The sequence below is a fragment of the Desarmillaria tabescens genome (genome assembly GCF_030435595.1).
Source record: "Desarmillaria tabescens strain CCBAS 213 chromosome Unknown EV420scaffold_29, whole genome shotgun sequence".
Classification (NCBI taxonomy): Eukaryota; Fungi; Basidiomycota; class Agaricomycetes; order Agaricales; family Physalacriaceae; genus Desarmillaria; species Desarmillaria tabescens.
This window is the reverse complement of record NW_026848328.1, coordinates 175,083-305,161: the sequence shown is the minus strand read 5'-3', so window position 1 is coordinate 305,161 and position 130,079 is coordinate 175,083. Positions and strand designations below refer to the sequence as shown.

Sequence of the window (130,079 nt, the reverse complement as noted above, 5' to 3'; positions counted from 1 at the left end):
TTGAAGACTCATAAAACTGCATGCCAGTGAGAGGTTCTTGGCTCCTGCATGTAACGGGATAGCGTTGACACCGCGTAGGAGATATCGGGTCGAGTTGCAAGAGATGCGTACATGAGACGTCCGATGGCCTCACGGTATTGGGAATGCTGGGTCTTGGGGAGCACAGTGGTGGACACGGAGGGTGAGTCGTAACTCAAATCAATTCCTGGTTCCATTGGCGTGACGACTGCTCTAGCTTCGCTTTGGCCAGCCCATTCGACGATGCTGTCGACATATGCCTGTTGGCCTAGGGTGATGGTCCTGGCCTCGCGGTTGCGGTGTACGCTAATACCGAGCAGCCATTTAATCTCGCCAAGGTCAGTCATCTCGAAGTGCTCTCTGAGCTGCTTCTTGATGAGGTTCATTGCGTCGTTGGAGTCGGCAATGATGGTGAAGTCGTCTGTAGCGGCGGCGACGATGGTGTACTTGTCTTTGCTGAATTTGTAGAACACTGCTTCATCGGCCTGGCATATGGAGTATCCAAGAGCAAGGAATACTCGTCTCAGCTTCTGGTACCACTCGTGTGCACCCTGCTTGCTTCCATACAATGGCTTACGCAGTTTACAGCATAGCTTCTTCCCTTCGAGTCTGTTGGGGATTTCCCTAAAGTCCTTGTACATTGGCGGTAGCTCCATATACAAGGTTTCATGGAGGTCAGCTTGGAGGTAGGCATTTTTGATGTCTGCTTGGTGTATTTCGGCATCCTTCTGAGCAGCTACGGATAGTAATGCATGTAGGGTAGTTAGGCAGACTGTCGGAGTGAATGTTTCATGAAAATCAACACCGTAAATTTGGGAGAACCCCTTTAGGACCAGCCAGGCCTTGTATCGTATGATACGGCCTTGATCATCCATCTTGATACGAAATGTATATCTGTTTTTAGCGATGTTGGCCCCAGGTGGAGTGGGGATTATGTCATACATATGTAAGCCTTCAACTTGGCTTAGCTCCCTCTCGACGGCGTCCTTCCATTCCTGTTTTTGTGGTCCCTTCAGTGCCTCCTGTATGGAATCTGGCTCTCCGTTAGTTGTGGCTAGTGCTGACTCAACTAGGTTAGCAAACCACTCTTCCTCGCTCGTATCATAGTCCATTCCACCTGGTTCAAGGCTCCCGTCGTCTTCAAGGACACATGCAGTGACACCAGCAGCCTTCGACATTCGGTTGATGTTGTAGAAACCCTCTGGCTTGCGTGAGCCTCATTGGGGTCAGGCTGGGAGGTCATTTTCATCAGGAACATCCTCAATTTGGACCCTTCGTTGGTGTGGTGCAAGATTTGGGCTTGATGGCAGGGTTGATAGAGGTGTTAGTGGTGATGGCGGGTTTTCTGGAGTGTCTTGAGTGTCTGTGGGGGGTGTGGCAGGTTCGTCTCCCTTGTTTTTGGTTTCTTTTGGGCTGTCACAAGTGTCGTTTGTAGCATGGAATCCATCGGGATTGACAATTGTTTTGTACTCCCCCTCAATTTTGATGGTTTCTTTGCTCAGGTCTTCATCTTTATTGAAGTAGACGTTTCTCTCGACACTGACACGATGTTTTCCAGGCCAATAGACCCGGATACCCTTTGACTCTTCGTCAACGCCTACAAATCGGCCAGGATCAGCACGAGGCTGTAGTTTCCCCCGTCCGAGTTGCTTCACCCACACAGTGCACCTGAATTCATGCAGATTGGACATGTCGGGCTTCTTTTGTGTAGCCTTTTCATGTGGGGTTGTCTTTTCGTTGGCGAGAGCGCTGTGGTGGAGCCGGTTTCTCAGCCAGCAGTGGTAGGCTATGGCTTCGGCCCACAGATAGTTGGGCAGCCCGGCTGCAATTATCATGGCTCAGGGCGCCTTCGAGCATGGTGCACATTTCTCGTTCCGTCATTCCATTTGAGGATGGCGAGTCATGGACATTGAGGTGATGTATTGTCCCTGCAGATTTAAGGTGTCGTTTGAACTCCTCGCTCGTAAACTCTCCTCCACGGTCACACCCGAATATCTTCACGATGTCTACTCCACGTTGGGCTTTCATCCAAGCCTCATGCTCCTTGTAGCAGCACAATGTCTCCGATTTCTTCTTCATGAAGTATGGTAAGCGCTCCCTCGTTGCGATGTCTTTGAATAGTGCGAAATACTTTGAACCGCCAAGAGACTTGACTTTGGCTGGTCCCCATACATCTCCTGTGACCTTGTCACCATATTTCTTGGCTGACTCGTTGTCACTATGCTTCGGGAAAGGTTTCGTCGCAGCTTTAGCTTGCACGCATGCTGAGCAGAACTCTGGTTCGGAGTTTAGGTCAACGTTGGGGGCGATAATCTCCCCGTTATGTATGCTCTGCTTCAGGGCTTCATGGCTTGCGTGTCCTGTCATGCGGTGGAACTGCGAGATACTGATTTGAGGGGTAGCAGCAGCTGCTGTGGGGGATTTGCTATGGTGATGGTTGGTGGAGCCTTGTACACGGTAGAGTCCATTGATTTTGGGCACAATCCCGATGACGTGTCTGTCGGGTTTCGGGGTTTTGATATAACAGTTTCCATCTTCAACTGTGAGTGAATAGCCTGCTGTATCAAGATAGCTGACTGATATTAACGTAAACGCTAAGTGCGGGGAGTAGTACATGTTGTAGAGGGTGATCTTGGTCGCTGGTTTGCCATGGCCCATTAGCAGGTATGTGATGTAGTCTCCTCTGCTGATAGCATTGAATGAATGTCCATCAGCAGTGCGGATGGGTGTTGGCTTGATATCCATGAAGTTGATCATTTTACTTCGGGCAGGTGAGAAGTGGTGGCTAGCTCCCATGTCAACGAGTTCACCATCGTAGTGTATGCCCGAGGTGGCTAATGCTTCAGCCTGGGCTTGACAGTCAGACGTGGCACTAAGCTCCACGTTCTCGTCATTAATTATTGTAGCGAAGCCATAGCTTTTGACTTCAGAGCTTGAGGACTGGCCTGCAACATTGGCCGAGTCACCGTCTTTCTTCTTCTTCAAGTCCCAAGGTGCTTGGTCCTCTTTGCCTCCTCCCTCACGGAAGCAGTCATTGAAGACGTAGTTGTCCATGCCACAGTTCATGCAGTGCTTCTTTTTCTTCTCTTTTGATTCCTTTCCCTTCTTCTTTCCCTTTCCCTTGTCCTTTGCAGCCCTAGCACTTGCTGCGAGAGTGGAGTTCTGTACTCCTTTGTTGATATTCTTTCACCTGTAGCTGCTACTTTGATGCATCAAACACTGTTAGTTGACAGTTAATTGTGATACATCAGGAGTGTCAGTTTACATCCAGCCCATATACAGTAATTCCATCAGGATGACAAAGTGGCTTAGTAAGCTTCTCAATCTGTGTCAATGATGGCATCATTAGAAAAGAGAGCAATTCCGGGAATTGAACCCGGGACCTCAAAAATAAATTCAATGATATCACATGACTTTCTCGAGCAGGCATACTAACCACTATACCACACTAGCATTATAGATATATCTTTTCATCTCTATATATACCCTCCCTCCCTTAATATTTATGACCTCATATTGATGCCCTCCCTTTGCTCCACTCTGGTGCGCTCTTTTGCCATTTTAGGCTCCCCAAATCAGCCCATCAATTTTGGCTGGATCCAGTGGCAGTGCCGCATTTTTAATACCCAAAATAGGGGCTATTTTCCGGTCAAAATAGCTATTGGGCTATTCTCAGGCTACTGGCTGGGCCAGGGGATGGCACTATAATCTGTATAGACATAAACAACATAAAATAGAGCCCTCTAATGATGCATAGGAGCCCTGGATAGTGGGATAAAAGGGTAATATAATGAAAATTGCGTAAATATTCGCTTTTGGGGGCTGCTGCATGCATTGGATCGGCTGGAGGACTTCACCAATCGATTCCCTGACCTTGAAAACACCCAAACAACCCCTCCACAGTACTTTTGGCACACTTCATTCCTGGAGATAAACGAAAATATTCGCTTTTTAGGGTGCAGCATGCTCCAGATCGCTTTGAAAACATTACCAGTCGATTCCTATGCTATAAAAACCCTAGAATACATCCTCCTTCGTAATATAGGTCCAGTATAATACAGTATAAAAGGGGGTATTAGGGGGCATACATCGCTTATTTTGTTTTTCGCACTTCGGATGGCCTGGGGAGCATCACCAATGGATTCCCTGATATTAAAAACCCCAAAACGACTCCAGCCTTCATTTTTAGGGTCTCAAAAACGACAGAAATAATGATATTACAGTTTGGGAGGAGCACATGTAATAAATCCTATTTCTGGACTTCAGACCAGTTCGGAGTTTTGTCTATTGTGTTTATTGACCTAAATAACACTCAAATGACCCCACAGGACAAAGGAAACCATCAGAAATACGTGATAAAAAGAGTAATAGGGGGATGGGGAGACATACCTTATATTTCGCATTTCTAATAGTTAGAGAGGGTATTCTTGTTATATAACAGACTATATATATTGTACAATGGTGTGTACGAAGCCCCATGGATATCCGAAATGTATTGAATGAGATATGAGCAGATCATTCTGTAAAACAGGAGGAGCACATCCCATATTTCGATGTTCTGCTCATTCTATGGCCTGGGGATCATCGGATTCGGATTCCTTGACCCAAAAAACAGTAGGGCCACCTATCATCCATGGTATTCAGATGTTCAAACTCCGAAGTACAAGATGTTCTCTCATTTGTCACTTATATTGTCCTGTAGCTACATATGGCTGTATGTGTTATCTGGGTAAAATGGCTCCTATGGATGATAAGTGCCTCTACTGTTTTGTGGGTCAAGGAATCCGAATCCGATGATCCCCAGGCCATAGAATGAGCAGAACATCGAAATATGGGATGTGCTCCTCCTGTTTTACAGAATGATCTGCTCATATCTCATTCAATACATTTCGGATATCCATGGGGCTTCGTACACACCATTGTACAATATATATAGTCTGTTATATAACAAGAATACCCTCTCTAACTATTAGAAATGCGAAATATAAGGTATGTCTCCCCATCCCCCTATTACTCTTTTTATCACGTATTTCTGATGGTTTCCTTTGTCCTGTGGGGTCATTTGAGTGTTATTTAGGTCAATAAACACAATAGACAAAACTCCGAACTGGTCTGAAGTCCAGAAATAGGATTTATTACATGTGCTCCTCCCAAACTGTAATATCATTATTTCTGTCGTTTTTGAGACCCTAAAAATGAAGGCTGGAGTCGTTTTGGGGTTTTTAATATCAGGGAATCCATTGGTGATGCTCCCCAGGCCATCCGAAGTGCGAAAAACAAAATAAGCGATGTATGCCCCCTAATACCCCCTTTTATACTGTATTATACTGGACCTATATTACGAAGGAGGATGTATTCTAGGGTTTTTATAGCATAGGAATCGACTGGTAATGTTTTCAAAGCGATCTGGAGCATGCTGCACCCTAAAAAGCGAATATTTTCGTTTATCTCCAGGAATGAAGTGTGCCAAAAGTACTGTGGAGGGGTTGTTTGGGTGTTTTCAAGGTCAGGGAATCGATTGGTGAAGTCCTCCAGCCGATCCAATGCATGCAGCAGCCCCCAAAAGCGAATATTTACGCAATTTTCATTATATTACCCTTTTATCCCACTATCCAGGGCTCCTATGCATCATTAGAGGGCTCTATTTTATGTTGTTTATGTCTATACAGATTATAGTGCCATCCCCTGGCCCAGCCAGTAGCCTGAGAATAGCCCAATAGCTATTTTGACCGGAAAATAGCCCCTATTTTGGGTATTAAAAATGCGGCACTGCCACTGGATCCAGCCAAAATTGATGGGCTGATTTGGGGAGCCTAAAATGGCAAAAGAGCGCACCAGAGTGGAGCAAAGGGAGGGCATCAATATGAGGTCATAAATATTAAGGGAGGGAGGGTATATATAGAGATGAAAAGATATATCTATAATGCTAGTGTGGTATAGTGGTTAGTATGCCTGCTCGAGAAAGTCATGTGATATCATTGAATTTATTTTTGAGGTCCCGGGTTCAATTCCCGGAATTGCTCTCTTTTCTAATGATGCCATCATTGACACAGATTGAGAAGCTTACTAAGCCACTTTGTCATCCTGATGGAATTACTGTATATGGGCTGGATGTAAACTGACACTCCTGATGTATCACAATTAACTGTCAACTAACACCTTTCAAACAGAAATCTAGCAGACCAGGCTGATTCTTTTCAACCTTCATCTTGTCGGTGGCTTCCAAGACTTCTTGGATGAGCACGGCACTTGTTATGGGTTTGCTTGTTAGCTTAGCTGCTACGCTGAGCGTTTTCAGGACTGGGCGGTAACTGGGGGGAAGAGATTATCGAATGTACGTGCAGAATGACTGATCGGTGATGACAGTGCCCATGCCGGCGAGTTCCTTGCCCATGCGTTGCATGTTTGAGAGGTGTGCACGAATGTCACCATCCTCTAGGCATCGTGTGTTTTGCAACTGTGAGAGGAGATCTTGCTGTACGAGGTCCCCTTTTGTCTCAAAGATGGCTACGAGTGCAGCCCATACATGTGCTGCGCTTGGTTGGTTCTTTATTTGCATGAACGTAGAGTTTGAGACTGTCTTGTAAAAGATCTCTCGCATTGAGGCCTCCTTCTGGTCATACTCGTCCTGGAGCTTTAGGTGTTTTTCGAGCTCGTCGTCGGACAGTGGTGCAAGTTCTCCCGGCTTGTAATACTCCCCATTCTTTTCAGTGAGTTCAGCTGGCTTCTTTGCGGTTCCAGTGAGGTGACGTTTTAGTCCCTTTGAGGTTGCCACGTTGGGTATTTGCTCTTTGTAGAGGATCCAATTGCTCCCGTCATCTTTGAGCCGGGGCAGGTTGAGAAGCTTCACTGTGGAGGTGGTATTCATATCGCCGAGGCCCATAACCTCTTGAGCAGTGGACCGGGGTGTACGCGAAGGGAAGGCACGGTTGTGAGAGGGAAAAAGATTCTATAAGATATATGAGTATCAAGTATATATCTCAGCGTGAAGATGTTGGTTGAACGCTGTACTGTACCTATAAGATATGTATGAGTATCAAGTATATCTATAGGTACGATTAGCAATAGTATAATAGAAATATAATGAGTATACACATACATCTCAGCGTGAAGACGTTGGTTGAACGCTGAGATGCTGCGATGAAAAAAATAGACTAATCAGGTATGTACCAGTAATCTAAATATAGTCCATGGCTTGCAGTTAACGCTCGCCATGCTCAACACTTCGGGCTCTTTGGAGTTTTCTTTTCTGGGGAGTACCTCTTCTCCGCCTCTGTTCTAATCTTCCTCGTCCCTTTTACACCACGATTTTGGAGTTATCTTCTGACAGCAGAGCCTAAGACCGGGGAAGGTATCACCAGACGTGAGTGGATCAATCTGTTCTTATTCTGCTTTAGTCGGCACTTACTTGGCTTTGTAGTGGTTAGCTTAGCGCAACCACGATCCACTATAGTTCGTCAATCACAGAAGGGGATAAAGACTCTGAAGTGAGCCCTATCCGTCGTTCGATGGCTATTTGGTCAGCAGGTGCTGGTAATCGATCCACCCTATGACAGAAGTATGTGGTTTCAGTGTGGCCCTCATGGGTAGGAATTCGGGCAGACGTGAGATTTTGCTGGTTTCTGTGGATCACATCTGCTGTCGTCCCGAAACAGTGGATATGGTCTATGGGCATCATGATACTCGGTATCATTGGGTGCTCAAGAGGAATCTCTCAGGAGAAACATCTCACGAACTCTGATCAACAAATTGTTTTCAGCTACTTTTTACCATAGGCGCAATACGAAAAGGCAGGAAGAAGTTAGACGGCCATTTTCATACTCGACGCTCGTGACCATATGCTTCATTCTAGCCCTTGGTCGGTGATAAGTATGGTGACCATTGTGGCATCTGTTGTATATTGCGGTAATTATATGATTCCAGTCGAGTTGTCACCCACTCTAATGCGTGAATCAGGCATCTAAAAGGGTTTCTAGGACAGTTCCCGGTGAACTAAGAGATTTTATGACAGTGTTTGGGTGCCAGTCATCAATTCAATATACAGGAGCTTCGTTTCATATGGAACCATAGTTCATGTCAATGGAACGGACATGGAACTGGACAGAAGAGCCAACTATGATATATGAAGTCCCGTCTCCCTAAATCTAATAAAAGCTGGTAGACCTTTTCACGGGGTTGTGATTAGCTAATATTCAGACTGTATGGATTTGGGCAGCGAGCAAACCTTGATATGGTATTTTCACCTGAGGCCATATTTTGCCTCATAATCCGTCTGTCCTAGTTCACTTCTCACGTCGATATTGATCTGCCTTTGAGGAATGCCGATCAGATGCCTCATCGTATCACAAAGTTATTCCTTCTCATCCTCCCTTATGTTCGCTCACTGATTCTCTCTTTAGATGCTACAAAAAAAGACTTAAATGCCAATGTGAATATTGTCAATCATCTCGATCAGCCTGACATACACCCTCCTGGCCTGCAGCTGTTCGCAGCCCTGATGCTGGACTTCTTTCTTACGGTACATCAAGCAATGCTGATTGTTACGTTGTAGATATGTGGCATGATTCGCAAGCAGTCTCTCCTGGGCAGACCTCAAATCTTAGCCGTCGTATAACCGGTCCGAAAGAATGTCTCCTCATTACCGTGTCGATGAGGGATTATCCTCTCTTCTCTTATCATCTTCAATGCCATAGCTCGCACACCTGCATACAACGATCCACAACATTACCATTCATTTCACAGTCCAGCGCTATCTTCTTTTCAGTCAGTGATAACAGGTCTCCCTAGTCTTCGCCTCTCCCTCTTCGTCCGCTTGGACTTTATACTGCGTTTTAGCTGCCAGCATGTGGTATAGTGCATATCCGCACCTTACCTACAAAGGTTGTTCCATGTCTTTGTCAGCAGTTATACCCTGTCATCGCACTTAACAAGGGTCCGTCATTGCTGCTACATTTCTTAAGAAGTGATCCGACCAATGTCCGACCCTCTGCTTCACCGAGACTTTGTTCGACGTTGTATGTTGCTGTCAGCATGCCTGCTCACCATTCAGAAGGGCCATGGTTGATGGTCCGCCAGGTGCTGAGATTGTCGCTGAGGCATGGCCCATATTCTCCGGTGCAGTGGTGCATCCAAAAACACGGCAGATACGACAGGCGTGGGGTGAGGTTGTTCTCACTGAGAATGGACTCTGGATATGAGTTCCATGAACCTTTGCTGCCGCAAACCAGCCATTACCTTACCACCCAGCATCGCCCCCCTGCAGTCTCGAAGTGCCCCTCAAGACCGCCTTCCAACTCGAAAACAACCCCTCCCAAATTCACCTTCGAAGGGCCCGACAACGCGGCTGTTCACAAAATATCGCACCAAGAGGAGCTGACGCTCCTGACCATCTAGAAAACACTGGGGTCGAACCCGAGAACGTGGCCGTTTGGGTATGGGCATGATAAGGAACTGTTGAAACCACCATCGTTACGTGAGTCTTGGCTTCATCATGATTGCTCAGCCTCGACATTTTTTGATTGTAGATCGACTGACCGTAATGTTGTGTCGCCATATAACTCGATCAAGGGTGACTTCGTCACCTCCTATGCATCTTCTGAAACAATAGGCTCTTCGCATCACCGTTGACCGATTCAGAATGCCATCTCCAAAATGGGATGGGATTTGCAACGATGTTAAGTATGGACTGTTATGTGTTACTGTTCCCTTTCGCCAACCCGAAATCTTAGCATGGTCTATAGCAATGGTTATTACGCTTACCCTGAACCAACGGGAATGGAATGCCTTATGGACCCGGACCATTGTCCACTTTTCCCTCTGTATCGACATCAGACGTTTGGTGAGTCTAGATTTCCAAAAACATCTTCCCCAATCTCATCTCTGATCTCGGATTATGACCATTGACGACTTCTTTGGTGAGAGGTTGTGGACTGTCGCATACGAGACTCTGTATCAGCCCTAGGATAAGGTGGACAACATCTAGATTGGCATGAAGTCGTGTACCATCCTGCATGGTGAATCAATGGAAAATAGTACACCTTTCTCATCTGCTTGCTATCTCAAAGAGCGAGGAACTGCTTATTACGTTACTGTAGCACTTTCAGTCTTTGATTTTCCAGGAGTGTGGCCTCGTGACGGATTTTGACAACTTCCCAGGTAGTGTATGAAGGTTCTCTTACACACGCCGTGTCGTAAACCATTTTCTAGTGTTCTAAATTCAAAACTCTAAATCGCGAGTCGGATAAATATCCGGCGGCCCCAAATCGGGGTTACTATAAATAACGTTCAAACTGCGTATTGATAGTAGCCGTAACATCAAGATACACGTCTCAAACTTGTTCCAAGCATGTGGCTGACTGAATATACGCTTTTGTGGACTATAGAGATCACTACAAACCTGTGACAGAAATGTTCTACTAACAAAACAGACGTCTCGGATCTTCTGGAATCAGAATTAATTGTATAATAAATGTAACAAGTCGCAGCGTAGTTTGCAGATTACCTATCCACGTCGAAAAGAATATGGTTCAAATCATGTAAATCTATCCAAAAGCGAGTTAGGTAGCGTCTCGATTATATAGTCAGAGAAACCGTACCCAGGCATCAACATCTCCCGTAACCACTCAGAGTTATTCAATCCTTGTATCGATGTAAGCACGCCACCTTCTGGCATACTCCCCAGGCTCTCTGCCCCACCATTCCCGATATTCTCACCCTCGTGCGTGAAATAAAGAAACTCCATGCCACTTCCAAACTGCACTGGCCAGATGCCGGCAGCATGACTCGCCTCCGGCCCGGGGATCTGTAACTGTGGCCATTGGTAACCTGCAGAATCATGGTTGTGGTCCTGTGTAGTCTGAGATCGCTGGTAAGTACCATGATCCCCACCCATTTCGCCAGCTGTGCACATAGGTATGCCTGTATCCTTTGGAAGGGTGTTCTGTAAGGCTCCGATAGCTATCGCCTGGGCGCAGTTGTATCGATACTTGCTCAACAACGTAGCCAAGAACCTAGCATACAGCTTCGGGGTATGACGGTCATCTACTGCTATACCGGATGAGCTAAACTGATCAATCAAGGTCTCGATGAGCTTAATGCTCTCGTCTTTATCGGCCTTGCCTAGGAGAGACGAAAATTCTGGTCGCAAGATCTGTTTGTTCATTAGGTCAATTAAATACGAGGTCTATGATGCGGAATGTACCTTGAACAGGAATACAGCTGCGAATGCGACACACAGAAAATTGCGATCTGGAGCGTACCGCAGAAATCCGCTAGGCGCCAAATCCTCGTTTACGCATCTGATCAGCAATTTAGAGCATTCGAGGGACTGTAAAATGCATTAATGGACTCGGCATAGAGGAAAAAAGTGCCGAACCTTGCTAAAGAAATAATCATACCAATTTTCTATACCGGCATGAAACACCTGATGGAAACCAAAAGAGAACATCACCAGCCTGAAGTAGGCTACGAAACTGCGTGAAAACTGAGTACGTTACGACCGGCTTGAAGATGGTTTCTGAACTTACAAGTTCAGCATGCCGCACCTGAGCATAGCTCCACGACTGAATCCCCCAGCCCTGAATTTCTTCTTCCATTCCTCCTCGAATACTTCTATCTCCACATCATATCTCATGGTGATGTCCCGCAGATTTCTCCTCTCCGAGTTGATCAGTTCGCTCTGATCTAACTTCAACACCTCTTCATGGAACCTTGCTACGATGCGCAGAAGGGCGTTGTACCCGCACATGTGCACGTCGTAATCGAGATTATATTGAGATTGTTTATACCACTCCTCCGAATGACGGATAATCGTATCCTCCTTCATCATCCAAAGTTTTCCAAATTGTATCGCTGTTCCTCGGTCGATGTAGAAGCATAATTGCCAGACACGCACTCGATTGAGGGCCTCACGTTCCTCTTTCTCGTTCGCTGAGTCGATTTTTGGTGTCCGATCCAAGTGTAGAGCAGTCGCAATGCTGTTGAGAAGTTGGAAAAATGAATATATACCTAAGAAACTTGAACGCACCTGATGGCTAGACCCGTATATAACCAGCTCTGATCTCTGTCCCAGCTTTTCTGAGGGACGGCATACATGCTCATCAATATGTATGCCTGACATAGTTCGATACTTTTCATTTCATCGTGAATTAGGGCGTTTGCAGCCGAATGCTTGGCAAAGCGCATGGCTAACGGGTAAATGCTTGCTTTTGGGGCATAGTATCGACACGATATCGCGCAGATAACTGCGAAAAGGACGGGACTTCTAGTCAAAGTCGATTTCGGAGTGAGCAAGATCGGATCGAGGATGGATATGAAGGGCTAGATGATGATTAGCGTGCCTTGCATAGAACGAACCTATATTTCCTCACATTGATATATTTATAAAAGCTAACCAAGCGGCAAGTCAGAACAAACGCGGCAAAGCTCGAAAATGATAAAAAACCTCACATGTCAAACAATTGCTCAGCGTCATCCAGTGTCACAAGACCGAGTACCAGTATATCTGGAGAATCAAACTCCTTAGAACGACTTAGATTAAGTCCTGGACGGAGAATTCCGTGAGCAAACTCAACAGTGAATAGGAACACGACTATGATCAAACGAACCATGTTCTGAGTATCCTTCGCAGGCCTCGCTGTGCCAAGCAATGCCGTGCTGAGCATCTTTGCGCTGTCGTTCGTTTTCCTTCCAACTTGGAAACATCAAATCCGGGGGTCTGTCAGGAACATGCGGAGATTCCATAAGTGCAAACTGCGTCCGTTCGTGCTCCTGGCGGCCATGAGAAAGCGAATCATGATGTTCTTCGTCTCCTCCGTGTAGAAAGTTAGATGAGATCCCGGTACCTATTTGTACACTGGAATTGAGACGATCGAGCCAGACAAGAACATTGGGATCGTTGGCATCAGAGGGTGATATAGATTTGAGGTATTCGTTAATCGAATGAGGTGTTGCACGGTAGGGGTCATAGAGCTGTTTGATGAGACTCTCAATGACAGCGTCTTTCTGCCGGATTTCGGCCAGAAGGCGTTCACGCTTGCTGTAGCCTGATCAGACTGCTTTCAAGGGTATACGTGTATACAAATAACTTACTAAACCTTTGGTTTCGGGGCCTCGACGACGCATTGGTAACCTTTGGGTTTGCATCGCTTGCATGCCTTTTCGTTGAGTGGAAAGTCGCATTTCATCTTGACTTTCTTGCAGTGAATACATGCACCGGGCCGGCGTCTAAGGACATCATCCCCGCTGCCATTAGACGCATCTTCTTCATCTTTCAAGGGCGGGCGCTTTTTCTTGTTCAGGGTCTGCTTCTGTTGCTGCTGCTTCCCTGACGGAGGAGTCGGTGACCGAGGATCTGGAGGATGATCCTGATGTCTGACGCTGGCTGGCAATTGGTCGAAATCGTTGTCCTGCTGCTGATGCGGCTCCGTCGGATATTGATCATTGACATGCTGAGATGACTGCTGTCGCGATTCATAGTCGTTTATGTTAACGTGCTGTTGGTACCACAGGCTGTAGGCGTCTCGAGATGATTGGAAAAGCGCAGAATTAGAATCGTAGTAGGAGGGAGTGGGACCAGTCATCATGGCAGTCTGAATGTTGTCAGCCTGAGGCTCACGTCTTAAAGTCTCTTTGCGCAACTGGCCGAGTCAATCACGGATTTTGGATCTTCCCGATTATGGAGGTGAATAAGGCGCAGTGGAAGGGCCTCCGACACCGATCCGGAGCGAAATACTTCACCCTCTACACAACAACAGGGAGGAGGTCAGGAACAGACAGATCCGAACTGTTACAACATTAGTGTTTGGCGCTTAATGTATGACTGAATAGTTACTTTAAAATTTCAAGGTCCCTAGTCACGCTTCGGTGCTAGTTGGTACTAGTATACACAACCTCGTGGTTCGCCCAGTCCGTTCCTGAGAGAAATCGGTATGTTAGTATTTCTTCCTTGGCTCGGAAGTGATTATGCGATATTAGCTGACCGTTTTTCATCACGAATCCTTCAGCGTGATTCATAAGTTAGAGTATGGCTATGCTGAATGCTTACTTCGAATGATCAAAGAATTCTCCCATCTGTTTCGAGATGAAGTGAAGACTGCTCCAATGTGATCGGTATCAGAACTTGAAGGTAATTCCGAACTTGGAGGACCCACCGACAGAAATAGAGAACTGACAAGGATACGAACGCCTTACGGGATATCAGCTCCACAGATACTTCGGAAATACATTAGGAGAACCAAGAGATTGCGTCGTTGGGTAAGGCATCCAATCAATGACGATAGACATGACAAGGACGTTACTATGGGTGTTCGGCTCATCGTTTATGCGCTTCTCGAGCTATGCTCCAATAATCAGGTCGCAGAGGTTTTAAGACCTAAGTAGGGATAAAATCTTTATAGTACTTATCACGTTCACAGGACCATATGAACGCCGCCCTTTTTCTTTGATACAACGGCGAACGATGTGCTTTGCTTTCACATGCTGTTCCCAGATGGCGGGGTTCTTTTAACAAGGCTCTGTACCCGGACCAAAGGATAGACAGTTTCGGGGGGAGGGGGGACGCTTCCATGGAATTATTCACAGCCAGCCGTGTACTATGCGTGTAGTTGGATCACAGGTCGTCCACGAGGCTTCAGTTGGTCTCACGCCGAAGACAACCGGAGATGACTCTTCCCCTAAGCCAAAGCGTAAACAGCGAACTGAAATCGAACCTACCTGGGAATGCAATGTATGCAACGGTAGTGACATCTTCAATAGAAGTTTTCTCCGCAGCTATAGAATACACTCACTGAGTTTGTCACGGCTGGTTGGCAGGGCCAACTGCTTTTTTTTTAGTTTTTTTTTGTAGAGTGAGTTCGGACTTCGAAACCTTAAATTGTGATTTAGCGGATGGACGACTGAATGCCGCACCAAACACTCTAGATATGGGAGCGCGGGGAATTTTTGCTGATGAAAAGTGGCCAAGTTTCCAATAGTTACGATAGGGTAGGATAGGAATCATAGTAGGATACACTCACACCGGATAGATGAGAATTTGAGGGGAGCCAGAATGTACACAATAAGGTAACGTTTTGGGGGGTCGATCTTGGCAGTGAATTTACATAAAATTTGCGTGCTCCCGAAACTTATTTCTAGCGGGCGGCATGGATTTTGGATCTTCCAAAATCCGAAGTTCGTTGACTCCCAAACGATGCTCCTAAAACGTTACATTTGTGCTCAAAATTCCGGTCCGTCACAAATGTCCATCTTCCCGGTATGACTTGAAGTTGTTTGTTTAGTCACTTCGCTCGGGAATTGCCGAAGCAGGGCAGGGGATCGTTTAGGGTTAGGGTCACACTGACTCTTGGAAGATTTCTTCACCTGTTTTCACCTATCGATACCACCTTACTTACTGTAAACCTCATGTTCACCTAAATTTCCAAAATTCCGGCAACAAGGAGCATTTTCTTCCCTACTTTGCTACTCTGGCGCTTCCACGTTTCATCTTGCCAATTTCTTCGGGATGTGCAGAGCTCGAGTCGAACTTCAATTTGTGCCACAACGCGCGCTACAAGCCGCCATGACGAGGGGTTGACTTGTGCGTGACTGGTAGACCTACTCCCCATATCCGATTGGGACACAATGGGAATCATGAATCATTCACACCGGAAGAGGGTGAGTTTCCGTCTCTTTGAGCATGTCTTGAACTCATTTTCTGGGTATTGATTTAGAAATTTTGAGTTGTACGGTCGCATCAGGAAGGCTGAAGAGCTTACGTTCTCAGGTATCTTCTGGAATTCCCAAGAAAATGCTGTAAATTTCATGTTCTTCGATCCTGCGCGGTCTTTACTCTGAGACGGTATCATCATGCAGTAACCCTATCCCCCTTTCATATATCCGAAGTCGGGTCTTCTGCGGTATACATTCAAAAATCCGCCCGTAAAGAATCTGGTCGGACGGCACAAGGATAATGAAGAAATCGGGACAGCTCCACAAAGCAATGCGCTAATATCGCATCGACTTGAATTGCTCGCGCGCCCCACAAGAAATCAGCCGCTACTCCAATAGTTAGCGCGGGTGCAGAAGACCACCTGTAACAAGCTCCAGTGGCTCTATTTCAGTGCTAGGCATCCTCTATCACAGCGCTGTTTCACCGAGGCCAGTTCCTGCGATTCAGTCCGATATGCCTGCCGACAACGGGTTTGTGTAGGTGTCCGGTATATACTGGTCGATCTCATTGCGTTCATCCTGACCCACTGTCTTTCGTCTCCTAGAGACCAAGCAGGCGTATATATTGGTTAAACCCAAGGAACCGCAACTGTAAGCTTCCGAGTTTTTACCGCCTAAACCACCATCATGCTCAAGCTAGATCACGAAATCCTTGCCGCTCTGCTTGAGAATGATGATTTCGCTTCATGAAAAGGTCGCTGGAATCATTCCCCCAAAGGCTCAAACAGGTTTACCACGAAAACGTCGGTCTACTCTTCATCACTGTTCCACGGGCGATTCTTTTCTTCGTAGACCTGAGCGTCAAGAAGCAGAACGAGCGCTCGACCTGGCCAAGTCTACTATCAAGGTGACGGCACTGTAGTTTTCATCGGTAATCAGCGTAAGCCGACTATCTCTATACATAGGACACACATCCGCGCCGCGCGATTGTCATGTGCTGAGCAAGGGTCTGACCTACGTGCCCCGCGGAGTCTTGATGCTATGTATGCGTTTCCCTAATTCAGTTATTCGACCCCAAAGGTGTCCGAGGCTTTCTATGTATTTCACTAGGGTGTTTTTTAATTTATTGATCGTTGCCACAAAATTTCCTGGAAACTTCTATTCACTGAAGTATTCCTCTTCCGAAGCTACCGTTCTAATGTTTATTGTCGCCTTTACAACCACAACATTTGGAGAAGTCGAAGATCGGGGATAAGTCTCCCGCGGACGTGAGTGGATCCAGTCGTTCTGACTATTTCTGTAGTGGAAACTGACTTCGTTATAGTGGGTCAGCTGTGTGCATCGTGTCACCCAAGGCAGGGGACGAGAACCGAAATGAGCTCTGGATCGCTAAGACCTTGTGATTGAGCCGACCTATAATCCAGAATGTTCTGGTGTTGTTGTGGGCTTGGTCAGTGCACTAAGAAATTCGGATCACCTATGTAAGACTGATATCTTTTATGTACGCGACGGACCGTCGAGGCTGACCAGCAAATCGTTTTCAGCTGCTTCTTACCATGGGTTTGTAACGTTTTCAGGTGTCGTTGCTTTTACTCTGTTTCCTATGTCTTTTTGATTTTTGCGCGTAACTTGTGTCCATAACGGTGTGAGACAACCTTCTGGCTCTTGGTCAGTATTGCAGTCATTGTAGCATTTTCCGTATACAGCGGTAATGATATGATTATATTCGATTCGACTGGTAACTTCTTACAGCACATCAATCAGGCACATGAGATAGCTCTTGGACTGAGAAAAAGGAATGTTGTATGAGATTGTTCGAGAGTTATCGCTTTGGGGAATCTTGTTTCACCCTAGAGAACCTTTATAATTAGACATGCCTTCAGAAGAGGATCAATTCTCCTCGAGTCCGGTTCTAAACATTAAAGAACACGTCGTTGATATCGCGTCAGGGTATCCACGATAGAAAAGTATGAGGTATACACATGGAAATGGAAATATCTCATAGGATTATGATGCTTCCTGACGACAGACGAGATATAGCAGCTTTCCTGAGTCGCCCCGGAGAGTTGATGCATATGCAAGCTTGGAGTCTTGAATAGCGACTAGGGAAAAGCTGGGTATCCTGTAGAGAAAAATTATCTAGGAGGTAATCGGTAGTAAATTATGAATCTATATGAAGGACACGTATCATCATCGTTGTACACAGTACCGTTGTGGGTTGCCCCCCCCAAGAACTAGCCGTCGGATAACCGGATCGGATGCCTATAGTGCCTCTTCCATTACCACTATGGCGACAGTAATACTACGCTCGACCCGTCGCCTCAGCTCATAGGTCGTGGTAGTTCTGTGTCTGCCTACATTATCCTTGCTGTCTCTTGTCGCTTTCAGCGAAGTCCAGTTGGTCGGACGTAGCGCAGCCTCAAGCCTACCACTGGACGTTCAAGCAAATTTACAAATCTCAGTATTTCCTTCTCCCTGCCTCTTCCACTTGCATACAATGATCCAATTGATTCATATTCATCTCGTTTCCCGGTGCTATCATCTTCTATTCCAGTGAGAACGCGTCTTACCGGTCGTCTTCGTCCAGTGATGATTGTTGAACGTCTTGCATATGCCATGGAACGTACCCACGAATTAACTGTAGAGATAACTACGCATATATGTGCATAATTCTACCTTGCCCTGCCAGTATTTCTGACAAGAGTTCGTCGTTGCTGCTTAAAAGCGACCACGTTAATATCCGACCTTCAACCTCTACCGGAACTTCCTCGATGTCGCACATTACTGCATCTTGTCCAGTTCAGAAGTGGGCATCATTGGTAGCCTGCCAAGCACTGAGGCCATCTACATCATTGGACACATCCAAGTATGCGGCGGATCAACAGGCATGGTGTCGAATTCGTACTCGGTAGGAATGGATATTCTGGGGTTTGGGTCCATGTTATTGATTTTAACTAGGTGCGTATATTAATAATTGTCTTTCAACCTTTGGTCAATAACTCTCAGACGCAGGTTCGCAGGTGGAACTGCACCGTTGGAACTGTTGTCCACCTTCTCGATACATACAGGGATCAAACTGTACCTCCCATTCCTATGCCGAGGCGACAGATCATACGAGACATACAGATACAGACATCGCCCAACCTACAGTGAACATGCTGCCATTGCTGATGAATTTCTAAATCGAATCATTGCCCTACAAGCAGAAGGTGGCGTGTAGTTTGGTGAGGATGGTGGCTTGTCCCCTCAACTTGCAAAGTCTTCCCATCCGAAAACCGACGGCTGGCTTTCCCAGTATTTTTTTTCTTCCCTAATGCCCTTTCCTGGCATTGGAGTCCCGAAGTCCAAGAAGCTCACCTTTCTCATCTCGTCGTTCCGCGGATGTCAGTAGTTCTCGCGGCGATAAGCAATCTAACCTTTGATCATGCACTAGCCTGGGACGGTAAGATGACTCTTTGCATCTACCCATGCATCACGAATAGAATGGTACGCTTTTCTGAGGGACACGTTTTACCAAGCTGTCGCATGATATCAAAGAGAGTTCGGAAATAGCGCAGGGAACACATATGGTTAGTCTTCATCGTTTTCAACGTCAGGCTCTCGACTTATCCTTTACTCCTGCCGTGTGGCTTTATTCGTTTTGTTAATTTTGTTGCCACTGGTCGTTGTCTCCAAGTCTCCATAAGCTAAATCATGCTACGGAAGTGAGTCGTTTTCTGGCTTTCTCATTCGCGTTCTAATGTCCATGTACAGCCTGTTTTTACGACGATTCCTGTCTTCCTTCACATGTGAACAATCATAAGGCAAAGAAAAATACACTTAACGCCAGTAGAGGTGTTTTAGTCGAAAATGAATACGATGTTCTCGCTATTGATCCGCGGGTTTATTTTTGGGGTTGAGACGCCCTTACCGATAATCATTTAGGTCAACTCTCAAGAAGTATTGTAACACAAGTCTCTTCACTGACAAATACCCGTAGGTTCATGACCTATAACTTCAAGCTCAAGTTCGACAGACACTATATCTATAAGAATATCCGCAGAACGCCACGATGACTTGTCAGATAAGCTTTGCCATTGGAGCCATACGTACAGTTGGAATACTTCTTCTCACCCACCAAACCCCGAAGAAGCACGTATGCCTATATTAAATGCTGTCAACCATTCGGTTTGACAGCTAGCTACGCCTCCCTCTTTTCTCATTATGCTGGGACTCGATGCCGGAGGCTCTATTGCATTGCCCTCGGAGTGTTCTAGGTCCTGGAAAACCCTGTTCAAACAGTTTTTCTACGATAATGGGGCCCTCCTTCTCATGACTGCATCGCAAGGAGTTTACTCTATCCAGGAGGTCAGCGTTAAACAAATGAGCAAGCTTGACCCGGCATTGCCTACACTTGAGGTAAATAATAAAGCTCTCGTTATTCTTGGCTGAAGTTTACTTTTTAGTGGCTGATATTTCGATCGGTATGCATTAACGCGATACATTTGAGAGTCAAGAGATTTCCATCTAATCACCATCCTTCAAGGTCTTGCAATACATACTCTGCCTATGCGCGTCGCTATTATCGCGCGTCGCAGATCCAATCATGGGGCCAAAGGGTGTCAGAACTCTGCTCGTAAGGAACAAGAGGATGATGACAAAAAGGGGAAAAAGCGACCGACATCCATCCCCGCAAGCCGAGATCAGATGGACGCAGGTAAAACCTGCAAGGAATGATATTACGTTCGCTAGTTGAGGTTCAACTCAAGCAGAAGGAAATACGAAGCAGGGACAAAGAAGAATGGGATATCCGGACATACGTTTACGTGCAGGATACGGTACACAAAGTACGACTTAGGATACAAAAAAAAAAAAAAAAAAACTCTGCTCGTGTGGCAAGGCACGTTCGGGTACGTCTTTTCATCCTTGTCTTTTTAAACTTGAAAGCTCACCCTCACGGCTCAGATTTTGCGGGATGTTCGGAATATACTACTCACTCAAGTATCTCGCCTTATCCGAAGTCACCGCGTTGATTTTCCTTGCTCCCTTTACGACGGCGATACTCGGAGTTATCACTTTGGGGGAGAAGATTGGCCTTGGACAAGGACTCGCCGAGTGTGAGTGAATGCCATGTTGACTGCGACTCATTATGAAAGTTAAAGAGGTCTACAGTGTTTAGCATGGTCGGCGTTTTATGCATTGCGCAACCTGCATTTCTCTTTGGTTCTGCGGTCGAGGAAGAAAATCTTGTCCTTGACATCGATCCTAGCCATCATACGATAGCAATTGGGTGAGCCAGGACAGTCCATTTCATTGCCACTTTGCTTGAATTAAATTTTGTCTCTCTTGGTAGCGCGGCGTTGGTAGGTGTGCTCGGACTGTCAAGTGATTGTGGGTTTTCATTTCATCTTTCACTACAATGTCGCTCATCCATCAAATTTCCCCAAAGACACGGTGATACGAGCTATTGGACGACGCGCACACTCATATCATTGTATGGCATACCACGCTTTGCAATGCGGGGTTGTTGCTAGCATTGTGTAGGCCATTCCGTTGCTTTGGTTGTGGATGACATATATTTGCTAACATACGGAAGGATGCTTGTGACTCAGACACCGTTCGTTATGCCTACACAGTGGTTGTGGCTTACGATTATTGTTCTCTGTGCATTTCCTGCCCAGGTGATTTCAGATTATTCTGTGGGATAAACGTGATACTGATTCAGATTCTCAGATGTTCGCGGTAATGGGCTTACAGCGGGAGACGGCGGGTAGGGGAACGACTGCTATATATACTAAGGTAACCATTACAGCCGCCCTTCTTTGGCAAATTCTATTCATTGGCTTCTATGCTTAGCTTATATTCGTTACAATCCTCGAGCATATATTCTTCGACTTCCATCCCACTTCTTGGACGGTGACCGGAATGGTCATAATTGTGGTTTCGGCACTGTATATAGCGGTATGCGTCATGCGTCGTCTGCGGTTTTCTCATGATATTAGTTTTTTTTTAAATTTACATTCCAGGTGTCCAAACCAGAACGCAGAATCACACTTATAATCGAAACAGGCTCTAATGAAGAAGAGGCGGAGGAGGCAGTTTAGACGAGTAGCTTGGCTCTGGAAGGCTCTACTTCGTTACTAGGCAAAATTCCACGACATTGTACGTATTTCTTGACGCACTCTGCTGCGCTTTTTCTTATCTTCGTCGTTCGGGTATGTACTCAGGCCACCATGTGGTGGGAATTCCTATACAGCTTTTGTGCGATTGCACCACTGGTGATGGGGAATAGAGATTGAGCGGGGAATGGAATAGACTGAAATGGAACATCAAAATGAGTCTCGTGAACGAGGTGATGGGTCTCCGGATCGGTTTATCCTGATCTACTTCCCTCGTGCGTGAACCAGCTGACCTCTAGTTGCCGCACTACGATACGAGGTGCCGTCGAATACTTGGCTGCATTTGAAAAGATCCGACGCCACAGTTCAAGTGTATAAAGGTCGCCACAAACTGCGATTTTCCATCAGATCTCGGGGTCTTGCCCATACATCAGATTACCCACCATGTGGAAAGTTAGGTCAGACAGGATGCCCTATTTTGGCCTTACAGGGATGGCACTGAACGCTTGGGTCAATGTCGCGTGTATCACGGCTATGACGCTTTTTGGTGCGACGCATCCCGTTCTTTCCCACGTTTCTATTGAAGTAGAGGTACATATCAGGATACGATCAAGGCGTATTTGGCGGGATCATCGTCACGGACGACTTCTTGAAGCAGATGGGTTACCCCGACTCGAGCCTCCAAGGCACAATCGTGTCTCTGTACGATACTGGATGGTGGGTTGCTTAGTGTCCGTTTTATTCGCGTCTGACATATTACCTCCATAGTTTCATCGGTGCCATGAGCTCGTTCGTCATTGGTGAAAGATTTGAGCGGAAGAAGATGCTCATGTTCGGAGTCATTGTGATGTCCGTTGGAGCCATCATACAAACGTCCTCTTATAATGTACCAACAATCATTGTCTCTCGTATTATAACTGGTATAGGTAATGGGTGGGTTCTCCTTTTATTCTGATGCCGTTTCTTCTCAATGACGTCTATCAAGCATTAATACAGCTACTGCCCCAGTTTGGCAAAGCGAGACTACTAAACCCTCTCTTCGAGGAAAGGTTGTCGTCCTTGGAATGATGTACGGGATTACCTTTATTTCTTCATGTACGCACGAACACGGAATAACGTCTCTTCCTAGTATGAATATTGCGGGATATGCGATCAGCAATTGGATGACGTTCGGACTGAGCTATGTTGGAGGAAACATCAGCTGGAGATTCCCCCTCGCCTTTCAGCTTGTCTTTTCGGTCATCATGCTCTGCACTGTTCCGTGGCTTCCCGAGAGTCCTCGTTGGCTTCTTGCTCATGGGCGTGAGGCAGAGGGTGTGTTAATTCTCATCGTGCTTGAAGGAGAGCATGTCAAATCGACAGACACTACTATCGTTACGCAGAAGGCGGAGATTCTTGAGGCCGTTCGCATTGAAAGGGAGACCTCTCCAAGCTTGTCGGACCTCTTGCACGGACGTACTGGTGAGACTGGTATGGTAAAGCGCATGTGTCTCGGCGCGGGTGAGCGTTGCACTCTCCGTTGCAGATAAGTGCCTAATGCTCGGGTCCTTAGGAACGCAATGGATGCAACAGTTGTCTGGAATCAATGTCACCAGCTATTAGTGGGTTAATGCCCTTAATATTTGTTCTTTCGCTGATTTTTTATAGTCTTCCTCTCGTCTTGCAAAACTCTGTCGGTCTATCGAACCGTCTCTCTCGGCTCCTCGCTGCCTGCAATGCCATCTCTTATCTCGTCTTTTCCTTCGCCGGCCTTCATCTTATCGAGCGAGCTGGTCGGAGAAAACTCTTGATATGGGGTGCAGCAGGCCAGGCCGTATGTTATATCTTCATTTCTGCCTTGCTCTCTCAGGGCGGGACGAATTATGGTGCTGCTGCGACCGCCTTCTTCTTCGTGTACTATATCTTTTTCGGTGTCTGTTGGCAGGTGAGTAGACCGTACCTTTTGACCCGACAGTTGTTGAGTACCATGTAGGGCGTTCCGTGGCTGTACCCTGTGGAAATCAATTCCCTGTCGATGCGAACAATGGGCGCGGCGTTAGCCACTGGAAGTAATTGGATATCCAATTATTGTGTCGTACAAGCGACGCCTCCAGGTATTCAGCACCTCGGCTGGAGGTTCTACCTCATCTGGATGACGTTCAATATCGTGATTATTCCTGTAGGTCGATGCAATCATTGATGCAGGAGGATATACTCAAGCTTTCTCCAGGTCGTATACCTCTTTTACCCGGAGACTTCAAATAGACATCTAGAAGACATAGATCGTTTGTATAGAGAACACAAGGGAATGGTCTTTGTGTTCCGAAACAAAGAGGCCATACAGATGGAACGACCAGAGCGCTACTCATTGACAGATGAAGAGAGGGTATCTCAGGTGAAAAAGAATCTAGTTGATGTAGGAATTATAAACCATTTGGAGCATGCAGAGAACGAGGAGGATACGTAGAAACCAGGAAAGTACTGAGTTCGACGAACAGCGTATGACAACCATCGAGTATTTATCGTACGTCATACTATTCGACGATTTTACTGGATGATGAAGGATATGATTGACACGGAGAATGAAGGCGAGTTTACCCTCTCCGAGCAGACATGTCGGGGTGAGAATAAACGCTCAAGGGAGGGAGGCCCCCGGGGAACGCGGGCATGTTAACTTAGTTGCCGGGATCATCCGGACGCAACGGTTGCCCAAAATAGGAGTATGAATAATCTTTTTCTCCCCGTCAACACATTGAAGTCTTCCCTTTAACTGACACACCATACCGTCTGCCGAGGACATGATACATACGGATATGTTTTATAAAGTGAGTTTGCTTTTACAATTGAACAATCTGCTTACGTTCGCAAATCCTCTCTATCCCTAGTTGTTGACGCTACACGTGTAACCTGTTCAAGCTATTCCCAGTGCCAATTTGATGCGACTTGCCTAAGACGTGAATAAACAATGACGTGCCTATAATCCTTCAAGCTTCCCGTCGTAAATCTGCAAAAATGTCCTGTCTTTATTCCACTCAAACAGCCTTTGCAGCTCCAATACAATAGGCAACAATTTTCCCCGTTCATGACGCTGTCAGGAATATCCTCGTAGAGCTTCTCAATGTCGTCTCCGTGACCTGGAAGGAGTTCTACCTCTTCATCAAAAATGTTACCTGGTTATGAGCTCGGAACGACCCGAAGAGTTTCCGTAGGGCGAGCGCCATTTACACGGTCTTGACAAAAACCTTATGCAAGCTATGCGAATAATAAATAGGGCCTTTTCTCGTGGGGATCTTGGATAAAGCTTAGGAACCTTTGTCTCAGAGCTCCGTAGCCGCCATATTGTGGAACATGCATTCGGGCTCACAAAAGGTTCTTCGAATTGGAGTCGATGTCATGGAGGATCTTCCTCGTCACATGAATGTGGTCCGCCGAGATGCGCGAAATTACGGACCGCCTGTATTGCTTGGATCCTGAATGGTGGGCTCGTGTAGAGACACCATGGATTTGCTGGTTGGAGTTTGCTGGTCAGATCTGTCCTTGCGGCGCCACAGGGTTAGCGACTGGATACATTGCTTATATCAATGCGGGTCGAGAGAATCCCTACCTGCGTACGGTAGTCAAATGTTTAACCCTTTTCTGAATGTGGCGAAGCGGTTACGTGCTACCTTTGACTCAGTTTCGATGGTCCCATGGCTCAATTGTGGCTGGAATCAATTCAGTTCCTCTTTCAAAAGTCTACCATGCAGTATAAAAGCCCTTGGTTTTACGGCATCGCTGTCTGTTCCCCAACTTTTTCTCTCCGCTTGGTTTCCCTCTGAAACGCAAGTTCGGCGACCGGTCCGTCTACCCGTGTCACACGGAGACTCCGGAACGCCCGGGCACGATGGCCAACCAGTCGCTCCTACCCTCTCCCGCCCTTCTCGTCACTGACCGCCACAGTCAAATAATGTCAAAGGACATCTAGTCGCGTAGATACTTTCGAAGTTGGTCATTGCAGTGACTGCTGTGTATCATCTTACTGGCACCACCGTCCAACTCAGCACTCTACTTCTTATTCCAGTGTACTATGGTGAGCTTGTTCGCCCTGGAAACTCTCCAAATCAACGTCTTACTTTGGTTTGTTGTCGTAGATCAGCGCTCTCCGTATATCGGACAGCATTGGGTAGCATGATGGCGATGCTAATCTCTGGAGTTGGATCTATCGCCTGATTTTGGCGAATCTTGGGAGCTTTCGTCCAGGGGCTAGTCTCGCTTCACCAAAATCTTTCAAGACTTCCAGAAGTGATGAAAGTGGAGCGGGAGAGTCGGTCTTACTGGCGCCGTTATTAATTGGGCGGGGGCTGTCTTCATCCTAGCTTCATCCTAACCCCATGTCTGTCGACAATATTTCCACCAAGTCTGTTGATGACTCTCTTGCGTCGGGATGGTCTCTGGCAGACAACCACGAAGAGAAACTTTCATTCTCTTCGGTGATGCCGGTGGACGTACGGATTCGGAACCTTTCTGTACAGGTAGAGGGCATAAGACAATGGAAAGAGTGTTTCCCTGGCCTCAGGAAAAATTCTTCCGATTTGGAGGCTCGCAGGATCAAGAGCCTTCTCAGCCATATCGACGCTGATTTTCCTCGCGGCACTCTGACAGGCATTCTCGGTAGCAGCGGCAGTGGAAAGGTACGCGAGTTAGTATCAATTGCAGGATGTGCTCTGACATGTCCCTCAGACGACGCTACTTAACGTTCTGTCTGAACGCATGCGCGGCAGTAACCTCTCCGTCCAGGGCGAGCGCCTCCACAATAATTCGATATCCCTATCTAGTATTTCACATGCATATGTTACTCAGACAGACTCCCTTCTTCCTACCCTCACAGTTCGCGAAACTCTCACATACGCTGCAAGCCTACGTCTCCCCGCTACTACGAGCCGCGCACAACGCGCCCAACTAGTCGACGATATCATTCTCGAACTCGGACTAAAGGACTGCTCGAACACATATATCGGGGACGGTGTACGCCGCAAGGGGTGTTCTGGTGGAGAACTGAGACGTGTCAGTCTTGGTATCCAGTTGCTGGGAAATCCCTCTGTGCTGTTTCTGGATGAGCCAACGACGGGCCTCGACGCGACAAGCGCCTTTCATCTTGTGAAGACGCTGAAGAGTCTCGCGCAGAAGGGCAGGACGGTGATCATGACCTTGCACCAACCTCGCTCTGAGGCGTTTCTTATGCTCGATAGGGTTATGCTACTCTCTCAAGGACGCACTCTCTACGCTGGTGCCTCTTCAGCAGCGATTAATTGGTTCGAGGGACTTGTCCATCCATTAGAACTCCACGTCAATCCTGCGGACTATCTAATCGATGTTGCTGCCGTTGATGTTCGCACGGTTGCGGCTGAGGAAGCGTCTCGAAGTCGTGTCAGCAGGCTCATCGCAGCGTGGAAGTCAGAGTCTGCTGTCCGATTCCCGCCGATCAAACAGGAATTAACGGTCAGCAACATCGATAAACGAGATGTACACACGGCACCTGTTGGCCGTGTGATACTCACTCTAATCTCTCGGAAACTGAAGACAAGTATCCGCGATCCATTTGGTTTGGGCGCCACTTTGTTCGAGGCCGTGATCATGGGGCTGTTCGTTGGAGTCGTCTTTTACCATATTCCTGACTCGCTGGCGGGAATTAAGACCCGGCAGGGCGTGCTTTATACATCAGTGGGTCTGCAAGAGTACCTGATTATGATGTATGAGGTGTATCGTCTGACCATGATAGACCTCCCCGTATTTGACAGAGAGCACAGTGATGGCATCGTTGGCATCGTCCCATGGATCATAAGCTATCGTACTGCGCACGCCATCCTGGAGGATATTCTAGTCCCTTTCGTCTTCTCCGCCATCACGTACTACATGGTCGGACTCTCACCCTCGTATACCCAGTTCTTCTACTATTTCGCTGTCGGACTTCTCACTCAGTACATTTCGGTCACCTTTGCGGGCTTTGCTACCGCCATGACGAGGGATTTTTCGAAAGCCACCATCATAGCAAACATCGCGTTCATGCTGCACACGTACCCCTGCGGGTTCTTCATCCAAGCTGATACCATTCCTATTTTCATCCGCTGGACAAAATGGATTTCCCCAATTGTAAGCCGTTCTAGTTTGCCATGCTCTTATCCGTTAGCTGATCTTTAATGATAGTTCTACGGCTTTACCGGGTTGGTTTACAATGAATTTAAAGGCCGCTTTTTCACTTGTCCTTTCGGTGATGCCGTGACAAATCCTAACTGCGCCAACTACCGAGGCGATTTCATAATCAGCTCTCTCGCTGTACCGAACATGACCTGGACATACATCCCGATATGTGCCATACTCGGCATCGCTATCTCATACATCATAGGTCAAATGCTCTTTCTCCATCTCTTCAAAGTCAACGTCTCCATGCTTGGAACCAAGAAACGTCCGGAGGATGAGTCCCGGCACGCATCTAGCGCTCCCGTGTCCCTCACTCCAAACAGCGTCGCTGGCATCGACGTTGACGTCACGGATTACACTCTCAAAATCCGCCCACGACGAGGAAGGGATAAAAAAATCCTTCAGGGAACTACTTCTTGTTTCGAGGCTGGAAAAGTAAACGTCATTTTGGGTCCTTCCGGGAGCGGTAAAACTACTCTGCTCAATCTCATGGCACAGCGACTTCAGTCGACACTTCAGACGACCTACGTTGCCGGGGGAACGATGACGCTAAATGGCGTACCAGCTAAACCAGAGGTGATGAGCACCCTGTGTTCGTATGTAACACAGGATGATTCTGCTCTTCTACCATATCTCACCGTTCGCGAGACTTTGCAGTTTGCTGCTGCATTGCGGCTACCAAAAGCTATGTCCAAGGAGGAGAAACGCCATAGAGCGGATGAGGTTATGCTGAAGATGGGCCTGAAGGATTGTCGGCACACTCTCATCGGGAACGAGTTGTTGAAAGGTATCTCTGGAGGCGAGAAACGACGAGTGAGCATTGCCGTCCAGGTGCTCACAGAGCCTCAGGTTCTGATGTGAGTAGTGTTTCTGCTATTGTTAATATGATTTGCTCATTGCTTTCCAGGTTGGATGAGCCGACATCAGGGTTGGACGCATTCACAGCAGCGTCTATTCTTGACGTTCTAGCACAACTAGCGAAGGAAGGTCGAACGATCATAACGACGCTTCATCAGAGCTCCTCCGAACTTTACAAGCGATTCGGCAACGTGCTGCTGTTGGCGAAGGGTGGTCGGGTTGCATACTCTGGTGCTGCAAGTGAGATGCTCGACTATATGTCTTCGGTTGGGTTTGAGTGTCCTGCTATGATGAATCCTGCGGATTTCGCATTGGACGTCGTATCGGTTGATACGCGGGAGGCCGAACAAGAGGAACTTGGTAGGGCGAAGGTCAACGAGCTCGTGAAGGCCTTTAAGGGTCGCCAGAAGGAGAAAGGCAGCGTATCACCGCTGCCTGACAAACACTTGGGGATTTCATTAACTAATTTCAAGGGATATGAGAGGAAGATGTTGTCCATTACCACTTCGCTGCCGATCCTGCTTAAACGTGGCGTTCTGGCGTTTCTTCGGCAAAATTCCTTGTTGTTCGTACGGATTGGAAGTATCCTTGGCCTCTCGGTACGTGTTGACGGTCTTCTCCGATGGATGGCTCTCATTGTTAATACACAGATTGGTATTGGACTCTTCTTCTCGCCGATTGGAGATGATTACCCGAGCATTCAGTCTCGTGTTGGTTGTATCCAAAAGACACTTCCGCGTGAGTCGCTCAGTTTACTGAATCTCGCCAATCTAAACGCTTTGGAATAGTGTTCTTCATTGGCATACTTCAAAATGTCGCAGTCTTTCCTGTAGAACGGGATTTCTTCTACAGGGTACGTTGACTTTTGGTGAATGTCTATTAGTCTGACTTCTCTCCTAGGAATATGATGACGGTGTTTACTCTGTCGAGGCCTTCTTAACCTCATACGCCTTATTAGAGCTTCCTTTCGAGGTTGTCACTGCATTGGTCTATTCACTATTTGTTTCAATCTCCGCCAATCTTGGGAGGACAGTTTCGATTTACTTCATAACTGCCTTGAATGGGTTGTGTATCGTGAACGCCGGAGAATCTCTCGGCATGATCATGAATACCTTTCTTACCCAGGACACGGGTCTGGCTCTGAACATCACGAACATTCTGATGTCTATCGCCATGTATATGGCAGGTAAGCTGCATTTAACATCCGTCTTAGCTGTTACTTATTACGCGTGATATTTCAGGTCTTATGAGTCTGAACATGCCGGGCTTCCTGAAAGCCTTGAACAAGCTGAACCCGCTTGGCTACTCTGTTCGCAATATGATGCCTTACGTGCTCCGAGGCCGGACATTTTCGTGTGGAGATGACCAACGACTCACAGACGGATCATGCGCAATCAGTACAGGCGAACAGGTGCTCGAAATCTTCAAGCTGAATGATGTTAGCGCTCCTTTGAACCTCTGTGCGGTCGTGATCAGTACCGTTGTGTACCGTCTCCTTGCTTACGCTGTGTTGAAGCTGGTAAAGAGCAAGTTCAAAATAGAACGACGACAGTGATGAATTAGACGGCATTTTTATCATGACTCTTACGTTGGGATTTTGAACGTGTATCATCTGTATTCTTAAGCATTGCATACATACTAGAAATAGAGTTGTGATATATTCATTGTGGACTCTTATTCCATTCCTTAATGTTTAACTGCATACACGTCTATGTTTCGTCGTTACCGATCCTTCTTGCATACTTATGATCATATTTCCTAAACTTGTGTATGTCCGATTTTTGTTTACTCAGGTTCTCAAGGTGAGATATTTTTCCCCGATGGTGCTGCTTCTGACTGAAGACATTTCGATGTGTTCAATTTGAAAGAGAAGGCTGCACGCCCAAACCTTCACCCTATTCTCTGGATGGATAATCCAACTTTGATCCACGATTCTCTGCTCGCTTCACTAGTACCGCAAGCGCTCTCTCGGAGGAGACGAAAACAACCTGGTTCAATGTTTAATGTACCGAGTGCAGAGCCATTCGAGAACACGTCCATTGATTCTCCATCGATGGCAACCAGTTCATTAGAAGTGCCTATGTGATACACCTTGGCGGCGTCCCTTCTTTCTACCACAAAATTCGCCCTCAACGCCACTTATCCAGTCCTCCAAGGGCCGACACGCGTCGAGGAGTCTCAAATTGGACTGAGTTTGGATGCGAGTTGTCGGGTGTGTAGACGGTATGACTCGAGGTATTGTGAGGGAGGAATGAAATGGGAATAGCGTTGAAAATTCCCCACTTTGCAGGATGAGTCTCCCTTTCCAACGTACATCGCCTGTGTTGACTGTGTTTTCACAAACTAACATACCATTAGGTAGTATCCGAACTCTGGGATTTGGTCCTCGTCAAGGGTCCCTAGTATGGTGGATATTGATAAAAAGTCAAACCATGGTGAGTTGGTTCGTTGTTGGTTCTCTTCTCCTAGTATCTAATGTCGCGTGTCTTGCCCTCGAGCTCACCACACATCCTCGACCCAGATGTAGGAGCCGGATTTGGTTAAAACGGGAGCGTAACCTCTATGTCGAGAGTGAGGTTCGACTGATAGATCAAACCAGACTCTCGACTACGTTAACGGATTCAGGCTTGGACGCAAATGAAGTACGCCAAGACAGGTCCTCAAAAGAGGTATGTTCAGATTCTGGCTAGTGAAGACAAGGGGCGAGGCACTATCAAAGGAAGCCAGACCTTGTATAAGAATAATGGACTGCGGGGTACACCAGGTACGGTACGTACTACTGCGGGGTGTACTTGGGAACAATGTCAAATCAACGAAATGGAAATCATACTAGCGGCCTTGGCAAATGTAACCTGCCTCCGGAGTCTCGCGAGGCACCCACTACCCATTTTTGAACAATTGGAATACACATTGTATGACATAGGGAAGGTATCTTCCTCATCGGAGGTGGAGCACTCTGGCGATGGCCTTCAAAGGGTGACTCTTGGATGATGGCCGACCAGTCTAGATACTCTATCGAGAAGAAAAGCTTTAAGAAGCCAACATCGACATCTTGTCCCTCTATTACGCTGAAGCACCATGAACGTTCCCAGTCCTTGGAGCCGTACCCGATGGACAATGATTCTTCAGGGGGGAGGGGGGCATCCGATTGATAGAGTGCTTCTAAAAAAGGCAGGATCTGTTCAGTAGAGCAAGGAGTGATTATTGACAGAACTACGTACGAATGCACAAATCACTGACATCAAAAAGGAACATCGAAACATAAAGAGGCACCAATGTAGTATTGGTAAATTTGAATCCATATTCCGTCCGCAGATCGGCATCAACGAAAATCACATCTTCGATGTTCAGGTTATCGCCGGTAGACTCCAAGGAGCCGCCTGTCCTTTTGAGTTTCATACACTCGAGTGTGACCTTTCCGGTGAGGGGGCTCTCTTTGCTAGAATGGTGAAGGTGACAGTAAAACTCAGCGGAACTTCGAAGAACACGGTGGATAGTGTCCGAATCACGGATATCGACTTCGAATGGTATGCGTGTTAGCCCATGTTGTCGACAGATCATGTCCATGATTTCAAAATGGAGAACATCGTCATCTGTGACAACAATGTCCAACCATGGAAGAAAGTAGTGGCGGAAAAAGGAAGTGAATAGTTCTATGTTACTCTCGCTGAAAGCGGAATACCAGAACACTCCAAACACTGCATATTTGGATATATACGACGGTACGGCTCCGATATCCCTACTACTTTTGGGAGACCATGTCTTCAGAAATGATTTCGATGCAACCTGACACTGATCATATATTGCCTTGCGGTGCAGAGTGACATCGACGAACCATTCATCCCCACATCGACTCCGATCCTGCAAGAAATCATCGAGGGATTTGTGTATAAGTCGGATCGGTGAGTCCTCAGTTTCAGGGCTAAGTACACTTCCTAACATAGACACGATGTGACGCGAAGGAGGGCTGCCTTCGCCTAGTAGGACAATGTTATCAAGGACATCCTCTGTCATCCCTGGAGGTGTCTGGGTCACCAACACAGCACCTAGAACACCTCGCACATACTTCTTAATATCTGCATTGGTACCTGGTTCAGACACGAGAGTATCCAGAGAGGTGCGGTATAAGGTTATTAGGGCCTCAGTGGCGTCATTAGGGGTTTTCGTGTCTAGGAGAACCTGCAGCCTCGATATCCCCGGAAATTCATGGACAAATTTCGCAACAGTCGCTGCCCAAATGAATAAACCACTCGCCCGTGCTGTCAGTTCATTGACAGCATCTAGCTCTTTACACTTCTTCAGGAATGCATTGTCACGTATGGTTGCAAACTCTCGCTTCAAATAGAACTGGATATCACGGTTTATACTCTTCGAGGAGGTATCCAAATAGAGTGGATATATGCAGTCTCGTCCCTCGAACGCCGTAACTACGCGATGAACCGGTCGGCTGGAAAGAATGAGGCGCATAAAGGAAAGTTTTGGACCGAATCCCTCAGCGAGGATGGCCAGCATATCATCAGACGCGTCGCACTCATCCAATCCATCAATGATGACAACCAGAGGTCCTCCATCACCAAGATCAGGAACGGATTCAAGTGGATTACGGAGTAGAAACTAAAACTGAGCGGACGGTGGCAAGGTTACGACTGATGGCAATGTCTGGACAACTAGGGAGATGGCCATCCCGATACGGTCGTCAAACATTCCCAAGGCATATGCGATACTGGCGATTAACTTGCTAGCCTTTGGATATTCGATACGGTCGTAGCGAATGAATGCTGCAAGCCGACTGCGACCTCCGAAATTCGTTGTGAGTAACTCGTGGAGAGTTCCCATCAGGGAACTCTTCCCCGTCCCCGCCAATCCTTTGCACCACATTGTCTTGCCGTCACGCTGGGCAATCCACGACACCATCATGTTGATTGTCGCAACACGCGTTCCTTGCTTACACCACGATTTTGGGCCTAGCTCTTGAGGCGGATGGAGATCTCGTAGCCGATCTCTCATGACTAAAAGCATTGATGGTCAGCACTCACGAAGCACTGCAGCTGAAAAACGGCGCACCCAGAACATCCACACTTTTCTGGACACCGAGAGTAACAATGACTGCTTCCTTTGCAAATCCCATGTTCAAGTGGTTCTTCAGATTGACGAAAGCCTGACGAAAAATTTCGGCTTGGCCCGATATATCTATCTCGAAGAGATGCTCTGAAAGAACCGTCAGATATTATGAGACGATTGTAACTTAAAGACATACTTATCCCGCTCTCCTTTGTATAGCCTTCAATGAAAATGGCGCACTCGATGGTCTGCTTGAACAAGGAATTATAAATTCCCTGTAACCGAACACGCCGCTCTAAGATCTCATCCTTGCTGAACGCGTCATATGCTGATATCATGTCTGTGTAAAGATCATGTATAGCTTGATTCGTGTCGTGCTGCTTCTTTAAGATCTGCATCTATGATGTGAAGATATCCATGCACTGGGAACACCGTCGACAACCCACCTTGAATCCAATAGACAGAAATCCCCAAGCGATGGTAGCCGCGGGGTGCACCTTGGGAAGAGGCTTGTTAAGCAATATGAATTGGCTTGTAAAATATTGCCTACATCTGCGAGAACATCGATCATCTGCTTCACAGCATTAAGCACCGTGTCCAGGGTGTCGTTTCCATCCAGAAGCTTAGAGCCTTCTGAGGGTTTCTCGATGTTCGGGATGACATCGATCATGACACCCTTGGCACCGCCCAACTTGCAAGATATTTTGAGGACTGCGACCTCGGAAGATCCGTTGTATAGATGTATATCAGCGCCTGCAGAAAAATCAGCATGTATTAGAATAAAGAAAGAAATACAGCACGCACTCGTACTAGTACTCCCTTCAAACAATTCTCCAAGTGTTTTCTCGACGCTGCCAAGGACCTCGAAATGCGGGTTCATCCACCGACGACCGTAAAGCTCCCATAAAACCACGGCTTGCGAGTCGAGGTCGCTTGTGAAATTGTGAGACATCCACCAAGATGAGATGGGTGCATATACAACCTACAGCATCAAATTTTGGGTCTACTTCGGCAGGACACCAACCCCATCGATCTTTATTACTTCTGTTTTTTGCTTCTTGTCGCCAGCAGTGATTTTCAAGCGAAACCTTGACTCTTTGGTAGGCACGATCTTGACGATTTCGAGCTCTATAGAGCTTTAAGGCTGGACTGAGTATTCAAATGTAGATGACACGAACCACGAATGAAAAGGATCCGACTTCGGCGAGGACATATGAGCACAGAAATTAAGGAAGAAACAATGAAAGCGAAACTAACCCTCCTTCATTGGCCATGGTTGTTGGTGCTAGCTACTGCAGACAAGGTTGACACGTGTATGGGAAGTCCCATAACATCAGGCCCCATAACATTGATGGCACTTTGAACGTCATTCAACAAGCTGTTAATAAGGAGAATATTATTGTAATATAGTTTTAATCTTCTTTAAAACAATTATTTTACGCATTTCTAATTTCAAATCAGAAATGTTAAAACAAAATTCTCTCTCTGTCCACGACGTCAACGACGCCTGTAACTTGGAATGCTGAACCATCTAACGCGCCAACCATGGACTCGCCTGCGTCTGCATAGATATTTCTCTTCCGTCGTCGAACACGTTTCCGAGTCCTACCAAGGTATGTGAAGCTCCTAGTTCAGCTGTTTCTTGAGCTCAGCTTGTTTGAAGTCTGTGTCATCGGCGCTGGGCATGCAGGTTGCGAAGCGGCAGCAGCAGCGTCTCGCTCAGGCGCAAAAACGCTCTTGTTGACGAAAAATGTGGAAAACATAGGTGAACTTTCCTGCAATCCGTCAATTGGAGGCGTCGGAAAGGGAACTCTCGTTCGCGAAGTCGATGCGATGGACGGGCTGATGGGTCGTGTTGCTGGTACTCAGTGTGCTTTCCCTGCGATGTATGCAATTGATCCTTAAGAGTAGATATGTCTGGGATAATGTTCCGTATGCTGAATGCGACGAAGGGGTCGGCTGTTTGGGTACGCGATACACAATGCTCAGATCATTTGAGTAACAATTCATCTCTAGGGACCACGAGCGCAAATTGACCGCAAACTTTACAAGCGCCATATGAAGGAAGAACTCGCAAAATATCAGGAGAATTTACACATACGCGCTGCGGACGTCTTCGACCTTGTGTTCGACCACGATCACAATCCTGATGCTGTATGGGGGCGCATTAAAGGCGTCAGGCTTGGTGTGTTACCAACTATGTTTTGTGGGTTACGCTGACCGTTCATTTAGACACTGGGGAGATTATTCCTTGTTCCCAAGTCATCGTTTGCACCGGAACCTTCCTTGGAGGAGAAATACACATTGGTACCTACTCCTGCGTTTTTACCTGCCACAAATTGATGTTATCACAGGTCCAAAGACTTTCCCTGCTGGAAGAATCAACGAAGACCCCTCTATAGGCCTGTCCGGCTCGCTTCGCGCGGCTGGATTCAGACTCGGACGCTTACAGACAGGGACGCCAGCTCGCTTGGATGGAAAAACAGTAAATTTCACGACACTCGACCGTCAGGACGGTGATCAAGTCCCAGCTCCATTCAGCTTTCTCAATGATACCGTACCAAACGCAGTGAGTCCTAAGCGTTTGGCATTCTGAATTTCATCTCATTGTTGCAGAGCAACCAAATACCCTGCTACATGACTAGGACAAACCCGTCTACACACCAGATAGTCAAGGACAACATGCACCGCAGCGTTCATATACAGGAGACGAAGAAAGGACCCCGATATTGTCCATCTCTGGAAGCCAAAATTTTGCGATTTGATCGAGATGCACATACTGTCTGGCTAGAGCCTGAAGGTTATGATTCTGGTGTGTTCGTTTATGCGTGTTAGCCTTTGGAATGCCTGACGCTCCGTAGACGTAATATATCCTAATGGGATCTCCTGCAGTCTCCCAGAGGAAGTTCAGGAACCGATGATGCGAACTATCGAGGGCTTGGAGAGTGTTAAAATGGTCAGACCCGCATATGGCGTGGAATACGACTATGTGGATCCTCGAGAGCTCTTGCGTAAGTCTGCTTTACCGCGCTCATTATACGAGCTAACTCGGTTAATCAGCCACCCTCGAGACAAAACGTATCAAGGCAGCGTATTCTCCTTTCCCACTGATATTCAGCGTAGTCTGACGCCATTGTAGGGCCTCTTCCTCGCGGGACAAATTAATGGTATATTCAAAGGTAGTCACGATATTTTTCTTTACTAATGTCTTTTGTCAGGTACAACTGGCTATGAAGAGGCTGCTGCCCAGGGTATCGTTGCAGGTATCAATGCGGGATTGGCGGCCCTGCAACGTCCACCGTTCGTCCTTTCAAGGGCAGAGAGCTTCATTGGAGTCCTCATCGATGATCTCATTGTCAAAGGAGCAGACGAGCCATGTAAGTGGCACCAATTTAGTCATTAGGTCTACTAAAAACGATGCCAGATCGGATGTTAACCTCGAGGTCAGAATATCGAATGACGCTGCGACCTGAAAATTCCGATATGCGGTTAACAGCCAAAGGTTTGACCTCGTTTGCATCTAGGTTCAGCGCGTCATTAATCGTGTTTATGTAGCATACAATGCTGGCGTGGTATCTGACGAGCGTTGGCGGTCGTTCAGCCAGCTGCTACAGACGTACAACCAGATCATCGACGTCTTAAAAGGTTGTGTGCTCAGTACACAAGTAGGTCACCATTCATTTATTGTGGAATCGTCTAATATCCTCTGTTTGTAAGGGCTGGAAGTCTCGAGGATACACCGTTCCACTGGACGGCAAAATGAGAAGGTGAGGCTACCCACAGCTTGACATGGAGTCTCTCATAGTTTTTCCTCCCCAGTGCCTTTGATTTGCTGCGATACCAAACTATATCTTCTGCAGAATTTATCAAGGACATTCCGTTGTTGGCCGATACTGATCCCAGACTGCTGGCGCGGATTGACATCGAAGGTACGATAGCTGGGAGTGCTACTACAAAACGATCCTAACGTGCATATGCACAGGCCGATACCAGCCCTTCCTAGCAAGACAACAAGCAGATCTGCGAGACTTTATGGTAGACGAGAGTCTGCTGCTTGATCCTATGATGGACTACCTCACTGTGAAAGGATTGAGTTCAGAGATTCGGGAGCGGCTGTTCAAGGTTCGACCGACAACTATCGTGAGTTGTATACGAAATTTCTATATTGCAGGATCTGACTAGTTGCTGGTTCAGGGAGCCGCGAAGAGGATGGAGGGGATGACGCCGTCGTCGATGGTGCATTTGCTCAGACATGCGAAACGGACCTTCCGTCGGGACCAAGAGGAGGGAAAGTTCAATGATGTGAAGGATATTGCTGCATGATAACGTCCCTCATTTGCACTAGCCAAAAGGCAGGGAAGTCACCCGAAGCATTTCAGCTGACACAAACATGCCGTGGAGCACAATTCTTCGTGCCCGCTCAGAATATCGTAGATCTGAGGGAAGTCACAGGTAACAATAGACATATAAGGCATATATAATGCCAAAAATACAACAGCAAGTACAATGCTTTCGAAGGATATCACATCTCTTCGCGTAGAGACGTAGAGACCAAGCGGTGGTCGCGCCGTTTTCATTTTTCCACCCTCAAGAAAAAACCTCGACATTCTTTGCATTTCCTGCCTTGTTCAACTTGTTTGCCTTGGTGAATTGCCCAGCATTTAGCACCAGGGAAAAAATGATCACTTCCCTGATTCAAACTACATTCCGACGCTGAATGGTCCTGAATGTTTTGTCTTTAGCACGTCGACTGGTCGACTGATGCAGCCAAGCCGTCTCGATCGGATACCTATACTGTGGCGCTATTCCCTGTAAGCTGTTTTTAACATCTGTGTCAACTTTGATATGATTAACGAAACTTGCATCCCCTGCATGTAGAAGCACACTTTTGAATGTAATCATGGACCAATCTCTCGGATGCTCGTTTCGACAGGGTATATATGCATTTCCAAGGCAAGTACCGATATTATATTTCGAGCAACCACATTGTGACGTGAAAGACCAAGCCCGTGATACAAGGTTGATTAAGGCGGAATCGTTCGGGTTGTGTGAGAAATACTTGTATGCTCTCGCGACCTTCGTCTGACTCAAAGCATAGCAATGAAGCATCAAAGAAACAGTGTTCAATTAGGCTGAAGTGACCAATGACATCTTGTACAGTAGGTTTGTTTGTATCATCTTGGATAAGAGCAAGTCTTCTCTCAATGGACGCGATACTGTCATATCGGCAGTTGCGAGCTCCTTCTCGGAGGCATCACCATTCTAATTAATCCATATGGCGTGGCGACTGCATGTTTCCACGCAAGTCTCTTCGGGACCGAAAGCGTTCGAGTTTCATGTTTTCAATTTTGCCCTGGGGCCCGAGTATGAATGTTTGGACGTCAGGCTTGGAGATCAATATGCTGCCAGTTATACAGAGCTCTCAGCTGGGTCATGTCCTGGTCATCGGATCCTGGCTCCTAGCGCCTTCCAACCGAAAGACCGCCGCTCGTCACACGAGTGATCATATGGAAGAACAAACAATAACCGTGGAAACCCATTTAATACCGAGGTAGATAAGCAGGAACTTGAGCTTACCATCGCATAGAGCCATGCCAGACCAGATACATATCCTCTTCATAGGGGCTACAGGTCTACCGCTATTTCTGTTACTCTGCCGAGATACTGATGCATCTTTTGGGCAGGATACATTGGAGGTACTTTCCTTCACCGCATCTTGGAGCACCTCGCTGCCTCAACATTAAAGATCACTACTCTCGTCCGATGTCGTGAGAAGGCTCAGAAACTCCGGATGTTGAACCTTGGGATAAATATTCTGGAAGGCTCTTCGGAGGACATTGCATTACTAGAAGAGCTAGCTGAGAAGGCTGATATCTACATCAATGCGGTGGGATTTCTCATCCTCGTCCACCGCTGTTCATTTATCCGTACTGACAGTACTCAAGTGACGATTTCTCCGGGACAGAAGCAATTTTACGAGGCTTGAAAACGCGACATAAAAATACGGGCAGGAAACCAGCTATCATTCACCTTGTAAGTCCATCCTCCAGAGTAATTCATTCCATTAATCATGGGCTATATGTAGTCAGGCGCTGCGGTTATCGTAGATGATGCCTGGGGGAAATCTTCTTGCACGGTTTATGATGACGTTGACTGCGAGCAAATGGCGGCAATCCCCATCACTCAACTGCATCGAAATGTTGACTCCGAGCTGGTTAATGCAGACGAGGAAGGTCAGTCGCACGTTCATGGACCATCCCTTTTTAAGATTCACACTCTTGGAATGACAGGATATATCCGATCCTACATTATAATACCAGGAGCAATATTTGGTACCTCATCCGGCGTGCTATCCCGTGCCGAGATTCGAAGAAGCAACTTCCCGATCATGAATATACTTACACCCCCCGCAAGGGACCATGGTACCGGCGTTATCGTAGGAGAAGGTTACAACAGATGGCCGGTCGTCGATATCAATGAGCGTGGGTTTGTGCTACACTCGTCCGTGTAGATTTGTCTGTGATCTTGTTCGCAGTAGGAGATCTGCTTATACTCGTCTTCAGTAATGTTGTCTCCACACCGGTTCTTCCACATGGAAAAAATGGTTATCTTTTTGCCGAGAACGGTGAGATTGCATTACGGGATCTCGCAAAAGCCATGACGAAGGGAATAAAACGTGGTAATGATGGTACGGGGGACGAAGACGAAATAATATCCCTGACTGATGACGAACTAAATCGGTACTTATCCCTGGTATGTGTTTGAGCTGCATATTTTCCCTTACTGACTACTGTTTACTGAAGTATGAAATTCGACGCGCCATCAGTGGCAATGCCAGATGCCGTGGAACGAGAGCCAGACAGCTCGGCTGGGTTCCAGTTCGTGGAGCGAAAGATTTTTTAGAGGATATGGAGCGTATTGCCGCAGCCATCGGCCAATAGGTCTTGTCAATATATCACATATATACGCTGTCCGGTCTCCGTATACTCATCTTCACGGTAATTGGATATCTGGACCTCCGGAAGACGCGACATACTAATGTTCGTCGACGACGGTCTGATCAAACGAAACTGAGATAGATATAAGTTGCTGTATTGCATTGTCAGACGCTCCTCTGGCTCTGCGATAGTTGCAGCCTTCAAGTTGCGACCACCGAGATTATCATTCTTAGCTTGACTCCCAAGTTTAGCAGTGGTGCCTGTGCAGTGTGCATGTCAAGTGCGGTATTGAAAATCTTTGAACGTCATTATTCCTCTAATATCTCAATTATTCGAATAGCACTGTCTCCTCGTCTAGTATACTCCTTTATTTGAGGTAAGTTTGAGGATGGGTCAATATATATTCTCTCCTCACCCCGATGACTACTTTGTCGGAACGACCTTCGGGTTTACGGACCGGTGGAGTACCAACGAACAGTAGCTGTGAGATTTCAAGCTTCTCATGGCACTGACAGTCAGTCGCCGTATAGATTTATTTACCGCGGGTATTTTCGGTATATAAGGCTGTAGATTTTGTAGTTGATCCCCATGTCGAGTTTGCTAAAGATGTAACCGATTCTTGCCACACTTCGTTTGAGAACAGCCTCGCGATTCTAACAGTAGCCTTGATCAGGTCCATCATGACCTAAGAAACAGATTGCATTGGAACCCTTATAGGTGTTTGTATAGCTGGTAATCTACCTCTATCTTGGATGCAATCATTTCGTTGAATGTTTTGTTGATCGTGAGTACGTTCTCTATGAATGCCGGGTTCTCCTCATTTCATTGACTCATTGTCATAGAATACGATTGGGACATGTATGTTGACAGAAGTTGTGACAATTTCTACTATTCATGGCTTGCTAAAAAAATACAGATGATGCGTGCATAAGATCCCAACATAAAGTTCGTGACAAAAACGGTAGGCAAACTGATCACTGTCGGCGCTCAATCTTGAATCTAGTTTTCACTAGCTTCAATACTGCGTAAGCAAGGAGGCGATATACAACGGTAGTAATCACGATCGCGCAGAGGTTCAAAGGGGCGTTGACGTCCTCCAGGTTAAAGATTTCGAGAACTTGTTCGCCAGTGCTGATTGCGCACGGTCCATCTGCAAGCCTTTGATCATCCCTGCACGAAAACGTCTGGCCTCTAAATGCGTAAGGCATCATGTTCCGAACAGAATAACCAAGAGGGGAGAGCTTGTTAAGGGATTTCAGGAAGGCCGGCATGTCCAAGCTCATAAGACCTGAGATGGTGAACGATATAAGCTCCAGCTGACACATAAGAGGAGTATTTCTTACCAGCCATATACAAAGCGACAGACATTAGTACATTAGTAACGTTTAGAGCCAGTCCAGTGTTCTGGGTCATAAAGGTATTAAGGATTATGCCGAGAGATTCTCCAGAGTTCAGGATAGAGAGTCCGTTCAGGGCAGTGATGAAGTACATGCCGACGGATCTACGAAGATCAGTGGCAATTGACACAAAGAGTGAATAGATCAAACAAGCGATGATCTCGAAAGGCAACTCCAAGAGGAGGTACGAGGTTAAAAATACTTCGACAGAGTAAATCCTATCGTCGTATTCCTATTGAAAATTTCAGATCAATGAACATGAGAAAAGTAGTGATTACCCTGTAGAAGAAATCCCGTTCTATCGGGAAGATCGCGACATTTTGAAGTATACCAATGAAAAACACTATATCGACCCATTGAGATCAACAAGATATAGTGACATGATAAACTGAATGGCTCACGTGGCAGTGTTTCCTGGATACAACCGACACGAGATTGGACGCTGGAGTAATCATGTCCCAGCGGAGAGAAAAAGAGTCCGATGCCGATCTAAGGCATGAGGATAAGGGTCGGACGTGCGGCAATGAGCGTTAAAACGTACCGAAATGCCAAGAACACTCCCGACCCGCATTACTAACAAGGAATTTTGCCGGAGAAATGCGAGAACGCCACGCTTAAGCAGGATCGGTAGCGCGGAGGTGATCGACAACATCCTCCTCTCGTAACCCTTCAGATGTGTCAACGAGGGCCAGATTTGTTTATCATACAGTGGAGATCCACTATCGTTCATCTCCTGGCGATCTTTGAAAGCTTTCACGAGCTCGTTGACCTTTGCCCGGCCAAGTTCCTCTTGCTCAGCCTCCCGCGTATCAACCGATACGACGTCCAATGCGAAATCCGCAGGATTCATCATAGCAGGACACTCAAACCCAACCGAAGACATATAGTCAAGCATCTCACTCGCAGAACCAGAGTATGCCACCCGACCACCCTTCGCCAACAGCAGCACGTTGCCGAATCGCTTGTAAAGTTCGGAGGAGCTCTGATGAAGCGTCGTTATGATCGTTCGACCTTCCTTCGCTAGTTGTGCTAGAACGTCAAGAATAGACGCTGCTGTGAATGCGTCCAACCCTGATGTCGGCTCATCCAACCTGGAAAGCAATGAGCAAATCATATTAACAATAGCAGAAACACTACTCACATCAGAACCTGAGGCTCTGTGAGCACCTGGACGGCAATGCTCACTCGTCGTTTCTCGCCTCCAGAGATACCTTTCAACAACTCGTTCCCGATGAGAGTATGCCGACAATCCTTCAGGCCCATCTTCAGCATAACCTCATCCGCTCTATGACGTTTCTCCTCCTTGGACATAGCTTTTGGTAGTCGCAATGCAGCAGCAAACTGCAAAGTCTCGCGAACGGTGAGATATGGTAGAAGAGCAGAATCATCCTGTGTTACATACGAACACAGGGTGCTCATCACCTCTGGTTTAGCTGGTACGCCATTTAGCGTCATCGTTCCCCCGGCAACGTAGGTTGTCTGAAGTGTCGACTGAAGTCGCTGTGCCATGAGATTGAGCAGAGTAGTTTTTCCACTCCCAGAAGGACCCAAAATGACATTTACTTTTCCTGCCTCAAAACAAGAAGTGATTCCCTGAAGGATTTTTTTATCCCTTCCTCGTCGTGGGCGGATTTTGAGAGTGTAATCCGTGAGGTCGACATCAATGCCAGCGACGCTATTTGGAGTGAGGGACACGGGAGCACTGGATGCGTGCCGGGACTCATCCTCCGCACATTTCTTGGTTCCAAGCATTGTGATATTGACTTTGAAGAGATGGAGAAAGAGCATTTGACCGAAAAGATATATGACAATAACCGCGAGGATTGCGCATATCGGAACGACAGTCCAAGTCATGTCAGGCACAGCGAGAGATTTGACGATGAAATCGCCCCGGTAGGCAATGCAGTTAGGGTCAGTCCTAGCATCGCCGTCAGGACAGTTGAAAAAGCGGTCCTTGAATTCGTTGTAAACTAATGTGGTGAAGGCGTAGAACTACAAGAAGTGAGAAAATAGTGGAATGGGTTAAACTGACATTTCCTCACGACTGGAGAAATCCATTTTGTCCACCGCATATAAATCGGTATTGCATCGGCTTGTATGAAGAACCCGCACGGGTATGTGTGCAACATGAACGCAGTATTTGCGATGATCGTAGCCTTGGCGAAATCCCTCGTCATAGCGGTAGCAAACCCTGCAAAAGTAACTGCAATGTAATGATTGAGAAGGCCGATTGCGAAGTAATACAAGAATCGTTCAGTGGAAGCTGCGAGTCCAACCATGTAGTAAGTTATGGCGGAGAAGATCAAAGGGACAATGATATCCTCCAGGATGGCGTGCGCAGAACGATAGCTTATAACCCAAGGTACTACACCGACGATACTCTCGCCGTGTTCTCTATCAAAGATAGGAAGGTCTATCATGGTCAGGCGATATACCTCGTACATCATGATCAGGTACTCTTGCAGACCCACTGATGTATACAAGACGGCTTCGCGCGTCCTTATACCTGATATCGAGTCAGGAATGTGGTAGAACGCTATCCCGACGAATAGTCCCATAAGGACAGCCTCTATCCAAACTGCGGCCATGCCCAATGGATCGCGGATACTTGTCTTCAGTTTCCGAGAGATTAGAGTGAGTATCACACGGCCAACAGGTGCCGTGTGTACATCTCGTTTATCGATGTTGCTGACCGTCAATTCCTGTTTGATCGGCGGGAATCGGATAGCAGACTCTGACTTCCACGCTGCGATGAGCCTGCTGACACGACTTCGAGACGCTTCCTCAGCCGCAACCGTGCGAACATCAACGGCAGCGACATCGATTAGATAGTCCGCAGGATTGACGTGAAGTTCTAATGGATGGACAAGTCCCTCGAACCAAGTGATCGCTGCTGAAGAGGCACCAGCATAGAGAGTGCGTCCTTGAGAAAGCAGCATAACCCTGTCAAGCATAAGAAACGCCTCAGAGCGAGGTTGGTGCAGGGTCATGATCACCGTCCTGCCCTTCTGCGCCAGACTCTTCAGCGTCTTCACAAGGTGAAAAGCGCTTGTCGCGTCGAGGCCCGTCGTCGGCTCATCAAGAAACAGCACAGAGGGATTTCCCAGCAACTGGATACCAAGACTGACACGTCTCAGTTCTCCACCAGAACACCCCTTGCGGCGTACACCGTCCCCGACATATGTGTTTGAGCAGTCCTTTAGTCCGAGTTCGAGAATCACGTCGTCGACTAGTTGGGCGCGTTGTGCGCGGCTCGTAGTAGCGGGGAGACGTAGGCTTGCAGCGTATGTGAGAGTTTCGCGAACTGTGAGGGTAGGAAGAAGGGAGTCTGTCTGAGTAACATATGCATGTGAAATACTAGATAGGGATGTCGAATTATTGTGGAGGCGCTCGCCCTGGACGGAGAGGTTACTGCCGCGCATGCGTTCAGACAGAACGTTAAGTAGTGTTGTCTGAGGATCATGTCAGAGCACGTCCTGCAATTGATACTAACTCGCGTACCTTTCCACTGCCGCTGCTACCGAGAATGCCTGTCAGAGTGCCGCGAGGAAAATCAGCGTTGATATTGGTAAGAAGGCCTTTGATCTGGCGAGCCTCCAGATCGGAAGAATTTTTCCCGAAGTTAAGGATGCGCGCTTTCCATTGCTGGGTGCAATCAACCTCTATAGAAAGATTCCGAACTTGTAAATCCACGGGCGCCACCAAGGAAAATGAGAGTTTCGCTTCATAATCGTCTCCCAAAGGCCATCCTGAAGCTCGAGGCTCGTTGACGACCATGGTGGTAGAGAGACGAGAGACAAAGAGCCCGCGCCCAATGTCAAACAACAGCGACGCCCGAACGCGAGCTGTAGAGTTAAATCCCCAATTTTATTCTTTGCGGAAGGAAACCTTGAACAGTTTCGGTGAAACGAGACTAGCCCCTGCCGGACTACAGGGTGATTCACAACTAGGCGATAACCACCGGGTTAATCCAACCCTTATCAGTGATTTACGCTAGTCGCCGTGCTACTTAGTCCCGTCCAACACTCAGACAATCATAGCCTGAAATCGGATAAATGGACTAAGGCGTCGATTCGTAGGTTTCTAGGAGGAGCTCACCATGATACACGGCGTAGGCTCAAAACCGGAGATTGAGTAGATTAATCATTTCCCATCCGTTACATAGATTGACGATGGTGGTGTAGCTAGTATCAAGAATTCGGTCGGAAAGAGTGGGTGCAAGATATTGAACATAGATTGTCTCAGAAGGATATCCGGAGAAGAGTCACATCCAAAAATCATATGACAACCATATAGATCTGGACGAAATTCTGAATTCAGATTGTAGACTGAAATTGATCTTAAAGCAAACGAACACTCACATTTGTTGGCACCTGGGCCGGTTGAAAGAGGGTGGTGCAAACACGGAATTTCGCTCCTTCAAAACGTGTGCCCAATGATGCATTATAACGCTGGAGTAAGATACGGCTTGTCATAAGTAACAGAGATGAAGAGGCAGGCCATCGATTGTTTGGTGAACCGTTGCAATCCTCTTACAAAACTTTGAGAAACCAGAGACGTGAAGAAATGAGGACGACATACTACTACATCACATTTTTCTGAAACCGACGTGCTTCCGAGGCACTCTCACAATGTTCCCCAGCCTTATTCCACGGTAATGGGGAAGGAGGATGTTGGAAAAGCAACAGGGTTTTGGGTGGACCTAGATCGTTAAAGACGGAATCTATAGTAATAATACGCCACCTTTATAAACCGACCTTAGCTCAGCTGGAAGAGCGCGAGACTGTAATTGGATAAAATTTCCCAGATTATCTTGAGGCCGTGCGTTCGATCCGCACAGGTCGGATTGGTTTTCCACTAAATTATTTTTTTGTCGCGGTTTTAATTATCAGTAGTGGCGAAGGTAAACAATTGATTTGCTAATAGTCATCCCGCATATGAGTTTGAAGCTTAGTACAACAGGGTATAACTCTCGAGTAATGAGGCCTGAGGAACGATAACTAACGAGTCTGCCGAGTCTGGAGGCGCTATCTAGCTTGGCGTGGAGTCCTTCAGCTTACACTTCACAGAGGTACGTTAAATCCTTGCTTGAAACCTCCCATGATACAGAATGTACATGTGAAAAATTGAACCTGATAGATTCCGTTATATGCAACAGCCCCGTATCTACACAATCTCCCGCTCCAGACATTGTCTTCGCATTTCCTCCAGCACCCCTTTCATCGAATATACTTTCTCCAAGCCTGTTCCGAAACTTCGTAGTGCCAGCCCAGAGTAGACACCTTGGACCTTAAACTCGCGAGACAGATCGTGAACCTCCCCAGGTATGAAGCCGAATGCGCCTTCTGCCAGTCAGGTCAATAGCGATAGATTCCCACCCATTGGGATTTGAGTGATACATGCTGATGCGAGGATCTGGTTCGCCGAGTTAAGATAACCTAAAAGAGGACCAACAAGAAATCGCTCAAGGCATTTCTTGATTCCCAGCGGCAAGGGACAGCGCATTGTAGTTGTCGATGCAAACAAATACCGTCCATCATGCCACAAGGTCCTTCAGCAGAGACGAGAAGGAGGGAACTTTAATAAACAAGGGTAGACAGAAGACCGTACCAAAACTCCGGCCAACGAGAAAGTCTCATTTTTGTAGATATAAAAAGAGGTGCCATGTTGGTACTTGCATAAAAACCGTTTCAGGACTGTGTTAATGGGCTCGACAAGCGACGGTTCAAAATTGGTTACCCGTGTCATGGCCGGGTCAAAGGTCAGCACCAAGTCTGCATGCTGACATGGTGATGCTTGGCTAATGGCCCACCATTTTGATAGGGCTCGAGATACCACAACTGCCCTCTGAGTACACCGATGACTTGGAATTTAACATGAGGTGTAGGTGAGATTGAAGAGGTATTAGCAAGGGTATCGGATGATGTCGAATCCTGGATGAGCGTGTTTAGAGGGATAATGCGGGAATTCTCAATAAACTCACCATCCGAATCCTCGCGGTCGAAAAACCATGCAACAGTAGCACATCCCTCTGTCCTCAACTTTGATACCTCCTTGTCCTGCTACCCAAAGGAGACGTTTCATATCTTCCTACTGACGAGTGGCTCAATTTCCCCGTAAGAAACCACGCGTAGTCGCCCGATGGCAGCATTCATTATCATGAACATCCTTGGCGGCCTCAAACAAATCGGCAAAGGTGTTTCCACGACAGACAACCCTGTATGTGGGCCAGAAATCGCAGGAGGGAGGACACATTCGACGTCGACTCCAAGCGACATGGTGGTTGTCGGGTGAAACCACTTACGTGTACTCGATCACATTGGACTTCCTACAAATACAATGTCAGAAAAACATGACTATAGTACTACACAAGCGTAATCTACGGACCAGTGGGAGAAGAAGGGGTCTGAATTGCTAAATTCCCAAGAGGGGCGGTTATATCCAAGTCTATGTCCGAACCTCCAAGTTATTTGCTAATTTTGTTCAACACATGTGTCATGGAGTACACCTTTTGGTTACCAAACCGATGCGGCACCAGCTCCACCTCAACCGAGTGAACATTCAGACGACGTTCGAGTTCGTGGATCTCCTCGAGGGTGAAACCAAATGTGGCTTCCACCATGTCCTCGTCGGTCATATCAACAGCCACCGCAGTCCAAACATCACATCTGCCGTTGCGATAGTAGGGATTGATAAGAGGATCCGGTGCATCACCAGTGCCTACGATGAGCCCTTGGACATAAGGCAAAGACTTGGAAAGGGGCGAAATGATTATTTGGTTTAGACATAAGTTGACCTCGGACGAGTTTCCAGAAGCGATGGATGGTGCGTTGTAGTTGTCGATGAGGATAGAGATGCGCCACGATTGTTGGCGAGCGAGATCCTGGAAGCCAAGCAGATGAGTCATTTGAATGAAGAGATAGTACAGAAATGAAACGAACCAGAACGCCACCAAATGAAAGGCTCCAATCCTCGCTAAGAAATATGGGAATGTCTTCAGGCTTGATCATAAGCTCCTGCTGGTATTTCCATAAGAACTTTCTTAACACGGAGTTGATGTAAAAACCAAGTGAATGGTGAAAATCTTCCACTGAAGGCACCGACAGATCAAAAGTCAAGACTAAATCACGATGCGCCACGACCATAAGCGGCGCGTTCGTATCAACATCAGAGACGCGTGTACACTTGAGTACCACGTTGGAGATGGGCTTTGCGAAATGCTTGCAGTCATAGAAAAACTCTAGCATAGACAAAAAGGAGGTTTTTCCGAAACCTTCAGGGCGGCGAACAAGGGGCAGCTTGCGGAACAACTGTGATTCCACAGAAAGGTCGATGATACACGATGTTTTATCAGCCCAGATGAGGCCCGGAGAATACAGTAGATCATGTACGATGAGAGCATTTAACGCGACTCTCTGGATAACATGTCAGATGTCGAATAGGCGGTGATACAAATAACACGTACCGGGTGTCCGGAGCCAGATTGTAACATGCCTTGTCCTAGGGTATTCAGGCCAGGCATAGTATGACCAAACTTGGAACGCGTGGGGGACTCAGGGTCCGCTAACGAAGATGCGGCTGAACTGAGGGCACCACCTATCTTCACCTGCTGCGTGTGACTGACGACGGCTTGCATCCGAGGTACTCCAAGGGTTCGGGCCTTTCGCAGAAGCAAGCGAGGCGATATTATATGCCTAAGGGGAATAGGAACGAGTGTTTGACGGATGGCAGAAGGGGACGAACGCGGGACGTCAGCGGAACGGGCCTGGGCATTTGCATGTGAAAATCGCGTCCAACGGTGACCGCGTCTCCGTGCAACGGCGTGTGCGCTACGACTGTCTCGACGTCTTCAGATACTTGGCGCAGCTGGTGTGCAGGAGACGCCGGATATGCCACCAGGAGCAATGCGGCCGAATCAAAGCTTGCAAGGTCCGCGCGCGCAAAGTGGATCGATGTCGTCACCGTCGAAAGTGGTGCTGCTCGCTGCCAAGGAGGACTGCTAGACGTCGCCGGTTTTTGTCACTGTGGACGGTGGTAAAGGTAGAAAGTCGGAGCTGGCTGTCCGCTGCCTAATTTGGTTACATAAGGGACGGCACCTAGACATTTGATGGCTCCCATTTTTTCGTCCCTCGCCAAATCGTCGTCCTCTGTATGATTTCAGCTTCTCCCTTCTACACCTCCCTCCGCCGCCGACAGGGATCCCAAAACCGTGCGAGTACAAGAAATGGACGGACGAGCTAATTTGCAAGTGCGAAGGGACGATACCACCAAGGGATCAAACCTCTTGATCAGCTTTGGAGAGACGGACGATATCAAACATGGATACTATTGCCGGCGACGGAGGTTATATTTTTCAGGCCATAGAATCATTGGCCGCAGCCGTATAGCTTAGGAAAAGACCATCGTCTTGTGAATGCATCCTTATTGCTGCCGTTGTCGACGCCGCCTGGCAAGCGATACATCCGTTTTGAAAAGTAGTACTAAGCCAAACCTTGTATCGCCGCAATATAATGTCATAGTTTACAAGTGAATGACGTACCGCTGTATGTCAACGGAACGGAGAGTGGCTTGAAGCTCAAAACTGGTATGCTGCGACTCGAGAGGACTCACGGCCCTCAACTCGGAACAGTTACAACGCAAACATGTCAAGCCTGGGGGTATACAAAAATACATCTATTCACACAAAGTTACCTACAAATCGAAAAACTTGGAATACAGTCTCTTAGAACTCTGCGGTCATCTATTTCTATTTCTTCTCTGCCGACTCTGGCTCAAGCTCAGCGTGCTCCAGATGGTCGATGCCCGCCACATCCTTCACATGCGCCACCCGTTCCACATCCGTCTGCGCGTAGTGCGCCGGCCGCTCCGTCTGAGTCGCTTCCTTGTTTCGGAACACAAACACCATCCCCTGGTGCTCTCGGTACAATCTATCAATGTCTTCGAGATGTCTATTCGAAGTCTCTGGGTAGAACAAGTATATAACCTGTGAGGCGTTCAGATACACTCCCCCGGGATGAAGAGTTGGGTTACTCACAGGAATAATGGCAATGTTGAACGACATCCAGATAAGGTAGAATTTCCAGCCAAGACGATCGATACCTGGTGGTGTAGCTTGTACCACGGCGTAGTTTATTATCCAATTCATTCCGGTGGCCAATGCTGCGCCCATAGTTCGCATGCAAAGCGAGTTGATCTCTACGGGGTAGAGCCAAGGAACACCCTCAAGCATAATGTCAATAAAGACGACGACACGACTAGAAAAATGGCACCGCTCACCTGCCAACAAGACCCAAAGAAGACATAGAAGAAGAAGAAGAATGCAGTCGCAGCGGCACCGTAGTTTTGGGACAGAAACGCAGCAATAAGAATGTAGCACACAGCTTGACCCGCAGCGCCGAACATCAAAAGCTTCCTTCGACCGGCTCGCTCAATGAGATACAGACCAGCAAAAGAAAAAACGAGGTAAGATATCGCGTTGCAAGCAGCGAGAAGTCTGGAGAGACGGTTCGAAAGACCAACAGAGTTCTGTAGCACTAGAGGAAGACTACAACCCATCAGAAAAAGTAACAACTATCGGATATTTGACATACTAATAGGTCGTGACGTTGATCCCGGAGAGCTGTTGCATCAACTGTGTTCCTAAACATTGACTATTCAACTCCAACTCTGACTGGAGTCAAAGAAGACTCACCAACGCCGAGGATCATTCGTTTGACCATACCGCTCTGACCAGTACGCCCGCGCAAGAGGTCCGACCAGTTGGGAAATGTCTCCTTTTCAATACGAACGGCCTCGAGAATCTCCGTCTTCCGTTCGATGATCATAATGTCCGTCGGCTTCACGTGCTCTCCCTCGAGCGCCGCGAGGATAGCAGCGCCCTGTTCCTCGTGTCCGTGCGCAAGAAGCCAGCGTGGACTTTCCGGAAGCCACGGGATGGTGCAAAGTAGAATGATTGAGAAGACGAGTTGGAAAGCGAGAGGAAGCCTCCAGCTGATACTTCCTTTGACAAAACTTAATCCGAAAGTCATCCAATTGCTAATCGCATAGCCGGCGATGTTCATACTAGACAGAATAATCGGTGAAGAAGACACCAATAGGTGGAGAAGCGCACATCATCCCGAGTATTATAACTTTTCCTCGAAGGGACGCCTTGGTGGTTTCGCTTTGCCAGACTGGAGCGTTAGCCGTGTTGACGCTGTGAGAATCAGCTACTGGAGGAAAACGCGTGCAAAAGAGAAAGCGGACGTACCCATTACCAAGACCGGTAATGATACGAGAAACAAGGATCATAGTGACGTTAAAAGACGCGGTTTGAATGATGGCCCCGATAGACATGACGACGACACCGATAATGAGCATCTTCTTTCGCCCGAGTTTTTCGCCGAAAGCAAAAGAGCTCATAGCACCGACGAAACTGTAAAGGCGAGGCGTTGAAGTACGAATAAAACTGATACAGGCGACCAACATACCATCCAATATCGTACAGAGAGACAATGGTGCCTTGAAGTTGAGAGTTGGGGTAGCCCATCGTTCGCAAAAAGTCCTCTGTGACTATGATTCCGCCATATACGCCTTGGTCGTATCCTGAGATATCACCTTGAGTAACGACGCGCGAAACAAACGAGCACGCCTGTACCGAAAAGTGTCATAGCCGTGATACATGCGATATTGACCCAGGCGTTGAGCGCCATTCCAGTCAAGCCAAAGTAAGGCTTCTTATCCGAGGTGGCCTTCGACATGGCGGGCAGAACAACCAAAAAGTAAACGTGAAAGAAATCTAAGAGTAAGGAGTGTACCGCGCCGGACTTCAGGCTTCAACTTTTATAAGCTTTGTGGCTATGCCATGGATCGGCTGACGTCAGTTGGATCGACTGTTTTTTCTTTCCTTTTTCCAATAAGAAAATCCGTCAGTCTATACATCCAAATTGATATCCCTACCCCGCCGGCGGCAACTTGATGTTTGATCTCTATCACATGTGGGGTAATTGGAAAAAGAACTTGGTGTTCCACGGGACATTTCTTTTGAAAAAAAAGGTAAATAATCCTACCACACATTATACCGTCGTACAAGGTGACCTGAATGATATTCATAAATAATGAGCAGGATAACAAAGCAAATCATAATAAGTACGAAAGAACGAAAGTACACCCCCGCCCGGAAAAGTAACCAGAAACATAGCTTGTTCATATATCATCATAACTTCAACTCGGTAAGCACTCGTCTAGCAAGCATCTGGTACTGCCAACCATCCCCGCTTGCTCTTCGAAATTGTATACCATGCAGAGGCAGCCAAGGCACCTGGAACGTACTGAGCACCTGCTCACATCAACCAAAAAAAAGAAACCCTCACCTTGACAATATTTATCTCAAAGCGCACACATAGCGAATTATTCCCCATGGTTTCAAATATATCCCGCTCAGCTACTTCGCCTGTGGGCAACGGACTCACGCTCCGCGCTCCAGGTGCAAAGTCCCGCGGTATCGGAGGAAGCACCTTGGACTTCACACTCGCAGATTCTGCGGGAGGAGGCGACACGTCAATCTCCACAGACGGCGAGGCCGTGACACCGTTCTCAGACGGGACCACCGTGTTATTCGTGGAGACGTTGAAGAATGATGAGGACCGACTCGGTGTCGTCGTCAACGTCGTCGTGCCCGATGGCCGGCTAGGAGTCTCCATCGAAGGCTCTCGCTCTTTTTTCTTCACGCCGAAAGAAAGTTTCGACGCCTTCTTGACGATAGACGGTCGTGGCGTTGACGGCTCTCCCCCAGAGCCAGATGAACTCTGCTGTTGATGTCGAGGCGATGGGTCCACAGACGACATATCAATCGACGGCAAATGAAGGCACTCGAAGCCCCCTTTCGTCTCCCGATATTGTACTTGCATCCGGTCGAGCACGCGTTTAATGTCAGCCTTGATGGCCGGAGGCTGCTTTGTAGACGTCGTCGCAACACTGAAAGACACCAGCTTAACAAAAAAGAACCTTACAGTCATTGTTTAAGAAACACGAACCTAAAGAGACCTTTCAAAAACAGAGGCTTGAAATCCTTATCGTTAGTAGGAACATCATCCTGTCGGTCGTCATCTCCGGGAATAGGTGCAGTCCGTGTCTCACTCTCTTCCCTCTCCTCCTCCTCATCAGTCTTCGAGAAAAGCTTCTCTGCCGTTTGCCGAGGACCGCCCAATGAAGGCCGCCTACGTCGACCTATAGTGCCTCCTGAAAGTAACGCAGCACCAGTGCTACTCCTCCGTTCATGCCGTCTCCCGCTGCTCTGTGGGTCCAGTACTGTAGCCGCCCGCCGGTGGTTACCAATCGGCTGGCTCTGGCTGTGCGATACGGACTTGGGTGTCGAAACCCGTTCCTTCTCGTGCACCTCTCCGCTCTTCTTGCTCTCCCCACTCTTCTTGTGTTCGACACTCTTTTTCTCGTCCCCGCTGAGCTTCTCCTTGTCTTCGGAGTGTCTCGACGGCCTCTGTGACAATGTCAAGCCACCCAAAATCGTCCCTCGTCTTCCAACGCCGTGCCGCCTGGAATCGTCACCCTTACCGACCAACATACTGCCGAATTTGCGAACAAGCGTGGCGCCAGCGGACATAGAAAGATGATCCCTTTCTTTCTCCTCCCCGTCCCTTTCTTTCTCCCGGTCATCCTGAGCCTTCTTTTCCTTCTCTGCATCCTCGAATGTCGTAACGTGCGGCGCAGCGCTCTTCGATAGTTCCGGCGCAACAACTCCGTTCTCATCCACGGCTTCTTCATGCCCGAACCTGCCCGTCCATCCACGCGACACCGTTAGCGGCCGTTGACTCAGACTATGACTTCGTCTATGTGTGCTGGCTGGAGGAGCTCGAGGGAGCGCAGAAGCGCCCGAGACAGTGGCCTTGTCCAGCTCGGCCCTCTTCTGCGCTGAAGGTGATGGTGGCGGAAGACCGATATCACGGGGACGTGGTTGAGGATGGAAGGTTGGCGAGGTAGGCGACGGAGCGGCTGCCGTAGTGTCGTAAGACATCCCGGAATAATGGGACGTTTCCGGTGCAGGTAGTCGAGGAAGTGGCATGCTGTAGTCGGCTTTGGCTGTTGCGGATTCCCTCTTCGTTGTATCCTTCTTTGAAACCGGGGTAGGAGGAGGCGGTTCCACAGTAACAGCGTTACTGATATTAGCAGTGGAACGAGGGTCTTGTATTGATGTTTGTGAACTGGCGAATTGACCAGGACCATAGACACGCTCCCGCTCGAGTTTCTCCCTAGAGAGGTAGTACATTGATATCAAGGGGTGAAACCCTTTCGTTGGATCCAAGGGTTCTCGGTTAGGGTCCAGTAGTGATGCATGGGAGAGATGGCTCTGCGAACCGGGGGGAGACTGGCTGAGAGGGCTAGAAGGTGGAGACGAAGATGGCGAAAACAGTTTTCTCCGATAAAAGTCGAAACCAGAAAATCGTCGCGACTTCTTAGAAGGCGTTTGGGGCTCGGCCTTATCCAAAGATATTGCAAGGCTGGAATTGGATATTGAATCGCCCCACCGCCCCATTGTCCCGTTTCCATTCACACCTCCGCTACGCTTACGTTCCCAATTCTGGACGGCTCGGATGTATGCTTCGGACTCCAAAATGTTGATTAGATTCTTTTCGATGTCCTGCTCGGTACCAAACTCGAAACCTTTCATACCCTGAATGACTTGACGATCAAGTTCATCCGCTCGGAGAGGTTCACGGTGGAGTAAGTGATTTTCGGGAGGTCCACTGAAACCTCGTACCATCCACGGGTGGCTAAGGACTTCGGACAGTGGCGCGCGCGCTGCCGGGTTCGTAACCAGCATCCGTGATAGGAGACTCCGGCACTCTGAGCTGAGCCACACTGGGTATTCCACCAACCCCCGTTTTATCTTCGCATGAAGAGCAGGCATACTTTGGTCATCGAAGGGAACTTTTCCACAGACAAGCACATAGAGTACGACGCCGAAACTCCAAACGTCAACTTCCGGGCCAGTATAAACTTTGGCGTTGAGAAGTTCAGGGGCGGCAAAGTAAAGGGACCCACAAAATGTGGACAGGTGGGCCACCGGATCATAGAGATTGGATAAACCGAAGTCGATGATTTTGATGTTACCCGTCTGCGAAATGAGAATGTTTTCGATTTTGAGATCTAGAGAGGGTGAGTGAGATGTATCAGATTATTTTCCCCAATGCTGTACCTCTATGAACGACGTTATTCCGGTGGCAATAATCCAAAGCGCTCCCTATCTGCCGAGCAAACTTCCTCGCCACTCTTTCCCGCAGGCGGCCGTGACTGATGATATAATCGAGCATCTGGCCACCGTTGACATACTCGAAGACCATGTAATAGTGGTTCGCATGGGTAATCATCTCGCGCATACCACAGACATATGGATGGTGGAGTAGCATAGATAGAGCAGCCTCGCGAAGTGTCCGGATTTCTTTTGAAGCGTCTTTCGAGGCTTGCCGTGCAATGGAGTCGGGAGTAGCGCTCGTACTGTGTTGGGTAGCCGCAGGGTTGACCCTTGGTAGTATTTTCACGGCCATCTAGAAAAAGGATGAACACAGAAAAGGGGAAGAAGTGTAGTAGAGCACCTGCTCCCCAGTCAAATTGTGAGTTGCAAGCTTGACCTTGCCCATACTGCCTGCCCCCAACGTCTTTGTGAGGGTATAGTCCCCAAGAATGCGCCTCTGCGTCCGATTTGAGTTGCCATTACTGCGGCTTCCGTCTCTCCGTCTATCTTCACCGGCTGTGTGCGACCGATGATCCCTTGCGTCCGAGGTACTCCCAGTATTCGAGCCGTTCGCAGGCGCCACCGAGGCAATATTATATGCCTGAGGGGGCATGGAAACGGGCCTTTGACGGGTGGCAGAAGCAGATGAACGTGGCACAGCAGCAGAAACAGGTGGGTGAGATTCTGATGGCTGGAGATGTGACGACCTGAGGATTTGCATGTCAAACTCGTGTCCAACGGTGACCGTGCCTCCGTGCGACGGCGTGTGCGCTACGACTGCCTCGACGTCCTCAGGTACTTGGTTCAGTTGGTTTGCAAGAGACGCCGGATATGCTGCTGCCATCAACTGGTATCAGTAGCAATGCAGTCGAATCAAAGCAAGGTCCGTGCGCACGAAGTTGAACGAAGTTGTCACCGAAGATGGTGCAGCTCGCTGCCAAGGAGGGCTGCTCAACGTTGCCGATTTTTGTCACTGTGGACGGTGGTAAAGGTAGAAAGTCGGAGCTGGCTGTCCGCTGCCTAATTTGGTTAAGGGACGACACCTAGACATCTGATGGCAAACGTTTTTTAACAGTAATTCCGGGGTATATTGTGTAGCTACACCAACGATACAGATGCAGAGCAGAAGAGAATTGAGAGTCGTATGCACAGTACAGTACCATCCGAAATTATTGAGGAAAAGGATAGATGAAAGTGACACAGCTTCAGTAATACATACATCAATACTTCATCACCAGGTAAACATGTTATTCGTATGCGAATTCAGTACACCTTGCGCTCTAGGTGCAGCTCCAGACAAAAGAAGAGTATAACTTTGTCCGTACAGCTGGAAGGTGCCTGATCAGTATAGCAACTGTCTGAAAAACTGTATGCTGACTGACTTGAATGATCCCATGATACCTTGTGCATGATATTATGATGTCTTTTTGCTTCCCTCCGGTGTTGGTGGTAACCAGGTCACGGCATGTCGATTGAACATCGGCCAAGGAGGGACCACAATCTGTATCATCATCGTAACGTACTGCGGTTTCACGGGACAAAGTGTGGGACTCACAAGTGCCAAAACAAACACTGAGACGCCGTAAAGGATGAATGTTGTTTGTAATGATTGTAACACAAAGCCGACGATGAAGGATATTGCCTGCGGGATACTGTTAGCACTGCCTACAAAACCTAATTAGACGGAGCCAGCGCTGTACACCAGCCATTGTGACCGGTAAATGTTTCGACAAGCAAAGCATCATCTACCACTTGAGCCGGTAAGTCCCGCACCGCAGAAGAAGCCATATGACTCTGGATTCGCGGTAGAGGGTGCTGAGTAAAGTGCTGCACTGAGGGCAGTTACGCGGGTCTAAAACAGCGGCATATGCGATGGTATTTCGGATATACGAGATGCTTTCAGCCTTGAAAGTGTAGTAGAGGCCTCACCGTCACTGCAATCAAGTATATCCTCGACATTTGTTCAGCCAGTCTCTGGCCTTCAAAATCCTGGAAGGTCTATTAGATACGTCAACAGTACAGAAGATGCAACGACGCACGATTTTTCCTTCGGCTAACTGAGAGAAGGAGTCCATTTTCCACTCGTTTCAAAGAAAGGTCCCCGAAGAAAATATGGTAGGTAGAAGCGACCAAAAGACAGAGACGAGAGAGACGAACGCCTGGTAATGGAGACGTGTAAGTCGTGGATTAGGAAAGTCTCAGGGCCAATTTCGGTCTGGACAAATAAGCACCAAATTTAGCGGCGCATATAGGGACAGATTTTGTATCAAAAACAAGCCATGCTTCTTTGCCTCCGCCGTCGCGCGTCCGGATTCCGCTCCTTGCTTCTTACCATCATCGTCGCGTCTCAATACGGCCGGGCTTTCTTCGAGCTCTGATATATCCCATCTCCGGTAACCTATGCCGTTCGACTAGATGTCATTCCCATATTCGAAGAGAAGAATTACTTGTTATCAGGTGAGAAGAGCTAATATCCAAACTGCGGCAAATTTTCTGAACAGCAGCAATGAATCCACGCAAATCAGTTAATGAACCAATGCCAAGCATCCAAGATGCTCATTAAACGAATAGACTATCCAGTTCGCTCTGACATTGAGTATACTTTCCGGACATACCGGTAATTTCTTCAATTGCGCATAGATCAGCGCCCCTTCTCCCGCGCTATTATCAAGCACAAACGCACACTGTTTCTGTACTCCGGCAGAGATTCTCAGCCTTCCTTGCCATATTTATCCCTTAGCAATGATCCGATGAGGCAAAAATCGTGATCCATGTATATCGCGGCTCCCTTCCTCGCCGGGATCTACTGCGTAATAGTATGGCGCTACAGATTCCGACGAATGCTTGCACCTCAAAGTCCTATCAACGCATCTTTTATCTCCATGGGTATGGACGAGTAGAGCTGTATAAGTGCGGAGTCATTTCCTGTCACTCGTGAAAGATGGCTACCCTCCTCCCCATTCCCCAACCTCCATCAATACCATTAATAGGCAACATAACATCGTTGGACAAAGGTTCGGTGGCTCGTTTTCGATGAGAGGCTAATGGATGATTCTTACTTGTGGTAGACTTACCGACGCGCGGATTTCACCGACTCGCCAAACAGTATGGCGAAATATATCAACTCAATCTTGTTGGTGCGTGTCCATGCTCAACGGCTGTTCCATTGGCTGATTTCGTTCACAGGCAGGGTCGTGGTTTTCGTGAGCTCCTACGCCCTTGTCAACGAGCTGTCGGATGATTCGAGATTCCGGAAATCAGTCGGTAGTATTTTTTACCCACGTCTACATTCTAGCTGTCTGACTCCTTCCGTTCCAGGCGGTGCACTCAAAGAGACACGGAATCTTGTTCACGACGGAATCTTCACGGTATGTTTTCCGTCGTGGTCTTCTAAGTATATAGTCCGGGGCTCTAATAGCGTTCTGTGTTTATCAGGCTTTCAATGATGAACCTAACTGGGCCATTGCACGTATGCAAGCGATTTCGCTTGGCTTAGGATGCCTTCACTGATGTCGTCTCTCTTCACAGATCGCCTTCTTACACCCGCTTTCGGTTGGTTATCTCCCAAGTTCGCCTACAACATCAAGAGTCATTTTTAAAACCTAGGCGCGGTGCCGATTCGCGATATGTTTGAAGATATGCGTGATATCAGCTACCAACTTGTTCTGAAATGGGAACGGTCACTTCATTCTAATTCATTCAGTCAAATCATCGACTTAATGATTTGCAGATTTGGCCCGAATCTCGAGATTGACCCGACAGATGATTTGACACGAGTAGCTCTAGACACAATTGCTCTGTGCTCTATGTCGTATCGACTGAACTCTTTCTACACAGTTCGTGACGCTTCATTGCCAAGCCACTTCATGCTGATTTATTTGTGACGGTAGCACACACAGCCCGTTTTTGTTCGCGCGATGATGGATTTTCTTACGGAGTGCAACCGTCGTGCCAACCGACCAGGCTTTATACAGGCTTTCATGACGAACACGAATGATAAATACGAGACAGACATCAGAATTCTGCGTGAAACGGCAGACAAAAGTACACTGAGATTCGCTTCCTTTTTTTACCCGTTTCATTGATGCCCTCCCTAGTTGTTGCTGATAGAAGATTATATCCGACAGAGAAGCGGGACATTCTTTACTCCATGATGAACGAGAAGGATCCCAAGACGGGGTTGAAACTTTCCGACGAGAGTATTACCAACAATGTGTGTCTTTTCTTCATTGTCTTCCGTAGTATCTGATACGTTTTTTGTTTAGCTTCTGACATTCCTCATCGCAGGTGCATATCTTCCTTCTTTGTCGTAAATGCACCTCGACTTATGAATATCTAGGGCACGAGACGACATCTGGAGTCTTGTGCTTCGTGATATACTACCTGTTGAAGCATCCTGATGTGATGCGTAAACTCCAGAAAGAAGTTGATGGGATTCTTGGGGACGAGCCTGCTCAGTTGGGTGATTTCAGCAAGATGCCTTATCTCAATGGTAAGTTGCTTCTATATGACCCGCTTGGCCGCAGCTTATCTTTTTGTCCCGTCTATTCCAGCTGTACTAAGGGAAACGTTACGCCTACAACCTACAGCGGCCATACGAGTGGTGTATCCACCTGAGGACACCGTCATTGGCAGAGGCAAATATTTTGTCAAAGCTGGTCAAGCAATCGCTCTCCAGATATGGGACTCACATAGGGATCCTTCTGTGTGGTCTGACGATGTTTGTACTTCTTTTTCTCGAACATGTTCGATGTTGAACTCTGTTGGCAGGCTGAAGAATTCCGACCTGAAAGAATGCTGGATGGAAAATTCGAGGCGGCACCGGTAAGCGCAAAGTTCTGCATTAGACTGTCCTTCTCACGTTACCATCAAGCCTAATGCCTGGCAACCTGTAGGTCATCATTTCTTGCGGGGATGGGGACTAAAGCATATTGCTGCATAGTTTGGTTTTGGGCTTCGGGGGTGTATTGGTCGCCCGTTCTCATGGCAAGAGGTGAAGTCTCATTTACATAATGGTCGTCGATGGATACTAATGTATAATGTAGATGTCACTTGTGATAACGTCCATCATACAGCGACTTGACTTGTCGCTTGTCGATCCTTCATATACTTTGGAAATTACGCAAGCCATCACTATCAAGCCCAAGAATCTTCGAATATATGCCAAGCCGCGACAGCAGCAGCTTCCTCGACGTCGTTCTTTGACGCCAGACAGAAAGATAGATTGTCCAGTATCACTCCTGGAATCGAATCGTCATCTGAAGCGTCCGCTGTATGTTTACTACGGCTCCAATACCGGGAGCTCCGAAGCTTTTGCTCGAACCATCGCCAGAGAAGCTCATGAACACGGTCAGCAAGCAACTTCAGAAAAATCACTTTTTAACTGAGACCGTCTCCAGGTTTTCGCTCGTCGATTGGGACTCTTAATTCTACGGTTGGTCATCTGCCAACAGATGGTCCTATTGTGATCGTCACTGCGTCATTCGAAGGTGCGTATATCATAAATTTTCATCACTCACTGTGACCGATAGCTTCATTCAGGAGAGCCGGCGGACAACGCGAATCAGTTCGTTCCTTGGATGACAAGTCTCCTCGGCCATGAGCTGGATGGAATACGTTTTGCCATATTTGGATGTGGTAACCACGAATGGAGAAAGACATACCAGCGGATTCCTAGGCTATGCGATGTCCTACTAGAGAAACGAGGCGGACGTCGACTGATTGATAGGGGGGAAGGAGATGCCGCGGATGGGAACATATTTGATGTGTTTGAGCAGTTCAAGACATCCTTATGGGATGTTCTTTCCAGAGTCGGTGTTACCATTGGCATCCTGTTGTTGTCTTCTGATCTCATTGATCGCAGGAATATCATGCTTTACATGATAGGAGTTTATTTGATGTACAGGTTCTAGATAGTCGAAGAGCTGAGATCCTCCAGCATTCTGAGATGACTTTGAGCTGTGTGCGATCGAATGTGTTGTTGACTCGGTCTGGCTTTCCCGCCAAGCACCATATCGGTGAGGGTGGAGATACGCGTGTATCGTCCGTGCACTAATCGACATCACTAGAGCTTGAGTTACCCCATGGAATGACCTATCGTGTTGGAGATTACTTATCTATGTGGGTCTGCCGCTACCTTGCAAGATGGAAACTGACTCCTACCTTCTTTAGCTTGCCGCAAAATCCACCTCGGGATATACATCGTGTGTTTTCCCATTTCAGGTTACCTTTTGACCAAGAGGCTAGTGTTCTGTGCCAGCTGTTTCGCGTGCATTGTCTTATGAATGTCCCTTGTAGATTAGAATTTCAGCGCCGGGTACGGCCCTCCTTCCTGTAGGAGAACGTGTACCTCTGTCAAGCATTCTCAGCGAATTTGTTGAGCTCTCACAACCTGCCACAAAAGACGACATAGTCAGCCTCTTGGATTTCGCAAGATCGGATTCTTCTCGACGTTATCTCCGTGATCTGATGGCTAACCACACCCACCTTGTGACATCGAAACGACTTAGCGTTCTCGACATTCTGGAGCAGCAAGATGTAGACCACATAGATCTTCCTCTGGTTAAATTTATTCGTATGCTTCCTTCAATACGACCAAGACAATATTCAATCTCCTCATCACCGCTATGGAATAGTCGTCGTGTTTGTCTTACATTCAGCGTCCTCGACTCCCCTCCTCTCTGCACGTCCAAAACCCGCTCATTTTTGGGTGTAGCCTCTAATCATCTCGCAAACCTTCATACGGGAGACCAGGTCCTGGTCACAGTCAGACGATCCGTTGCCAATTCTCACTTGCTGTCGGACCCTTCCCGGAACTTGGTGATGATCTGTGCTGGATCTGGTTTCGCGCCAGTAAGAGGGTTCATCCAAGAGCGTGCAATGCGGAAGCGAGCAGGTGAAGCTGTCGGAAAAATGCTGCTCTTCGTGGGATGCAGATCCCCTGATGGAGATTTCCTGTATTCTGATACGGATTTAAAGGAGTGGGTGGACATTGGACTAGTGGATGTCCGGGTAGCGTTCTCTCAGTGCCCCGATAAATCTCAACAATGCTGTTATGTACAAGAGTGAGCGTTTTAGTTGTCACTTTGTTTCACCTCCTGATGTCTTCTTGTTTCGCAGTCGCATTTTGTTAGACAAAACCGAGATGCGAGATGCCCTATTGGGAGATGCCCTTGTAAGGCCCTGTATACCTATTCACTATATGTTACTGACGTTGCATTAGTTTTTCGTTTGCGGTTACAAGCGGGTTGTGAGTGCTGTGAAGAATACGTTGACTGTGTTGTTACTGCCTGAAGGAGTCTCAGGTCCTGGGAGTCTCGCACAGGCTTCGGTGGAGTTAGACAATCTCCTCGCAGAGAGATACTTCACAGATGTCCTTGAGTAGCTGTGTCAATGGGAATAGTGTAATGTGAGTCTGAGGTGACTGAGTGCTGCAACGTGGTCGTCTTGAAGACCTGTACAAAATCAACTACTATCAGCACGTCTGATCATCGAATGATCAGTGATTTCGCATTCACGTTGCTGAAGGGGAATCAAGAATGTGGAAGATCTCAGGTTCATTTCTTTCATCTGCACATTGGCCTGATGTGAATAAAGGGCCGCTGGAGATGGGAGTATATTTGATATGTATCAGCTGTCTAACGATAAATTGGGTATTCAAACGTTCAGGCTCGCGTTTGAAGCGTTTCCCCAACGACGCTCGCTTGCTTTACAGTCGCGTTTCCTTAGGAAAGATTGAGACGGTCATACTACCGTAAATATAAACATATTTCCCTCTCTTTCTGTAGTAAATATCTGTTGACGCAGATCTTCCTTAGCGGTTGGCAAGTGTGGTTCAGGACAAAGTGGTCGAAATGCACGCCAACTACCGAGGAGTTTCACGCTTTGGCAAAGATGGAAAGTCCCATTTCAGATTCCGTAACCACCCTCAGCCAACCCTCGGCGCTTCAGCGCAATGCGGCCAGGGAGCGCGGATTCTCTTGACAAACATGGGCAAATTTGACTGCCTGACTCCACGAAACGTTCTCCCAAACCCTCGAACTCAAATTCAGGTCAGCAACGCTCTTGTTTCTTACATACGGTTTGAGGTATTGGTCCTTATTTTTTTGTCAGGTAGCTGATGATGAAGCACTTGTACTTGGGTACGGACCTCGTGGAAAGGGACGACATCTCGGACTACTAAACATACTCGAAGTACCATAGACCAAGCCCGAATAGTCCACGGATAACGCCCTCTCGATCGTTACATACGAATTGATATCTAAGGTGCAGCAATAGCAATGATGAAGCAGTTAGGCATCGGAGTAACCGGGACTGGCGGAATGAGATGGACCTAGCCCAAAGAGTGCATTTCCGATTTCGTTGTCTTGTTGAGCCATGGCGCTCAAGTGGTGCTATAGCAAGCTGCGTTGGTGGCACCTCAGCAGATGTTACAGGATAGTTCTGATGTGGTGCGATATAAAGTTCTTGCACTCGGTGCGTGCTACTTTTTTCAAAGGTAGAATGCTGACTGACGCCCTACTTCCGCAGACCTTTTGCCAATATTATTCGCGGTCGTAACCCACAGGCAGATAATGATCATGATACACATCTGGAAGAATTGCAACGAGCTGGCGTTCTTCTAAGCTCGTATCGCGTTCCCTAGTATGTGGGGCCGAGAATATCAAACACGCCGCGCCTTGAAACAACTCCTTGTCGTGTTGTCGTGTTGATTACTATGTTCTTGACACCACCATTTCTTGAGGGGGCCGCCTCGACCATACGAATCTAATTCAGCATCAGGAATTTCGACTAGTACACATTAGTCTGAAGTGGTAGTATAATCAGCCACGACGAATCCACGACCTGCGCTTCTCTATGTTCACAGCCACAAAAACAAATACCGGCGATCTCGTGCTGCTTCACTGGGATAAATATGGCCAAAAGCTGTGCTAGCACGGGGGTTTTAGCCGTAATGTATAATTCCCAAAAGGACGGATGGCAGTGTCTTCTGTGTTCACTCGTTCCCGCAGTCTATTTATTCGCGACTTGCCCAGCTCCAGTTCACATTTACTCCTTCCCCTTCACCGCCGTCTCCCTCCCCTCATGCCTTTAATCCCTCTCACGAGGCGCACTTCAAGCGCGACTTTGAGTTCATCGGATTCGGGGACGAGTACTCAGGTCATTATTGGGGTCGTAGTGGGTGCTGTGGTGCTTTCGCTGTTCATAGCCTTTGCGGTGTGGTTTTTCTTCAAGCAGTATCGTCGTCGCCGCAACCCTTCCCCATCTTCCCCCAACATTATCTACAATCCAAAGCTCAGTCGTGTGGCAGACATTGGCCGACTGCTTGATCCGGAACCTTCGTCTCGATTTGAGACCAAAGACTCGCGTCCCTTACTTTCGCCTGAACCTACCCCTGCCTTTCATACAAAAATCGATTCTAGTAACACATGGGTACCTTCTGGCGTCCATTACTCAAACGTCGCACCAGCAGAGGAAGCATATCATATCGAATTCGAGCGACTCCCAACACCTACATTCAGTGATCAATTCGGGGACCGGCTCTTGTCGTCGTCATTGATGGAAGAGTCTTCAACACCTTTCCTGCAGAGTTCGTTCAGTTCGAGACATACATCCCCACAAACCTCTCCTCCAGCAACACCCTCACCTGTACCCAGCCCTAAACATCTTCCTCGTCTCCTTATCCCCGGCAAAGATAAGCCTGCCATTCCTGTGTCCCGATACCTTCTTACGCGTCCGATTGCGAAGATGGAGACACCCGCCGAGACATCGCCCATATCTTCTTCTTCATCAGTCTCATCTGAATCTGTGTACTCGCAAGCGAGCGCTTCAACGCGTAGACATACCATGCTATCTATGTATGAAGTGCCGCCGCCAGTCCCATCCATTCCCCTCGCTTTCCGATCAAGCTCTGGTATACGCCCTTTGCCCCAGGTTCCGGATCACGTCTTGAAACGCGTGCACGAGGAGGAAAATCAGGGTGACCTGTACAGGATGCCAACGAAAGTGATAGCCGGTCTGGTGAAAGGTCGGGTAAAACGTACTAGAGCAGTAGATCTCGAACGTCATACGAGCAAAGTGTCGCGTATCGAGAGGGCAGATTCTATCAAGTCTCTCGCAACGCCTTCGGATGACGAGGAGGAGACGACGTCCATGTCTCTGCATTACCCCCGCCTTGAGCGGACACAGAGCCGATGGGTGAAGAGGTCACAAGCTCGGATGGACACAGTAATGGAGTCGCCTTTATCGGCGTCTCCGGATGCTTATTACACGTTTAACGTTTCTACTTCTCCTTTGCGGGTGAGGAAAAATTCTTCACCCATTTCGTAACGTTTCGATAGACTATCATTTCTATATTCGACGAACAGCGACGTAAGTGTTTGGACGACAGCCTTACATATTTATGTATAACTTATTCTATAGGACCGCACTCTTTTTAGGTTCATATTATTGATATTATTGTATTCCCATAACTGTACATTATCGAAACGTTTACTAATTCACGGTAACCAAGCTCCGAAATGCCCGCGGCCTCTCACAGCTCACTGAAACTGCGGCGACTGTTGGGCTGTACAGCGTGGCGGCGCGGCTCGGCTGCTGCTACGCGCTACGCACCAACTTGTCGAGCTCCCACATTATCTTGAGCTCCTGGTTTGTCGGGTATGGTTTATAACGTGGTGCCTTTTGGGTAGTACTAAGTACCGTCCCGCAGCATATACCTACGGCGAGGCCTGACGCCTAATGAGATGAGGGATTTCTATCTTTGGGTGGTGCTGGGCATTGGGAAAGGGTATCGGCATCTCAAGCCCATCTGCGATATGGTGACATTCATATCAAGTTGTACAGATAATAAAGCATGCTTTCACTGAAGTGTACCTAATACTTCCTTCCTGCTCTTGGAATTCGGATCCAAGAATGGCTTCTCTCCCAAACTCACAACGCGGTTACCTTGGCGTAGGCTAGAACCATAGTCGTTGCTAATGACAACGTAAGCGTAAGAAATGCGGTAAGGAAAGGCGATACACGTACGTTGCGGTGTGGAAAGTGGACCGGTTGTCCCAAATCGCGACATCATTCTTCTGCCATCGGAAGCGGACCTAAACGACGACGCATCAGGTATACTAACCATAGTCAAGCAGCGCGAACTACCTGAAGATCATGATTTTCTGAAATATGCCTCGACAGATATGCCAAAATATCATCAGACTCGTCCAAGGTCAGTTCGACGATGCGTTTCGTGAACCTAAGAACCAGTTCGTTCACCACGAAGGGAAATTTGTAGTACTGGAACTCACGTTTGATTCACGAATAAAGACTTGAATCTCGTCACCGGGTTTGTTCGAATGACCGGGCTTGCAGAACACGTAGTATTAACTTGCATGTTAGTCGGATGGGATAGCTAATGAACCCTCACTGGATAGCAGTCAGGTCGGAACCTGTGTTCTCTGGTGCACCACGAGGATCCTGAATGGGAAGATTCTGTTGTCGGGCATACTGGTGCAACAGCAGCCTCAATCAGTCAAAGTAATGGCACGAGAAATGAAGGGGATCTTACCTTATTGAAAAATTCGCCACTATGCCGTGCATGTAAACCCTCAAGGAATTGCTTGTATGCAGGCGAAAGCCTGTCATAGGCTTCGTAACCGCTTTTTGATACTCAATAAGGCAAGCTGAGGGATCAATAGAAATAATCACCTTGCCCACTATCACGCAGAATTAATTAAATAAGCTGATGCACAAAATCCGAAAAATACGTACTAGAGTATCCCCTCCAACTATCGAGCCGTGGCTTCGCATTAATTCTTATCATAGGTACAGATTGTGTGCTCACCAGGTGGTAGCGTATGCATCTTCAAGAGCTGGGTGACGAAGCATAGCATAAGAACCAAAAATAAATCAACCAGGATGAAGGTGCTCACGGCGTAATCTGAAGGAATCTTCTCAAAAGTAATATCCGCATGCCATCCCTTGCTCGCCCTCGTGCTTTCGTCTAACTCGGCCCGCGCAATTCCACTATACTTATACATCAATCGCCGACCCACATTCAATAGAGCGTCTCCTCTACTCACCCCTTGCTCGAAATCACACTGACATCCTTCCCCAGCTCAGGCACATCCTCAGAGATCGGATGGATGTGCAAATCCGACGTCCTAGGGTTTCCAGACAACTTTCCCATCCGCCTCGCGAGCTCCTTCTGCTGGTCTATCGTAATGGTTTGGTCTGTGAAGAATACAACACCCCGGTGGCTGACGAGCGTAGCGAGGTCTTTGATGAGCTCGTCGCTAGACAGGAATGAGGACAACTGGGTGGCTTTGGAGGGGAAACGTGTTCCGATATGGGTGGTCTCATCGTAGTGGGAGAAAGCGCCTAGGGAGCCGAAGATATCAGTAGCAGGTGCTTGGACCATGATGATGATAACATGATCTAGAGACAAAGATTCTAGGTTTTATGGAGGGGTAGACGATAAAGACTCCAAATGTCGCTATCAGCACGCCATATGTTGGTTAATCATCAGAGTTGAGATAAGTACGAAAGCTGGCCACCTGGTGACTGAGGAAGTTTCGTAAAGGTGGTACAAGATAGATCCAGGAATCGATAACTCGGCGCCTCTGAGTAGTCGATCTCAGAGTTCCATGGTCCTGCTCACGTCCATTTGGCGCAACCTTATCTGGTACTGGCAGCTACTTAAGAGACGATGAAATTTCAGATGTCCTAATTATCAGATAACAGGAGGTCGATCTGACGTTTTCCTATCGACCTCTCCAGGCTTCCCCGCAACAAAACGGACACATAGAACAGAGTTGGGATACAAGTTATCCCAGGTGACAGTCAGGCGATAAGGCTTGAATAGCTTCCTGAACCCAGTTCCGAAGGCAAAACGACCCTGGACCACCAGGACTTTGGGGGCATAAAGATGGTATGGGCATACGTAATACACGGTGAAGGGTAAAATCATTTTAAGACGCATAGAAGAAACTCTGAAGGAATAGAATATGTTTATCAGTTCTTTCACATTGGGGGAGAGAGCGAGAGAGAAAATAGCCCAAATGCCAGAGGACGCTAGAAACTCGATAAAGACAGATGCGTGCAAAGAGTAGTCTCGTAAGGCTTCTGAAAGGTACTGTCACAGGGCTATGTAAAGAGGCGAGATCACTAGAGATGTCCAGAAACTAAAGTCTGCATTGTCGTCGTGAGTAACGAGTGACTGATATAGGCCGTTGGAAGGAATCGAATTAGGTAGCATATCATTCTTGAATGTTTTATTGTCGACTTAAGATGTAGAATTTGCACCAGACGTTCATGTGAACGTTCGATCCTTTCTAATCCGACGTGAATACATTTTCAAGCAGAACTAGAGAAAGATGGTAGGAGAAAAAAAGACGGATGATACGACGTACAACCAGATGTTCAAGTTTCCCCCAGAACGCAAACAGAGTGAGCATTTGATATCTGGATAATCCAAGGTGAAGGGCAAGGCTCATTGCTAAACAGTAAAGCCAGTTGTAGCAATGTTGGACACGACAAAACGGCGGAAAACAAGACAGTAAAAGGTTGAGCGACAGATTCAATTTCCGAGGAGTCCGAGGACAGCAGTTGGAACGTGAACGTGATCAGTGACGCGTGTCGTCTTGAGGGCCGGCCACTAAGTGAAACCTTCCGACGTTCGGCAGATTCTTAACTAGAACACTAATACTACACGTACCTGCTTAACCGTTCTGCAGTATGATGCGAGGGTCAGGCGCCCAGGTATCTGTCTACATCTAGACTGAAACCTATGATGTTTATTTGAGATAACATCCAGGACCACGAGATCGGCTATGTCATAGACACCCTCGTCGAGGAACTGACGGGATCATATTACCAGAATTTGATGTTTTTGATAACCCAAACGTCCTTCGCCGCTCCCATGCGCAAGAAATCTCTTTCTCTTATCCACATCCCCATCCGAGATGTCTCTGCAGAATATTACAGTGCCATCTTGGCAGTCTTGGAGGAGGCCTATCGTTTCATTGACTATGGCCAATTTCTTTTGTGCTCGGGCTATAACCACGAATCCCTTTTCACCGAGGCCGGCGACTGTATACGTACTCTTCAAAAGGAGTGCAACCGAGCCAGGCAAGCAGAGTTCCAGCTCGAGGAGCTTCTGGAGCAAAGTGAGACCCTCTTGATCTCAGAGCTACGAGGCTCTCATGGTCTGGAAACTCTCCTTCGCTACACCAGGAGATGTTGTATCCTGTCGTCCTATCGGCTCGAGATAATGGAACGTCTTCCCCGTCGCATTTCAAGATTATGTCGGGGAGCCCGAAACATCCTGACGCGCATCAATCGCTTAGAAGAGCTGGTCTTCAAAATCCAAACACAGCTCTGGGACCCTGAATGGCGTGCTCGTCATATGGATCAGCAGGAAGTTCTCCAACCTTTGGTTGACATTCTCGAATGGGAATCTCGTCAATGTGACGGAGTTAAGTATTACATCGGTTATCTGTACGACTACACTCCCTCGAAAGAGCCTCCCATTCGTCCTGATTACAGGGGTCCGTGGGATCCCAACAATATCATATGGAACCATTTTTGGTGGTGGTTGTAGCGACGTTTTGTAGTACCTGACTACTTGTCTTTTCCCATCTTTCAGTGAATCGAATATCATCAATGGTCGATGCCTATATCCTTTCGCATTCATCTATCTCACAACGACCTACTGGGCTAATCATATCATCTAGATAAGGTGCAGCATCAACACAGTAGTTTAAATATTGAATATCGGGTTCGCTGTCCACGTTGAAGGACACTGCTTAAGCATACACAACTAAATACGGGAAAAATTACTAGTACAATAAAAGGTGAGCCGAAACACTCTACAAGGGAATTCCATTGACGGCACGCTGAAGGATCCCGTCAAGAACCAGTCCTGCCAGGACGATGTTTCCTATCATCGGGGTGCGGAGGAAAAACTTCATACATTGCCTAGGGTCGTCGATGTTGGTTGAGAGCAGCTCCTTGAGCAGAATACCTGCCGAGATCGCGATGGCGAAGTGATATGGCAGGCCCTGCTCGTTGAGACGGCCACCGTACGACATGAGGAACGCAAATCCAATGGTAGTGGTGGCGCAAACAGGGATGGTGTATTCCCCGCAGAACATGGCTAGAGATTTCATGCCGATTTTGACATCATCGAGCTTATCCTGAAGAAGATTCATTCAAAAATCAGTGTCTATGATAGTATATTATACTTACCTGGTGCTGATATACAGTCTCGTAGGTGATTGTCCAAAGGATGGCACCGATGTAGGCGACTGTAAGGGACGCCCAAGGAATACGACCGTCAGGTGTAAGATCGGCCCAGCCCATGAATATTCCGATGTTGAACATCAACCCCTTGGAAGGAGTAAGACTTTGAGACCATGAATAACAATGCGATGCTACATACCAGTGGAATGGGAGCAAAGTACATCCATCGCTTGCACGTGGGATACAAAACATATAACGGCCAAACAGTCATGGAAATGTGACGACTGCAATGAAAGATCTAACAAAGTACGCCAATAAAGACGTTATTACTTACGCGTCAGGACTTAAGAAGATATTGGCCAAATAAACACCGACAACGACCTGGAGGGCAAAGAACAACCAGGCACGTTCTATACTGATCGCGCCTCGGGGAATGGCGCGGTTCTTAGTGCGTTCAACGTGAGCATCGATATCATAGTCGAGGATATCATCAATAGTCATAATCTAGGAGAATTATATGAGACTCATTGCCAAAGCGTATGTCAAGATCACCAACCAGGGATTTAATACCGATACAGAGGAAGAAGTAAAGTGCTGCACGGTGTAGAACATTGATCCCGCTAAGTTCGGGATAGGCGTGGTATACCATAGCAAGTGACCACGCTGAAAACATGCATTAGACTATTATTCACGGATAAAATGGAAGATCACTATTCTTACCTACGGGTAAGAAAACGGTAGCGCAGCCCATACCATTCTGAAGTCGACAGAGCTCCCAACAAGCCTGAATCTCGGTACGTGTCGGAGGGGCTAGGGATGTGAGAAGGCTAGAGAATAAAGAAGATCTTTGTGAGGGGATGGCTACCCTAGATTTCTCATGAGAGAACGGAAGGGCAGTCAATCCACTGTTGTTGAAAACCATCTGTAAATCCTAATAGGCAACGAACTTGGCTCCATCTTTCCATGAAACTTTCTGTTAAATAAGACATAAGCGAAGACATGATTAAAACGGCAGATCTTCCCACTGCTCGTCCTTGGTCTCTACTGCGTCCAAACCGCAGTTCCTACGGTTGGCATCAGTGGCATTCCAATTCATAGGACCATATTTCACGCGAGAATACCACCCGAGAGCCAATGAAAGCCTAGGTTTCGACATGATTAACAGGGAAAAAAAGATCCTCTGGGCCTAAGAAAAGGACTTGAATTACAGCGCACGGCTTCCGTATTGACTTGTCCGACATCCTGACGTTCGCAACAGATATCCGAACCGTCTGCGCCCGCTTCTCCGATTCGCACTTGAGCGGTGATGACCAGATCAGGAATCGTCCTTATTGACCAAAGGATCCAACTTATTCTTTTTCATCAAGTGATTATAGACGTTGCTGTATATTCAAGATTCTTCGTGATCGCTGTGAATGGTAGCGCTCGGTCGCCGTTGAGTATGTGGTAGTGCTTACACTAAAATTAATCGCCGGGTGATTCAAAGGGACATACATGACGAACGTGATTTTGGATGATTCTAAATCAATGTCAATTCGAAATTAGAAGGACCTTTGACGACGAAGAAAAGACAATCACTTACACATTACGTACGGAGAACAAAATTGGCAGGAAGCCCTCTCCGGCCTCTCTCAGAAAACATGATCCAGTAATCACCCTGATCCTAGCAGAATTGCCCTTGGTAAACACTGTCGTAACTTTTTCCTGCGGTACACAGCGTCGAGATATGTCCAGAACTGCAGATACCAACACGTCACTTGAAGTCTTGAACCAATGATTTTGAAAGCCGACTCGGACTCGCACGCCAAGGTTCACGAAAGATGAAATGCCCATCGGAGTTATGTTAAGGGAGAACAGAGAACTTGCTACTATGTAGTTGTTAGCGACATTGGAAGAGAAACGATTCAGGGTCGCCTAGACGACACCACGACCACGTGCCGCGAAAACTTCGACTGAACCTTGAAGTATCGAATTCGAAGATAGATCTTCCTATCAGTCTGAAAGGGTCTGAAAGCTTTCGCATATGTCAAACGGCTGTCACGAACGCAGCTGGTCAGAAGGACATGACAATGAGTTTGACGGCCAGACTCGGATCATATTAACGTAAATACAACTGGCGTGCTAATGCGCTGCCACATCGCGTCGATGATTTTACGCCAAATGACGCCCGTGTGAGACGCGAAGGGGTCTGGGCGGAACAATAGGATGGACCAATATGCCGACAGAAGCGTGCCTTAGCATGTTTGCCTGCTGCCAAGATATCAATAACCTGCTCATCTGTAAGGCCATGAACTAACAGGGATTGCATAGACTCGAACAGAGGACCCACCACATGCTCTGTCACAGGAAATACTCTGGCGGGGGTCTTTTTGTAGGTATAGATCGCACATCCTGTAGCCATCATCAGCGGATGAACGGGGAGTAAGACGAGAAGAGGATATCTACCATTGGCGCATGGTTGAACACTTTATACTCCTGCCCAAGGTGTTCATCTAGCTCCAATATCGACGCGACATTCCCACACCGATAACAATAATTTGGTGCACTCCACACAGTGACGATCATCCTGTCAAACATCAGCTTGTATCCCTCCATCGCGAGCTGGTGTGCACGGGCGATAAGGTCTAATGCGTTGTGATGCGCAAAATTTTTCGTTATATCAGCACCGAAGAGGAAGCCGGCACCTCGAGGGGAGAGGCCCCAACCTGTTATAGTATCTGCGCTCCAGCGTCAGCGAGACGAGTATCGATAGTACGCGGACAAAAGAAATTCGTACCATCCGGATCTGACCAGAGGAGATCACACATTGGTCCTTCGTGTGGCACTTCTTGCTTCCGTTCTATGGCCCGGATTTGATCTATACTGGCGAGGCTGGGGCTGAGGCCGCCGTGCACACAAAAGACACGACCGTCGACGATCGCACCGAGAGCAAGATAATCGAATACCTCGCAGCACCAACGCCATACATTGGAGCTACCATATTTCCGCTGGCACTCGTCATAAAATCCATATACCTAACCTCAGTTAAAGTAAAAGAAAAGGTCAACAAGTTACGGTGGACGCACCTGGGTTATTTGCCGACTCTCGTGGTTCCCTCGTATAAGTGTTATACGGTCCGGATAGCGCACTTTCAGGGCCAGGAGAAGGAGGAATGTCTCTACGCTATAGAAGCCACGGTCGACAAAGTCGCCTGGAATGAAAGTAAGACAATAAAATGCGCATATATGCAGGTGCACGCACCCATGAACAGGTAGTTTGTGTCTGGACACCATCCTCCCACCGTGAACAGCTCCATCAGGTCGAAGAATTGGCCGTGTATGTCACCACATATCTATATCGACGTCAACAAAGGGGCGGCAAATGGCAACGGAGGCGCTGACTGTAACCGGCGAGTCGACAACCTGGACATTGCCTTCTTCAATGAGGATCTCCCGAGCCTTGATACACAGCGTCTTCACTTGGGCCTCGGATATCGGTTCACAACGGCTAAGCTGGGCTATTTGACTGAAAGGGCTGAGCTGCAGATATTTGACAGAAACACGGCGCGCACCTGTCGAGATCGCTGGGCATGCTGAAGAGAGGTGGGTACAAGACTTTACCAAGCGAGTGTCATTAAAGATGCATAGCCACACAAAAGATAGGGGTCACGGCGCGTCACTTATCTTCCAACCTTTCAAATTTCAGGATTCAGAAACGGTTCCAAGATTCACCGTATCTGGCGTTGCATACTTATCGACAGGATTCGACTGACTTCTTGTTTCGAGTCTTCTTCCATACGTTCAATCTACATGTTAGGATTGAAATTTACATTCAGGCGCTATCATTTCGAACTAATTCTAAGCGACCTGCCATCGAACCCGAGTGCTCAGACAGATTTCAGTCTTCCGCATGAACTCGTATTGGTTGTGCATTGATGATCCGTGATCAGAGAAAACAACTTCCATGGATTCAGAAGTATACAGGTCAAATTAGTATATTCAATTGGATGAGAGAGGAGGACGAGATTTAGCTCTGTTGTCCGTTTCCAGTCCTATTTCACGACCCGTTGGTGTCTGCCTGGGAGAGGTCTTTTGTTAGAACATGAAGAAACACTCCGACTCCCGTTTGGTGTTGTCGGATCGCAGAATCGGAAGTCGCGGATATCCGGACCGAGGAGTTCAGCACTTCCGATCAGGCCGATCAGATCCGAAAGATCAGATATGGATTTCTCACTAACGCACTACCACCACCATGTCGACAGGGATAATATGCTCGACCCATCGCTTCAGCTCATAAGGCCTAGCATTTACGCTCAGACATGATATCTCCATTTCAAGAGGTGGGGTCGGAAAACCTAACTTGAATCCAACTCACGAGCCCTTTATACATCCTGTCATTTCGACTTTCTTCTCTCCGCTTCGCCCACCTGCGTACAACAATCCGTGCGCTTCCTCGCCCAGTGCTTTTCTCTCCTTGTTGAGCGAGAACAGGCTTCATCAATCGCCCTCTTTTTTTTTCGTTCGCTAGTAACACTTGGCTACTTGGGTCCCGGTTCACAGTATCTATCAAGTGCAAAAATAGGTAGATATTCTAGTGCTGCGGGGGCCGAAGGCATCGTCAGCTTTTGCACCTCTGCTCCATGACGCGAGCTCAGCACCAAAGAATAAGAAGGTTTCGCATCGCCCAGCAACGAGTAAGTGGCACTCTTTCAGACAAGTTTAGATTAAATCGTGCTGAACCAGACCCTTACCACTAGGCCTCACTTCTCAGTCCCTTAGTGCCACCAGATCAAATGACATGATCGACTTCGCAAGTGGCAGGACACTGGTCTCCTTAAAAGATGATGTCCCGATGCTGTTGTCTCTCTACCCAACCACCACCACCAAGAGTACCTTGCAACCCCAGGCGAACCAGGTCTGTCGCCGTACTTGAATGCAGCAGCTCTGAACTTATACAGCAAAAAAAGACGCGATGTACACCTTTCCTCAAGAGCTCATCGACGCCGTGATCGATCAGTTACACGGGGACAAACCTGAAGCTGTTCGGGACCTTCTGTCGTGTTCACTAGTCTCTCGGGCATTCGCTTCATGCACCAGGACCATCCTTTTTGAAGATATTGCCTTGAGGAACTCAGAAGACTCAGACCGCTGCTTTCATGCCTTTCTCGCATCCCAGCGCAGCGCTGGTCCAGTAGTGAAGGCGCTCCTGGTGGAGCCCGATAACGAAGAATGGGATATTGCTGCTGACCCTTGTCTAGAGCACATCCTGTCGTTGTTCCCGAACCTCAAGACAGCCAAACTGTCACGGATGAATTGGGGTCACTTTCCGACCAAACTCCTTACGGCCTTGTTCTCTGCGCCACAGCTTTAATCTGTTGTGCTCAAAGACGTGGGCATATCGGACCTCGAAGGCTTCCACGCATTCTTGCACCGATGCTCTGGAATGAAGGATCCCGCGCCATTAAGTGTAACACTCACGTCCCCGTACCCAATGGATGCTGAACTAGAGGGGTTCCCACTAAAAGTGTTAGAGGTCCGCTGTAGTAAGCCCTCCTCCATCGCGTCAAGTGGCCTATATAATTTACAACGTGTTGTCTAGGGGATGAGCATCACCCTATCTTCGTCAGATCAACTGTTCTTTGTTCAATGGAGTCGTTGAGGGAGTTGCGTCTGTTTTTCTTGCAAGGTGAGGGTGCTTATGTTTCTGGACCCAATCTGTACTTACGGCCCCACAGCCGTTGCACCCACGCCCCCATCCTTTGTACTTCCAGTATCTCATCTACAGTCAATTGCCTGTGACCTAGGCGATATACTTGGCATGCCGATAGGCCCGGTACCGATCCTCCAATGGTGGATATCCAACTTTCAAGCGCAGAATAATCAAGTCGAGAAGATCACGATTCGCGTTTATCTAAACATTGCCAGCGGCGAATTGAAAGAAAAATCCGCTCCTCAGTGGCGCGAGCTTGACCGGGTGCTTTTGACAAAGGCTCCGAAGCTTCGAAAGGTCCAGGTTATCTTGACGCTTCACAATGAGGGATACGGTGACCTGATGACTGAGACTCAGCTGGTCGTTATGGATAATTTGAAGGGCATTAGGAAGATGCATGTTGAGCTGGAATTCCGGATGGTCTTACAGTCGGAGACTGACCATGCCGAGTAAGTTTCTTCATTGTCTGCTTACTCCATATAGGAGTTGATTTTTTCCTGGAGGAGCAAAACGACTTTGGCTTGTGATGGAGAGGAATAGGTTTGTATTACACCTTTGCCTACCTCGGTCTTGTGGCGTGTAGCAAGTAATCGTTCGCTATCAGATGTTACTGATCGATTCATGCAATGATGGAACTAGAGCAGGGCCGAAGAAATTGACATTTAATTATTTAAATAGTCTATCAAGGTCGATATTACGCCTTGTATAGAATAAGAAGATCAATGTGATCGAGAGCCTACAAAAACTATGAACGACCTTCCTTCAAGTCGTTCGCCCGTATCAGCATCGCTGCTTCCTCTGACCGAGGCACAATATGACACTTGAAGGGTTCGGGGTGACTGTATACCATAATAATAAGTATTCACTCAAAGACCATAGATACCTGAACCGGTCTCACCAAATAGTCGACGAAATGTACCCCTCGCTACGGGAGAAATCTGGTTTTGGCGCCTTTCCATCCGCTCGGGAAATATTAAAGACTGAGAGTATCATCGCAACCGCGATGAAGAGAGAGTTATCAGCGAGGTGCTGCCCTGGACATACTCTGAGATGTACGTCAGCGATTACTATAAAATCTGATGGATGAAGCCGAATACCGTCGTCCGTAACCGAAAGCGAATTTGTGAGGATCAGGGTTTAGACCTTTCGCCTTGGCTTCGTTGTCGAAATATCGCTCGGGTAAAAATTCGAAGGGCGAAGGGTAGACATCTGGGTCGTGAAGAACAGCCCTGAGTTTGGGTCGAAAATCAGCAGGCAGAGTAAGAGAGCGATTGATACGCGTACCAGCTATTCGGAATTACGATGGACCCAGCGGGAATGAAATACCCGTTGTAATGATCGTCCTTGGTTGATCTATGTGGAAGCGCTGTAGGGCCGACGGGATTCATGCGGTGTACCTCATTGATGAGCGCATTGACATAGGGGAGAAGGGGCCGGTCGGAGAACGTGGGTAGTCGGCTGTTTCCTACCACACGCAACACCTCCTCCTGGGCTTTGCGCTGCATATCGGGATACAGGGACATGCAAAGAAAGAATGACCCTATGGCGGATACGGTCTAGATGCATCATAAGAATACAGCAGGGGAAAACGGGTAATTTACTCGCTGTATCAGCACCGCCTGGTAAAGGGACAATCAGGTAACGGATAACTCAACGTATGAGACGGCAAACCAGCATAGAATCCAGTGGAGACCCACTTATATATATCTTCTTGGTAGTCAGTGGGGTTGCTGTTCTTCTCAATCAGATTCGCGGCGAATGACGGAGCGGCAGTTCCTTTTTTCTGTTCAGTCGGTTAGGTTGGTATATCGTTTGAACGTGGCATGATTCTAAAACCGACCACTTGTTCCTTGACAGCTTCCCAAGGAGCGTCTCGCAGTTCCTCCATGTTTTTGCGGAATAACTCGGCCTTCTTCATCCAACTGAAGCCTAGCCATCGCGGCAGGTAGAGCACTAGAACGTAACGACGAATCAGGGCTGCGTGAAGCACAAGATGAGGAGTCACTCACAAGCTGGGAATGAATCGACCAGAAAGGCACCAGCACTTGCTGCTTCAGAAAAGTCGTGATCCCCGCGTTCCGCTAATTCCATCAGAGGATCCAAACCATCTTGCAAATCATAACCATGTGTAATTTTGAACACAATAGCAGCAATAAGCCTGATAGTATAAATAAGATCTAGGGTCGGCGTTAAAGGTAAACCACCGACCTTCGGGTGTGGTTCAAGAATTGGTCGGGAGTACGCAGTAGGCACCCCAAAAACTCCCGAGTCTTCTCCTCTTCTAGAGGAAAGAAATCTTGAACCTTGCGAGGCGTCAAAGCCTCAAATATCAACTTGCGGTATTCACGCAGCCTACTTCCATAAGGACAAAGCGGGACGCTGTCAACGTAGCCGGCACTGCAACCAAAATAAAGCCATTAAAGATAACGTACGAGTGAATAGACTTACAGTTCACCACCCATGATTAGACGCGGTCGGTCGGAGTAAATTGCACCCCGTTGTTCTAGGAGATCAGATAATGCTTTGGGCGAACTCAATATGATTACGGATTGTCCGACGGCTTTGATGTGTACTACGTCGCCTGGTGAACGGATACATGAGTGCGATTCAAGGCAACAAACGGATATTACCGACCGTACTGCTTGCTCCACTCTGTATACTTCAGCCAGGGGTATAGCCCACTCATGTCCAAGGCATTTCCGAGGATAGGAAGCCCAGATGGTCCTGGAGGAAGAGGTCCATTGCGATTCAGATTCTTCTTGATAAGTAAAACAGTCAGAACAACGGTAAGGACGATAGCCGTAAGGAGTGGAAGGTCTGGCAGAGAGCCCATGATGAGAGAAATAGTTAGTTGGGGCGATGATGCTTTACCTGAGCTAGTTATATGAGCTTGGAAGTGCGAACAAGGTTCCACTAGCATGAGGGGTGGATCCGAGCTCGGAGGTACCTGGTTCCTGCTATCTTGAAAGACGATATTCAAAGAAGCAGGGTTTCTATTGATGGGAGTGAGCCACATGGATCTGATTCTGCAACCCTGGGTTCTGCCTAGGGCCCTAAGATGCTAATATTGAGCATGCGCTTCCGTGTTAATCTCGTCGGTAAGATCAATGAGGCATCAGAATTCCATCCAAGTAAAGTTTGTGATGCCGAAATCAGAAGCGGTTGGGAGCTTGGAAGTCGGTAGCTGGACCGGTTGACATATCGACATTAGCTGTACTGCCGAGAATCCCTGTCATTAAGTTGAACAAAAGGGGACACGCATACAGGAGAGCGAAGAAAAAATCGCCGCATTGGCGACACGAAATATGAAAGCGGTTCCAACGCGGAGTTACGGATTCATTCAGGATTCAGGCGTCTACAGTAGTGCCAGATACGGCTGTTTAATGAACTTCTAAGTATGTCGTGGTTCACGGTGAACGGAGATTCTCAGGCCGATCGGAGCCGAAGAGCCGCAGCACGTTCCGGGCCCGATCATCAATCGTCCTCCCTAACTCCCACGAACCGTCCAACCTTCATCCCAAGTTCCCTAGGTCTTCCATCTAAAACTCTCATATGATAAGCGGAAATATTTTTACGATATATCATAGAGTTCCCACCTATTCAAAACAGTATTGCTAAGCTTTCTTTTTGGCCTAGAATCAGATTGTCGTCGCCGGTTGGCTCCAATTTCTAGCGCGCGCGTTGATATTGGGCCTGAAGGGAAACTCGGTGTGACCCATTCTCCACATGTGCCCAAATTTTATTGTTATGGCAAATGATGGGGGTACACAAGGAGGGGAAATCGCCGAGTTGGTCTTTTCTTTTCACCCCAGTTTCCTCCAGCGTCTCTTGGTCTCTCGTACACGAAGAAAATGAGTACGGCAACGGCAATTCCTCCTCTAGACAACACGGTGCGTTAATTCTGTCAAATTACACCCTTATTTTGTGCTCAAATACCCCGTAGATGGGAGCTCTTCTCGTTGGTGTCTTGTAAGTACGCGGTATGCTATGTTCAGTCCTTGTCAAGCTTTCAATTTTTGAACAGATTCTCTACTGCGTAAGTCAAGAGCATCTTCTACATCCCAGCTACTTGACGCGAAACATTGATATCGTCTAGACTATGGGGTACCACTTGCGTGCAAACCTTTTCGTATCTCAATGTAAGCGCCTTCTTTGCTATTTGTCCAACATTTCCCAACAATTAAATATTCTCATCGCCAGCGCTATTGGAGACTTGACACTCTTGGCTTTCGGATTCTTGTGAGTTCAAAAGACGATCCCTCCTATAAGATGCGTTCGATTCTGAATCTGTATTTAGGTTCTTGCAACATTGTAAGTCTGCTTGTTTCCGTCTTGATCATCTCACCTATCGTGTACTAGCGCTATGGATACTTTGCATGAAATTCTAATATGCCATACCATTTATACCTACTTGGTTTCAAATTTCGCCAATCCAGCGCAGCTGGAGATAGTCGAATGGTGAGTAAAATCGTCCCTTTTTTGCACTACAATATTCACACTCTGAACCAGGAGCATTCTCGTAAGTCCACGTATTAGAAGTGTTCAACTTTCTATTACTAAGATTCAATTTTCAGGTCGAAGTCGTAGCATCAGTGCGTAATTTTTTAGGACCTCTTCTTCCTTGGCGCATGTTGATTTCTTTAACAGGCGTGTGTAGCATTGATGGTCCAGTCGTACGCCTTTTTCTTCAAAAAAATACGACGTTGATGCCACAAACCTAATCCTGACAGATTCTTCACCTATCGTGTTTGGATATGTTGGCATACTTCTCTCCCATCTTTTTTTTACTTCTTTAACTGACCTTCGCGAACAGTGAGCCACAAAAATCTCTATCTCATCCTATTCCTGGTATGTTGCTCCCACCACGGCAACAATATAAAGCGTTCTCACCAATCCAAGGGCTCTCTCGTCGGCGCGGAATTTTTTGTGTGCATAGGTAACTGGCTATCGTGATCAGAGACGTTCTGATAGCTCAACATGTCCTTACAGCATACTTTGCAAAATCGTAAAGTTTAGCTTCTCTAGTATCGGTATTCGCCTTATCCAGAGTTTTAGATGGTCCGTGGAGGTCTACTCCGATTCGTATAAAGTCAGGGTTCGTGCACGCTCTCAAGTCCAACTTTCGGGAGGCTCATGAATCGCAGTCGTTGTCACAATCAATGAATGCGCTTGCCGCAGCAGGAGATTTGGCGATCTGCGGATCGCTTATAGTCTTACTGCATCGTTCCAAGTCTGGAATGAAAAGGTCCGCAGTGACTAGCCCTTCCTTGGTAGTGACTTAAAACATCCGCGATTGATTAGGTCGGACGCGATGATGAACAAGATGATCCTCTTTACAATGAACACCGGGTTGCTCACAAGGCACGTCCCTGCGGGCCAAGTGGTTTCCGATGCTGACCCGTCTTCATGTAGCATCTGCGCCATCATGTCTCTCATCATGGTAGGTTCAGCTCTTTCCTGTAAACGAAAAATCTGAGCGTTTCAGATTTTGGTTTATCCTAATACATTTCTTTACATCACATTCTTTTTCAACCTTTCGAGACGTGGGTTTTCGTGTTATTCTGGTGCCAACATCATCTAACTACCATGTCTCTAGTGTATTCCAATTCTCTTCTGGCAACGTAAGAGCACGATTGTCGCTTTGACTGGTGGACGTACTGATTTCTGTATTCTAGTCTCAACGCGCGCAGAGGTATGAAGACGACTGTGGATGGCTCGGCACTGGGAGCCTCCTTCACCTTGGATAGCGATGGCAGACGTGTGCCTATCTCCGCGGAGAGCGCTTCTGTTGGTATTGGTTTATTAATACATAATCCTTGCTAACCTTTACCGCAGAAACCCAGACACATTGTAATCAACCGCAATGTAGACGTTGAGGTGCTCGGAGACTACGAGATGGATTCTGTTAGTGCCTTCCAATTTTTTCCTTCTCCCCTGACTCTAATTTCTCTGTGGATAGCGTCAATTTGACTCAAAGCCGAAATAAGGCATTCCTATTCTCAGCGTGCTGAGCACTTAAAAACACAAATTCAGCAGTGGTAGTGGCCTCGGGCCCTTGTTTTAAAGGACATGAAAACGGGTTCTACTAACACCTTCACAATTAATGGTATCTGGAAGCGTTAGCTCCTTATTTAAGTTTTGTTTCGTGGCTTGCAGTGTACGATGATCTCGGTGCTGGACTATTTTCTCTACAAATTTTGGAATAAATTTAAATAAATAAATAAGAAATTCAGCATTGCACATGATCCTTCCTCTCTTTCTTTCTCACCACCACGTTCTCGAATATTGAATATATCCGTACCAATGAATGGCTAGTTTCCAGCTCCCTGACATACTCAGCTACAGTCGATCTTTTGATCTTCGAGCCAACAAGCACTGTCGAAGGATAACCGATGCGTCAGAGGCGTGGATCCGCAGCCAGGAGCCTCCGATACTCAATGAGGAAGAGCGGGAAACGTTGGTTGGCGTGAAAGCAGGTCTTCTCACGTCGCTGTGCTTCCCGACGTGCGATGGACCTCAACTCCGTCTCTTTACAGACCTCTGTACTCTGATGGTCTATTCCAACGCACGGCTCTGGCGCCAACCTTTACGGTCTTGTTGGTCTGGTGATGGCACGGGGAATGGAGTCGACCTTTTTGCTGGTCACACGATATTGATGCAGTGAGTATTACTCGATTGTGGAGTTTAGTCGTTCTAATTCTGTAGTCTTGTCCCTCGCATCCAGAAGATATACGACAAAGAATCTCAGATGTGGCAGAACAGATTCACGGACTCCGTTAGGACCTACCGCTCTGCACAACTCCAGGTCATGGAGAACCCGAATTATATCCCTCCGATTGCAGAATATCTCGAACTTTTGCCAGACTTGAGCGGTATCAAGATCGTCCTCGACTTCATAGAGCCTGCCGAAGGGCTGGATATTGAGGGAAAGACATCTGAGGATGTTGTTCGTCTTCGGCAGCATGCGGTCAACATTGTCGCTTGGACCGTAGTTCGTACCTTCCTTGACATTTTGCTCCGGGTCACTGACAAGGGTATCCAGGACATCGTCGGGTACAACGTAGACCAGTCCATCAACAAACGGTACAACCTCGTTTCTCTTCTCATGACCCATAAGCGCTTGCCGGTGCAGGTTGCCGCCCAGCAAGCAGGAACGATGGTGAAAAATGCCGTCGACAGTTTTCTGGAGACAGAGGCTCGAATTGTGACAGCTTTAAAGCAGCCTCCGACTTCTTCGGGCCGCTTTTCATGGATATGGAATACATTGACGCCTGCTGAGAGCACCGCAGAGGACAAAAGCAGCGAAAAACGGGAAATTGATGACCTCATGCTGTGGATGCAGGGACTTCGCGACTGCATCGTAGGTCATACGAACTGGGTCTACGAGACGGATGTGTTTTTTGGGACGAAAGGAGAGGAAGTACGAGGATTTGGATGGGTTTTTTTGCTCCCCAAGGCAAACACAGCTGGTGCTTAGAGGTAGCGCCATTCGTCACCCCGTCCGGCACGGCAGGAATCATTTCTTCGGACCTGAACCGGTATTTAATGTTCCCGGTCGTAACTGACTTGAACAAGAGCAACCAAGATATCAGTCTCAAAGGTAGTCCCAAGCCTGGAGAGGCACATACCTCGCTGGGGTTTCCCTGCAGCTGCATCCTCATCCGCCACCAAATTGTCCTGAAAATGTGACCCAGATTGTCTCCATGACTCGCCGAGTTCCCATTCCTGCCATGTCCGCTAATGTTTCCATCGTCCTCGATATGCGGCTCATCTCCAATACTTGACGTATTTCCCACGTATGGACAACTCATGCCTAGGCTTCCTTACCTAACGCCACATACCCATCAACCATTGTCGTAAAAATATACGATCCCATTAATTTTGACTCTGAAGATGCACAGTATTTTGATCCGTTCGCCCTCCTCGAAACGGAATTGATGGCGCACGCTTACCCCGCGACAAAAATACTCAGGTCGGAAAGATTCAGACAGAGAGACGAAAACATCGCGCTTGCGACTGTTGCTAGTTGACCTCAGGCTGTGGATGCAGGGGCTTCGCGACTGCATCGTAGGCCATGCAAACTGGGTCTGGAAACGGATGTGTTCTTCAGGACGTTATGGAGCTTTGGATGGGTTTCCTTGCTCCTCAAGGGCCAAGGCAATGCAAGCTCGGATGGTGCATAGAGCCGGGACAGCTTCGGTACGAATCGGTAGTGAGATATTCATCGTTTGCAGTTTTTATTTATAATAATACGATGATAGTAGCCGTCCAAGTTTAAACCGTACACCAGGCTTGCTGTACGTTTGTCCTTATCGGGATTCGATAATGAGACTTAGTGTAAGCAATGTCGTTGGATTCACCCTCCATTCTCCATCTCGTTCCTTCCCTCCGTAAATCCCAGGGGATTTTTTCCGATGCTCTGAAGTACTCAATTCAACACACTGTGGACTACGCACTACGGACAGCCTCACCCTTATATGTCATCTCGCTACGAGTTTGGATAGTTCTCTACGGCGTCATCCAAAGCTTCCACTTGCTGGTAGTAGTCGGATCAGACTATATGTTGCATAGCCGGGTCGTACTCAAAAGCCAGTGTTTTGACGGGTTGATCGATGTCTCCTGACAGGCAGGTGACCATCCAGACCCTACCATTGGAACAAAACTAAGTCGAAAATCGAGCCCCTTCTCGTGTCCAAGTTGCATGGACAGGAGCGCTTTCTTCGCTGCAGCAAATTCCGGGCTTTTCGTCCGGGCAGATTGACCTTCTTGATGACATTCTAAATACTCAGTTCGTACTTCATGTAGACAATCACAGACTGTCTCGAATGTTTCGAGCAGTATGCAGTGTCATGAAGGCCCGTTTTCTGGACGCGGATTGGGTGACCAGGCATAAAGACCGCCCAGAACTGATTTGGTGCTTGCATGACACCGAGCTGTCCGTGATGCAGTAGATACATGCTATGCCCTTTGATGAACCTGAGGCAGTACCCCCCGGGTATGTCTTTCTCAGCACTATCTATCTTGTGACCAACTTGGTGTTTCTGAACGTCAACTAGCACGTGTAGCTTCTGGGAGCGATGGAGTTTTAGCCTAGCTAAACTGCCGTGCCACTGGTCTTCTTGTTTCATTAACGCCTCGCCGGGTAATGTTGACCTTGATGGACGAATTATCTATTATTATATGCCTATTTTTTCCGAACCTGTTCAATGATGGCTCCCACCATAGCTCTTCCTTTTTTAAACTCCATCATCGCATGCTCTGAATCAGTTGAAGCCTATGTACGGAGAAAATGCGCGCCGGCACAATTACTGTACTCCACCTTCCAAGGGATTCGCTACTGCCGACTCGGACACTTGAAAGTCCAGATCAAGATGGCTTCTTTTCGCGTCGTTGAGGACAGAAGAGGTCTGTATCCTGGGTAGTCGTTTATTGCCTCCTTTTTACTTCCGTGCAAGTGTTTCTTCTCCCGTTGACAGCGTGCCCAATTCGTGGAACCAGTGCAGATGCCAAGTCAGCCTCAACTGGGAGAGGGGTTTGATAAATTGATATAGTCTCCTCGCATCCTGATACTTGGCCAGGAATACTGCATCTTGTTGCTTATCCAACTGAATAAGACCATTCTGTCGTTCCCTAGTGACCCTGTATAGAACGGACTCTGAAATTTTCCTTCTCAGGGACATCTATAGAATAAGAACACCTTTCCCATGAAATCAGCGGCTTGAATTCTTGAGTACGTTCGCTTCATTGTTTCACTCCAAAGTACTATCAATCTACATTAGGGGTAGTTCAATTTTGCTCTGAATCGCATAGCTCCCCGGGAAAATAGCTAGTTAGCGCCAGTCATATACATCTCGGTAATGGATACGAGCTTTTCATTATCTTTATTCTGAGCATGGCACTGAGCAGTGCGCCGCACTCGGAAAACCGGACCGATATTATTCCCACGGCACATTACCTGGGCACGACCACCATTTGCACCAGTACGACGACGAGCTCAACGGCCAAATTTACATGGGCACCAAACAAGACTATTTTGCGCTCTATTACTGCCAGTAACTGTGAAACTATAGGCTTGCTCTCCTATTCTTACGCTAAGGCCTTTCGCGTTTTTCTCAACAGCACTCAATTAGGAACGTTAAAATAGGCAAGGCGTATAGCCAGCGACAAGCACCGCGAGCATGATTTTGCGACGTTAGGTTCTACGCGCATGCAGCTACATTGGTGGAGCTTCAGCTTCAGCGTCCAGATGACTACATCTTTAATTCTTACCGAATGAGGCCGGCCGCCGGCCTGGGCATGGAAAATCCGACGAAGGTTAAACGCTGAACCTTGACGTTGAGGGAACGCAAATAAGGGGAGGACACTGTAGTATGTTATTCTCATCGCAATCGCTCCAAACTCATGTCGACTTCCAGCTCTAACTTGCAGCTGTTATAGCCGATAAAAATGTGTGACACTGTATACCCATGAAAACCTCCGCTCTTCAATCTTAACACAGACCAGCACCGCCAAGAAATCCGGAGCATCTACTCAAGGAGACCGGCGGTAACAAGTGACTTCTTGTCTGGCCTCTTGAGGCCTTTTACCACTGGTGGGAGTTCCAGCAATCTTGTTCAAACAACTTGAAATCATTATGATTACTCTCGGACTTTCAATAGTCCGGCATCTGGAGCGCAAGAGGGCCGTGATTGTTGCCAACGCGTTTACATAGCTACGGAGAGAAGATTTCATTATACGGGAGCCGATTGGTGCGCGCCAATAGCATTAGAGCTATATCATCAACGTGACCGCCGGCCAACGTATCTGCAAAGCAAAGTTGCCTGAGCAACTCTTTCAGGCACCGCGCATGTCTGCTTCGCAACAGCTTGTGTGTAACTGTCTTCTCAGTTCGTTCTAATATGAAACTTACCTCTCAGTCAGGTGTGTCGTTAGAGTCAAAAATTCGACTCGCAAGCACTAATGATTAACTTTCTTGAAACGCCTCTCTCCTATGGTCGCTTCCTCCACACATGATTGACCCCGTCAAAATTTTCCGCGTTTTGCGCGGTAACCAATTCCCATTGCTCTACTCGGGGCGCGTAAGACCACGCTGTATAAAGCGCAAGGTCTGACGCATGAAAGACATTCGTCTCTTCGTTCGCCTACTCATTCCTTGCGAATTGCCGCTACACTCTCCTTTTCCCTTACCTTCGTTGGCCATGTCACTTCGACGTCTGTCGCATGTTGTTGTGACTTTACTTGCTATACTTTCTGGTGTTAGAGAAACTGCTGGCCAGTCTGCCTCTTCCTACACCGACCCAATCACTGGGATGTCTTTTCAGGCTCTGCAGGATTCTTCCACCGGATTCGTGTTTGGTCTCGCCCTTCCTGAAACTATAGGCACCGATTTCATTGGGCAAATGGTTTGTCCGACGCATTGTTCCTGCATAAACCCTGAAACAAATCTCTGTTCCATTAGATCTACCCATCGACTGACGGAGCCGGATGGGGTGGCGCGATGACATCGACACTGCTTCTCGTCTATTGGGCCAATGGAGATGAAGTGATGACGTCCTTCCGTGAAACTTCGTTCGTGCTTTGGACTTCTGCGCGGTGTCGAGATAGCTGACATTTCCATAGTTCCTACGCTTCCCCAAGTGTATATGACGGCAACGTTACTTTGTCGACTATTCCTGATGGCACATACGTCAACGATACCCACGTATCCTTGACTTTTCTTTGTGGAGGATGCATTACTGGCGATTCGCTCTCCTTCTCTAGCACGGATACGAGCGCAGTCCTTGGATGGGGATACTCGACATCTAGCCTCAGCGATATCACCGACTCCAGTACTGCTTTGGTTTTCCACAGTGCTGGTTACGGAGAGTTTGGTTTTTCTATCAGTGGTGCCCAGACCTCAGAATATGACACCTGGGCTGCGCTCGCTGAGTCTTCAAGCGAACCTTCTTCGACAGCTTCAGCCTCTGGCACTGCTACTTCAACAAGCACTACCACTGCTCCTACCGCAACCACTACCGGAAACATAACATATGGTACGAGAGTCTATGGTTTCATTTACTTTGCTTACAATACATCAGATGCTATCATCGTTGGTAGTGGACCTGCTGGTATCATTGGTATGAATTATTTCCAAAAACATGCTTGTCTTCACTGACCTATATGTTTAGTTGCCGAGCGCATGGCTGAAGCTGGAGACAACGTTCTGTTAATCGAACGTGGGGTAGCCTCCTTATACTCCTGTGGCGGGGAGCGTGTCGAATCGTGGAACGACACCATCACAGTGTTTGACCTACCAGCGAATGGTTATGAACTTCCGTCTCTTGATGACACAAGCTTTTACTGTACTGACACCGCCTCCCAGGCTGGATGCATACTCGGTGGCAGTGGCATGGTCAACGCTTTGATGTGGGTACCTCCAACAGCGGTCGATTTTGAGAATTTCCCCGCCGGCAAGTTTGACGTTGGTATCCGTAATTTCTTTCATTGATGATAGCATTATACAGGATGGAATTGGGATAATGTTTCTGCATCCGCTGACAACCTCTATGCGCGCAATCCTGGCACGACCCTTCCCAGTGCAGATGGACAGTACTATGATACCGCTGTCTGGGACATAGCATCCGCTTTTCTTGCGAATAATTCATGGACAGAGGTCGATGCCATCGCAAGCCCAAGCGATAAGACCAGCGTGTACTCGCGACCACCTTGGAATATCCAGGGTGCGCAGCGCGCCGGCCCTGTTATGACCTATCTACCTCTTGCGCAAGCGATGGACAATTTCGAGCTCATGCTCTCGACAACAGTGACGCGTGTCGTTCGTAACGGATCTACTATTACTGGTGTTGAAATTGAAACAGACGGTGCAAGAGAGATTATCAATATCAATGATGGAGGTAAAGTCGTTCTAACGGCAGGAGCGGTATGTCCTCCTTCTTTTGCTTCAGTGATTCCTCCCTGATTGCTGGGTAGATGTCAACGCCACGGATTCTTTTCAACTCTGGTATCGGGCCTTCTGATCAGATTGCGATAGTCCAGTCTGGTTCGACGAGCATAACTCTCCCTGAAGAGTCTGAATGGATAGACCTTCCAGTCGGAGAAGGGATCATGGATCATGTCATCTTTGCCGTTACAGTTGACTCGGCCACTGGGTTTACTGCATATGACTACTCAAGCATCAACTCGGCCAGTGCCAATTCTACCGACACTGAATTGTACAATGCTGGTTCAGGTATACTCGCACGATCTGGTAAGTGCCTTAATGGTATCGAATGTTGCGCTTTGCTCAAAGTTCTTATGCTTTAGGTCAACGCCTAACGTTCTGGACAAACATCGAAACCAACAGAAGCACCCGATACATTCAGGGAACCGTCGCACCGAAGTATGTATTTTGTTCTGCGTCTTCGGCGGGTACTCATGGTCGATAATATAGATCCAACAACACAATTACCTGGAAGATCTATCTGACGCATGGGCTCACATCCAACGGCACGCTTGGAATCACATCCGACGGCAGTACAACGCTGATCAAGTCACCCTGGCTCACAACAGACGATGATAAGGCGACTATCACTAGTTTTATGGAAACATTCATTGGCTACATGGATAACTCCAGTGAACTAAGCATTACTTCTCTTACGGGGGACAATATCACCGCCGAGAGCTTAATCGAGGATTATACTACTGGTGCGCATTGGGCTGCGAGCTGCAAGATGGGCGAGAGCAACGACGGTAGTTCCGTGGTGGATACGGATACTAGGGTCTGGGGTACAGATAACCTGGTGAGCACCCTTTCATTGGTTTTACCAACAGAACTCAGGTGTGCTTGCAGTTCATCGCGGATGCTTCGATCCATCCAGATCTTCCTGTTGGCAATATTCAGGTGACCAGTCTTGAGTAGAACATGTCGGCATCGTCTAATTGTTTCTACAGACTGTTGTCATGATCGTCGCGGAGAAAGCAGCGGAGAAGATCATCGCCTATACGGCGCCCTCGAATTCTACGACTTCCTCTGTGTCAACGGACACTGAGACTTTCAGCGCGACAGCCTCGTACTCAGGTTCCGCCGGAGCGACTTCTGTTGAGTCGTTACCTGCTACCCAAACCTCCGTCGATTCTTCGTCTGCTGCTTTTACTTTGGTCGGGTCACCGACCTCTTCCGCCGCTGGATCCTCTTCAGTCGGGTTGACTACCACAGGAACAAGCACAAGCACGGCCGCTTCTTCCGTTATTACAGACGCTAATATCTGCTGGAACAGTATGTTACCTGATTCTACATACTATTGCTGGTTCTGAGATATGGTTTCTCAGATTACAACTCTTGCATTGCTGCTGGTCAGCCTAACCCAGACTGGGACGGATGTACAGCGACGAAGGACGACTGTTTGACGAAGGCTTCATATGGTCGTCGCTCGCGCACGCATAGGAAACGCCGATTGACGCGCTTCTGAACATGAGCATATTGGAGTCTTGATGGCACTTATGAAGGAGGACGCTCTGCTGGCGGGAGTCCATGACTACTTTGTTTTGCCCGTAGAGGGTTTTCCATGTCTTTCTGTATTTTGTATGCCTGTCAGAAGCCATAGCGGGCTTGATATGAAGTCAAGTAGTGCCGACCACCTTAGCCGCATTTTATCAGCCAGAACGGCGTCAAGTGTTGAACTACTTTATGCTCCCTCAGACGCACATTAATGTTGGATATTCTCCCTTGCCACGCCGTTTCATGTATTCTGTCAGATATCCGTCGCAAAGCTACTACGAACCAAACAATAAATTTAGCCAAAGATATTCCACATCATACAACAAAGCTGAGGATCTTCACGGAAGCTTGAACAATATCTGGTATCGCCTTTGAGGAATGTCGGGAACATGTTTTATTAGGAGATATAAGTAGTCGCGTCGGCCAAATTTAGCAACTGCAAGAAAAAGAACCAAATCCCGACAATGCGATCGAAGACTACTTATCCAGCCCGCCTTTGACCACCATGAAGGCGATTCTCATCCTCGCGCTTTGTCTGCCCGCCCTTGCCGACGAAATCAAACATCGCCAGCTCATTCCACCTGGAGCCAATACAATTCCAACCACGTCGAGTAGTTACGACTACTGGTGGCCATACCCTCCCGGAGGTGTTGCCTCTACTACAACAACCACGCCAAGCGCCATTCCGTCTACGATACCCATAGAAGTCAGCGGCATGCCACCAGAAACAACAGATTCGAGTAGTATCGTCTCTACTTCCCTGCTACCTTCAAGTTCGGATGATACCGACAGCACCATGCGCAACAGTAATTCATCCTCGTCGACATCCAACACTCCCACATCATCGGTGTCCATGATAACGATCTCGCCCCCTTCCTCCTCGCAATCCGCTCTTCCCAGTCTGGTAACCTATCCCAAGAAGGAGCCAAATGGAGCCAAGATCAGCATGTACCTCATACCCGTTCTGGTAGTCGTCGGTGCGATACTGGGAAGCCTGTGCGCGTGGATTGGCTGGGGATGCCTCACACGGAAAGGTCGACGAGGAAAGACTGAACTCGAGGTAGGCCCTGCATACGACTCGGAGGCGGGAAGGGTGAAGGCCGACGAAGGATTTTCTTGGCCGGCGATGGAGACGCAGACGCAAGAAAATACGTTCCTCGTTCTTCCAACCAATCCGCGACGGACCAGACCTTTGCGTCCATCACGGGCTGATACTTCCTCCACTCGGGTCTCGCGTAAGAACACGACCACCACGATGGCTTCAGTGTCGGTCTATTCTCAGGTTGGAGAAGATGAGGAGTATGAAGAAGAGAAGCATGACGACGACGGTATGTCATTCCTGGACGCGTACGAGAGTGATGAAGAGTTCATGGCAAACGCCCGGAGACCATCATCGCGTGCAGCCGGGGGAGGTACTCAACGCGTCGTGTCGAGACGCAGGAATCATGTCCGGACCGATTCGGATATGACTGTTGACGGTGGTAGGCTGGGGAGGAGCGTAACGGGGAAAAGTACAGGAGGATTCAGGATCATAGAAGAGTCGCCGTTGCCCACACCAGCAGCTGTGGCGAAGACTCCGTCTGGCGGCCTCGGAGGTTTTTTCTGGGGAAGTCAGCCAGAGACGGACAAGTATACGGCACTTCCATCTCGTGGACAGAACAGCCGCAGCCGCAGTCCGGTCAAGCCTTCTCGGGCAGGCACTACGGCAAGCCATCATCCACTGCCGCAGAGTCCAAGGCAGATCATGAGTCCAAGATTAGAGGGATCCTTGTGTTTTACGCCATCGATAGGTCAGGAAGTGAGTGGAACGGGTGGTTCGGAGTACGATGACGCTCTTTCGCTGCGCAAAGTGGAGGATATAGTTGAAAAATCCCGAAGTCAGAAGAATCTTCGTATTGGAGCCCGGTAATACGGTATTTTCGTCGATCCCATAGATAGTTACTTTACACGATCGATTTTCTTGAGATGCTCGAAAGTCAGCAAGGAAACATTAATTAATGGACACACTCACGAACAGTCCGTTTGTCCCAGCGTTGTGTGACTGTCACTGGTAAAGCTTCCAGTAGTTCCTATGAGCCTAGTAAGATAATTGAGAAGGAAAAAAGACGCATATATGCACATCAACGCACCCCGAAGCCAGTACTTCGGCTAGACATCGTCTTCCCACCACGAATAGCACTCTCATGGTTGAGTCTGGCCCTACACATCAGGGTTAAACTGGCAACGATGAGTGCTGATAGGGATGCTGACAGCGACCGACGACCTGCTCCCCAAAGAGAAGTGACGAGCCCTGGCTTCTGCTCCATGACCGTCAACGGGAAATGTAGATATACTGCGCGTACTGGTCTAGATCACAGGGAAATTGTTGGATATCTTGTAGTGAAAGAGGTTTCCATCGCGATGCCCATTGGCAATTCGGTCGTAGTAAGAGAAGTCGGACGACGACTCTCTTACGTATAGCGGGGCCTACATTTCATAACCGAACTCTTCAGTTATCCTGTCATCATCGTATATACAAGGAGCGACGACGAGCACGTACCGAGTCGCCTGTCCTGCTCTCCACCGACCGTTCACGGTGCCGAGTTGCTCATTTCCGGTTCCGCAATGGTCTCGTCATTGTCGGTGTTAGCGGCAGCTACCCTGGAGCGCGTTTGTGGGGTACATAAATTGACATGATGGAAGAAACAAAAGAAGAGATGTCACCGACAGGCAGCACTTTGGGCCGGCAGTGCATGTTCATTCCCACCCACCACCGTCTTTTTCGTTGATGCCTGGCTTTTCGCTGCCGTGGTCGCGCGACGTCAACGACGACGACGAGTCGTCGCCTTGGGAAAGAGGCGTACCGACGCCGCGCTCAACAGTCGGTTTTTTCTACCCACCACCTTCATCTTCTATCCCACCGGTACCGACAGACCTACCCAACAATACTAATACAATATCTTCTTCTAATAACGTCCATGCCGACGCCCACGCTCCTTCACTTCCCCGTAATTCAACTCTCCGAGTGCATGAAAAGGCTGCGCAGGTAACCCAGGGAGTACTACCGCCATCCTGGCTGCCGCCAACGACCATTTTCCAGACATGCATTCTTCTTCTATTCTTTCTGCCCCTCCCACCGCTGTTTTCTACTATATATGCAGCTCTGGGAGGGGCTATTCTCGGTGGGCACGTCCCAGTCAGGTCTTTCGCAGAGGCAGGAGCGACTGGGGGCACTATACTAGCACTACCACTGGCGCTCGCGATTTGGATACTGCTCGCTCCAGAGAAGCAATCCCCCAGAGAGGATTTCTTCGATGACGACGAGCCTCAGACGTGGTGGACTCGTTGGGGAAAATTCGTGCTGTGCGGGTTTATACTAGTCTTTGTCGGCGTTGCCACTTGCCCTCTGGGCGCCGTTTGCATCCCGGAAGAGGATAACAGAGACTTGGAAGCAGGCAAAGCAGCATTGGCCGCGCTGGTCGGTGGGATCGTTTTCTGTAGTGCTTTGGGGGTTATCTTTGCTTTGGGGGTTTTGTCGTATTGGCAATACGCGAGGAGAAGAAAATGGTGAGCACTCTCTATTATTCCTGCATATCTTTTCTGATTTCGATGCTCAGAGCGCTCAGATTCAGCCATTCTTTATTGTTGTAATCTATTGTACGTGTCTTCTATCCTACCTGCATCCTTTCCTGTCCTCTAATTTTCCTTTAGCGTACATATTTAGAGGGATCTGTATTTGCTGCTGTTGTTGTATTGTGGACACTGCTATTTGCTTTGCGTTGACTCCTTGAAACGTGAACCATACATGTCGGCATTTCTCTGTGAAGGGCCGGGGACTGAAACAATTTTTTCGCAAAATGATCTGCTGCCTGTCGAATTCGACCCGGGCCCCCAGCGATGTTCGCAAAACCATAGGGATGGTACATTGACATGGACAAGACGTTCAAGCTAACTTTGGGCAACTCAATACGATCAGTATGATTACGTAGAGCTACGGAGGCGTCACGCGTCACGGGCGATCAAAGCTCTGATTCGGAAAAACCTGGTATCTGAGCACGGGACAATGTGCCGGAATGTTGCGTTGCCGTCATTAGAGAAGAGAAGTACAGAACTTCTTGGAACATTATTCGCTCTGAGAGAAGCGGTGCTTGGACTATATATTGGGAGCACACCACTCCCTCGTTTCTTCAGCGGTCTTGAACGCTATTCCTGGGCCTGATGACTAATTGTGATGAAGAAAAGATGAATGTCGACACCGACTGTCTCAAGGAGATCGCCTCTCAAGGTTCTGGGGTTGGCAGCAGCTGCGCAACGTCGGTTGATGGGAACCGCATCTATGTGAGTCGTGAGAAAAATCATACTAGCAATTTTTGCACTGAAAATTCTCTATCAGGACGCCATCATGGTCAATAGGCATCATGACACTATCTCTGAAGAAGAGGCGACGAACTGGATTAATGCACTATTGCATGCCGCTCAGCGGCTTCGACTCGAGCAGCTACTCAGGAAAGGGAACACCTTGCGGGAGGTATTGAACGACTTTCATGTATGATATTATGTCTGGTTCTGTTAGGCACTGTTTGATTCGTTCCTTAGCATGAGTTCGGTGCATTCTTCAACAGGGGAGAGACCTACATGGATTCAGATTCAGAAGAACTTGAAATGAGCGGCAACCACGAGGAAGGTATGCCAGCTCGCGTCGAGGTATGATTACGCTTCTATCCTCGTGTCCTTTCTCATTTCTTCAACAAGGAGAGGCGGGAAAACTTTGAGCTTGATGTTAGCGCTCGATACGAGAGTAAGCACGAGGATGGAAAAATACACTCTCACGGTGACCACGACGTGGTGCGGGAGCAGCCAGATCGGGAGACACGAGTCGGCCGGCCGCTCCTCGACTGTGCTCGAGAGAGTTTACAGCCAGTGAAGCTCAATACCGGCACTCTCGAGGAAGTTGTGGTCACGTACCACGGCATTCGCCCACCTTCGGCTGAAGATTCTGATCCTGTCGAGGCCCAGAAGGTAAACAAATACAAGATGACTTTGTCGTGTCGACACGCGGAGCGCAATGGTGACAAGCCGATCCCAGACAGGGCCCTGGTTGCGCTCATGGATGGACTACTAGTACAGGGTACCTTCCTGCGCCTTCCCGCAGCATGGACAGACCTGAACTCCTCTAATTCGAACTTCCTCGCCAATAGACTCAACAAGTCATTCAAAGTGACCCAGCTCAAGTTGTTGGGCAGGGAAGATCACATGTATAGCATCACTGACGGTGCAGAAGGGGCCTATGAGTTGGTTATTGGACGGGCGTCTGCTGTGGTATTCAGTCTGCGTCAAACAAGTGCATATACTCTGGATGACCTTACTAAATGCCTGTGCCGCTGGGGAATAAGGTTATCGACATGCAAGCGAGTGCGTGTGCATGACCAGCTGCCCAGAACGTCACTCAGGACATCCGAACCCGTTCCTTACCGTCGGAAGGGCTTTCAACTGACCATGGAGGACTTTGCGAGTTATGTTGAAAGACGGCGACAGCTATTCAGAAACAGCGACGTTGCTCGGGCTGCTCTTAAACATGGAGGTCTCATCTGGCGACTAGCAATGGAGGAAGTATCGGAAGAGTATGTGACATCTGGTCCATCCCCGAGAGTGATGGAAACCGGGGCTTGCCTTCGGACGACGGAGGGCGAGGCACTATGGGATGAAATGTTGATGGATGACCAGATTGATGTCATTTGCGGTGTGTACAAGGTGGAAACAGAGGACGATCGCTACCCTAAGGGTGACCGTCGAGGAAAGCTCACAGAACATGTGTCTTGGTTTCCCAAGGATGCGGGTTGGCGAGGCTGTGGGCTCGATGTGGGCTTTTGGAGTCCTGATGCGGAATCTTGGTATCAACATAGGCTGGCAAATTATCTTGATGGAGACTTCAAATGCAAAAATCAGTCAGAGTGGAAGAGATCATTGAAACTGTGGCGGGATGCCCCCAAACTCGCGGAAGGTCTGGAAAAGGTATCGCAGGGGTTTCTTCAATGCCACGTACTGCGTCTTTGTACGTTGATCGTTCTTATTTGTTCTTTTTCTCGCATGTTCTAACAGCTGTTTAGGATTTTTTCCGACTATTCCACAACCATTCTTGATTGCTGTAATCTACATGTGCACCTCTTACTTTCCGATATGACCTAATTTGATCAGTACGTTTGGTCAGTACGTGTGAGTCTCATTACTTGCCTATTACTCTAGGGTTTAGCGCTAAACTTAGAGTGATTGTGAGTCGTATCGGAGCATTGTGATTTCGTCTAATAATTCAAGCTCCCTGAACTCTTGTCTGACTGCGTTGCTTGCTCGATCTTGTACTTTAGCCGACATGTCACCTGTCCATTTACTGTATGTGCCATCTATCTTACCTGCATCCTTCCTCTAATTTTTTTTCAGCGTACATATTTAGAGGGATCGGTATTCGCTGTTGTTGTTGCATTGTGGACACTGCTATCTGTTTTGCATTGACTCCTTGAAACTTGAACTATACATGTCAGTCCCTCTGAAGGGCCGGGGATAGCCTCACTCAAAATGATCTGCTGCCTTTTTTCACCCGGGACCTCAGCGGTTCAACGTTGCAACGTTAAACGTTCGTAAAACCTTAGAGATGGTACATTGACATTGAAGCCTGCCAGTTACACTGACAGATCGATTTCTCATCGTTCAAGTATCCAACACCAACTTTATCGGTCCGAGATCCCGGTGTAAGTACTCCGGAGTCTAGATCCATCACCTTCGTACCTTTCATCATCATTGTGATTACCGCTTGACCTCCACAATTGTTTATAGATGCCAGATACCTCAAGCTCAGGTGCAAAGACAACAACCGCCCTCTACCATGTCACTATCCTTGACAGAACCAGCCGGGTTCGACAAGTGACTGTAAGCATCTCTCAGGACGCATTGAAAGCTCTTCGGCTCAACCACTTACATCAATAGCTTAAGAGGGGTGGAGGTGCCTTGTTTCTTTAAGGTAAGGGCTTCGTAACAGATCCCGCCCGTATTGTGCTGATGGTTACCTGCAGAAGTCCTATATATGCTCCACCTATCACCGGTCCTTTTTTCATTACGCGTGAAATGCGGATAAGTGTCTGCGGAACACCTGATTACCGACAGCACCCAGGCAGAACTTACAAGGCACGCGCAATTCCTCCAGGGTTCTGTTTCTTTTATTGACGATAATCCAACAGGAAGAAAATGCGAGTTGCGAGATATGAGGGATAAAGCTGGAGGCGGGAAAGTGAAACTAACATCAGCGACCGAAGTACACGAAGCTCGTTCCTACGCGATCGCTATCTCACCTCACTCCAGCAGGTAGAGTTGTCGCATATGAAGGAATTCATCACCTCGGCTTTGAGCCCAACAAATGATCACACTGGAGCTGCGAGTTTGTATGAGACGAGATCAAAAAGCCAAAGCTGTAATTAATCAGTCCTTGGCTGAGATCGTTAACCTTCTCATTGCGTGCGGCGATCAGCGATACTGAAAGGTTCGTATTGCCTCTTCTCAAAGCCCACGTTGGACTGACTGATGAGACAGATTGATATCATCATTGTCTATGCGCGCCATGCTGTATCTCGTGCTTCCTGGGATATTCGTCGCGAGGTTTTTGAAGGGGAAGCACACCTTGAAACAAATATACGCATTGCGCGCCGAGCAGCACGCGGGACTCGAGTGTCAACTGTCGAAGGAGCCGCTCTTCCCAATGTCCTTCAAATCGACGCGGATGTGATCGTTGCTTGGGTATGAAAAATTCATGTCCAGTCTCTCCTTGTGTTTGTCCGTTTTTTCCGTCTTGGCTCGCTATCCTCGCCATTCTTATTCATTATTTTAGGATCGATTCGTGCTTTCCATCAGCCATCCTTCTATTGGAGCACTTTCCCACTCATCAGAGGTGTCGTGATCGTGATCGTTGCATCAATCTCCGGTATATGCGCTGATCATACCGGAGAAGTTTTGGTATATCTCATTACGTGCAACGACTTCCTATCTCCTGAGCGTCTTGCCTTGCCTTGCTTTCCCTCTCCCTAGCTCGGATGGTTGCAACACACTCTCTCCTTCAAGTTCTCCTTGGTCTCTCTTTTCTGGTTCCTCGTCTCCTTGCGCAAGACCATATACAATGCATTGATAGCGGATCAGACTGGTATACGAGTGTCGTGGGGGAGACGCCGTGTAAGACTATTTTTTGCTTCCCTCTTCATTAGAATTGAACTTTGTACCAGGTCGAACATATGAACGGCTACGCCAAATATGCAACAGCAATTGTATGACTCCGTCGTTCACCGTTGTTCATTCTGAATTGAATCTCTCTTTAGATGTCTTGGGTGCCTTGAGTCCTAATACTCCTCCGGATACATGTAACGACCAACTCGGTATGTCCTGGTATCTCAGCAGTAACTATGCTCACTTATCTGTTCCGCAACTATAGCCGACTGTTGTTGCAACTCAATCGCATTCGGACTTAGTATGTTGTGTCTCACGTGAGTGATCCTCGCTTAAAAAGCGACCGAGTCTCAACTTTTGCATAGATGTCAGCGAGGAATAGGGCCCAATGGCAACGGTATCGATGCCGGTGCGTATCTGAGGTGCACTCAGTATGGTTAATCCTCACCTTCAATACTGGAAGGCATCGGCGCATATCAACAATATCTTAAGCATGGCTCAAACTCGTTTTGCACCCCCAATACTAACAAATCGTATGTATTCTTCGCTTTCACGGTGATGGGGACTTAATTTACGATCCTCAGATTTACGAATGACATACAGTCGGCGGTATGCAATAATGGACTGAAGATCCACAACAGCTTCTATGACGCAATATTTTGGGCCAATGGACCGTGGTATGCCAGACTTCCGTTGTAATCTGAAGACATCGTCTGAATCTTACTCTCACAGGTTCTAGTATGTTGGATCTATCCTCAATGCAGTTTCCTCCATTCTGACCTTAAACTGGTAGTACGTGGTCCCGCGAACAGATGGAAAAGGTTAATGCTGCTGACGGGAATAATTCGTTCACGCATTGCGCATCGACAACCGTGGTTATAACTAGTAGTTCGCAGTCTCAGCCGATGTCGCTTTCAGAATCGACCCCGCTTTCTCAGTCGACAATGCCTTCCCAGCTGACGTTGTTTTCCCAGTCAACGTTTCTTTCCCAATCGACAATGCTTTCCCAAGCGGCGTTACTTTCTCAGTCGACGTTTCTTTCCCAGTCCACATCGCATTCCCAGTCCACGTCGATTTCCCGGTCCACATTGCTTTCCCAGTCCATGTCGCCTCCCCTGTCGAGCACGTCATCGACCACTGATTCCACTACCGCGAGCGTCACTTCAGCTTCTACCTTTACACAGAGAGAAAGTCCATCAAAATCTCTCAATGCGGGCGCCATAGCCGGGATCGTGGTAGGGTGTATCGCAGGAGCAGGAGCAATCACGCTGTTCCTCTTCTGGTGGCTGTCGTTCCGCCGACGACAAGCTGCTATCGAAGACTCGGAAACGTCGGCCCGTCCCTTCCTCGTCGGTCACGGTAAAGTATATTCCTCAGCTCCTTGGTTCTAGGACTAACGAAATCGGTTTACAGCACCATCCATGTACAACAGTCCTTCCGCCACTGAGCCTTTGCTCCAAATCGGAAGCCCATTGCTCACGAGTGGGTCGGCAGAGAGACGGTTCGAAGAGAAAAGACAGAGGGAGCTACCACCTGCTTATTCGGGGTAGACATGACCTCAGGCCTGAGAGTACATGAGGGGTGACTTCGTTGCGCCTGGTGAGCCTGGGACGAGTGGGAATAGCGTACGAGGGAAGGATGATGGATTTTGTTCCAGAAGCTTGTGTCAGCTGTGGACCCCGTACTATGAAGACGGACAAATTTTTGTAGTTGACTGTTTTCTCTGGTAAACAAGGATCACTGTTTACATGACTCCATATAAGCAAGAGGACGAGTAAACTACTAGATCAGTCAATGGATGATAGTCATTGAAGCCATGCTTTTTCTTCGACGTCGACATCGCACACGCGAAGTTGCTTTGATTCGCTCGCATGACAGCGGCATGATACCCTGCATCTCCTGCACACCAACTGCACCGAGTGCACGGTCACCAACGGACATGACTTTCACATGCAAATCCTCGGGCCACGTAAGTATCGTGTTCTCTCGACCTCACCCACCGCTTCTGAATCCCGATCGTCCCTTCCAGCCTCTCCGCCCTCCTTCCCGCACAGCCATGAACGTTCCCTCAGACAGCCTCCGACCGCGTACCACGTTTTCCTTTCTCCGCACTGTCCTCCAAAGTGCATGAAAAGGCTACACAGAAACCCCAGGAAGTACTACCAGTGAGCAGTATCCATTGCTCCCGCATACCTTCTCTGATTTTGTTCCTCAGATTTCGACCGATCTTTATTGTTGTAATCTATTGTATGTGCCATCTATCTTCCCGACATCCTTTCCTCTAATTTCTCTCCTGTGTATCATAGGGAAGTACGAGCTTCTTGGAATGTTCTTACTGTGAATCGTGAGAAGCGCAACGTGGACTATTTAAGGGCGCTTCCTCGTTTCTTCAGTGCTACCTACCTAAACGGTTGAGCTCTTGCTTCTGTGGTCTCGAATGATACTCCTTCCTCTGCTGCTTCTTTCTTCGTCTCCATCTAATCCCGATGAAGAACAGATGACTGTCGTAACCAACTCACTGACATTGTGTTCAACACATGTTATCAAAGGCACAGTCAATCATAAAGGTAAGTGTCTCTTGCATAGTTGCGCAGGACTCACTGAAAAGAGGTGTCAACAGAACTCATCCTGTAGAGTTTCAATCACGGCTCAAGTATAACGAAGTCATTATCTTAACTCATCGTTCCTGGAGTGATGGCGACCAAAACTCCATTCCAACACCAGCGACTTCTCCTATTACTACAACAATGGTGCATACACCTAGCATTATTTCCCCTCCGAAGTCGATGGAAGTCAATGACATGACACTGGACAGACACAACAGACTTCAAGTTGACGGACGTCGTCTCAATCTCCCCGTTGCCTACACTTTCATCGGATGACACCGACAGCACTGCAAGCCGGAATAGTCTATCTGCACTACTACTGCACCCACTTCATATTGTCGATGTCTTCGAATCTCAGTCCCCTCCTTCCTCGCAACTCGTCATTCCAAGTCTCATAATCTATTCAAAGAGTGATCGAAGTGATAAAAATCAGCACGATGGCATACTACTGGGAAGTATGCATATGGTTTGGGCGGAACTGCCTCATGCGGAAAGGACGGTGGGAAAAAAGAGCTCGAGGTTTGCTCGATGCTCGGTCAACACGCCAGCTCAGAGGTGGGGAAAAGGAAGTCCGATGAAGGGTTTGGACGCTGGCAATGGAGACGCAGACGCAACTGATACCCTCCGACGTGGCGTATCGTAACTAGTCTGGCCGCGGTCCGGTGCAGGACCGCATGAACCCGGTCCGAACCTGAACCGAACCCGCAGGTCCAGGTAACGCCGTAGCCATTGATTTACCATCCTTTTTATCTCCTATCTTATCGTCCTGACCGTTTCCCTTCATACGTGTACCTTTACTTACAATGAGCTACCGAGGTAGATTAGTTTGCGCTTATTTACCTGAGCTGTATCAGCAGAGGTGGCCAATAAATCCAGTTTTCCAGTTTTCCAGGTGCGGTTCAGGTTCAGGTTCAGCACAGCCATCGAGGTCCAGGTGCGGGGTTCAGCCTGGCCGAAATTTGCGCACCGGGTCCGGACCGGGTTCGAACCTGCTGAACCTCCAAATAATTCGTGCAAATTTCGCGAGTGTACAGGTGAGTTTATAAATCTAAATTTCCCCTCGTAATACTACCTAATACAGAGAATCGTGGTCTCATTTTGGGGTAACTATATAGTCGGGCAATATAAGGTTCAAGCCACCACATTCAGCACTGTAATTACGTCTTTGCAAGAAATTTGAGCAAATCGAGTACGCCCGAGTACGCCCGTCGCCTAGTGCCAATAATCCGGCCATGGGTCGAGAAGTTGACGAAACATTGATCCTTCCAGAGAACACGAAGCGTCGTGTCCAGGTTGCAGCAAAGCTTATCGACGCGAACAATGACGCCAAAGATGCACGGAGTATGAAGACCTTTCTCGGAGTAGAAGGAAATGTCCAGTCTGGTGGTATGTTGCTTGTACCAATATTTTAAGAAAGTTATTGAATGTTCAGCAGTTGAAGATCGTACTGACGTACCAAAGGATTATGACAAGCCAGACGGCGACGCTGTTAATCCTGATGGCACTCTGAAGACGGCAGACCAAATTGTATGGGACCATTCCCCGACATCCTCCCCGGTCCCGAAGCGAAAGATCGATATCGACGAGCCTAATAAAGAGAGCACCAGTAAGAAGCAGAAGACGGCACGTTTTACCTTGTCCGAGAAACCATGAGAGATACTGATGGGATATTATTCCAGCATGCTGCCCCCAAGCCAGCGACTACGGCTGATACTGCCACCAATGATACAGGCAGCAGTGAAGAGTCAGAGATGGAAGAAGGAGAGAAACGGTACTGGCAGATCAAATCAAATGGAGGTGAAGTACATATGAAATTCTGCCATAACATCACACTAAACTTAGTCCAGACCCGAACGAAACGCACGCTAACGCGCCTGCGATGACAGAGTCGAAAGGACAGCGTACATAGTCGTTGTCTACTTCTAATGTTAGATATATGCTGAAATCCTACTATGATAGCATTGACGACAACTGACAGTTGGATTGACGAGCTAATCCGCAAGAACTCGGCTTCAGTTCCTTCCGAGCCGGCGAGCCCAACAGCAGAGCTTGAGGAATTCATGTATAGCAAGCCAGTGAACTGGGCATTGTGTGAAGACATTATCGCGTGGTGGGGTGTACGTTGTGTCCTTGTATTGAAGTTCATATGACTAATTTGTGTGAATCAGATTCACCAAGATGAGTATCCGGTGCTGTCTGCTATGGCCCGTGATTATCTCGCCATCCCTGGATCTTCTACATCATCGGAGCGTGCTTTCTCATATGCAGGGCGTACTGATTCTGATCCTCGCCGTCGAAACCTTGGTGCCGAGAAGTTTGGGACGCTGCAGCGTTTGAAGGAAGCTTATCGAGATGGATGCGTAAGTGCGCAGAATGAAGCGTGGATGGATACTGGACCTTGTTTTGACGAGGCAGACTGGGACTTTTCAATGTAGTTGTTGATCCATGTAGTTTAGTGATTGTTTTTATATACATGGTTTGTGATACACAATGAAAAAAAAAACTGTTGGACTGGGTTCGAACCGGGTTCGAACCTGGACCGAACCTTGTGGACCTGAACCTGAGGTTCAGGTTCGAGGTTCGGGGGGTTGGGGAGCGAACCTGGAGGTGCGGGTTCGAGGTTCAGGCAAATGTGCCCGAACCTGGACCGAACCGGACCTCGGCCAGACTATTCGTAACTGACGCTGGACTAAATCTTTGGCATCATCGCGGACAAACACTGCATAAACTTGGGTCTTGGGAAGAATGTGACTACGGTCTATTCGCAGATTGGAGACAGCAACGAGGAGTGTGATGAGAGGCGACATGGTGATGATGATGATATACTGTCTTTCTTGGATGCCTACGAGAGTGACGACGAGCTCATGGCTAGCACTGGGAGTCGTTCATCACGTGCTACCATTCAAGGAGCTCAACGCTCTGTGTCGAGGGAACCACATCCGAGGGAATTCAAATATAACTATCAAAGGCGGTGGTGATTTTGGGGCCGAACGTGGTGGCCATGAGTACAGACAGGAGGGGCCAGAATTGTAGAGGAGTCGCCGCTACCTAGTACCTACACCTGCTGTAATTAAGACAGCATTTGGTGGCCGTGCCAGTGGTTTTTTTTGGGGGGGGAGCCAGTCAGAGATAGAGCATTACATGGTATTGCCGTAGGGGAGCTGCAGTCAGTCTATCAAAACTTCTCGAATGGGTAGTAGGTACTATTGTCAAATAGAAACCATCCATTCCCGGGGCAGAGTATGAGGTAGATTATGAGTTTGGAATTGGAGGGTCGCTGTGTTTTACGTCGTTGATAGGATATGAAATGAGCAGCAAAGGTGACTTGGAGTAACGCCGTTGTGCAAAGTGGAAGATATCGGGCTGTGGGCTTCATTGTTATGTAACATGGTACTTCGGGCCGGTCTCTTGAACCTTTGATTCAGTCAAATGCTCTTTTCCTTCAACATCCCAATGGCTGCATTCTGGTCAAATGCTCGAAATGTTACTCTCCACCTAGATGTTACGGTTTATTCATTTTCTTCGTTTTACTCAGCTTGATTACTGTGACGGTACTGTGACAGAGAGTCGGCAGTATCGGCACACGAGAGAGTAGACGAAGCAAAGAGAAGTCGAACAGAGGAAGACCAGGTAAAAGGAACCTCTATTCGAGTAGTTCTAAGGAGTACGTAGGAGTATTTTGGGTCTTATATACGAGTAAGATAGGGTCTAATACTAAAAGGAGAACAAGGCTAAGGTAAAAGGAAAAGGTGGGATAAGTAATATAGATGCAGGATCACCGCAGTAAAGTAAAAGAGCTATAGAAGGTAGATAAGGAAAGAATGATAAGATATGAGAGAAAGAGAGAGAGAGAACGAGAGTACCGGCATGAAGAGCCGGCACGAATCTCCTACATACGCCCTCCGATGCTTTCAAGAAAGCATCCCTTCAAGCTTCGTCTAAACCTTGTCGGCGTCGGTAGTGGCAGGCGTGTCCATCTCCATCGCGTCGGAAGGAGGAAGCACGTCGTCGGGTACGGGGGACAGACTGGGGGGACCGACGACTTGCAGAGAATATCCCGTATTGAGTCCCCACTCATCGCGCTTGGAACGATTCTCTTGACGCTGCTTCTTGGCGTATCCGATACGATCCCTGTGGCGTTGCGAAGCGGACGCCTCGGCCCATACAGCGCGGTTGGCCGTAGCCCACTCCTCGTTGGTTAGAACCCGGCCAGAACTCGGTCCTGCTGGGGAACTCTCACGACCTCCCTGCTCCTCGGCCTTCCGTTTGAGTGGTAGGGGAGGGAAAATCTCCTCTATGGTGACACAAATGTCGGATAGTACTTCGACACTCCCTCCGCATTGAACAGGGAACGCGCTGGGCATGTCCTTGTCGTTCCATCCCGCTGCGAACGACCTGTATCCGGCAGGCTCCGCCCACCCTTGGGGAATGTCACCCTTGGCCAAGTGGTTCGTGTGCTTGATGTACAAGGTCACCTGTTCACAGTGGTAGCCCAAGGTCCCGTTCTTGCACTTGAGCATGATGAAATATGGGCCCGCGCGGATGAAATTCGTCAGGACAGGTAGAGGAGGCATAGAGGGAGTTGTGGATAGAAATATGGAGGTTAGAGAGGGAGAAATCGAGGTCGTCGAAGGCCCGAGTAAGTTGCAGTGGTGATAGATAGGTAGTACGGATGGAGTCAATCAGAGAATGGACGGCGTCGAGGTTCTGATGGATGACAGGTGGGCAGGGTAGGGAAGCAAGGCAGTGGTCGGCGAAAAATTCCTTCGTAATACTGTCCTTCTTATAACCCGAAGGTTCCTCCCCACTCCGAATACCCGAAAAATTTTTCTTCAACCCGCCCTCCGAAACCATGGGACCATGATCAATATGAATGGCCCCTAGGAAAAACCCAGGCTCGTCCACCGATGAGCCCGAACCCTCCTTCAACTGCGCTATTTTTGCAATGCCAAGAACATCGAAGTAATCCTGAAGAGCAGTTAGTCCTTCAGCCTCAGCATAAGGGAGCCAGGTGTGATCCCCGGAAGCCCACTCCACCTGAAAGATAGCTCGCTCGCCTTTCCCAACATGAGAAAGAATGCCAGAGACCTTCCACTCCTTCTCCAATGGCTCGCTAAGTCCAACCTGCGAGTCAAGACGACCAGGGAAGAGCCTATCATCATTGGGGACATGCACCCGAAGGAGGGAGGCATGGAATACATTATGAATACCACGCCGTTTGAGATCGGATGGGAGCTCCACTTCATACGAGCCATTCCCGAAGTCCTGCAATATCTTGTAAGGTCCAATAAACTTCGGGGCTAGCTTTCGAGCCAAACCTTTGGGGAGTGATATGTTCTTTGTTGAGATATACACCAAGTCCTCTGCCGCAAGGGGGGAAACCCGATGATGCCTGTTTGCATCACGTGTTTGCTTGACTCGTGCAGCGAGGATGCTATCGTGAGCGCTCATCAACGCAGCCTTCACCGTCTCAGCAAATTCTCGAACACCAGGGAACTCAGAGTCAGTCGGCGAGTTCCAAATCATCGCACGAGGGACACGTCCAGTGTTCAAGAAGAAAGGGGAGTACCCTGTAGAATCTGAATGAGCACTATTAATAGCAAACTCGATAGCGGGTAGACGTGCTACCCAGTCTTTCTGGTCAGGTGAAATGCAATTACGAATCATCTGCGTAATAGTCCTGTTTGCTCGCTCAGTCGAACCATCGGACTCAGGATGATAAGCACTAGACATACGGAGATTCACTCCAACCAGCTTGTGCAGATGGGACCAAAAATTGCTCATGAAGATGACATCACGGTCGGATACAATACTCTTCGGCAAGCCATGGTGCTTGTATATCTCTGCGAAAACGAGCTCAGCGACTTGAGAAGCCTTGTAGTTGGTTCGGGAAGGTACAAGATGTACCATGCCAGTTAATAGGTCTATAAAAACAGAAATACTGTTAAACGAACCATCCCTGTTCGAAGACTCAGGGAGAGGACCTACAAAGTCGAAACCCATTGACTCCCAAGGGAAGGTCGGCACCTTCAGTGGGTTCAGCAAGCCATACGGCTTCTGATTAGTAGGTTTACTCTGTTTACACGTTGAACAGGACTCACAATAGGCCCGAGTATCCCTCGCGATACTCTTCCACCAGACATGGTCTCTGAGGTAGGCCAACGTCTTTGAAGATCCGAGGTGGGCCACCAGAGAGTGAGCCTCACTGATCACGATCTCTCGTAAATCACATTCACATACGCGAACGCTCTCTGGGATGCAGAGGAGCTCGCGACCTCCCTCGCGTAGGTAAACTAGTCCATTCTCCACTGAAAAGTTCTTGAAGTGGGACGGAGAGGCCAATATTTTGGATAGGGTAGTATCACTACGGGCGTTGGCACGTATAATGGGGAGCAAGTCGATTCCTAGTAATCGTGAGGAAACAAGGCCAGTGAGGGACGACAGCGAGGAACTCGCTAAGGTTGTGTCAGGGCCTGGCACAGCCCCAGCCGCCGGTAACTCTGAGTCCGGTATAGCCGGATCCCCAATCGAGCCTCGTTGTTCAAGTGGCTGTGCAGCCACGTTTCCACCGATGTTCAACATTGATGGACCCACGTCAGGCTCGCCCTCCGCTTCAATGCTGCCATCGTCGGACGAGGACGACCCCACGTCATCACCACTGTTACTGGATGCCGCAGCCCAATCCCCAGGACCCTCTGAAGGCCTTGGGCCGTGCAACACAAATTTCTTGCCTGCCATACGCTTTGCGAACGCCGTGGACGACTTGTTGGCACGGATCTTCGGTTTCAGCATCCATTTTGGCTTCGCACCAGAGCCCATACGTGTCAACATCATAGCGTTCGCCTCAAGTCCCGTCAACACTGGCGTAGAAACGTCGAGGTCACTGGGATCAGTAGGTGGATGATCCTCATCGTGTTGAGGGAATTCAGAGGGTGCGCGGACAGTCCCTAGAGACTCGTTGGAGTACAGACGAGATAAGGCATCCATGAGTATGTTCTCAGTTCCGGGAACATATACTATCTCAAAGTCAAAGTCCGATATCAACTCCATCCACCGAGCTTGTCGTCCAGACAAGTTTCGCTGATTCAAGAGGTGAATGAGTCCTTTGTGATCGGTGTACCACTTGAAGTGACATCCCAACAGGATGTCTCGATGTCGCCTCATTGTCTCAACTCCCGCGAACATTTCCTGTTCGTGCACCGGGTAGTTCTGTTGCGTGGAATTCAACTTGGCAGAGAAAAATGCAGCCACCTTCGCTCTTTTCCAGTCTTCACCCTGGCTTACGACACCGATGATTCTCTCGCCATCGATGTACATATTCTTTGACTTGTTCGAAGGCTCGCTGATGTGTCTCAGTCCAATTCCAGGATACAGTAGCTCCAGTTAGGGTGTGCAACACCCCCATGGGAACATGTACGCGGTCAATATTGTCTGCAAGGTATCTGACCGAGCCGAGAAACCCACTGAGAAGCTCACGGTTCGTCGGTACCTTCCAATTCAAGATGGTATCAACCTTAGAAGGGTCCATCTTGATGCCCTTGTCATCAACGATGTGTCCCAAGACGTGAAGTTCCTTGGGCAAAATCTGGCACTTCTTCTCACTCAGGTATAGTCGCTGCTCCTGAAGTATATCGAATATGATCTCACAATGCTTCGCGTGTTCCTCAATAGTATCCGAATATACAATGATATCATCAAGGTATACATCCATGAAGACGCCGATATACGGTGAGAACAAATGATTCATCAAAGCTTGACATGTAGCAGGTGCATTGCAATCGCCCTGTTGCATTACGAGACTCATCATATTCCCATCAGGCGTGGTTACTGCTGTGCGATCGAGGTGCTCTGTGATTATGCGGATCTGTTCATACGCTGCCTGCAAATCGAATAAGGACCGATACCGTCTGCCTGCCACTCGTCAGAGAATCCCATCAATAGAGGCTAACGGTGCTACCATCTTACATGTGTTGGCATTTCGCTCACGCAAGTCAAATACGGTACGTAGTTCTGGCATATTTTTTAGTTTATTAGGCTTAAAAATGCATAACATTGGGACGGTATTCTGAGCTGTGGTGACTTTCCATCGCCCCGTGGTAAGGTAATCCTGTTTCTTCTGTATCCATTGGCCGAGCAATGGCTCAGGGCACTTAGATGGTCTCCAGTGGTACGTTTTGCTTTCATTGATCAGAGGAATTTCGTGATTGACAGGCCTGAAGGGGGGGTAGTGGTGCCTTTGCCGCATCATCAAACAGTCCACGGGCTCGAGCAGATTCCAGGATGATGTTCCGCACGTCAGAGATGGCTTCTTCAGCCAATTCCACGGATCGTGATGCTAGCTCACTAACGTTGGACCCTTCAATGGGTAAGCTCTCCTCACTTCCAATATGGACTATGTTCTCATTCATCCCCATAGTGACTTTATGCTGAAATAGGAACGGGGTCCCAAGAATGATATCGTAATTTCCGAGGTTTGCGATGTCAAAGTACCTACGTTCATCAATTCCTTGATATTGAAACCAAGGCTTCGTGCCATAATTAATTTTCGAGTGCGAACCCTGTACTGCAAGATGAAGTGAAATTGGTTTCTCAAGCTCAATTTTCTTCAAATTTAATTGGTCTGCCAAGGTAGTCGACATGAAGTCAGACAGCGAACCTGAATCAATGAGGGCCCGAGCTTTATTCCCTTCAATGAAAACATCTACTACCATTGGCTTTGGGACTAGCCGAGTAAAGTCGTGAGGAATACCCGCATTACGTTGGATAGCAGTAAGTTTGTCCCGTTTGTGACTCACATGTCCAAGGTACAGGCTGGCTAGTCTCCTGCTGGGTTTACGTGGAGAATCTCCTACATACCCGCCCTCCAAGCCAGCGAGACCAACTTTCCAACCAGACCAGCAGCAGGTATGCAGTTGTTTCTTCTCCCAACGTTGAACCCGGGCTAACCACCAGTTGTAGAGTTGGAACTCTGGGTGCAAAGCCGTAGCCCGAGGCAGACGAAATTCGTGACCAAGAGCACAATCCCTTACATGAAAAACGTTCGGAGACTTGTATGAAACGGTGAATCTCCTGGCCAGGCCATGGAACCCGTCATTAAAGCCATCATCCAGGTACTCTTCTATGAACGCCGCTGTCAAGTCCTTACAGAGTGGAGGAGGAAGCTCCACAGAGGGGATACTATACGTATGGATAAGGTATGTTTGGTACCATGACACCATGTCACCATACTGAACAACGTCCGCAGGAATCAACACCTCATCCTGCTCATCACAGAATGTATCAAACAGCACAAACTTAACACCATTAGTTCGGTACATAGTAAACCGTGGACTCCCGCCCTCCATTCCCTTGCGATCACTCAACTCGAGCGTATCCGGCCAGTTGGTCTCAGCATTCATATGCCAAGTCCACCATTCATCCAGCATATCGCCCATGGGTTGGTCGAGCCATAACTCAGCATCCGCGGGAGTCCATGAATTACTAGATATGTCGTCCACACCGTTGTCATTAAGCTCCAAACCGATACTGTTGAGTTCGAAGCTAGTGGATCTATCTGCTGCCTTAGACAAGCGATCCGCTTCCTTCAACTTGAACTGGATATTCGAGGAGGACATCATGGGAGGCTTCCTTCGACCAGGAGGACCAGAACGCGAGCCAGAGGCTACAGCGTTACCCTCAGGGCACTGTCATGAGGTGTGTCCGACCTTTCCGCAACGGAAACACCTCCCTTCAGCCAGGTATTCATCACGTTGCTTCTTATCCAACTTGTGCTCATGCCAGGGGGACTTTTTATCCACGACAGGCTTTTCCCAATTACGAACAGGCCCTTTACGTGGAATGCCTGACAATTCACGTAGTTCGTCATTGAAGCTTTGACGTGCAGGTTTGGGAGTATGATCCTGCTTCGAGCGAGGTATGTCGTTCCATTTATTCCACTCCATCGTCTCATTGGTGCGATGGTTCTTGGCACGGCGGTTATGTTCATAGTCCCCACGAGACTTCCCTTCATCTCTACGCTGAGTGATGTCAAGGATTTCGGCCATATCAACAATCTCATGCCACGTATTGATTTCCTCATCGTAGAAATGACGACTCAGCTCCTCCCGGAGATCGTGCCATAACCCATACCACAAGCGGAGCACTTGAGTATGTTCTGACTCATCTCCGAGCATATGGTAGTGTCCCTTTAGCTCATGAGCATATGCGTGTACATCACGATCACCCTGGAAGCACTGCCTGATTCTTCGACGAACCTTAGCCCGGAAATCCCGAGGGAAGCAGTAATTAAACATCTCCCAGAAGAAGGTAGTTAAATCCCATTTGTTGTAATTCATACTAACGCTTTGGTCATAGAAATCACGGGCCTTGCCCTCAAGGTAACGAGAAATCCGAAATACCTTGTCCTCGTCTTTAACGTTTCCCATCTTCAGATACTGTTCACATTCCTGAATAAAACGTGCAACTAACTTCGGGTCATCACTACCATTGTACGTACATGGTGGGATTGGCTTCTCCCATTGGTCACGAGAATGAGAACGGGAACGGCGTGATGGTTTCTTCTTCTTGTGATGCTTCTTCTTACGGCACTCATTCCCAGAGCTAGACTCATCATCCGAGGAAGAGGATGAAGAAGATGAAGAAGAATCATCAGGCTCATCGGCAGGTGTGTTAACCGGTTCTGCACTGCCAACAGACTTTTTCAAAGCTCTCCCCAGGTAACTATTCGGAGCAACTTGATCTGCTGCGAAGGCTGGTCCACACCGAACGTTGGGTGTTTCCTGATGCTTGCTGCCTCGCATGGCATTCTGTGCAACACCAATCATATGCCGCATATCAATATGCCGCATATCAATGTGGGGGTTACCTATCACATTGTTAGAACCTGATAGTGGGGACCGTCCCCGCAAACCACCAAGACTACTAGCCTTCAGGACTGAAGGGCTCAATGACTTGGAATGCACCTTTTGGTTGCCCAAAGTTGCATCGAACATCTCTTCGGTCTTGACATCCTCCGTGATCCTAACCTTCTTTACAGGCTTCGAGATCGGGGTGCTGGTAATCGGTGGGGTAAAGTTCATGGCCTCTCCATCGCCCGAAACCTCACCCTTCATTACAGGGGTGGAGGTACGGAATACTTCAGGTTCCACATTGGATGAACCACCAATCTGGCTGTCAGGTTTGGCAGAAGAGCACTTGCGTGCCTTCCACGATCTCATGACATCTTCATAGATCGCCTTTTGCACTTCGGGATCCTCGTCCTTCAAGAAATCGAAGTTCTCCCAAGCACGGCGCTGATTCTCAGGATCCAATTCCTCATTGTCAATCCCTGGAATTCCAGTGTTGCGAAAATCACGAACCTTTCCTTTGTTGATAAAAGGCTTTTCCGCAGGTATTTCATTTTCTGCCTCATGTTCGGTATCTGACTCTGAGTTCAACACATTTTCAGCTTGCATAGCTCCAGCCTGAGCTTCGAGTTGAGCTGCCTCTGCCGCAGCCTCTTGTTCCCTTTGGACTTGACTCGGAATATTGAGAAATTGCTTTTCGAAATGCTTCTGGCATACGTCATGTACAAATTTAACGGTATTCTCAATAGCGACCTTATTTTCATCAACATCTGAATCAGATAAAATTTCATATCTATTTTTTGTGCTAGCAGTAAACCCGGTAATTTTCGAACCGGGATCCAGGGAAGGGGTACGTCTACCCTTCTTCTTCCCCACAGTCTCCCATCCCATAACTTCGCTAGGGTGGAGAACGACAGAATTGTCATTGAGATCCAGAAGATCTACGTCCAACACGCTTTGAAAACTTGTGGAATTCGGCTCATTCACAGTAAACGCGACTGCCATACTGGCTAGGAAGGTTGAAGTCCTCAGATGCGACAGACTCCTCCTTCACAGGCCAAGAGGATAATCCCTTCTCGTCTATGGAGACAGGGCCCGAGCTTCTCACGCTGGTGTCAGGCACGAGGCTTGCAATGCTAGTAAGGGGGCTTTCCATGTCCCCCAAAAGGTCAGCAATATTTTTAGAATGAATAGATGGCAACTCAGCAGAAACGGCAGGTGCCTTTTTATTGCCCTGAATCGGGAGCCCCTGAGCAAATGGAGCAACCCCTTTCGAATGGGTAAACGGTGCCATAGATGCACAAGCGAGAAGAAAAAAATGAAGCGAGTTTAGAGAGGTAGAGGGAAGCAAGAGGTGTCGGAATTTTGGGTTGGCGAGGCAAAGTCGTGCGGAGATCCGGGTGATCAAGCCAGAGGGTTCCAATCGACGAGGCCTTGCCAGTAAGGCTTTTGTTTTTCGAAGTCAAGTTTTGTCGAAATCGAGGTTCTAGTAGGTCAAAAATATGTGACGGTACTGTGACGGAGAGTCGGCAGTATCGGCACACGAGAGAGTAGACGAAGCAAAGAGAAGTCGAACAGAGGAAGACCAGGTAAAAGGAACCTCTATTCGAGTAGTTCTAAGGAGTACGTAGGAGTATTTTGGGTCTTATATACGAGTAAGATAGGGTCTAATACTAAAAGGAGAACAAGGCTAAGGTAAAAGGAAAAGGTGGGATAAGTAATATAGATGCAGGATCACCGCAGTAAAGTAAAAGAGCTATAGAAGGTAGATAAGGAAAGAATGATAAGATATGAGAGAAAGAGAGAGAGAGAACGAGAGTACCGGCACGAAGAGCCGGCACGAATCTCCTACAATTACTCGCATGCGATCCCTACGGATCATTTCTCACAGTACTATTATTAGCATATCCACTTGTATTTAAGTAGAGCCTCAGCTGGTCTAAACCCCAGCTTCGGCTAAGGTTTAATCTACCCAACTCGAACTCCGTCCTTCGTGACTATCTGCCCGCAATCCGCTTTGACATCGCTGTTAGCGACCGATATAACAAACAAGATCAAACAACTCAGCGTGACTTGCACTTCGGTCAGGCGCTGTATGTTGTCCGCAGGTTTGCGTTAAGGGAGCTATCGCTTAGTTGAGCGAGAGTGAGTTCAGACTAAGTTATCGGGTGAATAAACTTTAGTTCGAGACTGAGGTTTAAGACCTGCAGTCGAGCTACTTAAATACAGTTTGGGTCGTGCTAAATATACTACAAGTGTCTGCAACGGTGCATTAAACACACAAGACCCGCATGGTGAATGCGATCAAGTCCGGAAAACTAGCATAGCAGGATTACGATGAGGGCGATAAGATAAGATAAAACGTGAAATCGTAATATTACCCCCCTGTTAAGGCAGTCGTCCCGACTGCGACATAAGTTGGTTTCGGAAGATAGGCTCCTAGCAACGATGGTGCATTTGGTTTTACCAGGTATTCTTGTATTGCCTGTACCAAGGGATGATCGGTTTCGGATTCGGTTACTGACTCTGTTTCTGACCAGGAGTCGGATTCATCGCCTCCCTCCCACCAGTCTGCGGGTGGACGTGTAATGAATGAGACTTGTTCAAAGTCTTCGATGGCATCTCTGGCGTTGTCCAGGTCTTGCTCGTCCACCCAAGAGTTTTCCTCTCTAGGATATCCTTTCCATTTTACGAGGTACTCGATTCCAGTACTTCGTCTTCTTCCTCTTCCTCGAGGGGCCCTTTCTCTTCTGTCCACTATTTCTTCAACTTCGTATTGCTCTTGTCCGTCTATGAGATCCGGCGGTGGAGCTGCGGGCTGTGTTTGGATTGGGAACTCCGGTGGATGATACGGAGTGAGGAGATTTTCATTGAATCGGTCATGGATTTTCCATGCGGAAGGAAGGTGCAACTTGTATGCCGACGTGCCATGTTTGGACAGTACTTCAAATGGTCCAACCCGCTTGTCTCCCAGCTTTTTCATTGGTCGAGGAAGGTGCAAGTTGGTGGAGTCCAACCATACTTTGTCTCCGGGTTGGTACTCTATCGCTTGTCGTTGATGCTTGTCGTATTGTCGTTTCATGGTCTCGGCGGCCTTTTCTAGTGCTTTGGCAGTTTGTTCATGTACCTTTTGTATATCCGCTACAAAGTTTCTTGCTGCTGGGTTTGTTCCTTCTTTTATCGTGAGTGGGACGAGGTGAGGTTTTTGTCCATGGTTGACCTCAAAGGGAGAGTATCCGGTCGCGGAATGCTTTCGGTTATTGTGCTGGAAAGCCGCGAGCGGTAACCATTCGCTCCAGTCATTTTGTCGATGATTGATAAAGATACGGAGGTACTTTTCAATCTCCTGATTAGCCCTCTCCGTTTGCCCATCGGTTTGTGGGTGATACGCTGTGGATGGATTGCCTTGAATATGTAACATTTCGTAAAGTTCCTTCATGAATTTGGACACAAATTGGGGTCCCCGGTCCGAGATTACCTTTTGGGGCATCCCATGTTTGGCCCAGACGTGGTCCCTAAGAATCTTGGCCCATCCTGCCGAGGTGAGTTCAGTGGAACATGGTACGGGGATTACTTCCTTAGAGAAGCAATCCACGATCATGAGGATAGCGTTGTACCCATTTGAATCAGGTAGTTCGCCGATCATGTCAACCGTGATGTGTTTCCATGGTCGGGAAGGTACCGAATGCGGATGTAAGGGTGCTCTTTTCTTCTGCGTGCTTGTTTTGGTCCGTTGACAAGCTTCGCATCCTTTTACGTATCGTTCCACATCCTTTTTTAGCTTTGGCCACCAATATTCTCGTTGTACGAGTTCTTTGGTTTTTTCGATCCCGGGGTGTCCAGCTGTAATGTGATCATGATGGATGGCGATCAACTCTCCTCGTAGTCTTGCATCTCGGGGTACGTATAGCCGTCCATCATAATGCATTAGCCCATCCTTTTGAGTTATCCCTCTGGGATGATGAAGGGATGCTTCAATCCCTTTATCCCACTTGGTAACGTCCCTCAACGCGGTGCGAAGGCGCTTATGAATCTCCTCCTCTCCTGGCATGATTAATGCTCGGAACATTTCCGGTTTAAGCATTATCACCTCTTTGTTGTCTTCTCCCCCTTGATTGTGGTCCGCCCTTCTGGATAGTAGGTCGGCCTTCTTGTTGGCTGTCCCCGGTTTATGGTGTAACGTGAAGTGGTACTCCGCTAGCTCAGTTACCCATCGTGCTTGTCTTCGATTGAGCTTTTGGGGTTTGCGGAAGTACTGCAGGTTTTGGTGATCGGTCCAGATCTCAAATTCCTGATAGGCGCCCATTAGATAGTGTCTCCAGTCTTCGAGGGCTAACATAATTGCCAGGAGCTCCTTGTCGTAGATTTCATAGTTCCGTTCCGTGACCGTTAAGGCTTTGGATAGGAACGCTACCAGTCTCCACTTTCCTTCTTGTTCTTGTGATAGAACTGCTCCTATGGCCCCTTCACTGGCGTCCGCCTCTACTCGGTATTTATCCGTTCGTGTGGGTATGGCTAATACCACTTCCTCCGCTAATCTCCTTTTGATTTCTCGGAATGCATTTTCTTGGGCCGATCCCCATGTCCATTCCACTTTGCCTGTGAGTTGAGTGAGGGGATGTACGTGTCTGCTATAGTCCTGTATGAACCTTCGATAGAAATTGGTGAATCCCAAGAACGATTGTAACTCCCGTTTCTTGGTGGGTTGCGGCCATTCCGTAATTCCTTTGACCTTTACGGGGTCCATGCGAATGGAGCCTTGACTGATGATCACTCCGAGGTACTCCGTTTCTAGTACCTCAAATTCGCACTTCTCCGCCTTCAGGAAAAGGTTGTTGGCTCGCAGGATGGCTAGCACTTCTCGTACGATGTCTCGGTGTTTGTCCTTGTCTTTGGTACAAATCAGAATGTCATCCAGGTATACGGTGACATCCCCCCTTGCAATCTGCTCCTTGAATAAATCGTTCATCATCCATTGGAACGTTGCGGGTGAGTTGGTAAGTCCGAAAAACATTACCATGGGTTCGAACAACCCTCGATTCGTTCAAAAGGCGGCCTTCCATTCGTCTCCCCCCTTGATTCGCACATTGTTGTATCCCCACCTGACATCTAGTTTTGTGAAGTACTTGGCGTCTTTGAGTTGATCCATCAATTCTCCGATGAGCGGGAGAGGATATTGATTTTTGATGGTCATCTCGTTTAGTTTACGATAGTCCTGTACTGGCCGCAATTTTCCATCTTTCTTTTTTACAAAGAAAAACAGAGAGGCCATGGGAGATTTAGAAGGTCTGATCCTTCCGGATTCCAGGTTTTCGTCGAGGAATTTATCCAACTCCTCTTGTTCTACCGCGTTAAGGGGATAGACCTTACAGTCTAGGCTGGCATTGGCGTTTGGGATAAGTTTGATCGCATGATCCCATGGTTTTCGTGGTGGTAGTTCGTCAAAGTTTTCCTTTGCGAATACGTCTCGAAATTCCCGATATGGTTCCGGTACTATTTCTTCGAACGTCTTTGTCTCCTTGGCTTGATTGGCCTTGGCGGCTAGCTCGTTTGCCTTACTCCCCGTGGCTTGTATGTGAAAGGCTTCTTCGAAATCTATCACCAATATGGTGTCTCCTTCTTCTACTTCTGTTCCCCAGTTCTGTTCTGGATCCTCCTCGGGTAATTGGAATGGTACTTTGCGACAGGAGCATCGTACCAACGAGACGGCTCCAGTCTTCCAGTCGATGATAGGGTTGTGTCATTTGAGCCAGTCATGTCCTAGGAACATTTGCACGTTTCCTAGGTCCACAACCGCGAAATCTATCTTTTCGTGGTGGTCCCCTATCGTCATTCGTAGCTCCACTACCTCTGTTATATCTCCTCCCTTATTGCGACTCCCATCGGCATTGTAAACGGCTTGGGCTTTTGCCAGTTTGATGGTGTTGAGCTGATGCTCTTGTACGAATGATCGGTTGATACAACTTCCCATGCATCTGCTGTCGACCAGGGCATCAACCGCTCGTGTTTGGGAGGTGTCCAGGGTTTCGAGCTGAACGCGAATGTTTACGCTTCTCCCCTTTCCTCCTCGAATATATTGGGGAGGAACGCGTAGGTCTTGCATGTTCTGCAGACATTGCTCTCGTTGTCGATAGGTCTCCTTGGAGGATCCGATAAGGTCTAGCGCCAAATCTTCGTCCACCTCTATGAGGCGTCTAGGGTGTACCCACATTCGAAGGGTGGTGAGCCTTCCTTCCATCGTTTTTTCTTGTCTCATCTTCCTTCTTACCCATTCGGCGCTGTGCGGTTTAAGCCACCCTCTATCCCATTTGTCATCATAATACTCTTCTTCTAGCTCCGTTACCTCATAGTCTTCCGGGTACTCCTCGGTGTGAACCACCGGGTCTTCCCCTCGTGTCTTGATGCTTTGTTGGTAACTGTAGTCGTCTTCCTCATCGGGCACTTCTTCAAGCGAAACGGTTTTTTTATTGCAAATAGGGGTTTCACATAATGGTCCCACCGACCCGCCCACCGGGGAACACGGCCCCCGGTGCCATTATGTGTTAGTGATGAGGGGGGAAGACGTACCGTAAGCGGAGGGGGGTGAATGATGTCCCCGATTGTCTGGACTGTTGTTTGCGGGGCAGCGGGTTTCTGGATGGGGATTCGCGTTCCCTCTTGCAGCTCCATCGCGTCAGGGTAGTTGGCCGCATAGGGCAGGTGCGTACATTCCGCCTTCGGGCGAGGTCCTGCATCGTTCCTCTCCCGCCTGGAGGCGTCCTCACCCACTACTGGCTCGGCCGCTCTTCCTCCATTTTCTGCGCCGGTACCTACCCTCCACGGAGCGATGTTGACCTTGATCCCATGTGTCCCGCCGCCTTGCGCAGCGTCTGCTGCTTGTGCTTTCGCACCGGTGGCCGAGGATCTTGAATGGGGTTCTTCTTCGAGCACGGTGGAAATCCCCTGTACACCGTTCTCCTTTTTATGCGACTTGGTAATTTCATTTTGTGATAGCGTGAAAGATTTGTCATTGCCTTGAGATACTACATGTGGTATGTTAGTCCGACCTGCGGGGTTCTGTGACGCACCACTAAATGAAATTGTGTCCTTTGCCGACGCGCGTTTGTCGCTCATGCCGCCGGCTCGTCTTTTACCTCCTCGACCTTTGAGGTGGATGCCTCTCCTTCTTCGTCCTTCAGTACTTGTTGATACATTGCGCGAATCTGGGCACGCGAGAACTTGGGCTGGTGCTTGACGAGCCACGTAGTTTCGTCTTTGGGGCATTTGTTGTCCTGCTTCCGGTGGCCCTTGTGACCGCAGCGGAAGCATTGTCCTTCTTTGTGAAGACGATCTATCTCCATTGGTTGGCCTTGGCCTCCGTACGTGGTGCCCATTCCCGTCTTCTTGTCACCCTGGGAATTCCCGGAGCTTCCGGCTTTTCCCGTTCCCTTGTTTTGTTGACCCTGCACTCCCTGACTTCTGCCTGCGTCTTCTGCTAGTCCCACGCGGTAATTATAGTCCATTTGTTCTACTCGGAACTTCCATTCTGCATATGTGCGCGGCAGCACAGTTCCGGTGGCGTGTATGGCTGTCTTGACATTCTTTCGGATGGCGGGTTTGAGGATCTCGATCATGTATTCCTCGTTATGACGTTTCCCGGACTCCTTTGCTAATCGTTCGAAGTCCCGGAAAAACTCTTTGGCCGATTTGTATGTGCTTTGACGAAGGTGTTTGAACTCCTGTAGTTTGAGTTCTATTTCGGCGTCCGTTCGGAACTGGTCTTCGATGATTTGTCAGAATACGTGCCATGCTGGATATCTCAGGTATCCGCACGTTTCGTCATAGTAATCGTCTCTGGCGTGGTTCCACCAGTGTAGTGCCTTGTCTGCCAGTCTAAACGTGCAGAACACCACCCTGTTAGGGTTTTGTCCATGCGCGTTCATTGTGAATTGCTGCGGGAATACATTGAAGTAGTCCTCGCACTGGTTAAGGAATCGGTCTACGTCGCTAGACTCTCCTTTGAATTTTTCGGGAGGGTCCGCTAGCTGTGGTTTTACTTGTCCCCAGGGGTTCGTGTTTGCCACCCCGACGATGAATGGTGGTGGCGTGTTTGGTGGCTGGACGGGGTCTGCGGGAATGGGAATTGCCGCGGGTCTCGGTAGGGATCGTAATGCGGGATTGTGATGAGGAGACAGGGGGCCTTGTGGCACAGGGGCTGGTGCGGCAGGTTGGGCTGGCACTGCAGCTGCGGCGCCTGCGCTTCCTGGGGTTCCTGCGGCCGCAAACAGCTGACTAGGGTCGACGTACCCTGTTCTTTGGAGAATTGATAGGTGGCTCAGGTCCACCATGCTGCCGTTTGAGGATGGGATGGGTACCTGGTATCGTTCCCCAGGGTCCATGTAATCATCCGGGTGTACTTGATTCCACAGAATGTTCGTGTGGAAAACTGTTTCTCGGTAGATTATGTCGGCCCCAATCATTGAACCTTTTTCCTTCTGGAAGTACCTTCCCTGCGGGGAGCTGTTCCACGATAGCTCCCGTGGTAACTTCTTTTCAGTCCATCGTAGCATTTCCAAATAAGTCATATTTTCTAGTTCGGCCTCAGTAGGCTCCCGAGCTAGATCCTTCCACGAATTCTGGGATGACATCCTCCTCTCCATATTCTCCGACTCGATGCTGCTGCTGTAAGTCGAAATCCACCCTATTCCAGGGTTCTCATAAATTTCGCCTTCTTCTAAGTCCGATAGGTCGGACTCGCTCAAAAGGCTCCGTGCTTCCCGTGACGATACAGTTCCAGTTTCGAATGATTCGTGCCCACTCGTTGACCCTGAGTATGACCTGATCGAAGTCTGGTCTCCAGGGTCTGTCCCATACCCAGGGTGCAACGAAGGGGATGGGAGCCGCGTGGGGGTGTTCGGGCACGAGGGGATAGATTGCGTATGGAGTGACAGAGGCAGGGGCTTCGATTCCCCTGTACATGAGCCAGGCGTCGGCGTAGTCCTGCAGCTGTCTGCATATATTGCAGCTGGCGTCGGCGTCGTATGTGGGTCCGCAGTTGTCGAGCTCGGTAGTGGCTTCCCCGGCCCGATCGTTGATGATGATTGGGGTGTTCGGGCGGGCGACAAGGTTGAGGTAGCTGCCTTCGTCGTCTGATGAGTCGTTGCGGGCATAGTAGTTGCCCCAGGTTTCCCCTCTGGAGTCCAGCCTTGGAGGGGACCAGTTGTCGCGCGGCTCTGAGAGCTCGTCGCTGTCATAGTCCTCCTCTGTATCGCTGTTTTCTTCATTTGAACTGCTTCCAGTTCCATCTTCAGCCTCTCCTCTTTCTCCCAGATGATATCTAAGCCCTCTCTGATAGAGGCGCTGTCCATTCGAATCGTATCCAGGGTTGGCGGCTGAGTTTTCTGTTGAGGTGGGGGAAGGGGCGTTCCAGGGATCACTTCCTTCGCTTTCCCCTTCGCTTTCTTCTTCGGTAATGGGAGAGAGAACACGCTGGTCCACCCCCCTTTCGTAGATTCCTCGCTCTTCTTCTTCTTCAACGATTGGGCCTCTTTGTGCGGGCCATCCTTCCACCTCGGCGTCGGACTCACTGGACTCGCTTGTGTCGGAGTCCTCTGTGATCCACTCGTTGTCGGTGATGAAGATGAAATGGATGATTGGGTCAGGTCTATCGTTGATGTAGTTGGGAGGGGGTGTATGCGGTCGTCTAGCCTCCGGGTTGGGGGCTTCGACGGGGATAGTTTCTTCGGAGACTGGCTCCTGGTTTCGTCGGTATTCGTATCCATATAGGAATGCGAGATAGGCTACGGCAATGAAGCCTTGTAGTCCAAAGAGGTCGGTGAGGTATTGCTCAATAGGGTTCATTCGTTACTGTTCGTCAACGTGGTTGTTGATGAAGAGTAAGAAAGTCTCGAACTAATTGTTAGCGACTGATATAACAAACAAGATCAAACAACTCAGCGTGACTCACACTTCGGTCAGGCACTGTATGTTGTCTGCAGGTTTGCGTTAAGGGAGCTATCGCTTAGTTGAGCAAGAGTGAGTTCAGACTAAGTTATCAGGTGAATAAACTTTAGTTTGAGACTGAGGTTTAAGACCTGCAGTCGAGCTACTTAAATACAGTTTGGGTCGTGCTAAATATACTACAAGTGTCTGCAATGGTGCGTTAAACACACAAGACCCGCATGGTGAATGCGATCAAGTCTGGAAAACTAGCATAGCAGGATTACGATGAGGGCGATAAGATAAGATAAAACGTGAAATCATAATAATCGCCTTTGACTTACTAGAGTGTCTACCACCGAAGTGCGAGTGGTGATCCTAGTTCGATCTAAGTCGATTATTAGTTGGTTGTTAACATTTAGCCGAAGCTCGTCTTACATTGCCCAACGTCTTGTGTTGCCCAACATTTACGCTCTCATCCTTATACTCATGGTAGTCGACTGGTTCCTACCTCTCTTACTACCTGACCCAATCCTCACCATTGCCCTCATAGTCCTTGTGACTATCATCATAACCCAAATAGCTATCTCGGCCCCGCTACTAGCAGCCTTGCTTGTAGTAGCCTACGTTGGCTACCTCCGAATCTAAAAGCACCTCAATTTTCAACCTGACGCCCTTCCAGGTCATCGTACAAGCCGTCGTAATATCAGCCATCATTGTGCTGATAACAACGAGCGAGCTCTACCCCGTCTTAACAGTTGCATGGTTAATCGTAACTGTCAGACTGTACGAAGAATAGACTCACGAACGGATGCCCTGGTCCGACACCATTCCCGCCATCTTCGTGACTTTTACACTCTTTTTCTTGTCCATTATTTTGTACCGACTACACCGCTGTTTTTGACAACAGAGGAGAGTCCGTGCACAACTACCTTTCCATTACGTTCCCAGCACTCCTGCATACCCTCCGCCCATAATACACATTCCCGTGGCCTCTCAGCAAACCATATGAGATGTCGAATCCAACGTCTCCGGGGGACCTGGAGAGTCCCTCTACGGATCGTCGCGGTCCAGCTCGTGATACTCAGGGTCGAGCACCGACTCCTACAGAAGCGCCACCAATGAGTCAGCAGACTCAGTCGACATCACCGATACCCGGGGCGTACTCCTCGACAGAGGAGACTCGCCCCTACCAGGTCTCTTCGACCAGTCTCCAGTCCAAAGCGAGTCAAGCGCCGACGGACCCCGAAGACAAGACACCAGGCATCTGGTCAAGGGCGAGGAAAGCCCTGACACAGAGTACAAAGGGGATGAGCTCACAGACCTCGAAAGGATCCGACTTGAAGACCTCCTCGACGACCTCTACCCGAATGAGGAAGAAGATGCAACCTATACCGGAGACAGCTGGAGCGGAAGGTCGGAGACATGCTGGACAGATGCCGACTGGGGAAGCGAGAGCAGGAGATATGCCAGAGGAAGGGCTGAGAGGAGAGATGACTACAACAGCGATTCCGGAGAGCTTGCCCTTGGGGCCTCCACTGCAACTACCGCCCGTGCAGATGGAGCAGGATCCATTCTTCCTGCTTGGCCGACAAACAGGGGAACCCCGGTCGGCTGGCACCCCAGCACCAGTTGGGTCTATGCCGACCCAGGGGAAGAAGCTCCTGTGGCCCGAATCCCGACCACAAGGAGCCTCCCTGTCCCCGTCCGCGATGAGGCGCCCGTGCCCACTACCAACCTCCCCAGGCCTGAACTGACGGATCAGCAGCTCTGGGAGGAGTTCTCGGACTACGATCCCGAGGAGCTTGGAGCAGTTGCTGGAGCCGGGGACCTCACCCCCGTCACCAATTTCACACCATCAGTCGCGGGTCGAGCATTCGCCGACCCCATCCCTAGCAACCAGCATCCATGGACGCTTCTCTACCACACGCTCGTCGAGTCGCTCGACCTCCCTCGAAATGCCCGGCTCGCCCCAGACGTCGAGGCCCGAATGGACCGAGCAAGAGCGGCAGACACACGCACTCGCTGTGCCGAAATTGCTGCCCTCATCGGACCCCATGGGTTCTACGACCTTCCCGTTGAACCTGATGCCACCCGTGCTGAAATCGAAAACAGGCAACGAGCTGCTGCCCTCCAATACTCCAGACTTGTCGAGCGGGCTGGCACTGACCTCGAAGCCCGGCGAAGAGCCTGGCAGGCCTACGAGTCAGAGATCAGCGACCCCGACTCCGACATCGGGAGGTGGAAGAGAAATAAGGAGATCGACAGACTCGCCAGAGAGGGGAAGAAGGCCAAGGATGCCGAGTCGGCCGCCAAACAGCTCTCTCGAGGTCGAGGTGATGAGGGCAGTCCGGATGGTCCTAGTCGACCCCATGGCCCCAGTTCCGACGATCTTTAATATCTTACCCTGGCATGGATTATACGAAATAATGATGGAAGACATGGAGCGAGACTCCCAATGGCTTCTCATGGAAGCGGGAGAGGATTATCGACATGCGAAATACATGAGGGACGTCTACCTCATGAAAAATATCCTGGAAGTCGAAACATGGCACAGAGCTGCCCTGGTATGGAACCAGGTACACCCCGACGACGAGCGGCCGGGGTGCGAACCCTATCGACGACCTCAACTGATGCCCAACCCGCTCGAAACCGAAGAGTTTTGGGCAGGCGCGGGGCCCGACGACCCCGAAGAGACGTGGGACAATCCCGGGGCAGGGACGTCCAAGAAGGGAAAAGAATCTATGGTGCCAAAAAAGGCCCCGCCAGCACCGCTGCCGCTGAAGTACCCTGAAGGTTACCCCCCGCTAGGTGACAACCCACATTTGTGCTCGCTATCGCGACCGCCCAACGCACCCGTCCTGCTGGTTCCACCGCTGCCTCTGGACCCTATTCCTCCCTAGCAGCTGGCCCCAGGGGCAGCGAACAATCCGTGGAACGACGTGAAGCCCAAGTTGATCACCCAGCTGGAATACTTCACGGGGGTCTCCTCGGACATAACCCGCTTCCTTCATCATTGCGAGGTTTATTTCCAGGTCTTCCCCATGTACTACACGATGAACGAGGAGGGGCAGAACCCCTATTGAATTACATTCACACAAGGGTACCTCAGGGGAGAAGCGCAGCAGTGGTGGGTGGATCAGTACTACCGATATCGGGACCTGCACGGACATTGGCGATTTCCCACCTGGGACGAATTCTCGCACGATTTGACAGTGCAGTTCCAGGAAGTCACGGAACTTACGATATGGAAGGCAGAGTGGAAGAAAGTACGGCAGTCTGACTTCAAGTCCACGGTAGAATTCTTCATGAAGTTTGAGCAGCTGGCTCATAAGTGTGAGGAGTTCGGAGACGAGAAGCAGATGTTCGAGACCGTCGAAGTGGCGATAAGGCCGACGGTGCGAAAAATGGTTATGCATGGGGACAACGAGCGCCCCACAACCTATGCACAATGGAAGGCTCGAGTCCTCCAGATCGATGCCAACTATAGATATGATGTGGCCCAGGGATTGGGCAATAAGACCTCCTCGAACCAAGGCGGTTCGGGTCGAGGCAATCAAAATCAGTCGAAGGGAAGTGGACCAAGTGGCAATAAGAAGGACGCCACGGGCACAACCTATGGAGGTGCCGGGCAGCTGATGGAAATTGACAAATTACAATCCGACAAGCGCTGCTTCAAGTGTGGGAACACCGGGTGGAGCCGAGACCATAAATGCCCGACAGACAAGTCCAAGTGGCTCCCCGTCAAACTCCCCCCTCACAAGAAGCCAAATATCCAACATCTCCACCAATTACTCGCAGAGGCCGAGAAGGAAGAATTAGGAAAAGATACGAAAGTCGAGGAAGTGAAGGAGGAGAAGTCGTCAAAAGATGAGCCGGCGTCGGCAAAGGACTTAGTTTCTTCTGGTGCACACTCATGTAATACTAGCCGGACTCATACTACGTATGTAGGTACTCCATATGAACAATATACCAACTTTTTCACTGCATTACCAGTTGAAGAAACTAAGAACAAAGAATCGCAGCACACCAATGGCGTAGGAGGGGATTTCCGCCGTCCTATGCAGTCAGCGATGGACAATGAACCCCTAGGGGCCGGTCCACCTCAGACACCCCCGCCTGACCGAATGGGGAAAAATCTGGAGAACCCAGTAGACACCTCAGGTCAGGACAAGATGGACGCCAGACATGGTGGTCGTCGCCACGGCAGGGAGAATCGGCCGACGACTCAGATGGACGGGTCTCCCACACAGGTGGATCCTCCTGACAGTGGCCAGAAAGCAGCTGAGGCCGGGAATCAAGGGGACCACCTACATTTAGTAGTGGCCTCATCCATAAATGATGCCGACCCCCTTGATGAGCCGATATGTGTGTGCTTGCCTAGAGTTTCCAAGAGTACCGCCGGGGTCAATCGAGAGGCTAAGTACAGGATCTCCGTGGAGGTTACAACGCTGCACACAAGTGCCCTTGGCCGGGGCCGAACACAGGGCAGCGAGCCCTCCTCCACCGACTCGTCGGAAGGTGACCAAGTGCTGCCGAGGGGCCTTAACGACTGGCCCGGTGACCAACTGCCACCTCAAGGCAAGAAATCTTGTGTTTTGTTGGAGGAAGTAGAAGACGAAGAAGCCCACCTACGGTCCGACATCCCGACCATTACGCCTAAGGGGAAGTCTCCCGTGACCCCCGTTCCCGAACCGCAGCCTGAGGTCCGGAAGCCCGTCCTGGATACCTACTACGAGCCCTTCGGAGCACACTGGACCTGTAGGATGCTACGACTAGCTAAGGACGAGTCAACCGCCTTCGCTGCCCTAAAATGATGGGTACATCCCCGTAGAACAGGGGAGGTGACAACCGCATTATGGGAGGCGCTCAAGGAGCAACCCGAGACTGCCGGAGAAGCGAGGGACAAGTGGGGATGGATGGAGGATCTCAAAAAACCTCCCATGTACATACGAGGGGGGAAGGGGTGTAACATATCAATCAAAGTACAGCTGGAGACATTAGACAACCACGAGACGCATTCCCTGAAGGCATTGGTAGACAGTGGAGCTACCAGCAGTTCTATAGACCGAGCCTGGGCCCAAAGTCATGCTCTTAGTCTAAAGAAGATGGCCCGACCTGTTCCAGTTTACAATGCCGATGGCACCCGAAACAAAGGCAGTGATATCACCGAGTACGCTGAGGTACGATTACGAATCGGGGATCACGTGGAGTGGATTGAATTAGCTGTGGTCGATCTAGGCACTACCCCCCTATTCCTAGGACATGATTGGCTGCAGAGACACAACCCGCTAATCGATTGGGACACCGGGGCCGTTACCTTGGCCCGCTGTGCTTGTTGCAAAATCCCCTTCTCCCTACCGGACATGGATCCCTCATCCAGGTGGGAGGAGTATGAGGAAGGGGACACAATCCTAGTCGTAGACTTCGAAGAGGCATTCCACGTCCGAGCAATGGGTACTAAGGCTAATGAGTTGGCCGCCCAAGCCAACGCTCGTAAGACCGTGAAGTCCTTTGAAGAAATAGTACCCGAAGAGTATAGGGACTTCGAAGATGTCTTTGCCAAAGAGAACTTCGACGAACTACCCCCGCGAAAGCCGTGGGACCACGCCATCGAGCTAGTCCCCAATGCCAATGCTAACCTAGACTGTAAGGTCTATCCTCTCAATCCAGTGGAGCAAGAAGAGTTGGACAAGTTCCTCGACGAAAATCTCTCCACCGGTCGCATACAGGCGTCGAAGTCCCCCATGGCCTCGCCATTCTTCTTTGTCAAGAAAAAGAACGGGAAACTCCGTCCGGTCCAGGACTATCGAAAGCTCAATGAGATGACCATCAAGAATCGATACCCGTTGCCGCTCATCGGAGAACTTATGGACCGGCTGAAGAAAGCCAAATACTTCACCAAACTAGACGTGCAGTGGGGGTACAATAACATCAGGATAAAACAAGGGGATGAGTGGAAGGCCGCCTTTCGAACTAACCGCGGTCTCTATGAACCCTTGGTGATGTTTTTTGGGCTCACGAATTCGCCAGCCACTTTCCAGTGGATGATGAACGACATTTTCAAAGACCTCATAACCGCCGGAGAAGTGTCGGTCTACCTCGATGATATACTGATCGCATCCAAAACCAAGGAGGACCATAGGCACATAGTGCGCAAAGTACTCAAGATTCTTCACGATAATAAATTATTCCTGAAAGCGGAGAAGTGCGAGTTTGAAGTGGAGGAAACGGAGTACTTGGGCGTGCTCCTCAGTGAGGGGAAGATCCGCATGGATCCCGTAAAGATCACAGGACTCCTGGATTGGCCGGTACCATCCAAGAAACAGGAGCTACAGTCGTTCCTGGGCTTTTGCAACTTCTACCGACAATTCATCTGCGACTATAGCAAGCAAGTTAAACCCCTCACTGTTCTCATGGGGAAGGTAGAGTGGAAATGGGGAGAGGCCCAAGAAAAGGCGTTCGAGAAGCTCAAAGAGTTGTTCCATGAGGATGTGGTCTTAACCATCCCGCTAGATGAAGGAAAATTCCGAGTTGAAGCGGACTCCAGTGAGGGAGCAATTGGAGCGGTCTTGTCCCAATGGCAAGAGGGGAAGTGGCGACCAGTGGCCTTTCTTTCCAAGGCCTTATCGGTTACCGAACGAAACTACGAAATCTACGACAAGGAACTCCTTGCCATCATGATCGCGCTAGAAGAGTGGTGCCAATACCTCATGGGCGCACAAGAGGATTTCGAAATC

General features: G+C 48.4%; 30 protein-coding genes, 1 non-coding gene and 2 pseudogenes across 33 annotated transcripts; 19 read left to right on the top strand and 14 right to left on the bottom strand.

The window, feature by feature from the left end:
• Positions 1-3,374: 3,374 nt before the first annotated feature.
• Positions 3,375-3,471, bottom strand: EV420DRAFT_t172 (annotated as a pseudogene). The gene has a single exon. The product of its transcript is annotated as a tRNA-OTHER (tRNA).
• A 2,472-nt stretch (positions 3,472-5,943) lies between these two features.
• Positions 5,944-6,040, top strand: EV420DRAFT_t173 (annotated as a pseudogene). The gene has a single exon. The product of its transcript is annotated as a tRNA-OTHER (tRNA).
• Positions 6,041-10,549: 4,509 nt separating this feature from the next.
• On the bottom strand, positions 10,550-13,202 carry EV420DRAFT_1273405 (fungal-specific transcription factor domain-containing protein; the record flags this gene model as incomplete). Its single annotated transcript, XM_060467761.1, is given in 9 exon segments — positions 10,550-11,167; positions 11,219-11,344; positions 11,393-11,489; positions 11,544-11,993; positions 12,044-12,336; positions 12,387-12,405; positions 12,466-12,584; positions 12,604-13,054; positions 13,108-13,202. The coding sequence occupies 9 exon segments, from the start codon at positions 13,200-13,202 to the stop codon at positions 10,550-10,552; spliced, it is 2,268 nt and encodes a 755-aa protein (XP_060328268.1).
• A 7,698-nt stretch (positions 13,203-20,900) lies between these two features.
• EV420DRAFT_631657 (uncharacterized protein) lies at positions 20,901-21,920 on the top strand (the record flags this gene model as incomplete). Its single annotated transcript, XM_060482865.1, has 7 exons — positions 20,901-20,932; positions 20,996-21,033; positions 21,092-21,182; positions 21,239-21,323; positions 21,376-21,441; positions 21,499-21,603; positions 21,669-21,920. Coding segments are annotated over 7 exons (495 nt in total), but the record flags the coding sequence as incomplete, so codon positions are not given.
• Positions 21,921-22,008: 88 nt separating this feature from the next.
• On the top strand, positions 22,009-24,475 carry EV420DRAFT_631427 (general substrate transporter). The gene is made up of 8 exons (XM_060482863.1): positions 22,009-22,308; positions 22,364-22,478; positions 22,530-22,694; positions 22,747-23,261; positions 23,314-23,362; positions 23,409-23,685; positions 23,734-23,919; positions 23,971-24,475. The coding sequence occupies exons 1-8, from the start codon at positions 22,206-22,208 to the stop codon at positions 24,205-24,207; spliced, it is 1,647 nt and encodes a 548-aa protein (XP_060328266.1). The 5' UTR covers positions 22,009-22,205; the 3' UTR covers positions 24,208-24,475.
• Positions 24,476-25,921: 1,446 nt separating this feature from the next.
• Positions 25,922-30,698, top strand: EV420DRAFT_631430 (P-loop containing nucleoside triphosphate hydrolase protein). The gene is made up of 8 exons (XM_060482864.1): positions 25,922-26,410; positions 26,460-27,869; positions 27,924-28,774; positions 28,825-29,374; positions 29,426-29,513; positions 29,564-29,628; positions 29,676-29,961; positions 30,017-30,698. Exons 1-8 carry the CDS (start codon positions 26,111-26,113, stop codon positions 30,328-30,330), a joined length of 3,864 nt encoding a protein of 1,287 aa, XP_060328265.1. The 5' UTR covers positions 25,922-26,110; the 3' UTR covers positions 30,331-30,698.
• Positions 30,699-31,599: 901 nt separating this feature from the next.
• Positions 31,600-35,206, bottom strand: EV420DRAFT_1697654 (uncharacterized protein; the record flags this gene model as incomplete). Its single annotated transcript, XM_060479445.1, has 11 exons — positions 35,094-35,206; positions 35,015-35,034; positions 34,861-34,964; positions 34,641-34,818; positions 34,387-34,589; positions 34,283-34,345; positions 34,033-34,228; positions 33,840-33,983; positions 33,420-33,784; positions 31,997-33,389; positions 31,600-31,937 (listed from the first exon to the last, which is right to left on the bottom strand). Exons 1-11 carry the CDS (start codon positions 35,108-35,110, stop codon positions 31,600-31,602), a joined length of 3,021 nt encoding a protein of 1,006 aa, XP_060328264.1. The 5' UTR covers positions 35,111-35,206.
• A 102-nt stretch (positions 35,207-35,308) lies between these two features.
• On the top strand, positions 35,309-38,178 carry EV420DRAFT_631292 (glucose inhibited division protein A-domain-containing protein). Its single transcript, XM_060482861.1, has 17 exons — positions 35,309-35,449; positions 35,500-35,697; positions 35,748-35,803; positions 35,853-36,021; positions 36,069-36,143; positions 36,191-36,405; positions 36,453-36,648; positions 36,698-36,847; positions 36,897-36,922; positions 36,976-37,003; positions 37,055-37,213; positions 37,261-37,338; positions 37,392-37,501; positions 37,554-37,603; positions 37,656-37,765; positions 37,819-37,976; positions 38,031-38,178. Exons 1-17 carry the CDS (start codon positions 35,356-35,358, stop codon positions 38,157-38,159), a joined length of 2,001 nt encoding a protein of 666 aa, XP_060328263.1. The 5' UTR covers positions 35,309-35,355; the 3' UTR covers positions 38,160-38,178.
• A 1,022-nt stretch (positions 38,179-39,200) lies between these two features.
• Positions 39,201-41,078, top strand: EV420DRAFT_631380 (uncharacterized protein). Its single transcript, XM_060482862.1, has 7 exons — positions 39,201-39,467; positions 39,521-39,723; positions 39,774-39,869; positions 39,922-40,069; positions 40,127-40,318; positions 40,372-40,589; positions 40,640-41,078. The coding sequence occupies exons 1-7, from the start codon at positions 39,428-39,430 to the stop codon at positions 40,775-40,777; spliced, it is 1,035 nt and encodes a 344-aa protein (XP_060328262.1). The 5' UTR covers positions 39,201-39,427; the 3' UTR covers positions 40,778-41,078.
• A 547-nt stretch (positions 41,079-41,625) lies between these two features.
• EV420DRAFT_631267 (P-loop containing nucleoside triphosphate hydrolase protein) lies at positions 41,626-45,983 on the bottom strand. The gene is made up of 8 exons (XM_060482860.1): positions 45,673-45,983; positions 44,214-45,623; positions 43,313-44,163; positions 42,713-43,262; positions 42,573-42,660; positions 42,450-42,514; positions 42,118-42,403; positions 41,626-42,062 (listed from the first exon to the last, which is right to left on the bottom strand). The coding sequence occupies exons 1-8, from the start codon at positions 45,946-45,948 to the stop codon at positions 41,749-41,751; spliced, it is 3,840 nt and encodes a 1,279-aa protein (XP_060328261.1). The 5' UTR covers positions 45,949-45,983; the 3' UTR covers positions 41,626-41,748.
• Positions 45,984-46,923: 940 nt separating this feature from the next.
• EV420DRAFT_t174 lies at positions 46,924-47,017 on the top strand. Its single transcript has one exon. It is a non-coding gene; the product is annotated as a tRNA-Tyr (tRNA).
• Positions 47,018-48,446: 1,429 nt separating this feature from the next.
• Positions 48,447-49,968, bottom strand: EV420DRAFT_631237 (uncharacterized protein). Its single transcript, XM_060482859.1, has 3 exons — positions 49,637-49,968; positions 49,113-49,586; positions 48,447-49,054 (listed from the first exon to the last, which is right to left on the bottom strand). The coding sequence occupies exons 1-3, from the start codon at positions 49,805-49,807 to the stop codon at positions 48,638-48,640; spliced, it is 1,062 nt and encodes a 353-aa protein (XP_060328260.1). The 5' UTR covers positions 49,808-49,968; the 3' UTR covers positions 48,447-48,637.
• Positions 49,969-50,917: 949 nt separating this feature from the next.
• EV420DRAFT_1273519 (general substrate transporter) lies at positions 50,918-52,910 on the bottom strand (the record flags this gene model as incomplete). The annotated part of the gene is made up of 9 exons (XM_060467767.1): positions 50,918-51,154; positions 51,206-51,391; positions 51,448-51,715; positions 51,762-51,810; positions 51,863-52,233; positions 52,283-52,366; positions 52,421-52,585; positions 52,641-52,755; positions 52,808-52,910. The coding sequence occupies 9 exons, from the start codon at positions 52,908-52,910 to the stop codon at positions 50,918-50,920; spliced, it is 1,578 nt and encodes a 525-aa protein (XP_060328259.1).
• Positions 52,911-53,365: 455 nt separating this feature from the next.
• Positions 53,366-57,011, bottom strand: EV420DRAFT_1273545 (uncharacterized protein; the record flags this gene model as incomplete). The annotated part of the gene is made up of 5 exons (XM_060467769.1): positions 53,366-53,470; positions 53,523-54,126; positions 54,186-56,313; positions 56,363-56,711; positions 56,760-57,011. 5 exons carry the CDS (start codon positions 57,009-57,011, stop codon positions 53,366-53,368), a joined length of 3,438 nt encoding a protein of 1,145 aa, XP_060328258.1.
• Positions 57,012-57,316: 305 nt separating this feature from the next.
• EV420DRAFT_1557552 (microsomal signal peptidase 12kDa subunit) lies at positions 57,317-58,662 on the bottom strand. Its single transcript, XM_060473696.1, has 5 exons — positions 58,438-58,662; positions 58,328-58,387; positions 57,954-58,040; positions 57,781-57,899; positions 57,317-57,725 (listed from the first exon to the last, which is right to left on the bottom strand). Exons 1-4 carry the CDS (start codon positions 58,471-58,473, stop codon positions 57,813-57,815), a joined length of 270 nt encoding a protein of 89 aa, XP_060328257.1. The 5' UTR covers positions 58,474-58,662; the 3' UTR covers positions 57,317-57,725; positions 57,781-57,812.
• A 677-nt stretch (positions 58,663-59,339) lies between these two features.
• Positions 59,340-63,782, top strand: EV420DRAFT_1697607 (fatty acid hydroxylase; the record flags this gene model as incomplete). The annotated part of the gene is made up of 24 exons (XM_060479444.1): positions 59,340-59,412; positions 59,467-59,535; positions 59,585-59,665; positions 59,717-59,766; positions 59,834-59,867; positions 59,927-59,950; positions 60,005-60,234; positions 60,289-60,442; positions 60,496-60,611; positions 60,664-60,685; positions 60,738-60,890; positions 60,952-61,118; positions 61,169-61,222; positions 61,272-61,289; positions 61,341-61,391; positions 61,444-61,747; positions 61,798-61,887; positions 61,940-62,208; positions 62,262-62,415; positions 62,467-62,518; positions 62,570-62,645; positions 62,696-63,462; positions 63,518-63,572; positions 63,621-63,782. 24 exons carry the CDS (start codon positions 59,340-59,342, stop codon positions 63,780-63,782), a joined length of 3,225 nt encoding a protein of 1,074 aa, XP_060328256.1.
• Positions 63,783-65,014: 1,232 nt separating this feature from the next.
• Positions 65,015-66,965, top strand: EV420DRAFT_630982 (uncharacterized protein). The gene is made up of 2 exons (XM_060482858.1): positions 65,015-66,769; positions 66,821-66,965. The coding sequence occupies exon 1, from the start codon at positions 65,375-65,377 to the stop codon at positions 66,725-66,727; it is 1,353 nt and encodes a 450-aa protein (XP_060328255.1). The 5' UTR covers positions 65,015-65,374; the 3' UTR covers positions 66,728-66,769; positions 66,821-66,965.
• Positions 66,966-66,993: 28 nt separating this feature from the next.
• On the bottom strand, positions 66,994-68,960 carry EV420DRAFT_630895 (uncharacterized protein). The gene is made up of 11 exons (XM_060482857.1): positions 68,467-68,960; positions 68,317-68,410; positions 68,229-68,256; positions 68,156-68,172; positions 68,093-68,100; positions 67,953-68,043; positions 67,812-67,891; positions 67,693-67,749; positions 67,547-67,640; positions 67,427-67,494; positions 66,994-67,374 (listed from the first exon to the last, which is right to left on the bottom strand). The coding sequence occupies exons 1-11, from the start codon at positions 68,802-68,804 to the stop codon at positions 67,260-67,262; spliced, it is 990 nt and encodes a 329-aa protein (XP_060328254.1). The 5' UTR covers positions 68,805-68,960; the 3' UTR covers positions 66,994-67,259.
• Positions 68,961-69,759: 799 nt separating this feature from the next.
• Positions 69,760-70,985, top strand: EV420DRAFT_1481912 (uncharacterized protein; the record flags this gene model as incomplete). The annotated part of the gene is made up of 2 exons (XM_060469823.1): positions 69,760-69,832; positions 70,189-70,985. 2 exons carry the CDS (start codon positions 69,760-69,762, stop codon positions 70,983-70,985), a joined length of 870 nt encoding a protein of 289 aa, XP_060328253.1.
• A 134-nt stretch (positions 70,986-71,119) lies between these two features.
• EV420DRAFT_630819 (UbiA prenyltransferase family-domain-containing protein) lies at positions 71,120-72,819 on the bottom strand. Its single transcript, XM_060482856.1, has 6 exons — positions 72,347-72,819; positions 72,183-72,289; positions 71,961-72,130; positions 71,826-71,910; positions 71,633-71,773; positions 71,120-71,580 (listed from the first exon to the last, which is right to left on the bottom strand). The coding sequence occupies exons 1-6, from the start codon at positions 72,546-72,548 to the stop codon at positions 71,254-71,256; spliced, it is 1,032 nt and encodes a 343-aa protein (XP_060328252.1). The 5' UTR covers positions 72,549-72,819; the 3' UTR covers positions 71,120-71,253.
• Positions 72,820-73,966: 1,147 nt separating this feature from the next.
• EV420DRAFT_1273497 (Metallo-dependent phosphatase-like protein) lies at positions 73,967-75,196 on the bottom strand (the record flags this gene model as incomplete). The annotated part of the gene is made up of 7 exons (XM_060467765.1): positions 73,967-74,017; positions 74,072-74,343; positions 74,403-74,640; positions 74,692-74,816; positions 74,867-74,957; positions 75,007-75,130; positions 75,177-75,196. The coding sequence occupies 7 exons, from the start codon at positions 75,194-75,196 to the stop codon at positions 73,967-73,969; spliced, it is 921 nt and encodes a 306-aa protein (XP_060328251.1).
• Positions 75,197-76,576: 1,380 nt separating this feature from the next.
• On the top strand, positions 76,577-76,975 carry EV420DRAFT_1645446 (uncharacterized protein; the record flags this gene model as incomplete). The annotated part of the gene is made up of 1 exon (XM_060477784.1): positions 76,577-76,975. One exon carries the CDS (start codon positions 76,577-76,579, stop codon positions 76,973-76,975), a length of 399 nt encoding a protein of 132 aa, XP_060328250.1.
• EV420DRAFT_630782 (uncharacterized protein) lies at positions 76,912-77,948 on the top strand. The gene is made up of 3 exons (XM_060482855.1): positions 76,912-77,147; positions 77,204-77,290; positions 77,340-77,948. The coding sequence occupies exons 1-3, from the start codon at positions 77,048-77,050 to the stop codon at positions 77,765-77,767; spliced, it is 615 nt and encodes a 204-aa protein (XP_060328249.1). The 5' UTR covers positions 76,912-77,047; the 3' UTR covers positions 77,768-77,948.
• Positions 77,832-80,166, bottom strand: EV420DRAFT_1557502 (cytochrome P450). The gene is made up of 12 exons (XM_060473695.1): positions 79,949-80,166; positions 79,763-79,895; positions 79,523-79,711; positions 79,324-79,472; positions 79,155-79,267; positions 78,986-79,097; positions 78,920-78,933; positions 78,599-78,870; positions 78,412-78,543; positions 78,213-78,359; positions 77,919-78,153; positions 77,832-77,854 (listed from the first exon to the last, which is right to left on the bottom strand). The coding sequence occupies exons 1-11, from the start codon at positions 80,145-80,147 to the stop codon at positions 78,060-78,062; spliced, it is 1,554 nt and encodes a 517-aa protein (XP_060328248.1). The 5' UTR covers positions 80,148-80,166; the 3' UTR covers positions 77,832-77,854; positions 77,919-78,059.
• An 866-nt stretch (positions 80,167-81,032) lies between these two features.
• EV420DRAFT_630545 (uncharacterized protein) lies at positions 81,033-83,601 on the top strand. Its single transcript, XM_060482854.1, has 23 exons — positions 81,033-81,204; positions 81,258-81,283; positions 81,339-81,350; positions 81,411-81,453; positions 81,515-81,553; positions 81,612-81,625; positions 81,674-81,772; positions 81,824-81,833; positions 81,889-81,906; positions 81,962-81,987; positions 82,045-82,070; positions 82,128-82,162; positions 82,214-82,250; positions 82,304-82,319; positions 82,370-82,409; positions 82,459-82,559; positions 82,616-82,675; positions 82,727-82,754; positions 82,800-82,857; positions 82,911-82,935; positions 82,990-83,101; positions 83,150-83,222; positions 83,274-83,601. The coding sequence occupies exons 1-23, from the start codon at positions 81,166-81,168 to the stop codon at positions 83,282-83,284; spliced, it is 948 nt and encodes a 315-aa protein (XP_060328247.1). The 5' UTR covers positions 81,033-81,165; the 3' UTR covers positions 83,285-83,601.
• On the top strand, positions 83,570-85,004 carry EV420DRAFT_1765996 (isoprenoid synthase domain-containing protein). The gene is made up of 3 exons (XM_060480858.1): positions 83,570-83,974; positions 84,020-84,305; positions 84,357-85,004. Exons 1-3 carry the CDS (start codon positions 83,622-83,624, stop codon positions 84,789-84,791), a joined length of 1,074 nt encoding a protein of 357 aa, XP_060328246.1. The 5' UTR covers positions 83,570-83,621; the 3' UTR covers positions 84,792-85,004.
• A 3,104-nt stretch (positions 85,005-88,108) lies between these two features.
• EV420DRAFT_630390 (GMC oxidoreductase) lies at positions 88,109-92,121 on the top strand. Its single transcript, XM_060482852.1, has 13 exons — positions 88,109-88,181; positions 88,235-88,716; positions 88,773-88,882; positions 88,934-89,346; positions 89,392-89,430; positions 89,482-89,763; positions 89,818-90,233; positions 90,284-90,560; positions 90,617-90,692; positions 90,744-91,092; positions 91,143-91,193; positions 91,244-91,568; positions 91,622-92,121. The coding sequence occupies exons 2-13, from the start codon at positions 88,429-88,431 to the stop codon at positions 91,759-91,761; spliced, it is 2,766 nt and encodes a 921-aa protein (XP_060328245.1). The 5' UTR covers positions 88,109-88,181; positions 88,235-88,428; the 3' UTR covers positions 91,762-92,121.
• Positions 92,122-92,295: 174 nt separating this feature from the next.
• On the top strand, positions 92,296-93,699 carry EV420DRAFT_1645440 (uncharacterized protein; the record flags this gene model as incomplete). The annotated part of the gene is made up of 1 exon (XM_060477783.1): positions 92,296-93,699. The coding sequence occupies one exon, from the start codon at positions 92,296-92,298 to the stop codon at positions 93,697-93,699; it is 1,404 nt and encodes a 467-aa protein (XP_060328244.1).
• A 29-nt stretch (positions 93,700-93,728) lies between these two features.
• EV420DRAFT_1645439 (uncharacterized protein) lies at positions 93,729-94,096 on the bottom strand (the record flags this gene model as incomplete). Its single annotated transcript, XM_060477782.1, has 4 exons — positions 93,729-93,749; positions 93,806-93,859; positions 93,920-93,989; positions 94,041-94,096. 4 exons carry the CDS (start codon positions 94,094-94,096, stop codon positions 93,729-93,731), a joined length of 201 nt encoding a protein of 66 aa, XP_060328243.1.
• Positions 94,097-94,260: 164 nt separating this feature from the next.
• EV420DRAFT_630248 (uncharacterized protein) lies at positions 94,261-95,867 on the top strand. Its single transcript, XM_060482851.1, has 3 exons — positions 94,261-95,336; positions 95,387-95,426; positions 95,481-95,867. Coding segments are annotated over exons 1-2 (780 nt in total). The 5' UTR covers positions 94,261-94,557; the 3' UTR covers positions 95,388-95,426; positions 95,481-95,867.
• Position 95,868: 1 nt separating this feature from the next.
• EV420DRAFT_630407 (uncharacterized protein) lies at positions 95,869-97,991 on the top strand. The gene is made up of 5 exons (XM_060482853.1): positions 95,869-96,107; positions 96,163-96,315; positions 96,366-96,473; positions 96,522-97,821; positions 97,877-97,991. Coding segments are annotated over exons 1-5 (1,683 nt in total). The 5' UTR covers positions 95,869-95,987; the 3' UTR covers positions 97,879-97,991.
• Positions 97,992-99,720: 1,729 nt separating this feature from the next.
• EV420DRAFT_630229 (uncharacterized protein) lies at positions 99,721-101,618 on the top strand. Its single transcript, XM_060482850.1, has 10 exons — positions 99,721-99,980; positions 100,031-100,072; positions 100,124-100,180; positions 100,237-100,288; positions 100,337-100,380; positions 100,435-100,504; positions 100,556-100,648; positions 100,704-100,709; positions 100,765-101,330; positions 101,385-101,618. Exons 1-10 carry the CDS (start codon positions 99,845-99,847, stop codon positions 101,519-101,521), a joined length of 1,203 nt encoding a protein of 400 aa, XP_060328240.1. The 5' UTR covers positions 99,721-99,844; the 3' UTR covers positions 101,522-101,618.
• A 4,897-nt stretch (positions 101,619-106,515) lies between these two features.
• EV420DRAFT_1481901 (uncharacterized protein) lies at positions 106,516-107,151 on the bottom strand (the record flags this gene model as incomplete). Its single annotated transcript, XM_060469822.1, has 1 exon — positions 106,516-107,151. The coding sequence occupies one exon, from the start codon at positions 107,149-107,151 to the stop codon at positions 106,516-106,518; it is 636 nt and encodes a 211-aa protein (XP_060328239.1).
• Positions 107,152-130,079: the final 22,928 nt, after the last annotated feature.

Coding starts and splice junctions, on each gene's coding strand:
- EV420DRAFT_631427 (XM_060482863.1), top strand. CDS start 22,206: ATGTGGAAAGTTAGGTCAGACAGGATGCCCTATTTTGGCCTTACAGGG. Junction 23,686..23,733: donor TTTTCGGTGTCTGTTGGCAG/GTGAGTAGACCG, acceptor AGTACCATGTAG/GGCGTTCCGTGGCTGTACCC. Junction 23,920..23,970: donor TCAATATCGTGATTATTCCT/GTAGGTCGATGC, acceptor AGCTTTCTCCAG/GTCGTATACCTCTTTTACCC.
- EV420DRAFT_631430 (XM_060482864.1), top strand. CDS start 26,111: ATGTCTGTCGACAATATTTCCACCAAGTCTGTTGATGACTCTCTTGCG. Junction 28,775..28,824: donor ACAGAGCCTCAGGTTCTGAT/GTGAGTAGTGTT, acceptor ATTGCTTTCCAG/GTTGGATGAGCCGACATCAG. Junction 29,514..29,563: donor TATCCAAAAGACACTTCCGC/GTGAGTCGCTCA, acceptor GCTTTGGAATAG/TGTTCTTCATTGGCATACTT.
- EV420DRAFT_631292 (XM_060482861.1), top strand. CDS start 35,356: ATGCTGAACCATCTAACGCGCCAACCATGGACTCGCCTGCGTCTGCAT. Junction 37,339..37,391: donor TATGCGGTTAACAGCCAAAG/GTTTGACCTCGT, acceptor GTGTTTATGTAG/CATACAATGCTGGCGTGGTA. Junction 37,977..38,030: donor AGGTTCGACCGACAACTATC/GTGAGTTGTATA, acceptor TTGCTGGTTCAG/GGAGCCGCGAAGAGGATGGA.
- EV420DRAFT_631380 (XM_060482862.1), top strand. CDS start 39,428: ATGCCAGACCAGATACATATCCTCTTCATAGGGGCTACAG. Junction 39,724..39,773: donor CTGATATCTACATCAATGCG/GTGGGATTTCTC, acceptor CCGTACTGACAG/TACTCAAGTGACGATTTCTC. Junction 40,070..40,126: donor GGTTAATGCAGACGAGGAAG/GTCAGTCGCACG, acceptor TTGGAATGACAG/GATATATCCGATCCTACATT.
- EV420DRAFT_631267 (XM_060482860.1), bottom strand. CDS start 45,948: ATGGTCGTCAACGAGCCTCGAGCTTCAGGATGGCCTTTGGGAGACGAT. Junction 44,164..44,213: donor CAAAATGGATTTCTCCAGTC/GTGAGGAAATGT, acceptor CACTTCTTGTAG/TTCTACGCCTTCACCACATT. Junction 42,063..42,117: donor TGTCGCTTTGTATATGGCTG/GTAAGAAATACT, acceptor TCACCATCTCAG/GTCTTATGAGCTTGGACATG.
- EV420DRAFT_631237 (XM_060482859.1), bottom strand. CDS start 49,807: ATGCAAGCCGTCGTCAGTCACACGCAGCAGGTGAAGATAGGTGGTGCC. Junction 49,587..49,636: donor AATCTGGCTCCGGACACCCG/GTACGTGTTATT, acceptor CATGTTATCCAG/AGAGTCGCGTTAAATGCTCT. Junction 49,055..49,112: donor TTTCATTTGGTGGCGTTCTG/GTTCGTTTCATT, acceptor CTTGGCTTCCAG/GATCTCGCTCGCCAACAATC.
- EV420DRAFT_1557552 (XM_060473696.1), bottom strand. CDS start 58,473: ATGGACTCCTTCTCTCAGTTAGCCGAAGGAAAAATC. Junction 58,388..58,437: donor AGTTAGCCGAAGGAAAAATC/GTGCGTCGTTGC, acceptor TAGACCTTCCAG/GATTTTGAAGGCCAGAGACT. Junction 57,900..57,953: donor CAGTGTTTGTTTTGGCACTT/GTGAGTCCCACA, acceptor ATGATGATACAG/ATTGTGGTCCCTCCTTGGCC.
- EV420DRAFT_630982 (XM_060482858.1), top strand. CDS start 65,375: ATGGCAGTGTCTTCTGTGTTCACTCGTTCCCGCAGTCTATTTATTCGC.
- EV420DRAFT_630895 (XM_060482857.1), bottom strand. CDS start 68,804: ATGGTCCAAGCACCTGCTACTGATATCTTCGGCTCCCTAGGCGCTTTC. Junction 67,641..67,692: donor TCTTTATTCGTGAATCAAAC/GTGAGTTCCAGT, acceptor ACTGGTTCTTAG/GTTCACGAAACGCATCGTCG. Junction 67,375..67,426: donor TCCACTTTCCACACCGCAAC/GTACGTGTATCG, acceptor CGTTGTCATTAG/CAACGACTATGGTTCTAGCC.
- EV420DRAFT_630819 (XM_060482856.1), bottom strand. CDS start 72,548: ATGGTTTTCAACAACAGTGGATTGACTGCCCTTCCGTTCTCTCATGAG. Junction 71,911..71,960: donor ATCTTCTTAAGTCCTGACGC/GTAAGTAATAAC, acceptor CTTTCATTGCAG/TCGTCACATTTCCATGACTG. Junction 71,774..71,825: donor ACTTTGCTCCCATTCCACTG/GTATGTAGCATC, acceptor ACTCCTTCCAAG/GGGTTGATGTTCAACATCGG.
- EV420DRAFT_630782 (XM_060482855.1), top strand. CDS start 77,048: ATGAAGGATCCCGCGCCATTAAGTGTAACACTCACGTCCCCGTACCCA. Junction 77,148..77,203: donor AGTGTTAGAGGTCCGCTGTA/GTAAGCCCTCCT, acceptor CGTGTTGTCTAG/GGGATGAGCATCACCCTATC. Junction 77,291..77,339: donor GCGTCTGTTTTTCTTGCAAG/GTGAGGGTGCTT, acceptor ACGGCCCCACAG/CCGTTGCACCCACGCCCCCA.
- EV420DRAFT_1557502 (XM_060473695.1), bottom strand. CDS start 80,147: ATGGGCTCTCTGCCAGACCTTCCACTCCTTACGGCTATCGTCCTTACC. Junction 79,896..79,948: donor AGAGTGGAGCAAGCAGTACG/GTCGGTAATATC, acceptor TCCGTTCACCAG/GCGACGTAGTACACATCAAA. Junction 79,473..79,522: donor TTCTTGAACCACACCCGAAG/GTCGGTGGTTTA, acceptor TTATACTATCAG/GCTTATTGCTGCTATTGTGT.
- EV420DRAFT_630545 (XM_060482854.1), top strand. CDS start 81,166: ATGAGTACGGCAACGGCAATTCCTCCTCTAGACAACACG. Junction 82,163..82,213: donor TCTATCTCATCCTATTCCTG/GTATGTTGCTCC, acceptor CACCAATCCAAG/GGCTCTCTCGTCGGCGCGGA. Junction 83,102..83,149: donor TCTCCGCGGAGAGCGCTTCT/GTTGGTATTGGT, acceptor CCTTTACCGCAG/AAACCCAGACACATTGTAAT.
- EV420DRAFT_1765996 (XM_060480858.1), top strand. CDS start 83,622: ATGGCTAGTTTCCAGCTCCCTGACATACTCAGCTACAGTCGATCTTTT. Junction 83,975..84,019: donor GGTCACACGATATTGATGCA/GTGAGTATTACT, acceptor CTAATTCTGTAG/TCTTGTCCCTCGCATCCAGA. Junction 84,306..84,356: donor ACATTGTCGCTTGGACCGTA/GTTCGTACCTTC, acceptor AAGGGTATCCAG/GACATCGTCGGGTACAACGT.
- EV420DRAFT_630390 (XM_060482852.1), top strand. CDS start 88,429: ATGAAAGACATTCGTCTCTTCGTTCGCCTACTCATTCCTTGCGAATTG. Junction 89,347..89,391: donor TACCGGAAACATAACATATG/GTACGAGAGTCT, acceptor ACAATACATCAG/ATGCTATCATCGTTGGTAGT. Junction 90,561..90,616: donor AGGTATACTCGCACGATCTG/GTAAGTGCCTTA, acceptor CTTATGCTTTAG/GTCAACGCCTAACGTTCTGG.
- EV420DRAFT_630248 (XM_060482851.1), top strand. CDS start 94,558: ATGCCTGGCTTTTCGCTGCCGTGGTCGCGCGACGTCAACGACGACGAC.
- EV420DRAFT_630407 (XM_060482853.1), top strand. CDS start 95,988: ATGACTAATTGTGATGAAGAAAAGATGAATGTCGACACCGACTGTCTC. Junction 96,108..96,162: donor TTGATGGGAACCGCATCTAT/GTGAGTCGTGAG, acceptor ATTCTCTATCAG/GACGCCATCATGGTCAATAG. Junction 96,316..96,365: donor AGGTATTGAACGACTTTCAT/GTATGATATTAT, acceptor TTCGTTCCTTAG/CATGAGTTCGGTGCATTCTT.
- EV420DRAFT_630229 (XM_060482850.1), top strand. CDS start 99,845: ATGGTTGCAACACACTCTCTCCTTCAAGTTCTCCTTGGTCTCTCTTTT. Junction 100,073..100,123: donor CCAAATATGCAACAGCAATT/GTATGACTCCGT, acceptor ATCTCTCTTTAG/ATGTCTTGGGTGCCTTGAGT. Junction 100,505..100,555: donor ACCCCCAATACTAACAAATC/GTATGTATTCTT, acceptor TACGATCCTCAG/ATTTACGAATGACATACAGT.